Here is a 138,333-nt window from a genome sequence, read left to right on the forward strand (position 1 = left end):
GAGTCAAAGGGAGATGTGGGAACCACAACTTCTGCATCTTTCGGTTCCTTGATGGTGGCACTAATTTCCACAATCCCTCCAGGGGATGCAGTTTGTGTTGGGTTCATTCTTTTCCCAAGTAAAGGCTATTCCATTGCCTTCCCCTTGGCCTTTCCAAGCATAATAGGCCTCACTCCAGAGGTCAGGGAGCCAATGTGGGGATCCTGCCAACTTCCTAGTTATACATTCTGTCACTGAGAAAATAACCACAGAATAAGTTTAGGGGTCCACTGGATCAGCCAAACCTCTATTGATCACCTTATTTCCATAAACCCCTAGTTTAAACAGAGGGTGGCATGCTTTTTGGAGTCTCCTGAAATCATTGCCAAGCCAGAACCAGTACCCAATATAATGATTACTTCTTTTTCCCCAATATACAGTTACCCTAGTAAAAGGCATAGATATCCCCCCCACCCCCACCCTCTGGGGAAGGATGAGGAAAAGGCTCATAAAACTCTTAAGTATTTGAGAAAGACTTTCTTCTGGGGACCTAGCCTTCCCTTCATTCAGGGTTCTGGGTCTGAAACTAGCTCAAGTCTTGGCTGATGACTGAGATTCCCTTTTATTATTATCAACGTAACCTTCTTTTAATTACTGAGAAATTTTCTGCATAGACAGATGAAACAAAAAGTTAGTAGGCTTCTTACACATTTTATTCCTGGAAATACACTCCAGTACAAAAGGCCCATGAGTTATAACACTATAAACATCACTTTGCTTCTGCTGCCCATGATGGGTCAGGCTATTATTATGGACATGGCTTTGCCAGCACTGCTCATTAGAATAATTATGCTCACCTTGCCTTTGGTAATTAAATGCTGTCCCCTGGTCCCAGCTGCTCCAGGGCCCAATTAAACCCATCACATTTAATTCATCCAATTGACTAGCAATGTCTCCAACCCCACGGTTTGGCACAAGGGAAAGAGCAATGACAGCGCTCTCTGAGCGTACTGGTGCCCCTCACCGTTTTGTGTCTCACAGCATTGGTGAAGGGTGTGTTTCCTGGGCCTTCCCATTGTGGAGGATTAGGTTTTACACAGTATACCCACTCTACCATTCCAATTTCCCCCAAGCCTTAAAATTCCTGAAAATTCGAACTCTCTGGAACCACTCCTGGCACCACAGTCTATGCTAGTTAGGGTTCTCTAAAGCACCAGAACTGAGAAAATGAAAATTTAGATAGATAGATAGATAGATAGATAGATAGATGAGACTTATTAGACTGGTATACAGGATATAATCCAGGTAGTCCAACACTGTCTGTCTCTTGACAGAAAGACCAAGAATTCAGTTGTTCAGTACACAAGATCAAACATCTCTGCAATCCCAGTCTGGTACTGCAACCCATGAGGATTCCTGGAGAGCTGCTGTCTTTCAGTCTACGTTGGAATCCTGAAGAAGTTAGTTTTAAGACTGGCCACAGAAACAGCATTGATGAACTTACCAGCAAAAGTGAAAACAAGCAGGCAAAAACCAAAGCTTCCTTCTTCCAGGTCTTTTTATGTAGCCTATCACCAGAAAACATGGTCCGGACTTATAGTGCATCTCCTAGGTTCAAATAACCTAAGAAAATCCCTCACAGGTGTGCCCTGCAGCTTGGGTCTTAGTTAATTGCAGGTGTAGTTGATAACTAAGATTAGCTAAGCAATATGCGGCACATTTCCCTGTCATCCCTGGGCTCCCGTCTCTCCTGCAAGTGATCTGACGAGCTGTATGACATCTCTTTTCAGGAGACAAGCTGCCTCTCCAGCTGGCATCAAGCTCCTAGACTTTTCCTTGTATCATGAAATTCCTAAGGAAATTCCAACTTCTTAGGCTCTGTAGTTAACAACAGTGGGATAGCCAAAGGGAGAGGCACAAGTGACGCTTCAGAATATCTTCATTTCTGTCTGAATGGTAACACAGTGGGAGTTGGCCAGGCAGAAATGGGAAGTGTAGAGGAAGAGAACTGTGGAGGTTTTACAATGTTATAGTAGAAGAAAACATTTTGGTGAGGAAAAAACCTGCTTTACATTATTGCCAACTTTGTTAGAAACATTAAGAAACATAAAATTTACACATTAAAAAGAAATGGAAAAGGCTGTTGATTGCACAGAGAAGCTTCTCTGATTAAGGCATTTGTTTATGAATATAAATATGTTCAGAAGGCAGTCGATGATGTATCAATTTAGATAAACAACCAAAGTATGTTCTCCTAAAGGGATTACACACTCCCCAGCAATAGGGTTTTGACTGATTTTACAGTACCAGAATAAGTTCCCTCCTGTGAGTGGGCCTCAAATCCAATCAGAGAATGGCTGTGACAGAATAAAGTAAAAACAAGCAGTAAAAAAATAAATAAAATAAAATAAAAAATAAATATACATACATATGTACATACATACATACACACTGGCTTATTTAGTGATTGGCTTGAATTGCCTGCTTGCCAAGTCTAACTTCATTGCCACCTGGAATAAAATGACCTGGAGAAACAGCTGAGTAATGAGTCATTGCCTTTAAGAACACATGGGCTTCTATAAAATCACCCTGCCCGCACCAACCACAAGGTTTTAGAGTATAAAAGGAGAATACATCTCCTCTCTTCCACTCTCATTCGTGTTGGAGTGCTTAGCCCCCAAAGGAATTCCAGGGTCCCTTCCCGTGGCCAAGGGGTCTGACTGTGAGACCCAGGACCAGAGTCTCCAAGAGAAAGAAGACTAGGCCAGGCTGGCTGTGCAGACACAGTAAGGATCCCGAGAGAGATAGACAGGAAGACCCGGCAGGGGCTTGATCATCCCGCAGGACATTGTATCAGAAGCCTGGATGGGATAACTGAGGTGGTCTGCTGCTGCTGCTGCAGATGATGATTAATAATAATAATAATAATAATAATAATAATAATAATAATAATAATACAACTTCGAAGGGATACTGAAGCACTGGCATCAATCTCAGAACAACAGACTAGGAATTTTTAAATGGAAATGTATAACTCCTGAATAAATGATAGAAGCATGTACAAATGCTTATAATGGCCCCACAGCTCTGTGGCTATGGGATCTGACTGGGCCTCAACCTGCAGTTCTGCTGAGGTAATTTCATCTGGACTTGCACTCGCCTCTGGAAATAGAGGATGATAGAGCACAGGGATATGTGTGTGGCCCTAATGTAAATCCTCTTAAGTTGCCCCAAGGCAGCTGGCCAGTAGGGGCAACTGCTTGAGGGAGCTGGTCTTCTCAACCCCATCCTATGCACCACACAGGGCTTGGTGCATACAAACTCTCCAACTTCCAGTGAGGGAACTCGTCTCCTCCCGTGATCTGCACAGTCCTATAAACTATGCCTGACAATTTTAAGAGAATTTACTGCTGACTATGGAACAAAGATGAAGCTCTCCAAATCAAGAATCTGTGAAACTGATTGGCCTTCCTTTGATGTTGCCAGCCTGTCATCTCTAGCTCTGACTCTGACAGTCTGAGAGGTCTGTTACAGGATGCTTGGTGTCTGTTGTCTCAACACCCTACAGGATGGCTTTGGTACCACAACCTTCCCAGCCACAAACCATATTGTCTGCTAAGATTGAGCAGCAGACATATAGTGCCTGGCAGGTTGGTGTCGTGGGTTACAGAGTTCACAGCTGGGTAAGAGATTGATGCTTTTCTGTTTTCCAGCAGTAGTTAGCCTATAGCATCCTTCCAGCATTAGGAGAGGTGGCCGACTAGAAGAATTCAACTCAGCTCCAGTGTGATCAAGGAATGTGGTATCTTCAGCAACAAAATTTTATTATCTAGTTCCGATGGGTGAGCAAGAGGAACACCAGGAGGCTGTACTTTTGGGGGGTGCTCGGTAGCCTCCATGACCAACTATAAAGAGGTATTCTATATGTGGCACTGGGACTTTGATTTAACAGCCTATGGCTTCTGGGAGTAACATTATCCCGCCATGCAAATATCTCCTTTCTAAATCAGTTTTTTTTTAGTTGATATTTTTTAATTGGCTTACAAAATAGTAGGTTTCTATATGATTTGTAACCCTTTATTTTGGTTTTCCCTCCTCCTTTCCTGGTTACCTCCCTAATCCCCCACCCATCCCTATTTAAATATTCTTGGCCCCAGCACTCACCCCCTCTACTTTCTTATCACCAGTGCTCTGCTACCCCTTCTCCCGTGAGGCATCCTCTCACACAAGGCCCCTTTCTAGTTTTCTGCCCCCAGGCAGGCACTCCAAATTAAACACATAAATCTTGAGATTCCAAGTTAAGATCTATAGATGAAAGAAAGCATGCAACATTTGTCTTTCTGGGGCTGGGTGACCTCACTCAGAATAATTTCCAGTACCAACCATTTTCCTGCAACTGTCATAATTTCATTTTTCTTGAGATGTTAATAAAATTACATTGTGCATATGTACCACATTTTCATATCCATTCATCAGTTGATGTACATCTAGACCGACTTCATTTCCTAGCTCTTGTGAATAAAGCAACAGTGAATATGCATAAGCAAGCATCCTGTGATTGGATATAGAGTCATCTGGGTACTGTCATAGTTTGATTTCTGTTGCTGTGATAAAACACTGAACAACTTGGGGAGGAAAGGGTTTGTTTCAGCTTACATGTCCATCATGGAGGGAAACCAAGGCAGGAACTCAAAGCAAGAACTTGGAGGCCGGAACTGAAGAAGAGCCCAAGGAGGAACACTGCTTCCCGGCTTGCTTCCCCCTGGTTGCTCAGCTGGCACAGCCCAGGCTCACCTGCTTAAAGATGGTGCCACCCACAGTGGAATGAGCTCCTCTAGGTCAATCAACACTCAAGAAAATGTCCCCACACTTAACCACAGGCCAGTCTGATGGAGGCAATCCTCACTGAGGTTTTCCTTCCCCAGGTAACATTAATGTGTGTCAAGTCGGCAAAACCTAACCAGAGTAAGTGTAGACTTGTCCTGCATGGTATACTTATGGCTGCATGGTAGTGCTGTGCCCAGCTCCTGAAGAGCCTCCACCCTGACTTATATAACAACTACACTGCTTCACTCTACACCAACAGTGAAGTAGGGTTCATTTCCCCACATCCAGTCTAGCATATATTGCCATTTGATTTCTTGACGACAGCCACAATGAGTGGGGTGAGATGGACTCTCAAGGTAGTTTCCGGGCTTTTGTTTGTTTGTTTGGCTGGTTGGTTTTTTGAGACAGGGTTTCTCTGTGTAACCCTGGCTGTCCTGCACTTTGAACTCAGAGAGTTCTGCCTGCTTCTGCCTCCTGAGTGCTGGAATTAAAGATGTGTGCCACCACACCCGGCTTCAAAGTAGTTTTAAATTTTATTTCCCTAGTGACTGATGCTGAACACTTAAAAAAAAAAAAGTTTATTGGGCATTTTCATTTAAGAACTCTCTTCAGGTCTTCACTTACCAGGAAAGTGAGACAGAGGGGAGGACATCCTATTGGCACTCTAGGTGAGAGAAGCATGGGAGAATGGGGAAATAGAAGGATCCAGAGGGTCCTAGAAACCTACAAGAACATTATGATGTGCAGATCTGGGCCCAGGGGTCCTGCTCAAACTATGGCACCAGCCAAGGACAATATGTGCAGTAAACTTCGAACCCCTCCCAGATCTAGCCAATGGACAGGACGTTCTTCATAGTTAAGTAGAAAGTGGTGTCTGACTTTCACACAAACGCTGGTGCCCCATATTTGACCATGTCCCCTGGATGGGGAGACCTGGTGGCACTCAGAGGAAGGATAGCAGGCTACCAAGAAGAGACTTGATACCCTATGAGCATATACAGGGGGAGGAGGTCCCACTCAGTCACAGTCATAGGGGAGGGGAGTAAGGGGAAAATGGGAGGGAGGGAGGAATGGGAGGATACAAGGGATGGGATAACAATTGAGATGTAATATGAATAAATTAATAAAATATATTTTTTTTTAAAAAGAACTCTTTTCAGATCAAATTAATAGCCTGTTTTTAGTTGGGTTGTTTTCTAGATTTTTTGTAAGTTCATAATTTATGTATTCTAGCTATGAATCCTTTGTCAGATGTTCAGTTGTCAAAAAAAAATCCCCATTTAGTAGGCTACCTCATTCTTCAATTTTGACTATTTCCTTTGCTGAACAGCTTTTTAGCTTTGTGAGATCCCATTTGTTAACTGTTGACTAGAGTCCTATTTGGAAAGCCCTTACACATGCCTGTATCATAGTGTTCTTCTCACATTTCTTCTAAGTACTACACTACCATCTTTATTTCTTCCTGTAGTCTCTTGGATGTGCTTCAGCCTCTTCAGAGCAAAGTATTTATTCCAGTACTCTCTGTAAGTTTGGCTCGGTGCCCATTAATGTCTTTAGTCTACTTTTATGATGGGAAGTTTTTCTTTTGGATTCAATTATGACAGTTTAGCTGGGTATAGTAGTCTGGGTTAATATTTGTGGTCTTTCTAACTTGAAGTACATTGTTTCAAGTCCTTGTTGGACTTTAAGTTTCTGTGTTAAATCATCCATTAGTCTGATGGGTTTGCTTTTTTATGTGGCCTGAGCCTTCTCTCTGGCAGTTTTCAATTCCTTTTCTTTGTTCTGTGTATTTAAGGGCTTAGCTGTGACATGGCATTATGACTTTCCTTCCTAATTCCATTTGATATTTTATGTGCCTCTAGCACTTGAATGGGCTCTCTTTTGCTAAATTTGGAGAAATTTATTCAATGGTCTTATTCAAAGCATTTTTTTTTCATGCCTTTGGCCTGGAATTCCTTTCCTTCTTACTCACAATCCATAAGCTTGATTTTTTTCATGGTGTTCCAAAGATCCTGCATGTTTCATTTGTATGGGTTTTAAAAGTCATTTTTTAACTGAATGCTCTGATTCCTCTACCATGTCATGAAGTCTTTCTTATGTTCCATTCTGTTGGTGAGGCTTTCTACTAAGCTTTTAGGCCTACTTCCCATCCCTTTCACTCTAAAGTAAAGTCTATCTTGAAGGTGGGATCTGCTTCTTGTAGGTAACAAAAAGTTGGATCCTATTTTCTAATCTAATCAGGTAGCTTATTTTATTTCCAACTTCACTTCAATTTGAGTTTTCTTCCATATTTCTCTTTTTAAAATTCTATTTCCATATCCTGAATAAGGAAGGAGCCTGCCAGCAGCAAGGGTAGCTGTAGGGTTTGAATATCTGAGGGAAAAGAGAAGGCTCTCCCAGCAAGACATCCAGGGGAGGCAGCATGGTTGAGGTGCCTTACTGGCAACATGGGTAGCAGGAAATACTATGGAACTCTGTCCCTCCCCTCCTCAAAAAAAAAAAAGGGGGGGGGGATGGAATTCCAGAGAGGATTAAAGTCTCTCATGGTTTAGCTCTTCTTCTGCCTCATGTTGAAACTTGGTCCCCAGGGAGGTCACTGAGAGGTGCTTAGGCCCTGAAGGTCTACCTCACCAGTGTACTACTCCACTTTCGGGTAATGGGTCAACCTAGCATCCCCAGGGAATGCAGGAATGCAGGTCAGCTGTCTTAGATGTTCTCCTTTTGGGACTATGCAGGGATCAACAAGAAGGCCTTCATTGGATGTAACACCATGATTTTAGCCTTCTCAATACTCAAGATTATATAAAATAAATTATTTTCCTTTAGGAGCTGGAGAGATGGCTCAATAGCTAAGAGTACTGCCTGCTTTTTCCAGGGACCCAGGTTCAATTCTTAGTACCCATCTGGTAACTCACAACTGTCTGTAGCTCCAATTCCAGGGATTCTGACACCTGCATACCAATGTGCATAAAATAAAATCAAATAAACTATTAAAAATTATTTTCCTTTATAGTTTATCCAGTCTCAGGGATTCAGCTACAGTAACAGTAACTGGACTAAAGCAATGCCACACTCCTCAAAGCCCAGTGCCGCACAGCTTTCAGCTTCAGGCTGCCTCTGAGGGGCAGACTGCCAGAGTCTGGGCATCCCCCATCTGCCTCCTGTCTGCACAATCTAACCTTTCCAGGACAAAAGATGAGTGACTTTTATGCTCAAACCATGGTTGCTCTTGATATTTAATAAGCTTGGATGCCTACAGACTTTAAATTAGAGCTCATTTGAAACCAACTCACAGGGTTCTTTGTTCCAGATTTTTTTTTTTTACCTAGGTATAAATTGAAAATCTTTTTAAAGGACTGTCTATTTTATTTACAGGCAATGGAGTTTTTTCAAGTTTTTCTTTTGTTTTTGTTCTGGTGTTGAACCCAGGGCATTACTAAATGCAAGTGAGGATCATTTATTCATAAAAGCATCAATCACTGTTTGATTATCACTAGATTTTACATATAATTCTTTATAGTATGGCTGACATTGTGATGGGTGCATCTCCAGGGTAACTAGTTTTGTTGTTGTTGTTGTTGTTGTTGTTTGCTTTGTTTTGTTTTGTTTTGTTTTGAGACAGGGTTTCTCTGTATAGCCTTGGCTGTCCTGGACTCACTTTGTAGACCAGGCTGGCCTTGAACTTACAGTGATCCGCCTGCCTCTGCCTCCCGAGTGCTGGGATTACAGGTGTGCGCCACCGTGCTGGCTTAGTTTTTATTTTCAAATAAGTAGCCACTGTGCTATCTATTGCTACATAGCAAATTACTATAGACTTCACGGTTTAAAACAATCACTTATTATTTTTGTGGGACAAGAATTTGGGCAGTTTGTCTGGGTGCTGCTCAGGGTCTCCTTCTGCAAGGCTGTGAGCACACCATTGCCTAGGACTGGAGTCTCACCTGAATGCCCACCAGGGAAGATCACTTACTGGCTGATATGGTAGGGTCTGCACCAAGAGCTCCAGGTGTGTATTTAGCTGTAGGTCATAGGCCACCCACAACCTTCCCAAGATAGCAACTTGCTTCCTAAAGTCCTATAACAGTCTATTAGCAACACAGCAATGAGTGCTTTGGGAACATGACCCCCAATGTGGAGGCATTCTATTGGAAGGAAACCAGTTAACCCCGCGGAGGGGATACGTAAGTCTGTAAAAGCAGGCAGCTGGGATCATTATGGGCCATTACAAAAGCTGTCTAACACACCAACCACACTGTGGTAGTATTGCAAAGTATTTTTAGAATGTTACCGTCCTGAACATTTCTTTAAAGATTTATTTTATTATTTATAAAGTATTCTGCCCACCACAAGAAGGCACCAGATCTCATTACTGGTGGTTGTAAGCCACCACGTGGTTGCTGGGAATTAAACTCAGGACCTTTTGGAAGAGCAAATGGTGCTCTTATTCTCTGGTCCATCTCTCCAGCCCCAGTTCTGAACATTTTAAAAACTGCCTAGGCTGGGTGTTGTGGTACACACCTTTAATCCCAGCACTCGGGAGGCAGAGGCTGGCAGATCACTGTGAGTTCAAGGCCATCCTGGTCTACAAAATGAGTCCAGAACAGCCAAGGCTACACAGAGAGACTCTGTCTTGAAAAAACAAAAAACAAAAACAAACAAACAAAAACAACAACAACAACAACAAAAGATAAAGCTGTCTGCTCACTCTACTATACAGAATAAGGTAATACAGGAGATGGTGTTTTTTAAAGAGTGAAATAAACAATTTTTCTCTAAGGAAAGGTAAATTTAAATTTAATACTTTAACTAGCTTACCGATGCAAACTGTCACTGGCCTACAGATGGCAAAGGACAATAGTGATTCTGTGATATTTTTGGATGTATTTAAGAGATCTAGGGACAAAAGGTCCCAAGTGTGCAAGGCACAATGACCCACAGAAGGAAACTAGCTGGGAGACAAGACTTGGTGTAGAAATTTACAAAGTGACATTCAAATTCAACAAAAATCATTAGGAAACTAAAAGATACAGCATACATAAAATTTGTAGTCACATGATCAGATGCCAGTATATCTATGACTAGTTGGTAAAACAGCACAAAACACATACATCTAACCCAAACAAGGCTCCCAATCTTCAAGATTAATGCGTCAGCTTTCATTGAGGAAAACAGAAAACAGTCCCACTCAGGAAGAGGCTGGGAAATTAGTTTCTGGCTTCAGATCAAGACTGTCATCAAAACTCTGTAAACTAAACACTCTCCTGTGTTTAGTATCAAAACTCATAATATGCTGAATCGAAAAAGGAGGAAAGTCATTTAAGAAAGAACAAATAATCGGGCGGTGATAGCACACACACTCAGGAAGACAGAGAGAGGTAGGCAGATCTCGTGAGTATGAGCCAGCCTAGTCTACAAAGTGAGTCCATGACAGCCAAGACTACACAGAGAAACCCTGTCTCAAAAAACCAAAAAAAAAAACAAACAAACAAAAAAACACCAAAAAGCAAATAGAACAATTTCAGAGTCATAAGAAACTGCCCTATTTGATTCTCTCCCTAAATCCATAAAATATTTCCATTATACACATAAAGAGCCATTCTAAGCCAGAGTTTAGCTGAAGACTGAAAACAGATGTCCTCTTACCCTAATTTATTCTGGACTAATTAAATCAACAATGATGCACATTAATCCTCAAGCTAAGGGCTCCAGAACTTCAGGTCTTGCCTGTAAAATGTCTTACCTGATTGACAAGATCATCCTTACTACTGTGGATTCTCATGAGCTAAGCCAGCAGAACACACCACAAGGCAATTTTGGGGCTGCTTTACAATCCTAAGAGAATACAACTTCTAAGGTGATCATAAAATGACATGTCTTCACTCTGTTATCTACAACTGTGTGCTCAAGTTAGGAAAATTAAAGTTTGATTAGCAGCTCAAACCCGGCAGCTGTGTGACTTTCAGCAAATCAACCTCTCTGAATTTAGTTTGTCTTTGAAAGCCAGACCCACTCCCATAAAGCCACCAAAGATGTCCCTTCAGTACTGGAAACCACGGCAGGAAGAAGGTGCCTGTCCCCATCTCCTCACATAAAAGGCCCAGTGTCTACCAAGTCACTGAGGATCATGGCAGAGGCACCTAGAACACTGGTTCTGGGAAGGCAGTCAGCAATCAACTAGCTCTGGTGGTGTGTATAGCAAACTAGAGGAAAGCCAAGTAAGAAGCATGGATGGGAGGAAGTGGGCAGCAATGGGGGACTCATGCCCCCAGGCAGATGAAGCTTATAAACATAAGGAGGGGGCTGGAGAGATGGCTCAGTGGTTAAGAGTACTGTCTGCTCTTCCGGAGGTCATGAGTTCAATTCCCAGCAACCACATGGTGGCTCACAACCATCTATAATGAGATCTGGTGCCCTCTTCCAGAGTTCAGGTGTACATGCAGGCAGAATACTGAATGCATAATAAATAAATAAATAAATCTTAAAAAAAAAAAAAAAACATAAGGAGGAGCATCTAGGCACTGCATGAGGGTGGCGCTCAGAAAACCTACCAGAGTAGGAGCAAATGGTGGCTATGGCAGGTGCTGGCAGATGGCCAGTGACAAGCGGTGTGCATGCCATGTCAAGTGCTGCCCAGGGCTTGCAGACGCCTGATGGGCAAGGAGGCCCAGGTCTTCTACTTCCCTTAGCTTACATCTTCCAAACCAAGCAGGATAACTAGGAAAACACCTAATACAGAGCACACGAAGAGGAGAGGAGGGACACTGTGCAGGAAGGACAGATCAAGGGAGATCCCTCTGACCTTGGACAAAAGTAGTCAGGAAAAGCCATTGATGATGCACCAAAGAACTTTTGAGTTAGGGAAAGAATGGCTCAGTTATGAGAACCCGACAGACCCATTGGGGACCCGTGAGTAGGGATATGTGGGACACCTTGACAAATAAATAGGGCCCTGCAGAGGATGGAAGGCCTCCTGGCCTCTGGGTCCCAGAGCAACCCCTCCTGTAGAACAGCTGTGAAAGGCAAGAGGCACAGAGAGACACGGCTCTGCTCATAGAGAAAAGAGGTTCTTGGGTTACTGTGGCAGATGCTGAAAGTGGCCTGAAGACAGCTTAGTTCAGACACTCCTCTGAGAGGTGACTTGGGGGAATTGAGGGGCAAGTCATTCAGCCCTAGAGTTTTAGCTAAGGGATGGGATAGCTTCATTTACAAAGCTGAGCAAAAATGAAGAAACACATGTAAGGTTGACAGGGAGCCACAAGTTTGGGATGTCCATTGGCTAACCAAGTAGACACATGAACCTGGATGGAGCCTGGAGAGATGAAGACTGGAATGTGGCTGTGGACAGAGCAGAAGAGGCATGGCAGCAGCTCCCAGATGGAAAGGTCATCAGGAACCACCGCCCTGGAGGCTCACCTGTTAGACCTGCCCACGGTGGGCGACTCCGATGAGGTCAGCAGTGGAGACTGGCTCAGGAACCAACTGTTCATAACCAGCGGCTTTAAAGATCCCAAATGCAGTGTTTCCAAGATGATGAGGCACAGGAACTGAAGATCCAGAAAAAGTAGGTGGTCTGTGGAGGTGGAGTCACTTGTAAAGCATCCCCATTTTGTTTGATACTTTTTCTCCTCCTGAGTATAGCATGAAGACAAAGCAGTAGTTCCACAGAAACAAAGGGCACACACCTGCAGGAAATGAAGAAGCAGAGGGAACATTACAGCATGGACTACTCTTATCATTTCTGAAGCTGAACGCGGTCAAATGCCCATACAGATGCCACCTCTCGTGTGACACATAAAATAAGCAGGAGAAGCACTGCCTGCCTAACTTCTTGAAAACTCTTTGCAGAGAGCCAAGTGTAGTGGCGCACACCCTTAATCCCAGCACTTGGGAAGCAGAGGCAGGTGATCTCCATGAATTCAAGGCCAGCCTGGCCTCAACAGTGAGAGCTAGGACAGCCAGTCTCTACATAGAGACATTGCCTCAAAAAAAACAAACAAACAAAAAAGTTTTTCAAATCTCCCTCTAGTCTTTTTTTTTTTTTTAAACACCGGTTCTCCTTGCATGCCAGGTTGGCCGCTCATGCCAATCCTCCTGCTGCAGCTTCCTAAGTGCTGGCATTACAGGCATAAGTTACCCCATCTGGCTTTGTAAAGATTGACTTTTCTACCAGACTCACAAGCATGCCTTTTAAGTGTACTTGGGTAAGTTCTCCAGGCAACTTTATCCAAACTTAAAATGCTACCCAGCTGAGATCCCAGGGCGACAACTGTACCAACACCACCTATGCTGTGGGCTTGTACTACTTCTCAGAAAGCAGCTGGCTGGACCTGTGACCATGGTCAGAAGATGCACCGGTGACTTTATGGCCACAAAACAGTCTCACTCACCTTGCGCCTCTTGGGTGGCATGCTGCCTTCCTGACCTCATATGTACTGCCCCATAGCTCCTCCCATCCCCCTTCCATCCTCTTCAGGTGCCACAGAATTCTCCTTATCCTTTCACACAATATATGACTACACATGCCCAGACTGCATCCAGAGCAGCTGTTGTGTCCAGCGCTAAATACAATAAGTGACACTAGGAAACAAACAAGCTTTCCCACTGTCTTCACACAGAATATGAAGACTCTATCTCAGCAGCCAGATAATAGACAGAAGAAATTTCTTAGGGGAAAGGAAAATAGAGGAGAAATCAGAACAGACTCTGAAGCTTGGGAGCAATTAGCAGGATAAAGCAATATTCTAATTTTTATACTGTGGCATCACATAAAAAGACAAGTTCAGTAAAAAATATCAAGTTTATTTCTGAATACAACACATTAAAACATATGCAATATTTATTCAGAATGTCATAATCAGTGCAAAAATAGAACCTTCTCCCCTGTAAATGTTACTACTGTGAACTAGATACATGATATTTAGTCAGGGCTTCAAGATTGAATTCTTTAAAAACAAATTTATAATTTATATACATTGAATTTATCATACAAATATATACAATAGCACAATTTTGGTGTAGAAAAATGAGATTTCCAAAATATAACAGGTCATTCACACAAAATGTATTCTAGTTAACTTTTTCCAAGGGCTTCTCCAATCAGTCGGACAGCAATACTCTTGCCCTCATCTGTCTGGATCACGAGTAAAGCTTCAAATCTTCCCACTGCTTGTGGTCTGAAGTGCACAGGGATGTGGATGTAATGTCGGGCTCTGCAGGGAGAAGGGAATGAGAAGACGTGAAGTGACAGCAATCGTCAGGTCCCTAGCAGCACAACGCTGGCACAGGCTTGATGAAAGAATCAAGAAACACTGCACTGAATTACACTTCTCATTTCTTTATTGCCAATATCTAACAAGATGCTAAAGAAAGGAAAGGAAAATCTAAAATCAAGATAATACAGCTATGGAGTGTCTGCCTAGCATGCCTGAGGTGTGTGCTTAATCCCCAACACTTTTCGTTTTCTTGAGGCAGGGTTTTCACATAGTTCAAGCTGCTCTTAAACTTGCTATCTAGCCAAGAAAGACCTAGAACTTTAAACCCCTTACCTACACCCCCACCCCATACTAGAGTTTTGTGACACTAATGATTGAACCCAGGGCTTCATGCATGATAAAGATAAGCACTCTCCCCAACTGAGCTATACTCCAGCCGCAAAACAAGCAAAATGAAAAATAAAACAAAACAAAGTATACCCATTGGATTAACACAGTATTGGAGCTCTATCCCTGGCTAGCCAATTAAAATAGGAGGGAGGAATGTACTTTGCTTCTCTGCAAGTCGCTCTCTTCCTACATGTGAGGGGAAAAAACCTAAAATTCCTTGTGTTACTTAATTCAAGTAGCACATTGTAACATAAAAAATTTTAAATCCTGTCCCATTCTTATCAACATTGCTGTGTAATTGTTCTCTAAAATCTGATGCTTTTATAAAAATTATTATTGAAGCTTTATTTTTTAGATTATATAGACTGGCAAGGAGGGCCTATGTTTAAGAGTAATATTAATGAAGGACTGTTCTTGTCCATAAAACTGTGTTCCCAGATATACTTTATGGCTATGGTAAATGGTCTTTCTATACTTTCTGCACAGCCGACCCACATGTAATCACCATCCAAGTCAAAGTCAGTAGCTCTTCAGACTTTCCCTTGTGGCAATCTTAGTCTTTCCCCAGAGTGACAGGATTTGAAGTTTGGTGACCAGAAGTAATATACACTCTCACTAATAATGTCTAGGTGTTAGTTTGTTACTAAACACTGTTACTAATCTTCCGTGTGAAACCCAGTACTGGCTTTCTGACTCAGAAGATGCTGGGCTGTAGAGATGGCTCAGTGGTTAAGAGCATTGGCTATCCCCACCGAGGGCCCAGGTTCAATGCCCAGCACCCACATGGGGATCTAATGCCCTCTTCTGGATTAGCTGGTACCAAACACACAGGTTACACATACATACATGCAGGCAAGAGTTCATACTTAAAAAATATAAATAAATATTTTTAGAAAGTAGGAGAGAACTAGTTGCTGAAAAATTGTCTACTTATTTTTACTTGTGGTATACACACATACCAGTGTATGGTGAAACACCACCGCCCCCACACACATACACAATTAAAAATAAAATCAATCAGCTGGGCGTGGTGGCGCACGCCTATAATCCCAGCACTCGGGAGGCAGAGGCAGGTGGATCGCTGTGAGTTCAAGGCCAGCCTGGTCTACAAAGCGGGTCTAGGACAGCCAAGGCTACACAGAGAAACCTTGTCTTGAAAAACAAAATAATAATAATAATAATAATAATAATAATAATAATAATAATAATAACAATCTTTAAAAATCCAAACAAAAAGGTATATTCTCTTGTGTTTCTAAGTTTCTTTAGATGCAGTAAATATGAACCAATGTGATGCTTAACACTGTCAACAAGACAGGATCTAGAAATCACCTAAGAGACAAGACTGAGAGGCAGGTTCTGGACCTAGTAAATTTAGGTGGAAGACCTATACAAATTATGCACAGCACCAGTCCATGGCCTGGGGTCCTGGACTGAGCACTAAGCAAGCAGGCTGAAGACCAGCACTCCTCTTTCTTTTGGCTTCCTGACTATGGATGTAATGTGACTAGTTATCTCACAATCCTGCCGCTGTGACTTGCCTGTCATGGTGGATCAAACTATGAGTTAAAATAAGTCCTCCTAATCTTTTCTTTTCAAAGATTTATTTATTGTGTATACAGTGTTCTGCCTGCCTGTACACCTCCACACCAGAAGAGGGCACCAGATCTCATTTTAGATGGGTTTTGAGCCACCATGTGGTTACTGGGAATTGAACTCACACTGCTCTTAACCTCTGAGCCATCTCCCCAGCCCCAAGCCCTTCTTTCTTAAGTTGCTTTTTTTGTTAGGTATTTTGTCATAGCTTTGAGAAAAAATAACTAAAACACCCAGGTTGTGTACAAAAGTAGGCTTCAATTGAAGACAACATTTTCTAGCTCTAGGGAAAGATGTCCACAAACTCAATAATAATGTTTACTTTGACATGTGTAACAAGGAGCACATTTTAAAATAAGACAGTCTTGTCATGTAACGAAGGACAGTTTCCAACTGCTGCGGCTCTCAGGGTGCAGGAAATTATAGATGTATGTCACCACAACTGTCTACATTTTCTACATGGTTAAAACTGGTTTTTTAGAAGCTGAATAAAATGCTATCACACACACACATATACACACACATATAAAATCATTTCCTACTGTGGCTGTTTTAGTGTAATCTACAAGAATCTATAAGAGGCAGCAAAACGATGACTAAAGCCAGCCAGCCCCAAACAGATGAACTATATCTTTTTTTTTTCTATCTTTTTTTGTTTTGTTTTGTTTTTTTCAAGACAAGGTTTTTCTATGTAGCCTTTGCTGTCCTGTACTCACTTTGTAGACTAGGCTGACCTCAAACTCACAGAGATCCACCTGCCTCTGCCTCCATGAGTGCTGAGATTACAGGCATGGGCCACCACATCTGGCTCAGATAAACTATATCTTGTTAAAAATTAAGATGAAGCAAAACATATGAAATAATCTGACATTTCAATTGTCAAAACAAAACATGAAATAATCTGATATTTCGAGTGTCAAATTACATTTGAATTAGGTGATGTCAATATTTAACAAATATGTAGTATCTCAATTCTATTACCAGCAACAGACTGAATGCTGTGGCCCTGCCCACAAAACTTGTCTTAGACTTAATCTTTTTCTGGCTAACACCTGTAATGGCAAAAAAAAAAGAAAAAGAAAAAAATAAGAAAAAAAGTCCATTAGCTTCTAAGTAAAATGAACATGAGGTCTAGGTCTAGACTTAAGAATAACTTGGTGGCCCGGTGGTACCTGAAGGAAGACAGCTGGGCAATGTATCCCGAAGTCACTGCAGAATTCTTGTCTCAACTAGTGAGAATTTAAATTCCTGATCTCAGTACTGACCGTGAGCATCTGAGGCGGGCACTATTACAAGTTAGCCCTAAGGTTATTAAGCTACTTCTGTTGTGGATAACACTGAGCACCAGATCAAAGCCTGCCTGGCCTGCATGGCCACCACAGGGTCACGTAACCCATGGAGACTAATGACACACCCAAGGCAGGATCCCTCCTTCCTGGGCTACTTGTGAAGAGTATGAACACAAAGCCCCTCACTGCCAGCACTGAGAAGGGAAGCTGCCAAGTGGAGACTCCTGTCCTCAACCCCTCGTGAGAGGCAAGTCCTGCACTCCACCCCTCAGAAGAACACAGTGATTCTTGCTAAACTCACCTCAAGGAATATTTAGAATGTTTGATGAAGAAAGGCTCTCTGGGGCTCAAAAACTTCAACTGTAAATTAACAGAAAACAGTTTGTGATAGTAGGAAAATTCGGTATTTGTCATATATAAACCTTGGCTTTGCTTTAAAAATACACTGCGTAATTTTAGTTTCAGTCAAAACCTTAGGCAGGACAACAGAGACTTGTATAACAGAAACACAAATAAAGAGTTTTAACATGAATTTTCTCCAGTTTTGGCTTATACAAATGTTATCTAGAAATGTACTATGTGGCAGAGAATATGGGGGAGACTTAAAAATGTAAACTTAATTTTAAAATAAAACATCATGAATTGCAAATAAATTTCTTTTCACTATTAAAACATTTTTTAAAATTAATGCATTACAACCGAAATATGCAGAATATATTTCTAATCTTTAAGAAAGTGATTTTTTGAAATCCCACAGTAATATTTTCAACTTACTGCATGAGTAAAAAATGAATTATTTCGTAAATTGACTTTCAGTGTCCTGGATTCCCCAATTTTGGTTGGCAGGAACATGTAGACATCCTTTGGGGCATACACTCCACGATGACTCAAGTCAAGCTGCCTGCTTTGGGAACAGGGTTACAAATGAAAGAAAATACTGAGTCTGTAACGACGGTGTCCTCATGTACCACAGCTTAGCTAGTCTAGGTAAACGATGCCACAGGGAGGCTCTTCCAGGCAAGCTGAGAAGGCACCTTCTTCCCCATTTTTGCTTCAGTTCCTGTCAACTGAACCACTCATTTTTTCCATGGGCTATTCTAAATTGTCCAAAGAAGCTGACCTCTCTGTGACCTTTGATCTTTCCTATGGAAATGAAGCACTGTCTGTTTCAGTCCTGATTCTACACATTGACTTTCTGCCAATCTGCTTTCTAACCACTCTCTGGACTCTGAAACTGCTAACATATTTACCCAACACAATTGTCTGTCACATTTCCTGTTTACTTCCCCAGTATTTTCAGAGCTTATGATCAAACTTACCAGTGTAAAGGCAGGACTGTCAGGGACCCTCCATTTGAAAACTGTGGAGATGAGACTAAGGCAAACCCACCCCCAACCCCACCCCGACTCCCATCCCCACTCTCATCTTGAGCATCTTTGAACATCATCAGAGTTCAAAGAATATAAGATGAACAGGTAAGGGAACGACAGAAAGAGGATGCTCTTTATAAAGTATTCTAGTATGTAAAGTATTCTACTTTATAAAGTATTGCTAGCATTAGAAGATGTGACCAAATTTATATATTAACTTAGTAGGATTTAATATATTTTCTTCTTCTAAAAATCTTCTTCCAGAAATAAATTAGACTTAACTATTCATGCGTCACAAGAAAGACTTTCATTGGATATGATAAATATTACCATTAAAACATTATAAATTGGTGGTATAAAATTTACATTTAAATTTAAGAATATACTTTCAGAGCTGGAGATGGCTCAGTAGTGAAGAGCACTTCCTGCTGTGGCAGAGGACCTGAGTTTGTTCTCAGCACTCACATGGTGGTTCACAACTGCCTATAACTCCAGTTCTAGGGGATCTGATGTCTTATTCTGGACTGCAAGACCACCTGCACTGCACTTAAGAAGCATACATTCACACAAGCACATGCTCATTAAATCTTTCCTTTTTTTTCTTTTTAGTTTTTTGAGGCAGGGTTTCTCTGTGTAGCTCTGGTTGTCCTGGAATCACTCTGTAGAACAGGCTGGCCTCAAACTCACAGAGATCTGCCTGCCTTTGCCTCCTTAGTGCGGGGATTAACAGAGAGTACCACCACCGCCCAGCAATAATATGAATCTTAAAAAAAAAAATAATGCTCTACTTTCACTCTGGGCATGATGGTGTAAGCCTATAACCCCAAACTCCTCACTTTAAGTTTGATTAGTTTTATTTTTGTGCATATGTATTGTCTATATATGTGCAATGTCTGTGGCGGCCAGAGGAGAGCACTACATGTCTTGGAGTTTGAGTTATAGGCAGTCATAACCACCAGTCCCCAGTAAGCGCTCTTCACTGCCGAGCCATCTTTCCAGCCCCAGAATCTACTTTTATTCTCTTCTTATGGGAATATAAAATAGCACAACCACTTTGGGAAAACTATTTGCCAACATGTTTTAAAGTTAAACATATGCTTATCATGTGATACAGCAGGTTTGGGTAATAATTAGTTATTTTTATCCAAAATAAATAAAAACATTTATCCTCAGAAATATACATAAAGGTCAGGCATAGTAGCACATGCCTTTAATCCCAGCACTCAGATGGCTGAGGCAGGTGGATCTCTGTAAGTTCAAGGACAACCAAGCCTACATAGTGAGACCCCCATCTCAAAGCTCCGCCCCCAAGAAATAAATACACATAAAATACTATTTATAGTACTTAATTCATAGTAGTCCACAATTATAGGACACCCAAATGTCAATGAAAAATATAGTTCATATAATGGAATACAAAATAATAAAAGGAATAAACTCTCTGTATGCTCAAAAGCATTAATGACGCACTTGTGTAATGTTGAAAGAAGCCAGACACAAAGATCTGCATGCTTATGAAGCCCAAACAAAACTAATCCTATGATGACAGAAGTCAGAACAGGACACGTTAGAACTTTTCAGAGGAGAGATGCTGTTTCGGTTATGAGTGGAAGTGACTCTTGCAAGCACAAAAGAATGTTAGTGCTACACCTGCCTATATCTCACTGACCTGGGCAGAAACTCTCAAGACGGACAGTGTACGCACCCAGGTATGTGAGTCAAGGTCTCAGATACAGCACGCCTCCGGGACTCGACTGCAGTGTCTACTTTAATGAGGGTATCTCTGGAGGAGCACGAGTCTTCAGAATCATGTTCTGCTCTGATGCTCTGTACACAAAAACATCACAAAGTGGGAGGAGAAAAGGTGACTACTCCAGAAAGCAAAGACATTCCTTATGGGAACTCTATTATTTCCTTTAAAGAACTGTAAAGACATGATTATTTTTAAATCCTTTGAACTCCTAACTGTATTCTGTGTACTCTCTCATTCTGCCCCACCTCTAGCCTGTGCAAATGCCCTTCCACACTACAACTTACATAATTAAATAAAGCATGGGTTCATGTGGAGTATAGAGAATAGAACCAAATGCAGACTGCAAAGACGTCAACTAATAAAGACTGACAAGAAACTTGAGATATGAGGCTACACAACAAATTAGTGAAAGTGAGACCACATCAAGTAATTATTGTGTATTTTCAGGTGTTTTTTTCACTTAGGGTTTTTAATATATACAATCATTTGCTTATTGTATCTAGGACAACAGTCACCTGGCCAGAGAGCTGGAATCTCAATGTGTGGTTCTTGTGAGGTTCTTTAGCAGGGTGGCACTCAACGTCCCAAAACTGGGCATAATCTCCTCTGTCTCTGGGAAGAAACATGATGGAGATCTACAAAACAAACAAAGGAAGACACAGATTAGGAATTCAAAGTAACAAATACGTTTACATTGGCTAGTTTCCCTCTGGGGAGGAAAATGGATCTGAGGGCTAGAGAGATGGCTCAATAGTTAAGAACGCTGGCTGCTCTTTCAGAGACCCAGGTTCGATTCTTAGCACCCACATGATGGCTCACAACCGTCCATAACTCTAGTTCTAATGGATCTGATGCCCAGTTATGGATTCTCCAGGCCCTGCATGTATGTGGTACACAGATATACATGAATAAAAAACACTCATACACATACACTAATAAAATAATTTTAAAAGAATGAGTTGAACAAGTTTATCTCTAGTATAATATATCCAAAATATACTTCTGTTTAAAGTCGTATATAGCATTTCTTTCAAATGTACAGTATATCTTTTCTGGAGGAATAGGGTTTTCACAATATTAGAGCTACGTCACACAGCATTTAGAGGGAAATCTGACCACAGAGACAATCTACTCTTTCAGCCTCATCACTGAGGGCTTCACAGTGCAGACATGAGAACAGTGAAGGTGAGGGTAACCAGCACAAGAAAGCAAATGGCATTAAACTGCAATAGCTCACACAGTAAATAACTCAGAATGCTAGTCAGAGCTAGCTTCCCTGCTTATACAGCTTGTGTATATATACAATCTGCACATGTACAACATGTCAATGTTCAATTGTAGGGCGAAAAGGACCCCCAATGGCAATTCTGGCTGATGACAGCAGGAGAAAAGCTTCCAACAGTGATCTGAGGTCTGCAGCAGTATCTAGGGCCCAAGAATCCTAAGTATAAAGACACCTGGACCTTTACAGCGGCAACAACCAACCCCTGCTTCTCATACAAGCAGTGTCCAAAGGCAGCCCCTAGTCACAGTTGACTGGATGGGTCCCAGCAACAACAAATGGAGCTGCCACCTTCTCACAGTCAGGCATTTACTTCGCTCAGCTGCTGAGGCAACAAAGGAAAATGAAGCACCAAAACAAAACAAAAATCCCAGCTGCTACTGAGCCATACAAGAATCCCCAAAAGCAGTAGGCGGTTTGACAAGCTTACATGACAAAGGTTCCAGTGTCACTGTGACGGTGACTAGAATGAAGCAAAACCACACTGAACAAAAACTGACAGGAAGAGTCCAGAGGGCAACTGGAGTGGGGAAGCAGGCTGTAGGCTGCAGCCCCCAATGAGTGCAGGTCTGTCTGTTGTCTGAGGAGATCACCTCTACCACAGCAACAAAGTGGCTCCTGGTTGAAAACGAAGACACAAAGGTCTGCAAAGGGCATTAGCCACCCACAGCTGAGGAAAACTTGGGGTCCCCTTTTGACAACTAAGTATCTGCTTCCCTCTCTTCAGTGAATGGAGCCTACTGACCTAGCTGAGTATACCCTTGAGTTTTGGTAAGCTTTTTCTTGCTCCCCCTGGGTTTGATGAGAAGGGAGAGCTCAAGAGTCAGATATATGGGTTAGATCGTCTAAAGAGGCAAGAGAAGGAAGATTCTAGAACCTGGCTCCCAGCCAGAATCCACTTAGCCTGCTCTGCAGTCAGGAAAGAAGAGCCTTCAAGACAGACTCATTGGTGACTTGCCACAGTGGCCGCTTCTGCTTCAAGTAGGAACTCACTGGAACTCCTAATGCTCTGTCCTTAAGGATTCAACCTAGAGCTCCATGTAGGGGAATGTATTCTTGCCCTTGTCCCCAAGACTCAAATAGGAATCCTTTTCTGTGCCTGTCTACAGCCTTCATGATGTGCCAGAGACAGGAGGCTACTATCAGCACTTGCTCTGCAAGGAATTGCTCTTGGTTGATATCCTGAGACCCTCTGAAGGCTTCAAGGCCTAACACCTGCCGACAGTCGCTGAGCTGGTACCTTGTGTATGTGGGGCACAGGGCTGTACTCATCTATTTAAGTTGTTGCTCCCATGTAGCAAATAAGGCCCCACTCCGTTTTCCTTCCACTCTTTGCCACTCCATTCTTGGGATATCTTAGGACAAGAAAACTTGCCATCTCACTATGATAACAATGTGGCAATATTTTGAAGTAGTGCTTTATAAATCGGTGTTTAAAACCTTAGCTATATCAACAAATTTAGAGTTAATAGCAGTGATAACCAATGAGTCAATATCTCTGAGTCTGAACTAAACCATCAAAACATGGAAGTCACATGAGAAAACAAGACCGCATTCCTGCTGCTGCAGACTCTGAGAGCTTAGAGGGAAAGGCAGAACAGGCCCAGGTGAGAACATCCAGTCCAGGGAACTAAACACAATGAAGCAGAGGGGAGCAAGCACGAAAACAGTAACATCCTACTCAGGGACCAAACAGGCAATTTATCTAAAATCAGTAAAAGTCAGGCCTCTTCAAAAATTAAACCCAAAGCAAAAGAAAATACAACTAGCAGCATTACTGTACCTCACACACTCAATACACACCCTGAAAACTTCCACACTTATTACTTCATTCAATCCGTATATTACACTGACTAATACTTCAAAAGTTTACATCTTCCTACTGCAACTTTTCAATTATGCAACTGCCACGAGTCACCCTACATTCCTATTTAGTAACTCCCCATTCACCAGGCCACACTTGGGTGGAACTGTTTCTCTGGTTTATTGTCTGTCCTATCCAGAGTAAAAGTATATCTGTTCACATTTCCCTAGGGAAAGTCACCACTATGGAGCTTACATTTCTAGTAAACATATATATATACATACATACATACATACATACATACATACATACATACATACATACATGAATAAATAAATAACAGTGAGTGCAGCTCTTAGACACCATCAGAGAAGTTTCTTTGGGCAGTAGATGGTGGTTAATGCAGAAACTCACAAATGGTCCAAGTGCAGGAAATAAGTATCAAGGAGTTCTCAGTCACAAATGGGACATCTGTACAGCTACGCCGTCCCAGGCTCAGAGACTATCCAGGAAGAGGGGGTTCCGAGAGGATGAGAATAAAACATTGTGTTCTGGACATGAGGACTACTGAACTCATTAATTCACAGCAACTGTGGTGCCTGCACATGAAGCCAATCAACAGTCTAGCATGGAGTCCCCAGCCTAACTGAGGAGGTGGTAGCTCTGTGGGGTTGGAGGAGTCAGTCTCCTTTAAGGGTATGGCCTTGCTAAGTTGTTACGCTCCAGTGGATGGCCCCACACCCAGGAGTATATGAGCAGCACACAGACTTAATGGATCTTATCTGGGGTCTTTTTATTTGGTTTGGGTTTTTTGTTTTTTGTTTTTAATGTGCATATATGTGTGTGGGTATCCGGAGGCCAGACAAATCAGATGCCTTGAAGCTGGAGACACGAGCAGTTATAAGCCAACAACATGGGTGCTGAGAAACAACCTTGGGTCCTCTGTAAGAGCAGGAAGTGCTCCTAACCACCAAGCCATTTCTCCAGGCCTCTGGCTAAGGTTTTGAGTAGGACTATGTATGGAACAACAAATAATTAAAAGCGGTCATGAATGTGAAAGAGAGTAAGGAGTAGTAATGGAGTTTTGGAGGAGGAGGGGAAGAAGGAAACGGTGTAACTATGTCATATTCTCAAAAACTAAAAGAAGAGCCAGGCGTGGTGGTATATGCCTTTAGTCCCAGCACTCGAGAGGCAGAGGATTAATCCCAGCACTTGGGAGGCAGAGGCAGGTGGATCCCTGTGAGTTTGAGGCCTGCCTAGTCTACAAAAAGCAAGTCCAAGACAGCCAGGACTGATATACAGAGAAACCTTGCCTTGAAAAACCTTTTTAAAAAAACTCAAAGAAATTTTAAAAATCACACTTTGAAAATAAATAAAAGTTCACAAGAGCTGACAGAATTTGCTATCCATTGAAATACAGTGATAACTATGCTGTGAGCGTTGAATCTTTTCTACAGGTGGTCTATAGCTGGTAGACAGAACTACTGTCTTCATCAGTGACGTTTTCTATGAACCCTATTCTGCTGCAACTCTAACCACCACACTCGTCTGCTTAGCTAACACTTCTCTGGAAGTAGACTTCCTGCCAGAGCACAACGGAAGTGTGCAGGGACCAAGCAGACCTCTCATCCAGTGCACAGCTGGTTCTGAGGGACGCGCTGGTCTGATGGAGACAAACCGAAGCAACCACAACACATGATTCATTCCTCGTAGAATAATATTATGCTCTATAAAGACCTTCCAAAACTCACCTTTTGGATTCCATGACCTTCCAATGTGCCAGAAATGGGAGAACATCTGAACGCTGTATAGGTAGCTCTAAAAACATCTCCAGTTTCATCAACTCCCTGGAAAATAATCATTTAAAATAATTAAATGGCTATTTGATTATTACTTAATTATAAAAAAAAGATTATATCCAGTAAATTAATCAAAGAGATCCCATTATTCTTATAGATATGGAGGACAGGGCAAATCCATCTCAAATTGATCAGGAACACTCAGTACATTCCTAAGAAAGAACCTCTTCCCCAGTTGAGTTCTGCACATGCTATTACATCCGCGGCCACTACCACACAAAAGGTTAAATCTGGCTGGGCATGGGGGCGCATACCTTTAATCACAGAGCTCGGAAAGCAGAGGCAGGTGGATCTCTGTGAGTTTGAGGCTAGCCTGGTCTACAAAGAGAGTCCAGAACACCCAAGGCTACACAGAGAAAGAATGTCTCGAAGTTAAATCTGTCTACTGTGAGCTTGATGCTATTTATAATGTCAAATGATTGTCTTCCTCAAAATTGCTGAATGTACATTTAATACTCATGTAAAAGTAAATCATTATTGCAATATATCCAGTAACTACCTACCTCAAAACTGTGTCACAGTCAGGCATGGTGGCACATACCGTTTATCTCAGTGTTTAGAAGGCAGAGGCAAGAGGATCTCTATGAACTTAAGGCCAGTCTGGTCTATAGAATTATAGGCCAGCCAAGGCTTCATAGAGATCTTATTGTAAAAAACAAAACAACAAATGGTGTCAGAAAATACTAAGTCAGACAAATATAGTTGTTCTCTTTGGGTAGTGCCACCTGAAGAGCTATATAGCAGGTGGCAGGGTAACAGCAGCAGTGCTCCACCCTACCTGCAGCAGCTCCCATGGGCTGAGACATGATAAACATAATAACAATGAGTGAACACAGAGCACAGTGCACATGGAACAGAAGCAATGTATGCACACATAGGCTCAATAATAAAACCCTTAACACTTCTCAAATTAAGTTATTTCAGATAAAAATCAGGACTAGGAGAATTAAATGGAGCAAGCATTTTTGTTTTGTTTTGCATTTTAAAATAAGTTTTCTAATTTGATTCTCAGAATTAACTGGTGAAAAAGACTGGGTACACACCGTCCCTACCTACAGAAAAACACAAGTGAGTAAACTGGTGGCATAACCAACATGTCACTTGTACTTATATTGTATTCAGGATTTGAAACACCTCACAGAATCTGAACAGTTAAATGACTGACCTTGACATATGGGGGAGCAAAAGATGACAGGTGCCACTTTACATCTGTGGGGCCACAATTTTCCAGTTGCAGGTAGTTCTCTGAAAAGAGGGGGGAGAGTACCACTTACTCTGAGAGGTTAGTAGCAAGCAGCTCTGTGACAAACGTCATGACCTTACAGTCCAGTAAACACTACAGAACTTTATAGACAATCAGATGTGTCAAATATCCTGCTTTGGATTTTTTTTTCAAAAGTATAATGCAAAGGATATTGAAGGGCTGATATATGAAAGCAAGATTATAATGGAACGGCAGGACAGGTGTCAATGATTCACATGGTCAAACTAAAGGAGAAGCAGGTGCTGTATTAAGTCCAATACCTCTAAGGCCACATTACCTAAGCATACAGCGGTCACCAGCCACAGTTTACAGGCCAGTGCTCAGGGAGACCAGAAAAAGGGGGAAGGGCACAGGTGGCTGCAGAGTACAATAGGAATGCGGCGTGAGTGGGCTCAAAGCTGGGGTAGAAGAGTCTCATGGGATTCTGAAAGGAAGGAGGCAGAGGCAGCACCCAGCACCCAGCTGAAATATGCTCCTTGGAGGAAGGGAGGCCTCATCTAACAACTACAGAAACAGCAGAACAGCTCCTCTGGGAGCTCTGGGCAAGCTGGCCAGGCATCCCAGTAATGGCAGCTAGCCTAACCACGTAAGGGAAGACAGGGACCAGGAGCCTTCCACCAGAGTGTGCTGAGAAAGGTGGCAACTGCAGACAAAGATGGGGGCAGAGTAAAGTATGTAATGGTAGCACATTGTGGGCTCATTGAAAGAAGCCAACAAAGAAGAAATGGATGGCCAAGCAAAGGGCGGGGTCAGGGAGGGTTCCTGAGAAAGCAAAGTAGATGGGCCTAGATTTAAGCAGAAGGCTTTTTTTTTTTTAAAGGATTTTATTTATTACTTGTACAGTATTCTGGCCACATGTGTGCCTGCATGCCAGAAGAGGGCACCAGAGCTCATTTTAGTTGGTTGTGAGTCACCATGTGGTTGCTGAGAATTGAACTCTGGACCTTTTGAAGAACAGTACTCTTAACCTCTAAGCCATCTCTCCACCCCAGCAGAAGGCTTCTTTATGACAGAACACGGAGAGATTTAATCTAATGACTTCTCTATGTGTGAGGCAAAGTCAGGAGTTGTAAAAAGTGAGAGATAAAGGAGCACTGGGGACTATGACTCTGTCGTCAAAATCCATATGGTTTCACCCAGCAACATCCTGATGCTGGAGTGGGGACACCACTGGCCAGACAGCTAGGCTTAAAAGTGGCTTAACAGGCCAGGTGGTGGTGGCGCACACCTTCAATACCAGCACTTTGGGAGGCAGAGGCAGGCGGATCTCTGTGAGTCCAAGAACATCCTGGTCTATAGAGCAAGTTCAGGACAGCTAGAGCTGTTACACAGAGAAACCCTGTCTCGGAAAACCAAAAAAGTTTTACAGGAAGACAAGGGAAGTCAAGGAAAAGGGGGAAGGCCACAGGATTCATGGGGTTCATGGGGTCTAAGAAAAGAGAGACCTGAGCCAAGCAGCAGAGGGAATGAAGAATGTGAACCTTAGAGAATGGAGCCTTCAACAAGGTTACAAAGACTGAAATCCTGGAGCAGAGGAAAGGCAGGAAAGGTCTTAAGACAGAGTGAGAGCGGGTGAGTTTCTGGGGTAGATGGTAACACCCAGGAGAGGCCTGCAAAGAAGAAAACAGAGTCAATGGAAGATACTGCCTCAGTGAGACAGGGACCCAAATCCTTTCTAGATCACCCAAATAATGCTATTTAGCAAAAGTCAGCAAGGAGGATAATGGGGAAACGATAAAAAGAAATGATATGAGGATGTTGGAGGAAGATTAGCTACAGAGTACCTACTAGATGGGAAAGACCAGGTCCATTGCTTTATATATATAACTGAACAAATGACCGACTGAATCCACCCTCAGTGTGCTCTGTGACAATGATGGTTACAATAGCCCCTTTAGACATGGGAAAACTGAGCAGTGTGCCTAGCCTCTTGAGAACCTCAAAAATCAATCAGGGTCAGACCAACTATGGAGGTTTAAATGAAAACAGCCCTCACAGGCTCATAGGGAATGGCACTATTGGGGCAGTGTGATCTTGTTGGAGGAAGTGTGTCAATGGGGTTGGGCTTTGGTGTTTCAGAAGCCAGGCCCAGGAGCACTCTTTCTTCATGCTGCCTGCTGATCTGGATGTAGAACTCTCAGCTACTTCTTCAGCACTGTCTGCCTATGTACCACCATGCTTTCTGCCATGATGATAATGGACTAAACCTCTGAAACTGTAAGCCAACTCCAATGAAATGTTTTCCTTTATAAGAGCTGCTGTGGTCATGGTGCTTCTTCATAGCAATAAAACACTAAATAAGACACCCATGTCCTTTCTTCTTCAACTACTAGGTCAGAGATATGGTTGGACCAGGATAGCAATGATCATCCAATGAAACTAAAAACCTGGAATATTATTATTAGATTATTAGAGCCTAAGCTTCAGACTTTAAGACGGTGTTTTCAAATCCATCTCGTTACTGAAATGACTGTCAATGGCTCCACAGTGCTCTGCTGAAGTAGGAATAACTAACTCAAGGTTAACTTCAGCACAAGGGGCTAGAAGTGTAGTTCAGCAGGAAGGTACCAAGATGCGGGACACCCTGGCTTTGATGCTAACATACAAAAATGAACAGATATACTAAAACCGAAACAAAAGGAGGAAAACTAACTAAAAACAAAGCATGCAGCGACTGGCATTTGACCTACCAAATTTTGTGATACAATACCTGAGGTTTTACCAGGTTCTGTTGGAGGAAAAATCACTGTCTTGCTTCTAATTTCAACTTTTGTGGAAGGCGGTTTTGTTATTGGTTTTGTCAAATGATTAATGGAAGGCTCAGAAGCTGGGGCAAGAATTCCAAATGTGCTGGAGGCCAAATGAGGTAAAAGCTCTTGAGTCAAATCTTCTCGAATTTGAACTTTTACAATTTTCTGAAATGAGCCAAATGAGTAAGACAATGAAGTAACCACCAGTTTAAAAGTGTATTCTGGTTTAAAATTACAGTAAAGAAATTCCAAACAAACAAACACTGATGAATTTAGAAATTAAAGTTTATTCAGAACTCAAAGAAAACTTTGGTTCTATCTTCTCTCTCAGCATTACCTTTTCTTCCCCTCCCTCCCTTCCTCCCTCCCACTACCTCTGCATGCATGTGCATGTATGAGTGTGCATGCACAGCATGGAGGTCAGAGGACAGCCTTGGGTGTCAGTGCTCATCTTCTACTTTGCTTGTCTCTATGTACACCGGCTAAGAGGCCCCTGACTTTCTAGGGATTCTCTTACATCTGCCCCCCATCTTGCTATAGAAGCCTGGAATAAGCAGATGCATACTCCTATGGCTGGCTTTATGTAAGTTCTGAGGATCTGAACTCAGGACCTGACACTCAGAAGGCAAATGTTTTACCCAGTGAGCCATCTCCTCTGCCTCCCTCCTTCCTTCTTTGATTTTAAAGCAAATAGTTAGCAATAGTTTTAAGGCCCTTACTTTCCACTGCCAATCTCCCAAGAAAACTGTTCAGATGACTACACGCCAAACTTTGTACTAAGCACTCTGAATAAGAATACCTATTTGGTTTCATTTGACTTTTGAAATGTAAAGTTAATAAGGATTGTGAAACTAAAGCTACAAGACAAAAGAACGCTGCTCAGAAAAAAAAGTGAGACGTACCTTCTGTCCATTATCACAGTGTATATAGATCAGACCAGTCCATGGGAACATTGATTGTTTTGTGGACAGGGAAGAATTAGGACTCACGAGAATTTGTATTTTACTCCTTTAAAAAAAATTAATAATGAACACTGAGAATATTCTTCACTTTTACAATAGTAATGACAAAAGTTACAAATACTGTTCTCTCAATAACCAATCATTTCGCATGGCTGGGAAAAATAGAATATGATTTGGTTCACATGGCCTCAATACCCAACAAAGGCAAACAGAAAGTATATAGGAAAGAACATACAACTCGGCCCAAGGCAACTCTCTGGAACACAACCACTAAACAGATGTGCCATCTCAGAATTGACTCCAGTCAGAGTCATACCACACAAACTCTGAGCCACTTGATAGTAACAGATGCTATCTATGGTCACAGCACAGAACAAACTAACTTTCCAGTAAACGGAAATGAAATGTAGGAGGAAGAAGGAAGCTGTTTATTAACCAGCTATTGATCTCTACTCTCCAATTTCTCCTCCAGGACCATGTGTGCTAAAGGCTAAGTTTAAATAAAGAGATCAGATTTCTGTCTATGAAAAAAAAAAAATCACACTTGCCAAAATTAGCATGGCAAAATTATTTTCCGTTGCTCACAGCCAACACACAAGGCCTCAGGGTCATCTGCCGTCCCCTACCTTTTTACTCATTAGCTGGCAAGGACCCGCTGCCATGTGATAAGCTCAGCCCAAGCTGAGGTGACTGCTTTACTCAGGGACACTCTGGGTACCCTGTCCTTACATTATCCCACAGCATCAGTCCAGCAAACTCTACAGATATGCACAATCACAGTTCTGCAAATGTAAATGAACTCCATGTAGTTCTTCTGCAATATTGTTAAGCACTTTAGATGGGAGAGTTCTATGCTGACCAGGTAAAATCCCTGGAAAGCTGCAGAGCTATGGTTTTCATGTTGTCAGTAATCAGGCTGTGTACAGAAAGCACCTGTGTAGGAACAGCTGTTTTCAGAAGACTTCATTTTAAACATTTTATGTACAAAATTATAAGCTGGGTTGTGGCTCAGACATGTTACAAATCAAAAAGTTCTGTCTTCAGAAAAAAAAAAGGAAATGCAGAATGCACAAGAATGCACTTTTCTTTCTTTTTTTTTTTTTTTGAGGGGGGGGAGGGGGACTCGAGACAGGATTTCTCTGTGTAACCTTGGCTGTCCTGGACTCACTTTATAGATCAGGTAGGCCTTGAACTCAATGATCCTCCTGCCTCTGCCTCCCGAGTGCTGGGGTTAAAGGTGTGCACTACCACGCCCAGCTAAGAATACACTTTTCAAACCAAGGACAGAGAAGGTAAACAGCTAGGCTTGTGAGAGACTGCCAACTCTCATCACATGCCTGGCTTTACTCCCTACATTGTGACTTAAGAGCAAAATAGCATGTCAGAAACACTCTGATGTCTTCCATTCCGGGGTCTCTGTTCCTCATCACTCATGTCTCTTTACCACCTCAGGGTGCCCTAACTAGCTATGTGTGTAATCTCTACTCCACTAAAAGCAGTGATTCTTAACAGGGTCTTACAAAATCAGATATGTACTTTGTCAGCACAAAGCAAATGTCTACCGAATATTGCTTATTTCTGCAGTGCTGGGAACAGAAACCACAGCCTTGTACATGCTAGGCAAGAGGTCTATGGCTGAGCCAGACATCAGTCTTGAACAAAGTTATATGAGGTAACGTGGTCCTTCAGTTGAGACAAGAAAAGGAATCAGTGGAAGTGAGAACAGAAGAGAAATATGATCAAAATACATGTATAAAAATGTTTTATATTCATTATATAAAACTAACATATTATTTTAAAAGATATTAAAAAATCCAGACATGGTGGTACATACCTTTAATCCAAGCAGTTGGATGAGAGGCAGATAGATTTATGAGTTCGAGGCCAGCCTGGTCTACAGAGCAAATTCTACGACAGCCATGGCTACATTGATAAACCCTGTCTCAAAAAAGTCCTCCATGATGGCATCTGAATAACAACATAGAAAAAAATAAAAAACATACTTACTCTGGTGTGATAAATCCATGTTGTGGTGTGACTGTTAGACAATGTGCTGGCCAGTAAAGCTCAAATTTCAGTAACCTAACAGAGTTATTTATGATCTGGAAACGTCCAGTTTTTGCCAAGTCACCTATTGTATCAGATAAATAATGTTAATTGCATTTAGCCATAATGAAAAAGACAAGTGTTAGTAATACTGAATCCTGAGTAAATGCACTTGTATAATAGTTTATTTTACTTTTCTTAACAGTCCAACTGTAGGAGTTACAAATCTGTGTTAATGTAGTTCTTGTTAACTCTTGGAAACTACAAAGACACTGGCTGCACTGAACTAGGCTAGACTCTATACATCTGAAAATGCTCTCACCTGACCCCACTGTGGGAAACATCCATGTGCAAATGGTTCTACTCTGAATCCATAGTACCAGTGTTAAGTCAATAAGTAGCAGGTAGAGCTCCTTAGGTGGAGCACTGATCAACTGTCAGGTCACAAGGGTGGGAGCCACAGACCTGACTCCTAAATGCACTTCTGAGAAATTCTTACTGAAATACTCACAAGAAGAAGGAGCTACCAGAATCAAGTGTTCTGGATGGACAGCCCACTGTTCTTCAGAGGTTGGTGTGCCCTGAGCTGGGTGGGCAGTTTGTGAAAGAAAAGGAGGACCTTGAGGGCCTTTGACTGGTAAAACATCCAAAGAGACATTGCCACTTTGTTTTTCAGAAGTTCCAAATTCACTGGGGAAATGACTTAGAAACAGAAAAGTAGGAAAGAGATATTAAAAATACTAACAAATCTAATTATTTCACATTCTTATATCAATGCTTCATAAAATAGAAATTATGACAGAAGTAAAAAGGTATGATACGCCATATATTTTTCAGTAACTATAAAATCTCCCTATTTTTTATATACTTAAAACACTTTTATGGCTTGGGATGTAGCTCTGAGATAAGGTGCTCACAAGCATAACAATGCCCTAGCACACCACAGGAGAGAAAAGACAGAGAATTTAAAAATCAAAAACAAACAAATGAGAAAAACAGTGTAAGCTACAGAGAGAGCATATGTAACTTTAGTCAAACTATTTGGTGATTCCTTTTTTTTTTTTTTTTGGTGCCTGACATCTGTATCTTAAATTTCTTAAAATATTTACTGGAAAATGACCCAACAGAAAGAAAACCCAAATTTACTAAGCACGGTGGTGTGTGCCTTTCATTTCAACACTTTGGGGACAGAGGCAGGTAGTTCTCAGTGAATTGGAAGCTATCCTGGTCCACATAGGCATCCCCAGGCCAGCAAGGACCACACAGTCAGACCTTATCAAAGAAAGAGAGAGAAGGGGGGGAAGTGGGGAGAGCATCCAAATTATTTCTTAAAATATCGGTAGCTGCACAAGTGATAACTGGTTTCATAACAGCGACACAAAAATTCATGAAAAAAGCAAAGTTTTTGGAAAAATGCTAGTCCGGTCTAGGAGGACTCTTACTATTTCCTAGTAAGTCTTATAAACAATTCTAACTCACACCTATCTTGTAATCACAAAAATACAAATCATAATTGAAATTTTATTGTGCAGTGTCCAAATTCTCCCGCATACATGGAACCCAGCTTTATTTCCAATCAATGCTGAACAGAAAATTGAGGGGAACCCTGACCCCCCTTCTTTACCCTGGTTTCAAATCAGAATTTACTGCACCAGAGAAACAAGAGAGGGACTGGAAAAGTTTGCTTTTTTGACATATAGAAACATGTGGATTTATACATAAACCCATGCATTTCTCAGTCCTTCCGCCACAGTGTCAAGGGAACAGCCAAGGCCAGTCCCTGATTTCCAATGTCATTCTCTGAAAAAGGGAACTTCTGAGAGAAATGAGCATTGTAAAGCTGGGCAGTGGAATACTGGATAAACCTTTAATATCTTGCTGTGCTAGTGATAAATAAGAAAATATTCAAGGACTGAAGAGAGACCCATCAAAAAAAAACACTGAACCAGAATGAGATGAAAGAAAAGAGTCATACTGACTCTACAAGCCACCCTGCTTTTAGTTAGTACATAAAAAGGAGAAAAGTCTCTTTTTTATAGGGGACAGCCAACTAATAAATACAGATATATGAAAAAAATTTTGATAAAAAATAATTGACTATATCTGAATATTTGTATAAAGATAATAACTTTGTAGTGGAGAAACTTGAGGACACTTTTTTTCCCCCCGAGACAGGATTTCTCTGTGTAGCCTTGGCTGTCCTGGACTTGCTCCGTAGACCAGGCTGGCCTCAAACTCACAGCGATCCACCTGCCTCTGCCTCTGTCTCCCAAGTGCTGGGATTAAGGGCGTGCGTCACCACGCCTGGCTTTTTAGACACTTAAACCAAGTGGTAAAAATATTGCTACTGCTGAGCACAATCACACATGCTTCTAATCACAGAACTCAGGAGACAGAGGCAGGTTAATCTCTGAGTTTGAGGCCAGCCTGGTTAACAGAATGAGAAACAAAAACATCAGGAAAGGTCTATATTATACAACACCTGTGTAGACCCACAGGGGAGAAAAAATTAAACCATATGAAGTTTTTGGTGTCCTGCCTAAAGTGCTGAACCTGAATCTGCATACTGAAAAGTCATTTGTAGGAAAAAGGTCAGCAGCTGGCCTGTACACTATTTCCTCTCTTTTACTTGGAATGCTCAGGAAAGAAGATGACTTGGGCAGATCTGGTAATGTCACAGCCAGTAAGCTACTGCCCTTGTCTATGGAGTGCTTTTAGTAGCATCTGCTTACAACTGTCTGTGATAGAGAAACCTGGAATTTATGAGCCTATGGGATATTCCTTTGAAAATTATCATATAAATTAGTTACCAAACTATAAAACTTTCAGGCATGAAATAGCTTCCTTCTGCCACATGCTCAGCACAGAGCACCTGTGTTAAACTGAACTAGGAGTAGTATAAGAAATACCTAGGAAGCACAAGACAATGTCAAATTTGATCTCAAATTATCAGCAAAGCTTAACTATGCAATTCTTTTGACTCTGAAGTTCTGATGATAATCCATTCACACTCTCTCATCTGTGAATGGAAGGAAGGGCAGACAGACTATTCATTCCTGAATAGACAGGTCATGAAGAAGCAATATAATCTTGGATTCTAGACAACAGACAAAGAGCATCTTCTTTTAACTATGGAGAGCTTTAGTATAACAACTGGAGATGCATATACAGAGTTCAGGGACTATGGATATTACTGTCTTGATGCTTAGTGTTCTAATTCTGATTGGTTAGCTACTGGAATAATTTTAGCAACTTACGGTTCCTCATTCCTGCAATTCACTCTTACATGATAAGACAAAAATCTAAATAAGAGATGGCAACATAAATGTGGTAAAGTGTTAACAAGTAGGGTATCTGAGTAGTGGTTTTTTAGGAGTTATCTACACTATTTTCAAACTTTTCTAGGAGTTTTAAATAATTTTAAATTAAGCTAAAAATGTGAAAAAGATCTCTGAGAGTTTGAGGCCAGCCTGGTCTACAAAATGAACACTGGACAGTCAAGGCTATACAGAGAAACTTGTCTCAAACCCGTCCCCCCACAAAAAAGTTTAAAAAATGAGAAAATAACATGGTCTAGTGGAGAGTAAATGAGCTGCAGTGTGAATCAGTCATGAAATGTAGTGAAAGATTCTGTTTGTGCATTTGTTTTACCTTTTAGATTCAGCACTGGAAGAAGATGACTGAAGAAATTCTCTGCTACAAACAGGATCTCTGAACGCTCCAATTACTGACAGCGTAATTTTACGCATGCTTCCATAAAAGAGCTGAATGACGTTAGGCCGCTGAGGAAGATCACACGCTGCAGAAGAATACACTGTGAAATATACAGACCCTCAAACAAGCTCTTATATACAGCCACAGTATTTCCTTAGTTGGAGTGGGAAGCACCTCTATTATCATTACTATTTTATTTTTTCAGGTTTTTCCAGACAGGGTTACACTGTGTAACAATCCTGGCTGTCTTTGATGTACTTTGTAGACCAGGCTGGCCTTAAACTCACAGAGATCTACCTGCCTCTGCCTCCTGAGTGCTGGGACTAAAGGCGTGCGCCACCACACGCAGCTGTATCTCAATTATTAATATCAGTGACTAGTACAGACTGTCCACCATCAGATCTGACAAACTCTCAACCAAAGTGTGAACTATCATCTTTCCCACTCCATGACCCTTGGCAACCTGATAACCCTCTCAGAGCTTTGGTTTCCTTTAACTATACTCTGGAATGGCAGCAGTAATCTATCTCAGGGGCACTGTGAGCCTTAAAACATGAACATTTTTCAAGATATGTATGACAACAAACACATATGGTGAGCAAGGCCCTATTCTGATTCTTCAGATTAGCTGAATTTCCAGATTGACTTGGAGGTAGGTATTACAAGGTACATATTTAAAAGGAAGAATGTGAAGCACAAAAAGGTTAAGGCAAAGTTTCACAGTTAAGCAAGTCTTGGAACTAGTCACTATTAGCATCACTAAATGTTTCTAGATTAATAAAAAAAAAGTGTGCACATCATGAACATCTCTAGATTAGGCTACACACACACACACACACACACACACACGAAACTTCAGAGTGTATTTCATTCTATCACTCTTTAAAAGGTATATATTTTAAATGGAAATCATAAAATAAACTTGTCTTGTTTTTCTTAGAACAGGATCTCACGTAGCCAAGGCTGATCTTGTACTTCTGACTCTCCTTAAGCTCATGGCAATTTTGTCAACACAACTCTTTTTACGATACATTTCTTGAATTTTTGGACAAAGAGCTGCCCCAGGGTATCCTTCCTCAACCTGGTCCATCCTCTCCATTTTGTCTAATTTCCTGTTCTTCAAGTATATTTCAATAGTCAACTCTTTCTCAGTGATTGGGCCTTTCTCTGTGCATCTCCCATTCCTAAGCACACTTCAGACATCTACTCCTCACAATACACTTAAATCTTCCCCACATCTGTCTTCTACATTTGTCAGCCCCTTCTGGGTAAGGACTGCATTCTGGTGTCCTCAGCTGGTACAATATCTCTTCAGAATGCATCTACTCAGCAGGTGAATGGACAATCACTAGCTGGTAGAAGTATGCTGACTTCCAATCCACTGCAAACTCTACCAGCTTTGACTTCATCTTCACCATGTGTGTCCACAGCAAAATGCAGTTTAGCTCTTAGCTAGAACTCTCCTCTGAGGAAGGGATGATGTTCTAAAGTAGCAAAGATGGGTCTTGAATATGTATATTCATGTGTGATGTTATTTACATAACATTTAGATATTAAATTATTTTACCAAAATGATACATTGCTAAAAAATTATTAAATGATATTTTTCTTAATAAATGAAGGGGTTTGGGGGGGGTTGTTTTGTTTTGTTTTTGAGACAGAGTTTCTTTGTGTAGCTTTGGCTGTCCTAGACTTTCTTTGTAGTCCAGGCTGGCCTCATACTGATAGAGATCTGCCTGCCTCTGCCTCCCAAGGAAAGGAGTGTGCCACCACGCCCGGCAAATGAAGGTATTTTTATGATTTATCACAGATTCATATCACTGTTCTAATGACTGTAAATATTCTGCTCTGTTTTCTCAGACATTTGGGTCATTGATAACCTCTTACTACTAGCAACAACACTGTGTAAAAATTATTATGGTATGAAAAATATATATAGATTTTTAGGGTTTGTATGTCTTGGTACATTTATTTTGTATGGATAAAAACCACAATTAAATATTTGAACTGTTTCTTTAAGTGAAGCTAAGCACTAGGGTGGTACACTGCATGTCTATTTGGGATGTGTGGACACCACTGCATCTCTAAACACATGAAACCTGAAGCAGCATGAACCTGAGGGAAATAATGGCCCCACTCTCCTTCCACTCATGATCCTGACAACTAATACTTTACAGAAATCTAAAATAGCTATAAAGCAAAGCTCTTCCATATGATTTTCAAAACAACCTTTGCGGGGCAGTGGTAGCACAGGCTTTTAATCCCAGCACTTGGGAGGTAGAGGCAGGCAGATCTCTAAGCGTTTGAAGCCAGCCTGGACTACAGAGCCAGTTCCAGGACAGCCAAGGCTACACAGAGAAACCCTGTCTCAAAAAAACAAAAACAAACCAAAACACCAAAAAACCAAAATAACAAAAACCAACTCTTAAGAATGAGAAGCTAGACGCTGTTCGCATCCACAGAAAGAAACTGAAACTCACTACTGTGGCTTGTTTAAAGGCAGACGGCTGAGGTTCAGCTGGACACCATGTCAAAACTAACCTCTTTCCTGTTCTCACTCCAGGCCTAGATAACACCACAAGTGACCCAAAGATCAAGGCTGTTACAATGCTTACCTTCATCTATAGGTAGCTCATCCTGAAATGCTTCAGCAAAGTCGATGTTTTGTAGCACACTATGTTCTGGAAGTATCTGCTTTATGACTCCTGGGTTATGCAACAGGGCTCTGCCAGAAGAGATTTTTACTCACGTTATATGTAAAAGTGACCTAACTCAGGTTTTAACTAAGGTAGTTGGCATGATACATTCATACATAGATCATATATCTTAAGTCATACATAAGCACATTTTAGAGCCAAAGCCACTTTTGGAAGTTCAGCTGAAACGGTAATAAAATCATTAGTTTTACTTTAACAGTAATATCAAACCAAAAGTTCCTTCATGTAGGAGTAGAAAGAAAGTTAGATTCTTTTCAGGGCTATCTTCTCATTATTGGTGACAATTTGATCGAAGAACTTGCCTCAGTGAGGGGAAAACAATAAATGAACTGTTTAGGGAAATATTTAAGTAACCATATAACTATGGTAAAAAAAAAATAGGCATTTTCCAAAGGACCTTTGCAGTGAGAAATAAACTATAAATATCTCTGTAATTCTCAGAGATTCATAACCAAAGGAAATTTCAGTGCTGTAGGTTTGTGGTAAATAGAAGTTATGAAACAATATATTGGGTTTTGTTTTGTTGTTGTTTTTGTTTGTTTTGTTTTGTTTTTTCTGACGTTTCAGTAGAGAGAAAGGTAAAGAGGAAATGTGATAATGTGATTTCTCCAAATTATTCTAAAATAATTAAGAAGTCAGGTTTAACATGCCTGTAATCCTGGCACTCAGGGAGGCAGATGAATTTCTGTGAGTTTAAAGCCAGCCTAGTCTACACGGGACAGCCAAGGCTATGTAGGGAGACCCTGGTTCAGAAAAGAAAAAGAAAAAAGTGGTAGGAGGAGGAAGAGGAGGAGGAAGAAGAGGAGGAGGAGAAAAGGAAGACGACAGCCTCAATGGTCACGCAGTAAGCCATCACTCTTCTCAACGTGAGTTTCATCTCTCTTTTTGAGGTTTTCTAGTCCAAGAAACTCAATTTTACAGTAAGAAGCACCCAGAATTTAACACATAACAATGTACCATTTTAAAATCACATTTGACCTAGAACAATATTACAAACTCTCCAACTCAGTATATTAAATCACATTTATATTAGCTGTATCAAATTTTACAAAGTTCTACAAGTTAAGCCACTCTATACATTTCTAAAATACATTATCTTTTCCAATAATTTATAGCCTTCCTAGAAATAGTCTAAATTACTCATGTAGGTTTACATAATACACTCTGTCAGCAGTTCTTAAAATCTTTTCTAAAACTGACCAGATATATTCGTAAGTATGTTAGGAGAGAAAAGTGTGATGTAGTATGCTTTAAGTATGTAGGAGTAGGAAAGTGTGATGTAGTATGCTTTAAGTATGTAGGAGTATAAAGCAGGATGGTCCTACTGGGTAAGTAAAAAGAAGCATAATCCATGTCAAGAAAGAAGTCAGAATGCAGGAAAACACATTTATGTTTCCTCCAATATCTCTAACCTACAGTATGTCAATTTATGAGCCACACAAATGTTACCAATGTTTTTCTTCACCTATCAGTTGACTAATAAATAGTGAGGTATGTTCTAACATTTCTAAACCATTAACTGCCCTTGCTTTCATTGAACAGTTCCCAACAGTGTCTAAGGTAAGTAATCTACCTTCGATATTGCTGTCTGAAGATTTCATCACCACCAAAGAAGTAGACAGTTAATAGTTCTGTTGCAGGTTTATTGTCACTCTTTCTGTTTGATGGATTGTATATTAAAGTAACATCCTGATTAAAAAAGAAAGTCAGAAGTATGAGTATTCAGTAGTTTTCTTCAGTAAGTCATCTCACTCTGGAGAAGCAATCCTGCAATACTAGGTAGAGCACAGACAGAAGAAGCCACACACACACTCAAGAGGCAGAGGGGGCCGGATCTCTGAGTACGTATGAGGCCAGCCTGGTCAACAGTTCCAGAACACCCAGGGCAACACAGAGAAACTCTGTCTTGGAAAAAAAGAAATTTACAGCAGCTCTTCCAAAAAGCCTAGGTTAGTACTTCCATCCCACACTCCCTCCCAACATGATGTTAGCTCTTGGACAGAAAATGGTAATATTAATCAAAATGTCTTTATTTTTTTAGGGCAGAGATTTTATACTTACTTTTTGGGTCCTCTCCTTAAGTATAAATTTATCTGGAAAAATCCTCAATACTTTAGGATCCAGCAAAACTTTTCTTTGAGAATCTTTAAAACATACTGCTCTAACAAAGGCCGCTCTAGAACCAGTGTTGCGAACAGAAAAAATAACTTTACTTTCTTTGCCGGGAATTAAGTCATTCACTGTTACTAAGTAACTGTCAGATAATTTTTTAACATCTTCTAAAATAAGATTACTTGTTCCTCCATATCCAGACAAAGGAATCTGAAAAACAAAAATACATATATATATACACACACACACACCCAAAATTATTTTAATATAAGAAAACAGAAAATTTACTATAGCCATACATTTAATACAATTAAAGATTCAGTGTTTGAATCCTTGAGCTAGTAGTCACCCAACTTCTAGTGCACCATTTTATATATATTTATGTGTATGTATATATTAATATATATTATATACATTTGTTATGCAAAATACAAACAGCACTTCCAAACTGCATATCTTCTGACAACATATAGAACAGTCATTTCCTATTGCATAAGCCAAGCTGACCCCAAAAACAATAAAAACTAGAACAGCTATGCTTGCATTCATTTGTGAGAATGCCTAAAAACATAATGTACTGATAAGTCGTCAGCTGTGTAGTAATGAATTGTAAAATCTAAGTGGTATTTTTTTCAACTTCTCAGTAATTCATAAACTTTTCCTGATAGAATACTTTAGGAGAAGAAAAAGCCTATCATCTCACAGTGTTTTGGCAGAGCTACTGTCAGAGAGAAGCCTGCCAACATAACTAACCTGAGAACTAGTACTCAAACCCCCAGGCAAGCTGGGGATTGGGAACCCTGAGCCTGAGCCAGGGTTGAGAGGTGCTGGCTGCAGTCTTGAAAGGGGCTGGGCTTCTAAACAACAAGGGCTCCCAGGGGCCTTCCATTAGGAAAGAAGAAAGGAAAAAGTTCACCCTTGCTAGAAAGCAACCTTCTTTCACAGGTTCCAAATAATCCCTTGAGAATATGGAAACATCAACAATTGATTTTGATTTGCCTTATGTACCTAATCAAAACAACACTGAAAACTAAAATTAGGTTCCTCATAAATTTTTTTATTTATCGGGGAAGCAGAGACAGACAGATCTTTCTGAGTTCAAGGCCAGCCTGCTCTACAGAGTGAGTTTCAGGACAGTTAAGGTTACACAGAGAAACCCTGTCTTGAAAAACCAAATCAGGAAAGAAAAGGGAAGAAAGAAAAAAAGAAAGAAAGAGAGAAAGAAAGGAAGGAAGGAAGGAAGAAAGAAAGAAAGAGTTACTTCCTATAGCTGAAAGAGCCAAAAATATTTTCTACAGTTTTAAGAAAGTTATCTGCAAGATATTAAACAGAAAATGATAAAGAGAAAAGGCATCTTGGGAAACACTCATTAGAAGTATTCATTCTGTACATTTGTCCCTCTATATCCTCAGAGGATCTATTCTAGGACAGCCCTCCCCCCAATGCCCATGAAAATAAGGCGACACTGTTGTTACACAGGTCCTATGCCCACTGCAACATACCCTTAAAATCATCTCTAGAGGATACAATATGCAATACAATATAAATGCTATGTAAATAACTATTGTACTATTTAGAAATAGTATCAAGAGAAACAGTATAAATGTTCAATACAGATACAGTTCTTCTCAAGACTTTTTGGCTCAATAAATAAAGCTCTTGCTGTACAAGCATGAAGCCTGGAGTTCATATCCACCCATAACTCACTACCTAGTAAATGTAAGCAAAAAGCCCTAAGGCCAAAACAGCAAGAGAATCTGGTTCAGTAAATAAAGTGAAGTGGCTAAGGAAGATACCCAAAGTCAAGCTCTGGCCTCCATGTGCCTGCACACGTATGTGCACATCACACACATAAGCTAAAACACAAAAGCAAAAATCTTAAACAAAACCAACTTGATTTGATGCCAACAGATCCACAGATTAATCATTGCTCTAAATGAGGGTTTCTTAAGTTCAATACCACTGGCATTTTGGGCTGGATATTTGTTGGGTGGGGAGGGAGGGAGGGGGGAGGGGAGGGAGAGAGACAGAGACAGAGAGACAGAGAGTGTTATAATGCTCTTGTCCTAGTCTCAACTAAGGCAATCAGACATAATGCCAAACAACCCTGGGAGCAACAGAGACTTACACTGAGAAGCACTCATTTATTGAGTCATTGCTCTCAATGACTATAAGACAGAGCTTTATTTAGCACCAGAGGAGCTAAATAGAAGTCAATGTGGGTTCTGTACTTACCTAGCCTCAGCTAACCTGTGTAGAACAGGCAGCAGCTTTTTCTCAGGTTATTTTGAAAACAAAATGTGATACTCCACCCATCAATTACTGATGCCTAACATGTATTCAACAAGGGAAAAAAAAAAACCTAATTTTTATTTCAGTCCATCATGCTTTATGCTCAGAGCAAAGAACATTCCATTCATCCCTCAGAACCAAACCATAATGTTGGGACAGCAAGAAGCTTCATGGCATGGGTAAAATACTGAAGTGTCAATCCAGAGTGAATGTAATGACGAGAAGGGGCAGGTTCTCCGGATTCTCTCAACTCTGAAGTGAGGTTTCCTCCTACCATCTTACCAGGCCATTTTATCTCTGTGGTGTAAGTCTCTCTGTGAAATTCAAGCCATTTAAAGCTAGGGAAGCCACAGATAAACCCCACCCTACCCACTCTACCACACATTCTATGAGAATGCATGCAGGCAGGAATGGCACTAAGGCCCTCATTTACCACACTAGAGCTAGGATTTGGAGAATGTCAAATCAAACGGCTCTGCCCTAAATGACCAAACCTCAAACACTGGCTAATAAGAGCGGAATCCATCACATCGTAATCAGGACAGTATGACGGACACAGTTCACTTAGCCCTTTCCACAAACCCAATTTTATTTTCCTTGGGAAACCAAATCAGAGTGCTATGCAGGCATGTACATTAAAGCTTGTCATAGGGTCCAAGAATGACCAGTTATATATTCAAACAATTTGGCCCACCATGGGACCAAGTAAGTTGCTCCACAGATAGTAGGTTAACTCCTGTGTCAAATAAAGCTATCTTGGCCAATCTTATAATTGATCACATTCCCATGTGACACTAAAAAAGAGAGCACAAATTTCAGTCCTGGCCTCACTGAAAGATAAATGTGCAGCCTGAAGAGATTCACTTCTATGTAGCTGTAGTATCATTTGACTGTGTTGCCTTTATTTTCTTTCCTCAATGATTTATCCCTTTTATCTGTAGTTGTTCTGAATATATCTATGCAAGTAGCTTTAAATCAATTTTTTAAATTTTGTTGGGCTGAAGAGAAGGCTCAGTGGTAAGGGTACTGGTTGCTCTTCCAGGGGACCTGGGCTCAATTCCCAGCACAAATATGGTAGCTCATAGCTATCTGTAACTCCAGTTCCAGGAGATCTGACACCTTCATACAGGCAAAACTCCAATGCACATAAAATAAAAATAAAATAAATAAATCATAAAAAATTGTCTTTACAGATCCAGTATCTCGAACACAGTCTAGAAAATTATATCAAGAGATATTTGCTAAAGTCTGAATTTGCCAAAATTCGTATGTTGAAATAATTCCCAACATAACTTTATTTATTAGGAAGTAGGACTTTTAGGAAGTAATGAAGTCATAACAGCCCTGCTGTGCAAAGTGTAATGAGTATACTTATAAAAGGCAGCAAAAAAAAAAAAAAAAAAAAAGGAGGGCAGCAAAGGGAGGGCTCCTGCCATTGCACCAGCTGAACACATGGAGAAAAGAAGTGCCGTCTTTCAACAGAGTGTAGCTCCTTGCTACACAGTGAATTTGATGACACATTGATCTTGGACACCCAGGTTCAGAACTGTGAGGAATAAATGCTTAAAAATTATCCAGTGTGGGGCTGGAGAGATGGCTCAGCAGCTAAGTGTGCAGGCTGCTCTTCCAAAGATCCAAGGTTCAATTCCCAGCACTATACAGTGGCTCATAATAGTCTGCAACTCTAGTTCCAGGAAAGTGACACCCTCTTCTGGCATCCATGGGCACCATACATACACGTGGTACAGAGACATATGTGCCGAACACTCCTACACATAAGATAATAAAATAGTTATCTAGCTTGTAGTGTTTGCTGTTTATAATGACCAAATGGCTAAGATAGTATTTTGCTGAGTTGAATAGCTCTACCTGGTATTACCCAAAACGTGTTTGTGTTAGGTATGTTTCTCAAGCTGAAATGAAACTTTAAAAGCATTGAGATGCTCAGAGGAGAGCACTGGCTATTCTCCCAAAGGCCCTGAGTTCAATTCCCAACAACCACATGGTGGCTCACAACCATCTACAATGAGATCTGGTGCCCTGCACAGTTGTTGTACATGTAGACAGAACACTGTAAACTATATACATAATAAATGAATCTTTAAAAAAAAAAAAGTATTAGGATACTTGGTGGTTATATGAACCTCCCAATGGTTGTTTTTAATGACTTGATAATATTCTATAACTTGTTTATAAATCTATGTAGGAACCAGGCCCGACTGGGCTGCCTGCCTGTCTTGCTGTTTCATGTCCTGTTTCTAGCAGCTTCCATGTCTGTGTTTATCTTGGTTAGCTAGTCATGTTTACTGCTCTGAGAACACACCCCTCCCTTCCTCGAGACTTTTCCTCCTGTGTACAATCACCTCTTGAGGGATTTCACCTGGGAGGAGGATTCCTGTTTTGCTGCCTATAAGGAGGTTCTTTGGAACTCTGAAGGAAAACGAGAATAATAAACCGCTGCCGCGGCTGCTGCTCTCTTTGCACAAAGGACCCGCTGCATTAGTGTGTGTGTGTGTGTGTGTGTGTGTGTGTGTGTGTGTTTGTGTGTGTGTGTATGAGTTAAATTCGCAATCCCTTGCCCTTAACTCGGTACCGCGGTGGCGCAGGCACCACAATCTAAACTTAGAAAAATCAGAATATATAACTTACCAATATCAAAGCAATGGTTATAACGTGACATGAACTTTATGGGGGAAAAAAGCAGTGAACTTGTCTTACCATAAACTTAATGCCTGGCTGTGAACGATTTCCAAGTTGTTTGATTTCTAGTTTAGCCAACATACAAGATAACCGAGTAGGTGCAAATAACACAGAGATTACATAGTCTTCTCCTGGGCAAATTCTGATCTCACAATTACTGGTTAACCGCTCTTCTGAGCCAAAAGTGTTCTGAATCTATAATTTAAAAACAACAACTAGATAAACACAAATACCAGAACAAACAAAACACTCACTAATACAAACTCTTACTGTTAAGTCTTAGAGGCTCAGCAATGAAGAGAGAACCCAGGTTCAGTCCTAGTGCCTACATGGCACTCACAAGCATCTGTAGCTCCAGTCCTAGAGAATCTGACACCTTCTTCTGAACTCTATGGCACCAGGCATGCACATGTTGCATGAACATACATGCAGGCAAAACACTCATACACATAAAGCAAAATTTAAAAATCTTTAAAACCTACAAACAAACAAAAAATCAGTTGGTCTGGATAAGGTCAGCCCAGTCATAGAGAGCTTCCCTAGCATGTATAAGACCTTGCGTTCCATCCTCAGCACTGCAAAAACAAACAACACCTGGTCCAGGCTGAATGTGGTAGCACACATGTATAGTTAGCACTGGAGAGGCAGAGGCAGGTGGATCCCTGTGAATTCAAGGATAGCCTGGTCTACAGAGGGAAGCCTAGGCCAGCCAGAGGTATATAGTGAGAGCAATTTCAGACAAATTGAACAACAAACAGATGGTCTACATATATTGAATGTTCTGTACTCTGAAAAACACCAGAGAGAAGCAATATGCAGTGGTAAAGGCCTATGGGAGCCAGTACGATCATGAGTCTCGGGCCAGCCTGGGCTACACAGTGAGAATCAGCTGTATAAAACAAAACATAAAATTTAATTTTTAAAAAGTGTTTAAATCAGAAAAAACAAAAACAAACAAACAATCAAACAAAAAAAAAACAAAAAACAAAGAGCAGAGTACGAACCTGAAAGCAATCCTGATCCTGTCCTCTGATAAGCAGTCGCAAGTTTTGGGCTGTAGTGGTAGAACTGTTTCTTAAAGCTAGTTTCTGAAGCCTAAAAACAATTATACATTTTAAATGTCTTTTTTTCTATGGATATTGCTTCAGTGAAAAAAACAAAGCCAACTATAACTGACCACAGTGTCGACAGATAGGATGATTACACATCTCACCCTGATAGGCTAGAATCATCCCTCCACAGTTATGAAATCTGTCTCAGAAAGCTTAAGGCTTAGTAAGACTCATCTTAACAATGGAAGGTTTTTAGTTTAGTATCTCTAATTTTATCTTCTCAGATGGCCTTATTCTTTTATATACGTGTGTGTGTGTGTGTGTGTGTGTGTGTGTGTGTGCACAAATATACGCATGTATATGTGTGTGTACATACAGACACACACACACACACATATTCTGCACTAAAAGAAAATCTATAGAAATTACTGAATAAAGCCATCCAGTCTTTAACAGAGCTGGAATTCTCTGCTCCATCTTATTTTCAGGGAAACGAGGTCAGAGCTGCCGGGCTCCTTTACACCAAGTCATCTTTTCATCGGTACACTGAACTCACTCTACTTTTTAAAGGCATTAGACTGTAAGTGGACATATAAATAGCAGGTGGCTAGTCTGAAAAACCCTCAATCTTTCAAACTAGTTCCTCTCTTCACTTAATATAAGTAAAGAAATCCCTGTTGTACACAAAAAATAAAGACCACTGTCACTTCATTTGAATTCTGCTCTACGTATTTATCAACTCGACTGGCATCTCCTCTAAGCAAGACCCAGTGTTTGATTATCTTCTGCCTTTCCAGGGAAGGAGTTCTTATACCCCTAAATGCCTAATCAACAGACAACACCAAAGAGTCTAAAAAAATAAAAGGCAGCTTGAGATGCATTTTAAAAATTGGATATTATACTTTTTTAAAATTTAAGTTCATCATATGAAGATGAAACAAATACATAACAGCTTTATAGCAACTCTAAAAAGAATAATACCGTCATATTTAGCACTTGAGAGAATAGCATTAGACAACAAAGTCTCAGCACTCATGGACGGCTGTTGTGAATACTTACTGTGTCCTGCCAAGAGGGATGCCTCCCCACGTCAGAAATTGCTTATTGGACAGAATCAGTGGAGTATCTGAGCAGTGAGGTCCAGGTGGCAGAGGTTTATTCCCAGAAGAAATGACTTCACCTTTTAACACTACTTCATATTGAGGTCCTAATGGCTGCACAAATATTTTCAGGATCCTAACCAAAGAAGAAAATACAAGTGTCCCATAGTCAACTCTTTTGGGCAACTATATCTTTACACCTCCTTTGTCCAAGAGACTGAGTTTGTGATGAAAGCACAGTATTTCTACCGCAAAAGCTTATGTTCCAGGGGGAAAGAATACACAAAAGAAGTAATAACCACAGTCATGTCTGCATGGTAGCACAAGAGAAACTACACAGGGCTTGATTCATGAGGAGCCTTGGAAGAGCTAAAGGTAGCAGGAGAAGTCAGTTGAAGTACGAGTACTTAAAGTGGAGCCCCTTTCCCCCCACATCCTGGTCATAAACCACCTAGACGTGGGCATCTGCACTCCAGCTGGGGAGAAGCAGTGAGTGCCTCTATGGCCTGAGCTAGTTCTACGCAGCCAAGTTCAAGCACAACAATGACTGAGAGTCACACTGCGGAGGAGACCTGGGAAGGACTGTAAAACAATAAATAAGAAACCAAAGTAAAGACTTTTTGAAAGAAAAAAGTTAAAGAGGAATATCGTAATTCATGCTTTATTATTTTTATCAGAATATACCAGAACGCCAGACGCAGTGGCATACACCTACCTGCAAGCCCGCACTCAGGAAGGCAGAAGCAGGCAGATCTCTGTGAGGTCCAGGCCAGCCTGGTCTACAAAGGGAGTCCAGGATAGCCAAGGCTACACAGAAAAACTGGTCTCAAAATACCCCCATTCCTGCCCCCAAAAAAGAATATACCAGAAGATAGCAATTTCTTAACTTTGATTTAGTTTGTTTACGACAAGATTTTACCAACAAAACACAAAAGATGAGCCCGTGAGGTTGCTCAATGGGAAAAAAGCACTTACTACACAAGCCTGAGGACTTGAATTTGATCCCAAAGCTCATGGTGGAAGGAGAAACAGCTATTCAAAGTTACCCTCAGACCTCCACACATGCACCATGGCATGTGATGCCCATCACACACACACACACACACACACACACACACACACACACACACACACACACGGCTACTGAAAGGATTAAAATAAAGCACAGCTATATCATTATACCATGTACGAGGTGAAGAAAGATAGGTACGTGCATACGAATGAAGCACAGATAAGCAAGGGGTAATTATAAATAGTTTCATATTACCTTTCCTCACATGCTTTAGGATCCTTTGGTGTAAATGAAACTATAACTTCATGTTCTTCTCCGGGTTTAAGAAACAGACTCTCTGGATCCACTGAAAACTGACTTCCTTGTTCTGCGACCTAAGCAATTACATACGCATAACTCGCTCAGTTTTCCTGTATTGTGAGCCTTTCTTTGCTATGTTTTACTCCCACCAGCCCCTTTCAGGCTAGCCTTGAACTCGAGATCCAGCTGCCTCTGCCTCCCTCTGTGCGCCACCTCAGGCACCACCACTCAACACTTGTTTAGATTCGTATGTATATAACTGCGTTGACTACTTGTAGGTATACAATGCCCACAAGGCCAGACAAAGGTGTCCCTTGGAACTGGGGTTACAGATGAATGTAATCTGCCATGTAGGTGTTGGAACCCAAACCTGGATCGTCTCAAAGGACTGCTTGTAAGTACTGAGCAATCTTCTCCAGCCCGTCCAGCCATCTCTCTAATTAACTAGGAAATGTTGCTGTTCTTTCTTCTTGCTCATTACAATCCTAACTTGTCTTATTCCTTTCAAAAAGATATTTCTTTCCTCCTACTTCCTCCATTTCAAATCTTCTTCCCCATATCTGATTGCTGATAACTACCAACATTTCACTCACCCAAGGACATGGAGATAACTGTGTACATACAGACTACTCTTTTCTACATAATCACGGGTGCAATACTGAAAGTGAGGATATTCAAAGCATTAGGCTTCAGAATTAACCACAGCACACACAACAGGCTAGTATGACTCTCAATTTTTACAACACTGTTGGTAATTCTGAGCTTAATCCTCATAGCATCCTGGCAAGGTTGCCAGAACAGCAGCTATCAGAAGGGAAGTAATGCTATAGCACTTCTGCAGAAATCCTTACCTTGATATCTAGATAAACTTCAATATTCCCAGCATTTTTCAAAGGCAAGGGCTGCTTTGTTGAGGAATTTACATCGGCCAACAAATAGACAGTCTACATAGTAAGACAAAGGTGCATTCATAAAAAGTTATCAAAATTAAAGAAATACAACCTGGATACGACGGAATACAACAGAGAGAAGATGAAGGTACCTGTAGGTCCCTGGGGGCATGAATCCTAGCTATTCCTGCTCTTGCTCGGAGGTCCAAGCTTCTAAGAACCGGAATAGGGTTTGGGCTGTCAACTTCTATATCCACTCTGGCCAGGAATTCTTCTGCTGAGCCTAGAATTTCTATAAAAGATTTACTCTTTCAGTTCAGTAAGAAGAACTCAAATTTCACAGGTCACCCAAAAGGATGTCTGTAAGGGTTCAAAGAAAATTCAAGAACCAGAGAGCTGGCTTAGTGGGTAAAAGCACTTGCCATGCAAGTCCGATGACCTAAGTATGACCCTCAGAACCCATGTAAAGGTAGGAGAAAACCAATTCCATAAAACTGTTCACTGACCTTCACATATATGCCCACAGACATACACAATAATAATATATTAAATAAAATTAAAAAGGAAAGAAAATAGCTGGGCATGGTAGTGCACGCCTTTGGATCGCTGTGAGTTCAAGGCCAGTCTGGTCTACAAAGTGAGTCCAGGACAGCTAAGGCTACACAGAAAAACCATGTCTTGAGGGGGGGGGGGGGAAGAAGAAAAGAAAATTCAATTAAGACTTTCAAAACAGCACGGCAGTGGTGATGCATGCCTTTAATCCCAGCACTTGGGAGGCAGAGGCAGGCAGATTGCTGTGAGTTGGAGGCCAGCCTGGTCTACAAAGCGAGTCCAGGACAGTCAGGGACACACAGAGAAACCCTGTCTCAAAAAAAGAAAAAACTTTGTTCTTTTGGGTTTGGGGGGGGGTTATTTGTTTGTTTGTTTGTTTTCAGAGACAGGGTTGCTCTGTGTAGCCTTGGCTGTCCTGGACTCACTTTGTAGACCAGGCTGGCCTGGAACTCATAACAATCCGCCTGCCTCTGTCTCCCAAGTGCTGGGATTAAAGGCATGCGCGCAGTCTAAAAAAGACTTTTAAAACAATCCAAACCTAAGTATGACTAGATAGACAAGTAGAGAGCAAGTGGGCTTTCTTCAGCACTTGCTTAGATTACCTACACCTACATAGGTTTGACCCCAAATATCATGACATCTTCTCCATTTCCCAAAAAACTAAAATTCTTGGCAATAGCCCAAAATACTGTCATTTATTTAACAAGAAAGTAAACTGTAAATTTGGAGTTTAATTATAGGATAGTATACTTTCCAAAAAAAATATGATACCTGAAGTGAGGAGTTTCTTTGGGCTATGGAAAATAACCCAAATTATCAGAAATTCCGGATCCTATAAAATGAAAAACAAAAATTTTAATGTATATTAACATTAAGACTGAAATCCCAATGAGATAAAAGTAATTTGAAAACTTGTTCTTTACTTCTAAACCAGTTTTGTTTTTAAGCTGACCCACCTTACCTTTCCATCACAACTGGCAGGCATCAAATGACTGACTACAGATGGGGCCACTAGCTGAGCAATCACATCAGCATAAGGAGCCGCTTTCAGAGACGCATGGATGGGCTCTTTGGAAAATGTGAAGCAGCGCCAGGCTAAGGCGTTCTGTTCAGAAACAGAAAAATCAGTTTCAGCACATTTGTTAATAGGCTCTTTAGCAATATAATTTATAAGGAAAAATTAACCAAGAATATTAGCAGTGCCTATAATTTCCAATCAATATATTCTGTAGATAGTCTCCAGTCCTAAGTTAGTACTTACAGCATTAATAATCAGTCTGACTGGCACAGGAGCATGTGTCCTATTTATTAACTTGAGTGGGAGAGCTTTCCAGCCTTCATACGTCAAGTCACCAAAATCCAGAACACCTTTCTTTTCTGTTTCTACCTAAGTATGAAGAAAGGACTGAGTGACAAAAGCAGTCTATATTAATGACTTCTTATCTATACGCTTCGTCAGCCACAGCTAAGAGTCAGCATGATGGATAAACTTAGACATAATTTTTCCCATTCTTTTTTATTTTCCATTTTATTATTGTCTATAAAACTAAGTGTTAAAGTCTTTTTATTAAGTAGGCTAAGTACTCAACAGTAGATAGTGTAAGACAATGTAAGCTACTTTGCTACTTTGAAAATACTATTAGGTCTTAAGATGAAACCAACCATTTTACAAAACATAAATCTTAATTAGTCCTATCATTAAAGTATTATTTCCTTAATTCTTTTCACAACTTCATGACGATCTTGGTATATTTCAGATTCATTCTGATACAAAAAGAATATTTAAAATGTCAAATAGCCACATCAAAGGTTAAAAATAAGTGTGTACCACATAGTGAACTGATATGTCTTTAACATCAGAGAGCAATCTAACAAATCCACCCTTACAGCACTTGTGTGAAAATTTACACAATATTTAAAATACACTAACTTTTCTTTTATCATTTATGAAACTACAAGGAAAACAAAGACATGTTAGCAAATGGGAGCTGAATTCCACAAAGGTCAATGAAGCCCAGATGTTTCCAAATTAACCCCCAAGATAGTTGAGGTTTGACACCTTCCAAAGGTAGTATATTCAGGCTCCTTGTGGGCAAGGCAAATCTGGAATGTAATATAAATACCATTCATAAAGTCCTGAAATTCAGAGTGTCCTTTCTAGAATTATTTTTAAAAACTGAAAAACTCTTCTCTACAGTTCAAAAAACAACTAAGGAACCTTCCCAAGGATGGGTACATTTCAAAAGATTATTTACAAGAACATCAGAGCCTGAGTCTAGGCCACAGCAGCACTGGCACAGAGCTCCAGCTAAGATGCACAAAGACTTTTACCCTTCTTATATTTCCACATGTTCTCAGGGTAATAAAGAGACATGGAAAGAGACACTGCAACAAAAAGATGTTAAAAGAAATTAGAATCCACTAACAAAACAGAAGTGACAGAAAGAGCAACACTGGTCAGAACAGACTTTAAACAAAAAGGATGAAAAGATGGCCCAGTTTTCAGTCCCCGCTGTTTAAGACAGCAACTCTAACGGCTCAGCTTACACTGACTTACTGCATCTTATTACACCTACCCAAGTGCTTCTCAAAGTTGTCTTTTAAACTCAGAGCTCAGACATGTTGATATTGGTATTTCTGAGCTTGCCAGCTAAGTACAGTAGGCCCCTTGGTTTGGGACCCAACACTGCTTGACACTACAAAGTAACCACCACTGTGAGCCATTCGTGACATGGCATGGAAGCCTAAAATATTTTTTCTTATCTGCTAGGGAAGGGGACAGTAACTGGTTTCTATCAGACAGTAGCCAAGGGAAAAGCTGTGTATTCTGCATCACCCAAGACAAAGCAGAAACCTAGACCTGGAAAACGACAAGCACAGCAGAGCTGACAGAGAAGTACTTGAGACCATCTGCAAAATAAACTGAACTAATTCCCTTGGAAAAGATGAACTATGGGAAATCCCTGAATGACTCTCAACAGTCCAGTCTCTCAGGAAGGCGGCCTTGCCCTTCACTCACCACACCCCTGGCTTAAGTCACTATGGCATTGTTAAATTAAATGGTAAGTGACAAGGTAACCAAGAGCCCTGCATCTCAACAGGTACCTCATCTACTTAATGGTTATTATCCCAACATGGGAAGAAAGAAACAGGACAGAGAGGAGGAAATGAACCATGGAACTTTGCAAGAGAAACCATGGGAAAGTAGCTTCATGTTATACTTTATAATCCTGGTAGTTAAGTTCCTATGGAAAAAATAATAAACCCAGTAATTTCAGTTCTTGGAATAAAGAAAATAAGGGCTTGATGTGGTGGTGCACATCTTAATCATGGTACTCAGGAGGCAGAGGCAGGTGGATGTCTGAGGCCAGCTTTTACTAGTCTATGCACTAAGACCCTGTATTAAAAAATAATAGTAAGATTTTTTTAAAAAAGAAGGAAAGATGGAAAGAGGGAGGGACGGGGGAAGGAGGAATAGTTAAGAACTAAGTTCCAGTGGTTAAGAACACTTGTTGCTCTCAGACTGTCCATTCAATTCCCAGTATCCATATGGTGGCTACAATTTGTTAACTCCAGTTCTAGAAGATCAAACACTCTCCTCTGACGTACACAGGCACACACATGGTACATATATGTACATGCATAAAAGTAAATAAATCTAATTCTAAAAGAAAAAAATTTAAATAACTAAGATTTACCTTGAAACATTATGACACATCTGCCCACAAATTCTTCCTTTATTAAAGTATTAGCAAATGATAAAGACTCATTTACAAATAGTTACCTCAATAACAGGGGTTTCAGCAATAGCAGTTAGAGTGACTCTGCTTCCCAAAGCTTCTGCTTGCACTATTGTTTCAGCATCTGCTGAAAATGGCCAAGAAGCAACACTGAATGTACATCTGAAAATCCCAGAACTTGTAGGTATAAAAAGAATTTTTATCTCTTCTGTGGCATGAGGTCTTACAAAAACCTTATTCTTGAACACTAAACATGTTTGTGTTAAAAGATCCACCTGTAAATAAGAGCAAGACAGTGTGTTAGAAATGGCTTTACCTTCCACGGCTAATGATCAACAGGTGGTGGTGGCGCAGACCTGTAATCCTAGCACTCAGGAGACAGAGGCAGGCAGATCTGTGTGAGTTCCAGGCCAGCCTGGTCTATAGAGTGAGTTCCAGGACAGCCAGGGCTAAAACAGAGAAACCCTGTCTTGAAAACAAAAAATAACAAAGCTTTTACTCCCCAAGGCGAATCATCTACTTTAAGATTTTTAAATTTATTTTATTTTATTTTTTGGTTTTTCAAGTCAGGGTTTCTCTGTGTAATAGTCCTGGCTGTCCCAAAACTCTCTTTGTAGAACAGGCTGGCCTCAAACTCAGAGATTGGCCTGTCACTGCCTCCCCCAAGTGCTGGGATTAAAGGTGTGCGCCACCACATCTGGCTTTAAGATTCTTTTTCCCTGTCAAATTATGAAATATAGACCTTCACTAAGTGTTTAAAAAAAACTCGACTCTTATAACGCATTATTTGAAAAATATAATCAGTCCAAAATCAAAAAGCTTTTTGATGGCTGGTTGGGCTATTTGCAGGTAAAAGGATACTTATCCTCACTTTTCTGAACACAGAGTTCACAGCCCAGAAACCTGTCTAGGATTTCTATTTTTACATGCTGTGTCAAATCTCACCTTCAACCAACAATGCTTTCCTCCAGTTATTTTATTTTTATCTCATTTAATGATCTGGTTACATATAGGAAAGTAAGAGACAGAGCAGAGAAAGAACGGTTAATGCTGTCAACTTCAAAATCTACAATCACGAGGGGGGGGCGCATTGGGGGAGGTTCTGGATATGCCAGAGGGGGATTATCTTCATTCTTTCTTTGGAGTGGGAAGACGCACCCATTCCTGATCTGGGAACCCTGGAGTCTGTGTGGAGAAAGGCAGTGGCGCAGGAGCACGCAGCCAGAGCTCTTTCCTTGCTGGCTATGACTATGATGTAGCCAGCTACTTCCTACTCCTACTGCCTTGACTTTGATGCCTTTGCTTCTGTCAAAGGGTGTTTTACCACACAACAATAGGAAAAGAAACTAAGATAGATAATATTACTTTACCAGGTAAATAAGGATATTGAAAGGAGAAAGGAATTAAATCATCCAGTGTTGGCTGGCAAGTTACAGTAACAAAGCCTGGGCATGTCACAGCAGGAGCTGCTCACCCTGTTCCTCAGCCTCCCTACTCACAACCTATACGTCAGGGTAAAGAAAGTCACACAACCTCTGCTATCAGCTGTATTTTATCATGTAAGGTCCTTGCTAGGCACTAAAGTCTCCATGGATTTCAAAAGATGATATAAGAAAATTAACAGATAAATTTATAATACCCCTCATAGCAAATGAAGATTAGGCCCAAATAAGTAACTTAGTTTTTTATTGACACATGACAATAACTTATATTCAATAGTATTAAGTAAAATCATGAACTCTAAATACCCAGGGATTAAAATAATTGTGTTAAAGGTAAAGTAACATGGCTTTATAAATAAATAAGAAATAATGATTAATAAATATTAAAACTGATGAAAATGTAAAACATATTCAGATGTCTTAAACTGCTAGAACAATGAGGGCTTTAAAAGGACCCCATTCCAAAATTGTTCATTTGGGTAGCTATCAAATGTTATGTGAACAACAAAGATAAAAAACAAAAACAAAAGTTGGGCATAGTGATGTCTGCATATTAACCCCAGCACTTTGGAGGCAGAAAAAGGGGGATCAGATTTCTGAAGTCATCCTTGGCTATTTAGCAAGTCTAAGCTGAAACCTAGCCTCACAACTAATAAACAAAATGGATTAATTGCATCAGTGTATGTGTCTGCTATAGGCATTGGTTCTGCACATATCCACCATTTATAAACAGAGAGAATCTTATTTATATTTCTATTTATGTTAAAAAGAGAATAGACTAGAAATAAATAAAGGAGTGAAGAAGCCAGGCATGGTGGCATATGACTATAATCCTAACACTTGGAAGGCAAACACAAGAGGACCACACAAAAATCATGGGCAGCCTTATCTACTTAGCAAGCTGCAGGCTGGGTAGGGCTACATAGATAGTCTGTTTAAAAATAAAAAGAAACAAAAACAAAAAGGAGGACAGTAAGATGGTTCCGTGGGTAGACACTTGAGCTCAAGCTCAGGGTGTGGCTACTCATCCACTAGCAGCATGACTGCTAGCAGCCAGTAACCACTTTCAGATTAGATTTGACACCCCCCAAAAGAGGGGCTAGAGACATCTCTGTGGCTAAGAACACTCTTGCATCAGACTCAGGTTCAATTCCCAGCACCCACATAACAGCTCAAAAGCTGTCTATAACTCTAGATCCAAGGATCTGACACCTGCTCTGTGGGCAATGCACACTTTTAGTGCACACACATACATACAAGCAAAGCACTCATATATATAAAAAGCTTTCAAGAGAAAAATGTAATCACTAGAAAAAGGAAAAAAAGAGGAGTGGAACTAGAAGTCTTTAGGGAGAGGGGAACCAAAATACACAGTATATATGCATGTATGACATTATCAAAGAATAAAAGTATTTTGTTATTTTAAAAGGGGATTAAGAGGGAAGTCAAGTACTTCCTTAAACTGCAACTGTGAAGCCAAATGAGAAGACACAGAAAACTTACCTTCTCACCATTCATGCAAATATTGAGAACTCTGACGCTGACTTGTAGCCAGTGGTCAGTCGGGTTGAGGACACTAAGGAGGGTCTGTGAAGCAATACCTACACAGCAAGCATGAGGAAACCTCAGTTCCTCGGGTACTCGGGCATTCCCTGCGTAAGAAGAGTAAGTCAAAAATACAAGTTACATTAAACATCTCATTAAAAGCAATATGGGTTAAAAAGAAACGATTATACAGGATTACCTGATTGTACTCTAAGAGCTATAGAATAAAATAGGCCCCAAGTGTAAGAACTCTTGATATGGCCTGGAGAGATGGCTCAGCAGTTAAGAGCACTGTCTGCTCTTCTAGAGGTCCTGAGTTTAATTCCCAGCAACAACATGGTGGCTTACAACCATCTAGAACCCTCTACTGCCTTCTTCTGGCCTGCAGGTGTACATGCAAATGGAGCACTCAAATATATAAAATGAATAAATAAAATCTTAAAAAAAAAAAAAAAAGAACCCTTGGAAGCTTCCAACAATTCCTATCTCTTCTATAGAGCTCTAGGAAAAACAATCAACACAAGTAAAGCTAATGAAACTCAGAATTTACAGCAAATCATATATTTGTTGTTGCCTTGATGCCCCTTTTCTCTCGCAAGTTATAAGCCACTGACACATCAAGAGAAGCCCCAGAGGCTCTACTTCCAGGTGTGCCTGGTTACCCAGTGTCTTCACAGCACTGTCATCAGCCTTTCCCCTCTCCTCAGTCAGGTGGGCTAATGTACAATCCATAGTGCTCATGTCTGTCATCAAGAAGAGCATGCTGGAGATGATAGCGCAGTTCTGCTTTTTACCATTATCATATCGCCCCCATGACCCTAAAGAGGACACTTCCTAACTAAAAGAACAGCAAAATCAAGTACAGTACAGAGGAAAAGAAACATCAGGACAATGACCTTAAAAACTACCAGCATACAGATCTTTACTGTTGTTATAAGCCAACTTCAGTAGTCATTCATAGAAACATTCTGATGCTCTCAATATAAGACAAAGAAAGAGCTTGTAAGAAACAGCCCAAAATAAACTGCGTGATGGGTGCCTATAATCCCATCATTTGGAAGGTGGAGGCAGGAAGAACAGAAGCTCAAGGTCAATTTCCCTAGATAGTAAGTGTGAGGTCAATCTGAGATCCTGGGGTTTTTGTTTTTTTGTTTTTGTTTTAGGGGCAGGATAGATAGCTAGATAGATAGACAGACAGACAGACAGACAGACAGATAGATATATAGAGAGATAGATAAGAGGGGGACTGGAGAGCAGTTAAGAGAACTTTCTCAGTAATGAAGACCTAAGTTCAAATCCCAGCACCTCCATCAGGCACCCCACAACCACCTGAAAGTCCACCTCCAAGAGATTCAGTACCATCTTTTAGCCTACGCAGACACTTGCACATGTATGTGTGCATACACTTATAAAGATACACATATAAATAAAAATAAGTCTTAAAAATTTAAAGAAATTAATTCCAACCAGCATTTCTTTGAAACAAACTAGCTTTGTGGGCCCATTTCAGAAAATTCAACCTTTAGGTAACAACAAGCAATACTGGAAAAGAACAGGCATCTTACCAAATCCAGACATCATCCCAGAGTCCCAGGGTTCAGTCTCATAGTTTGTACCAACAGACCGCACAGGAAACGGCTTTGCTGTACTCAGCAGGTTCTGGTGTACAGCAGTAGAACATAGGTTATAAATAGAAGAGGGAGCCATCAATCCAGCGGCAAGGTTTGGTCCTAAGCACATCCCAGAAGCCACATGTTGTGGTGCAACAGGAGGATAAGGAGAATATCCTGAAATTCCAGAGACCTGCATGCCTGCATGGCACTGAGGCAAGGCGGCACTCCCAGATGAAGAGACTGACCCCAGATACTGTGGGGCCACAGGAGCTGTGTACAGAGAATGTCCAGTCCAGAGCTCAGGACAAACAGCAGGCCGCGTCTGCACCTTAGCAACAGAAGCATGAGCTGAAATGTGAGGTACAAGATTCTGTTGGTTTCCAGAGGTGCCCAGACTAGGAATCTGGCTGCTAGAGTCACTGCTGGCAGTTGACAGGCCGGTAGATGTTAGTCTTTGACCTTGGTCCACAGCCTTCTGGCTTAATACAGGGAGGTTTGATATGGCTGGCCCAGACCAGCGGCTCAGACCTGGCTTGTTCAGGAGAGCTTGACCAATCAGATTCTGCCCACTAGGGCCAGATTTTGAATCCACCTTATTGGCTCCCAAGGGTTCCTGACTTGTGGAAGAAATATCTTGACTTGACGTAACATTAGGTTCTCCATCTTCAGAGCTGCTCCTCAGAGAAGGAGTTTCTGTTATGTTTCCTAAACCAGACTCACTCTGGATAATACATGGCAACAATACATTTTCTACATTCTGATCTGGAACTTTGTCTCTTAGTTCCTCCACAGTTTGTTCCTCTGATGAGGTTGGACTGGCTCGAACAATTGTGGTGCTCAACTCACTGGTGAGATCACTCTAAATGTGACAAATTTTACTTTTTTAATAATCCATAAAAATATAACAGATTTAGACAATGCTGGTATAAATCTCAAAGTGAAATCTACATGGTATCCTGAAACACAGAGTGCACAGAGGAAAATAACTACAAATATAAAATGCAACCCTACAATGAAAACTGCACCCATTGTTTTATAAAAAGTCTTACAGCAGAAGGGAAATAAAAGAAAAACACCAATTACGTCTAAAACATTTACATAAAAAACCAAAGTCATCTAATTAATAGATTCTTTGTTAACTTTATAAAAATAGTATAAATTAGTAAATAAAAGAGCAAGGAGCAGAGAAGCTATCAAATGATATAAACATGAGGTGGAATATGTACAAAACCAGCTCCCAAACCCTCCTATACCTATTATTTGTTTAAACTACATTAAATATGCTTAAAGTCTTAAAGACACTAATTTTTCTGAGTACTAAGCCTTTTCCAATTTCTAAAGTATGGTATGGCTCTTTTTTTAGTTATTATTATTTCTTTATAATGTACAACCTGAGAAGTAACAGTTATAGATCTGAAAGATGAACAGTCTAGCACTAACACACAGGAGCACATTTAACTGTCACTTACTATTTTTGGTTGCACTGGAAGTTACTCCCAAACCAAAGCTTTAGAAACAAAGATACAGTAAATACAGACCAGATTATTGGTCAGTTACAGTAACAAAGAAGTATCTCCTTAGGGCTGAGTTACTAAATGCTAAGCACTGACTTCACACCATAAACCTTCACAAAGGTGAAGAAAATAGGATTAAGGAAGGCTAGTAATCCAAGAAAGCAGCAGAAAGGTTGCCAGGCCCCATCATTCAGCAGCTAAACATTGTGCTAAGAAAACAGAGGCTCAGAGGAAGAGGGACAGGAATAGATTACTTTAAACTATGGATACATAACAAAAGGCTTATGGTTTTGGTTTTGGTTTTGGTTTTGGTTTGGTTTGGTTCGTTCGTTTTTGGAGACAGAGTTTCTGGGTGTAGCCTTGGCTGTCCTGGAGTTGCTTTGTAGACCAGGCTGGCATCAAACTCACAGTGATCCACCTGCCTCTGCCTCCCGAGTACTGGGATTAAAGGCATGTGCCACCACACCCGGCCCCAAAAAGCTAATAGAGCCCCACTGCTTTCTAAACTAAATAAAAATGTAAATTTATTTTAAAAGGAGTTTGAACATGAACAATGCTTCCCCCAGGAGATATGGGTTTGAAAATTCCAGTGACAGGTATAGAATACCTTTCTATTAGCTAATGGTCAGGGAGATCCTAGAGACTCCCAAAACAACACAAGCTACCGCCACTGTTTTGGTTGCTCACCATAGGTAGATAGTAAGAACCTATTACTTTAAAAAAAAAAAATCCTATTACTAAAGACACAACAAACTTTGGTTGCCCAGCATAGAGAAATGAAGCTTGATCTGACCCAAAACCTTCCGCCCTGCTGGCTAGCCTTCACAACATTGAAAGATGCCAACCACAGGAGAAAAATCACCAAGGGCTTATACAGTGGTGGACAAACACTGATCTACCAGGAGAGATGCACTCATTGGAACAAAATTGCCATTACAGTTATTGGGGTAACCAAACACTTTCTAACTTGATTTGAGGCTGCTCCACAAGAAGAAATTCATACCTGATACTGTAAACCTGATCAAAACCTCATCGACTATAGAAGGAACCTACTACTAGTGTTTTGGTAAAAGGACATGTCAAAGTGCCTCCTTAATATTTTTGTGTTTATGGGCTGGAGAGATGGCTCAGCGGTTAAGAGCACTGTCTACTCTTCCAGAGGTCCTGAGTTCAATTCCCAGCAACCACATGGTGGCTCACAACCATCTATACTGGGATTTGATGCCCTCTTCTGTCATGCAGGTGTACATGCAGATAGAGCTCTTATCTACATAAAATAAATAAATAAATCTTTAAAAAAATAAATATACATAGTTGTGTTTATACCTGTAGATCAATGCTGCTCTCAAAACTTGGTCAAAGATACTTCTTTTTGAAATGGAAGGGAGCCAATGTAGACACTTAAGTTCAAATACAGACCCACATTAATTCATTCTAAAGATATAGAACAGCAACACAGAAGTTAAACAGACCAGAATTCCAGTATGAGTCAAATATCACTGACACTTTTGGTCTTGAGGCCTTACTAAAGAAACAGTCCAAGTGCCACCCACCTTACGTCCCTCTGAGTTTTCATCAGCAGCTCTGACAGGAAAAGTGTTTTCTTGTTCAGACACATAAGTCAGCCTGCTCATATCAGCATGGGAACAAGTCAACTGAAACAGCTCACTCTCTGATTGGGGCTTCTGGTGATGAGCTGACTCAAGAGACTCCAGAGCACATCTGGAAGAAAAACAGGAGCATGGTGTTAGATTCTGTATAAACAAATGACCATTCCTGTCCATAAGCTTGAAGTAACTCAACCACAAACTTACTGTCTCTTTTTTTTAAACTCTTCTTCCAATTTTATTTCATTTTAGAAATAAAAGAAAAAAAAAACTATTCCCAATTTGGGGTTCATACAAAACAGGCAGGCAACAGGTCTTGGTTTGACACTTGACTTGACACTTAGGATTTTTGCATTCCCACTGTGCTTCCTTTACCAATCATTTTTCTTAATTGTAAGAACAAAAAGTGGACAACAATGCTAAACATTGCTCCCTATATGGAGAATAATCTATTTATAGCATCCAGAACTGATGCTTGCTTGAATCCTTTTACAAGGATTTCCAGTTTTCTTACAGTCAGAATTTCGTAACATGCCTCAAAAGACTCCCTTGCATTCGCCTCATACCCTCAACGGTCTTCTTGGCTGTTCAGTATTTCCAGTCCTTTCATAAGCACTCTTACTCCACCCACAGTTTTCCACAGGAGGTTGCCCTCTCTTCTACCCTGACTTTATCCTCTTAGTTAGGTTACTGTCAATTTAATAAAAACTCCTGACATGTGTACAAGTCAAACTTACTATCTTTAATTAAAATGATCAATTATATCTCTGCTGATGACCTACTTGGTAAACTATCACTAAAGAAAAAGTTGTCTCATTTTCATTAGTAAATATCATATACAAACATATAACAATTATTCATTCAATAAAAATTTATTGAGTACTTGACAAACAGTAGTTAATAAAACCATTAAAAACAACACAGAAGCCAGGCATGGTGGTGCACACCTTTAATCCCAGCATTCAGGAGACAGGCCTAGGGAGGGCTGCTGAGACGGCTCAGCATGTAAAGGTGTTTGCTGCCAAACCTGATGACCTGAGTTTTGATTCCCAGAACTCCCATGGTGGAAAGAGAAAACCAACTCCTACAGGCTGTCCTCTGATCTCCCCACACACACTGAAGCATATGCGCTGTACCGAATGTGAGTACAATTGCAGACACCTATGCATGCACCACATACACACAAATAAATGTAATTTTAAAAATTTATTCCACAAATGTATCATGAGAGTTCCCTCCTAAGGGCAGAAGGATATGAAGCAGGAAAAGTATTTTTCAGAAATAATGCCTGAATTCACACAGGATTTAAGAAGAAAAAAAAAAGCAGCTTGGGAAAGTTAGTAGATAGCTCTGAAATTTCATGAGCTCCTCAAATTTGTTCATTAGTATCTTTCAGCAGAGAAGCATTTGAATGATCTCTTATGCAGTTACAAAAAGAAAATTTGCAGAATTAAAATTAAAGGAAAATTATTCATCTCAATGTTATTAAAATAGCATGGGCTGGAGAGATAGCCCAGAGATTAAGATCACTGGCTGGGGCTAGAGAGAATGGCTCAGAGGTTAAGAGCACTGGTTGCTCATCCAGAGGTCCTGAGTTCAATTCCCAGCAACCACATGGTAGCTCAGAGCCATCTATAATGAGATCTGGTGCTCTCTTCTGGTGGTCAGGCAGAACACTGTATACAAATTAAATTAATCAATCAATTTTGAAAAGGGGGTGGGGGGGAAGAGCACTGGCTATTCTTGCAGAGGACCTGTGTTCAATTCTCAGCACCCACATGGCAGCTCAAAACTGCCTAGAACTCCACGGGTATCTAACTTTACCGAGTATTTGATGTTTCCTGGCCTCTCAGGAACCAGGCACACACATGGTACATTTACATATATATGGGCAAAATACTCATACACATGAAGTAAAATAATCTTTAAAAAAATAGTATAACACTTGGGCCAGGCATGGTGATGCAGTTTTAATGCCAGCACTCAGGAAGCAGAGGCAGGCAGATCTCTGTGATCTCCAGACTGGTCTAAAGAGCCAGTATCAGGACAGCCAGGGCACAGAGAAACTGTGTCTCAGAACACAAAAAAGATAGTAAAGCATAAATGATATACTAAACCGAATAAACAATGAAAGTCCCTATCCTAGTTAGCATTAAACTGTCAACTTTCCCAGAACTCGGGAGACACAGGCAGGCAGATTGCTGTGTGTTCGAAACCAGCCTAGTCTACAGAGCAAGTCCAGGACAGCCAAGGCTACACAGAGAAACCCTGTCTCGAAACAAAACAAAACAAAACTGTCAACTTGACACAGCCTAGACTCACCTAGGGGAAAAAAAACTCTTAATTGTCTTTATCAGGTTGGCATGTGGGCACATCTGTAAGGGATTGCCTTCACTGCCCTACAAGGCATCATCCCTAGACATTGACTGTGTAAGAAGGCCAGCTAAGCTTGCCTCTTTTTTCCGGAGAGTAAGCTAGCAAGCAGCGTTCACAAGATTTCTGCCTTCAGTTACTGCTGACTTCCCTCAGTGACGGACTGTCTGTAACCTGGAAGGGTGAGCTAGATTAACTTTTCTCAAAGTTATTTTTGGTCAGAATGGTTTTATCATAGCAAGAGAAAGGAAACTAAAATGGGCTCATTTTACAGTCAGTAGTATTACTACATCTCTTTTAAATACAGAAATAATCATATCATTTGGGGTTTGTTTTTTTTTTTTTGGTTTTTGGGTTTTTTTTTTAAACAAACAAAGAAGGAAAAGCAGATCTGGGGAAATTGCTTAGTGGGAAAAGTACTTGCAGGCAATCATAAGGAAGTGGGTTTGAGTCCACAGCAGCAGATTGCTGAAAACAGCAGCATCCAAGGGGCAGTGGCACATGTCTTTAATGACAGCACTTGGGAGGCAGTGACAGGCGGATGTCTGTGAGTTCGAAGCCAGCCTGGTCTACAGAGTGAGTTCCAGGACAGCCAGGGCCACATAGAGAAAGAAAAGCAAAGAACAACAACAATGAAAACAAACAAGACTCCATCAGGTGTGGCAGTATGTAGGGGAACAAAGACAGGAGGAACCCAAGGGGCTTGCTAGCCAAAGCTTACTGGCTTGAACAGACAAATGAGTGAGCTGTACGTGCTGTCAACGACTTTTCTCAATATAAAATAAGGTGGAGAAATAACTGAAAAAATGGCACTGGGGAGGCAGAGGCAGGTAGATCTCTATTGAGTTTAAGGCCAACCACAGAGACCCTATTTCAAAAAAGAAAAAACTGTTTTTTAAACTAAGGAAATTCAAAACGTATTTAGGGACTACCTTTAAGAGATGAACCTATTCCAGAACAGCCAGGGCTATTAAACAGAGAAACCCTGTCTTGAAAAAGTTATGTTCCCCCCCCAAAAAAGAGATGAACCTAAAAAATGAGAGATGTTTCTTTTTTTACGATTTTTTATCATTTAAGTTTCCAATATATAGCATAAATTTTTTAAATCAATAATCAAGGTAGGGATAGATCGGATCAAAACATTATATGCCTATATGAAATTCTCAAATAATAGATATAAATACATAAAAGTTGAGGTAAGCACTTACCCTGATAAGCTTCCAGAAGTGTCAGTGGGAGAATGACTGAGTGGTGATGTAGACGGTCTGAAACTCGCCTGGTCTTCAAAGCCAGATCCACCACTCGCAGCAGAGGCAGTTTTCAAATCTATTAGAAAGAGTACTCTCCAGTAAAAACAGAAAGCAAAGGCTGGGTGTGGTGGTGCACGCCTTCAATCCTAGCACTCGAGAGGCAGAGGCAGGTGGATCTCTGAGTTCGAGGCCAGCCTGGTCTACAAAGTGAGTCCAGGACAGCCAAGGCTACACAGAGAAACCCTGCCTCAAAAAAACAAAAAAACAAAAAAAAAAAAAAAAAACAGAAAACAACAAAATCCACACAGTTTAAATGTGATCAATCACTATACTTACCAATCCTTCTAAGTAAGACTACAGAATTTTCTTCAAAAGTAACGTGCTTGTCACTGCTGCTTGTCTCACTGGCACAGTTTGCTTTCCTCTGGTGTGTTTTATTATCTTGTGTTTCTTCACAGTTTTCTAAAGGTACTCTGCGGTTCCTTATTGATGTTGGAATGGACACTGAGGCAGCGCTCTCACTGTTATGCATATCTGGTGATCTGTCAATGGAGCGTGTCATCTTCCCCATGACTGGGCTTCTGTTCTCCCTTAGGTTTGTAAGAACTGAATTTGAAGAGGTTGTGGTTCTGAGTGATTCTTGAGTATCACTCTCCATATCTTCACCATCGAAAGCAGCTGCTGTGTCTTCTTCTGGTTCCCTTGTATTAGTAGCACACTCACTTACCACACTGATGCCTTGAATTGTCTCATGTCTGGGCAAACATAAATCCCAAACGTCAGATGTGCCTGCTCTTGAAAAGGGCTCCTGTGCACCTTCACAGCTACTAACGTCTGATTTTGCAAGGTATTTCTCCATATCAAACGCATTGGATCTGTTACTTTTTTCTAAATCATTAAGTAAGAAATTAGCCGTGGTGGAACAGGGCTCTGGTGTATCACTGTCCTGAGAAGTCTTGCCTCTTCCTTTATTTGCGAGAGCCTTCATCATGGCAACAAGCTGGGCAGGGTCAGTGCTCACTGACACGTCGGCAATGGCTGAAGCAATGGTGCTGATTCTAAGTAGAGAATCTCCACCACCAGAGGGCGTGTTTTTATGTTCTTGAGGTTTGTTATTACTGCAAAAAGTATCCTAGGAATTAGAAAACTTTTATTAAGTAAACATACTGCACTTCCAGGGGCAAGTACAGATTGGTTTAATCTTTATTTAGCCTAGTCTTCTCTTACCCAAGGGCTATGGCCCAAGGTGGCACACCAAAATATATAAATATAGATATATGTTTATTCCTAGACAATATATAAGCTATGATAAAAATTAAATTCTAAATTAGGCACAGCAAGACATAATGGGAACCAGAGGTATAAAGCTGAGATGGGTCCAACAGCAAAAACTATAAACTACTATTTATGGTAAACATATAGTAAATCATCTACCTCTGGTGATGAGATAGGTAAGACTAACTTCCTGCTGAGAGCTAGAACCCAACAGCACAATTAACAGCACCACATTTGCTCAGTGTGCTGGCCCATGTCTATAATCTCAGCACTTGGGAGGTGTAGGCAGGAGATCATCATCCTCAACACATAATGAGTTCAAGGCCACTGTAGGCTATATGAAAGACTGTCGCAAACAAACAAGCAAATAGAAAAGAAAGGAAGGAAGGAAAGGGAAAGAGAAGGGAAGGGAAGGGAAGGGAAGGAAAGAAAGAAAGGAAGTTAGCTTTATTAAACATTAGTAAACCAAGGAGACAGGTTATAATTCTGTGAATAATCACGAATAGAGAAAAATGTGTGAAATTAAAAGAAAAAAGAAAACAATTATATAAAGTACAATTCAAAAGAATACCAAAGGGGGAAAAAATAAGCATCAGAGGAAAGAAGCAACAAATAGAAAAGATTCAAACAGATTCATGGATTAGGAAGCCATTAAAGAAATGTACAATGGCTCTGAAACTAACTTTTTAAAAAAATCATTTTCTATGTTCTTAAATGAAAAATATCCAAACTAAGAAGAAGGGAAGATTAAAAGTAAAGGGCCAGCAAGATGGCTCAGGGTAAAGGGGATTGCCTCTAAGCCGATGACCTAAACTCAGGACCTGGAGACGCACATGGCACATGACAGGAGGAGAGAATTGACTCCAAGTTGTCCTCTGACCTTTACACACAGTCCCTATGAAACATGCATAGGAAAACAAATAAATAAATGTATTGTTTTTGCTGGGCACAGTAGTACACGCCTGTAATACCAGCACTCAGGAGGTAGAGGCAGGCAGATCACTGTGAGTTTGAGGACAGCCTAGTCCACAAAGCTAGACAAGGACAGCCAGGGCTACATAGAGAAACCCTGTATTATTTTTTTAAAAAAATGGATAAAGGCTGGAGAGACTGGCTGTTCTTCCAGAGGTCCTGAGTTCAATTCCCAGCACCCATATGGTGGCTCACACCCATCTATAATGAGATCTGATGCCCTCTTCTGGCACACAGGTGTACATGTAGATAGAGCACTCGTATATATCAACTTTATCATTCATATTTATTTATTTTTTGGGGGAGAGGGGTTTGAGACAGGGTGTCTCTGTGTAGCCTTGGCTGTCCTGGACTCACTTTGTAGACCAGGCTGGCCTCGAACTCACAGCGATCCGCCTGCCTCTGCCTCCCAAGTGCTGGGATTAAAGGCGTGCGCCACCACGCCCGGCTTATCATTCATATTTAACATTAATGAAGCAAAAAAGGATGAAGGCAATATTATTTGACAGGTGTTTCCTTCAAGTGAACAAAATGCATTTTCAAAAACTGAGTAAATCCAGATCCATTTTAAAAAATGTCTTGATAAAATTTAAATGACTAAGAGCAAAATATTCTTGAACACAGAATAACTAACGTAAAACCAATTATTTTAAATTCTGGAAAACTGCACTGGAAGAATGGCTCAGTGGATAAGATCAGGTACTGCTCTGACAAAAGACCTGTGCTCAGTTCCCATACCCATGTCAAGTGGTTCACAACTGCCCAGGAGGTAGGCACCCACACAAATATGTACAGACCCTACCCTCAACATACACACAGTTAAAAATAATTAATAATTTAAAATAATAAAAATAATTTTTAACAATTCTGAAAAATCTGATAAATTTTTGAAACCTAAATAAGATAAATTTTTTTCAGAAGACAAAAATTCATGGGCAATAAGGTATTAGAAAATACATTGAGCAGGGTTGGGAACATAAATCAGCAGAAGAGCGGTTGCCTAGGTATGTGTGAAGGTATAGGTTCAATTCCCAGCTCAGCCAAAATGGGAAGGGGAGAGGAAGAGAGAAAAGTGTTGATATCAGTAGATTGGGAAGGATAAAGGAAGGAAACTAGATAATAAAAATATGATGTATCAAAACATGGGAAGATGAAACACAGGACGCAGCAAAATCTGTGCTCTGTAGAAAATTCACACCACTAGATAATGTTCATATTATGAAAATGAGACAGAAAATTTGGTGAAAAAGAATCAGTGAGCTACACATTCATCTCAAGAAAAGTTAGGAAAACAATAGGAGCTCAAGGCCAGCCTAAGCTATATAACATGACCTTTCCTAAAACAAAAAATCATAAAAATTCCAGGCAGCTGGGATCAGTGGCCCATGCCTATAATCCCCAACACTCTAGGAGGCAGAGGCAAACAAATCTCTTTGAGTTCGAGGCCAGCCTGGTCTACAAAGTGAGTCCAGGACAGCCAAGGCTACACAAAGAAAATCTGTCTTCAAAAACCAAAAACAAAAAACAAAAAAAAACAAAAAAACAAAAAAAAAAAAAGGCTGGAGATCAGAGATCAAGAGCACTGTTTGTTCTTCCAAAGGTCCTGAGTTCAGTTCCCAGCAACCACATGGTGGTTCACAACAATCTATAGTGAGGTCTAGTGCCTTTTTCTGGAGTGAAGGCACACATGCTGTATAAATAATACATAAATAGTTGGTGGGGGGGAGGCTAATAAGACAGCAGGGTATCTCCCATCTGTAATCACAGTACTAAAGCAGACAGACAGGTAGACTGACAGAAGTTCAGCCCAGCATGGACAACATAGTTCATCCAAGACTAACTAGGGCTATATAGTGAGACCTTGTCTCAGAGGGAAGATGGGATAAATCACAGACTGAGAAAAGAAAGGTGAAACTTTCATGACTGGCCAAAGGATACTACTAAAAATGTGAAGAAATCCAAAAAAGAAGAAGAAAAAAAAGTACGTATTGCTAACTTCATTAGCAATCAGAGGAACACAAATTAAAATAAAGAAGTACCATTACAGAGCTGGTCAAATGGTTAGTAATACCATTCTGTGAGGAGAGGTCATTTGTCAATACACGTCAGGAGATCGCTATATTGGTGCAACTACTCCAAAACTATGCCAAATGTACTGAGCGTAAGTGCAAACCTTATGTGTGAACAATCGGTGGCACTTGACATAGACAGGCACAGAATAAGGTATTAGGTTGTTACATCACATAGTCAAATATCCCAAACATTCACTAACATTCATATAACAGAACACAACGCACTAAGGAAAATGATCTTCTGTACATTACTCTAGTAAGAGCCGAAGCAAAAGCAAAGGAAAAGAATGCATGTTGCATAGCTTCTTTTATACAAAGTTCAAACACAGGCCAAATGACTAGTATTAAGCATTCTGAACACTGATAATAAGTACTGTTTAGAAGGGTTTTTTAAAAAAAGAATTCTAAATTGTTGACAATATTTTTTCCTTCTTGTTTATGTTTTTCATGGTTCTTGAGGTAGACACTGACAGTCTGCCTAGGAGCCAAGCCAAGAAGGACATAACACATTAGATGGGAAGAAACAAACAAGTGTATGTATACACCTCAGTGTTCTATTTCTTGATCTGGAATACACAAACTGTGATGACTCATTTATTACAAATCTGTTTTATTTTATTTTGATTTTTCGAGACAGAGTTTCTCTGTATAGCCTTGGCTGTCCTGGACTCACTTTATAGACCAGGCTGGCCTCAAACTCACAGACATCCACCTGCCTCTGCCCCCTGTATACTTTAATCTCAACACTCGGGAGGCAGAGGCAGGTGGATCGCTATGAGTTCGAGGCCAGCCTGGCCTACAAATCGAGCCCAGGACAGCCAAGGCTACACAGAAAAACCTGTCTTAAAAAAACAAAAAACAAAAGGGTACACAACCACATCCAACTCTAAGCCTGTTTTATCCATTATTCTATATTTACATTATAAATTGATCTTTTAAATGTTTTTTATTTAAAGGACACTGTAATAAAGCTAAAGCCAGGAAAATAAGGGCATACATTTTTCAAGATGACCTTGGCCCACCTTATTTGAAACCGTATCAAGATATCTAACAACCCCCTTAGGAAATGTTTGAGCTACCTCTGTCTTGCTTCTGCTGACAGTTAGTGTCATGTTGCTTTCATCCACCTGTGAAGTTCTCTGTAGTTCTTCAGCCTGAAGTGTAAGTGATCCTTCACTTAGCTGTGCCTGGGACTGCTCATTCAAATCTCCTATAGGAATACACAATATTAAACATAAAGGCACACAATACCCCTTGGAAATAATCTGAGATAAGGAAGTACCAGTCAAAGTGATTAATTGCCAAAGAAAATATCTTTGTACTACAAACATAAGTTGTCCTCACTCAGTAACAATATTTAAATGATAAACATGGACAAAGAGGCTCTGAACAAAGTCACTGGATTTTGACCTCCCCTAAAATATTCATATAAACTAATTTAATATATTTTGGCTTCAACAGAGATTTCAGAATTATATAGTACTTCAAAATGATAAAAAAAAAAATGAGACCCCCTTTATCCTAAGTCTTATTTGGAACACAAGATCTGTTAGAATGGAGGACATCTTGGGAGTATAGAGATGGTGCAATGGTTAAAAGTACTGGCTGCTCTTCCAGAGGACCCAGACTCAATCTTTAGCACCCACGCAGCAGCTTACAGCTGTCTGTAGCTCTAGTCCTAGAGGATTCAATGTCACCTTCTGGCCTCCACAGGCACTAGGTGCGCAGGTGGTCCATAGATATATATGTAGATGAAATACCCACATACATAAAATATAATGTTTTAAAAGATGGAACACTATTATTCAACTTAATATTCATATAGCAAAAGACACTGGATTAGCAAAGAGAAATGGCTCAACAACTTAGCTAACCAAAAAAGTCTAACTTAAAATATTTTCTATTAGGCAGGAGTGGTGGCACACACCTTTAGGATTTTTGAGTTCTAGGCCACCCTGGTCTACAGAGTGAGTCCAGGTCAGCCAGGACTACATATAGAAACCCTGTCTCAAAAAGAAAAAAAAATATTCCATAGATACTACAGGAATGTTATACGTAAACTATACCATAAATTTCAAACCATCTCTTTAAATATAATTTCTATTCTTTAAATATAATTCTATTCTTTAAATATAATTTCTATTATTCCTTAACAGTAATAATTTAATAAGCTAAATTTAACTAGGCCATTTGAAATTATTCTCATTTGCTATAGTAGTTTACATAAAAATTTGGGTGGATTTTATGTCTTTTCTACTTTCAAGAAATGTGAGATTGAATAAAAATCAAATGTACAAACAAAGGTGAAAAGTCACAAAGCAATGTATAAATCTTCACCCACAGAGAATATGATCCCATGATTACAGTTAGAACAAAAGTTCCTTGAAGTCTTTCATTTAACCCACTACCTGGAAGTAAACCACGGTGAAGATGAGTCACTTCTTTTTCCAAGTTACTTCTTGAGACATCAGATTTGATTAATGCAAAAGGTTCTCTCTCCTCGGGAGATCTAATAAAATAACCAAATGATGGCTGCAAAAATAATTAAACACAAATTAATCTTCCCTAATCTCCAACCACTTTGAAAGGGTCTAGATTACTTACTACTAAACCATCCAAATGACTTCAACAAATCTATTCTCATCATTTAACTTCAAACAACCTGGAGGTGAAGGTTAAAAGTCAAGACAGAACCTCTGAGCTGGTCGTCCCCGGGAGCACCGGTCTTGCTCATGGGAAGACCTGGGTTCCGCGTCCATGGAGAGAAGAGGAGACACTTCAGACAGAACCTTCTGTTCCTTCAATCCTAGCTACCATTTAATCACTGTAACTGGTGGCATTAAGTACGCATTCCTAAACACTGGAAATCATTCAGAAGTGACACTCTGTCACTCCTTCAGTGACTGTCAGGAACATTCACTATTAGGTACTGTTTGTTCTCAAGGGGAAAGGGGGTAAAGATGCTGTAGAACTTAAATATAGCATATTTTCCTCCATGCTTCCTCTATGTTTCCAGAAAACATGCCTGGAAACTAAACACGCTCCCACTGACTTTCATGAAAGTTTTTAAAAGATCTAGGCAAGGAGCTTGCTAAAGAGAACAATTTGCATTTTTTATGTAACTCTCATATCACAGATGAAACCATGAATTCAGATTCCACTTGATACTCATATGGAAGTTTCCTCGATTCTGTAAACTGAATCTATGAAACTTCTCACAATACCAGAAAAATAACTCTGAGTCAGACCTCTCTTCCTAAGAGCTAATGCTGTGTTCAGGTTAGCCAGAGCTAGCTTCATCCTCTATATTAAAAAAAAAAAAAAGCGTTCAGAACCAGGTATAATTGCACAAACTATAATCTGAACACATACTAAGATAACATAAGAAAACTACAAATTCAAGGCCAGCCTGGGCTACATAGTGAGGCACTGTCTCAAAAACAAGACACAACAAGCTGGGTGTGGTGGTGCAGGCCTGTAATTCCAGCACTCAGGGAGGTGGAGGAAGAAGCAGACAGACTGATGTGAGTTCGAGGCCAGCCTGGTCTATAAAGCAAGTCCAGGACAGCCGAGGCTATATACAGAGAAACTCTGTCTTAAAAAAAAAAAATACAAAAGGGATGGTTACTTTTCCATTTCATTCACAGTCTCTGAAACTCCTGTTGAAATAATCTCCATATGCACTGGGCAAAGGATGTCTTTGTATTATTCAAATGCTGATTTCTGTACAGGCAGAGAGTACAGGCCCAGGCTCCATCATCTTCTGATTGGTTTAATAAAAAGTTAAATGGCCTACAGCAAGGCAGGAGATAGGAGGTTGGGGAAAGAATCAGATGTGGGAGATTCACCAGCCAGATGCAGAGGAGAAAAGACTACCACGGGGCAGAACGTAGATTAGCATAAATGGGTTAATTTAAGTTATAGAAGCTAGTTGGGAATAAGCCTAAGCTTGCTCATATATAAATATAGGTCTCTGTGTCATTACTTGGGTGGCAGGTGGGTGGAGACAGTCCAGCAATAAACTCCAATCAATCTACTTCTTTCAAGCATTTTTTTTAAATTCACTACACATGGATCAGACGGTTCAAAAGCATGGTTTCATATTTTAAGTTCATTTAGGAGCTGGAGAAACGGCTCATAATTAAAGTGTGTAATATTCTTCACAGGCTGAGTTCCCAGCACCCACCTGGGGCAGCTCACAACCGCCTGCTAACTCCAGCCCCACAGTACCAGACACTCCCTTCTGGCCTTTGCAGGCACTACAAGGATGTACACAGATCAACACATAGACATATGCATATTCATATAATTTTTCAAATTAATTTAGGGACTGGAGAGATGGCTCATGGTTTAGAGAGCTAACTGCTCTTCCAAAGGACCCAGGTTCAATTTCCAGCACCTACATGATGGCTCACAACTGAGTGTAACTTCAATTCCAGGGGAATCTAACTTCCTCTTCTGACTTCCACAAGCACCATGCATACACACTATGCACATACATACATAAAGGCAAAATACTCATATACATAAAAAAAATTTAATGTTTTATGCTCTATTCAAGTTTAAGAAACTGTGGTTTCATTATACTGTGCCATATCTGGAGTGTTCCCCAAAGGCCTATGTGACCAGCTTGTGGCAATACTGGAAGGTGATGGAATCTTTAGGAGGTGGGTCCTAATAGAAGGAAATCCTATCGCTGAGTACATGCCCTTGAATAGGGTCCCCCGGTCACTTCTCGTTTCTCTTTCTCTTTTCCTCTGCTCTCTTTGCTACCCAACTCCTTTCCTTCTTTTCTCTCCCCTTCCCCTGCCTCCAGCCCCTCCTCACTGCCATGAGGTAGTTTCCTCTGCCACTCCTGCTATGACGTAAAGTGCTAACACAGGATCAGAACTACAAAGTCAAACCACCAGGAGCGAAACCATGACTCAAAATAAACCTCTCTTGATTTAAATGGATCTTTTACCACCATCTTACTAGGAAGTTAATGCATGCCCTCAGTGAATTCAGCTTTAATAAACACTCTGTAATATAAATTTTTAAAATTCTGTTGTAACTCAAATTCCTTATGTAAAATAAGTCTTGAATCCTTTCACCTTTCATGTTTCAATGGGTCATACTTGTCCCCAGCCTTTGCCAGCTCTCAGCCTCACTTACGCAGCCTCTGCCTCCCGACCCTCTCTGCATTTTACTGACCTTCACCATGCAGGCTCCTGGCAAAGGTAGTGGCAATGTGGAACTGAACTTAAGTAACATACCAAGATATTCTGTTTCTGTTTTGTTTCGTTTTGATGGTTTTTCGAGACAGGGTTTTTCTGTGTAGCCTTAGCTGTCCTAGACTCGCTTTTGTAGACCAGACTCACAGTGATCCGCCTGCGTCTGCCTCCTGAGTGCTGGGATTAAAGGCGTGCGCCACCACCACAGGCAACATTCTGTTCCTGAGTCCTTTCTGGAAATTCATCTGAGATAGTACCAACCCCGACAGGAAAGCCCTAATGACCAGGTCCTTTGATGGACCACTTTGATACCTGCCTCTGGGCCTCACACAAATGGTTTTCCTTTACCAGGAACACTGTTTCTCTGGATCTCTGCATGGTTGCCTCTTTTTCAAAGACTTCTACTCAGTCATTGTTTATAATACTTACCATTACATGAACCGTTTGCATTTTAAAATCTGTATGCCTATCTTTTTTTGTTGTTGTTGTTGTTGTTTAAATCAAAACAATCCAACATTTGAAAACATCTTTGCAGATGGGTGGAATAAATGAATCCTACAATTCTTCCTACCAATCAACCACATAACAATACCCAAACTTACTTAGCGTGTACATACCCATGTTGACTGCTTTATATGTACCTTTATGTTTCAATCTTACAACATCCCATAAAATACTACTATACCTTAGAAATGGAGAAATTAAGGCACAAAAGACAAACCGTTCGCTGTAGCAGAGCTAGCTAAAAGGCAGAACCAGGACTGAAACCAGGTCTGACTAGCCACAGAATCCTAAGCTTTTAACCACTATTCTGCCAAGCTCCCATTCTGTCTATACCTTAAAGTTGCTATGCTCTATATATACCATCATAATATTCAAAGTAAAAATTAAAATAAAAAAAAAAAGCCTGGTAGTGTGGTTGTTCCCACAAAACTCACATTGAGGTTTGACTCCCAATGTTGCCAAGTGGTAGGATCTCTCAGAAGCTTTTTGGTCTAAGAGGGATGCGCCTTTAGGAAAACATTATGGTGGCTCTCAGAAAAGTGGTCAAGTTAAGGCAAAAGTGGATTATTAAAGAAAATTTGGTTCTCTCTGCTTTCTCTTACACACATATGCCTTTCACGCTTACCCACTTCTCCACTATGAGTCACTACAGGAGCACAGGGCCCTCTCCAGAATTTGAGCAAATGTGGCCATCTAATCCTGGACGTCACAGTCTTTCTGTATTACTTGTCCAGAGTTGGATATTTGTTACAGCAACACAAAATGGACATTAGTGACTTTTACTACTTTCAACACATTTCATACTTACCCTTTTCACATTGTTACCACCACCAAGGCAACCAAGAGCTTCAGATCTTTCTGCAAAGAACTCTCCTAATGAAAGGCGCATGTAACTGCCATCATTTTTATCGAAATCTGATGTCCCAAGTGATTTTCTCAGCAAATGGTAATTAATTGTAGCTACCCAGGATGTATCCCCAAGCGCAACCGAAGTGTTCTGAGCATCTATTTTTTCATCCTAGAAAAAAAAGAATTAATTTATTGTTTCACTTTCTTCCTCAATAAGGCTTCTCCTTGTTCTTCTAATATATGAAAATAAAAATAAAAGAACTAAGAAAACTTAAAAGTTAACTTTTTCCGCCAGGCTTGGTGGCACATGCCTTTAATCCCAGCACTTGGGAGGCAGAGGCAGGTGGATTGCTCTAAGTTTGAGGTCAGCCTGGTCTACAAAGTGAGTCCAGCACAGTCAAAGCTACAAAGAGAAACCCTGTCTCGAAAACCCAAAAAAAAATTTTTTTTTAACTTCTTCAAAATCTGGCCCAACACATTTAGATAAACATAAGGATGAGCAACTACTTGAGTCTACAGAAAACTCATTTTTATATATGTGTGTTATATATGCACTGACTGAATATATTAATCAAACACTGTCACAAATGAGAATACACACATCTTTATCAAACATAGATTACCTTGCTTAAACATATTTTTAAAAAGCAGAGATACCCATGGAAACTTTAGAAACAATTTTAAGTATATCAAAGATACAAGTTTAGGAGCTAGAGAAATGGCTCAGTGGTAAGAGTGTGAACTATTCCTGCAGAGGACCCAAAAAAACCATTCCCAGCACCCATATGTGATGGTTCACAGTTGCCTACAATTACAGCTCCAGAGAGATCTGATGCCACTGGCCTCTCCAGTTGCCTGCACTCACACACATAAACTCATACATACATATACATAACTACAAGCAATTCTGTAAATTTTTTTAATTTAGGCCAGTAGCCGGACAGTGACAACCTGAACTTGATCCCCAGGACACATGGTGGAAGAAGAAAATCAACTCCCATACATTGTTCTCTGACTTCCACACTTGTGCCAGTGCACACACGCTGGCCCCAAGCATCCCCTACCACAGACCGCAAGAAATAAATAATTGCAAATCTTCTTAAAATAAAGATATAGTTATTATTTTACTGTTACTGATGGTATGTATAGCACTAGAAATGGAGTACAGGGTTTTACGTACTAGGCAACTGCTACAAGAATAATTGCATTCCCTTCCAAAGATATATTTTAGTATATCAGCTTTCAACTAATAATATAGAACAAAAAAGTTAAGGTGGTCATAGCATGAAGAAAATGTAAATTACTACTGCTAGGAGTGAAGTTTTTAATCTACATTTAAATTAATACGAGAAAAAGTTTAAATTTAGGTTGGTAATTACAAACCTGTATAAATGGATGTTCTTTGTTGAATTCTTCTTCATCTTTTGCAATTAAATCCAATGCTTCAGCTTAAAGAAAAATGAATTTATATAGTTACATTAGCACAAACAAAAAACAAATTTTAAAAAATGAAATAAGAAAACACTTTCTTGCGTGGGAATGGGCACACATGGGGAAAGGCGCACCTCTGCAGGTCTACTTGCCAGGTGTGGAGCCCAGAAGTCAGCCTCAGGTGTCCCCTCTACTGCTCTAACCTTATTTTTTGAGACAAGGTCTCTCACTGAGCCTGAAGTTCACTTTTTCAGTTATACTGGCTAGCCCTCAGCATCTGCATGTTTAATCACCAGCCCTCACTGGGGATACAAGTGCATCCCACCAGCCGGGCATGGTGGCACATGCCTTTAATGCCAGCACTCGGGAGGCAGAGGCAGGTGGATCACTGTGAGTTCGAGGACAGCCTGGTCCAGAAAGCGAGGCCAGCCTGGTCCAGAAAGCTAGACCAGGACAGCCAGGGCTACACAGAGAAACCCTGTCTGGGAAAAAACAAAAACAAACAAGTGCATCCCACCTACCACTTTCCGACCCCATCTTTTATATGAATACTGCGAATCAGAGCTCAGGCTCCCATGCTTGGGCAGCAAGTAGTTTCTCCAGAGCCAACTCCCTAGTTCCTCAAGTATAACTTTTTTTAAGTATATAAAACTTCTACTCACATGACTTACACCATTATATTAGTATGCAAGCTTATCAAATTTCCATTAAAAAGCACACTACTGTGACTGATTTCAGTGTGTGTGTGTATGTGTGTGTGTGAGAGAGAGAATGTGTTAATTTGTGGGAGGTATTTACACGTTAATTCCCATCAAATGCAAGAATGGTGGCATGTGCCTATAGTCCCAGCTATTCAGGAGGCTGAGGCAGGAGAATCACTTGAGCCCAGAGGCTTGAGGCCAACCTGGTTGAAATAGCAAGATTTTTATCCATAACAAGAAAAATTCCAGACTCAGGAAATGGCTAAGTGGGTAAAGCACTTCCCACAACCGCAAGAACCCATATACAAGTCAGACACAGCAGCACACATATATACTCCCTGAGTCCTACAGGAATATGGGAAGGTGATGTAATAAATAAAAGAGAATCTGGAAGCTCATGGGCCAGCCCAGAAGTGAATAAGGAAATAAGAAAAAAACCTCTGAAAGAAATAAAAAGGATAAAAAGTAAGGACTAGCATCTGAGGTTGTCCTGACCCCCATACACACAATGCACAAGATGCAACAGCTGCATGTCTACCTGCACACACACACATATCATACATACAACACCCATGCAGCATACATACAACACTCACACAAACACACGCCTATCATAACATACAACACTCATACACACACAAACAACACTCACACGCACACACACATCATACATACAACACTCATACATATGCACACACACACACCATACATACAACACAAGGCTTACATATACACAAAATAAATATTCACTCTTTAAATTAATCAAGACTCCAATTAATTTTAGCTTTACATAGTTGAGTACACACAAATTAAGAATTTTATCTAACATAGTATGGTTGGAATAGCCTTGAATCCCAGCACTCGGGAGGCAAAAGCAGGCAGATCTCTGTGAGTCTGAGGCCAGTCTGGTCTACATAGTGAGCTACATAGACAGAACCTGTAACAAATGTCTCAAAGAGACAACAACAACAAAAAAAAAATTAGAAAGATCCAACTCCCCTGGCCTCTGTAGGCACCTGTACTCATGTACACATCTATACACAGACACACATATAATTTCAAAAATAATAATCAATCTTAAAAAGAGAAACAAACAAACGTGTCTATGTATACACACTGGATTTCATCTGACTGAAAAGCTTCTATAGAAGTTAGTTACACAGACAACTGTTAGAATGTCCACGTACTTGTGTGGCCAGGAATGCACCTTGCAAAGTCCCGCATTCCAGAACAATTCACAAACAGGTAGTCCTCTAACATCTGACCTTAAAGATCCTAGTAAGTACTACCTTTGCTCTCATGGGGATGTGTCTGCCTGATCACACTTCCTAATCTGGGCTAAAGAACACAAAACCAGAAAGCTAGAAGCCATGGCCAAGGAGAAGCAGGAGCCACAGCACTGGAGTGGAGAGCACCACCTGAAGGAGACTTTAAACATACTGTGAACTGACATGAGACCAGGATCTGGCCTGTCTGTCTGTGGTCAGGTCTCCGTCTGCTACTTCAAGATTGTACAGAAAGGAGAAGAGTGAACCACAGGGAAAGTTCACGCACGACCCAAACAAGGATACTGCCCTCTAATGTGCCCATGAAGAACTAACTAGGTCCAAACTATCCCTTTGGACAGGTAGACACTGAGACATCAATGAGAACAGACACAGCCCTGCTGCTGTCGAGAGATTCAGAGCACCAAACACAGCTCAGTTCCTACTGCCAAAAGAAGGCTATGTATGTGCCTGCTGAAGCAGCCACTGTGACAGAGGGCCGATGACTGAACATCAGAACTATGAAGGCCCCAAAATTACATGCAAAACAGTATAATCTATAGATATGTTTCTTGTGAATCTACAACTCAAAAGAAGCTAAAAACACTATGGTAAAATGTGAAAGCATCAACCAACCAAATCCAACAGACAAGAAAAGACAAGTAGGAAACTCAGCCGACAGAAAGATAACACAAAAGAACCTTAATTCGTATGAGTTAAGAATCACACAGCGTTTAAATTGTTGGGATGATGCCTCAAAATACTATTTATTATATTTCAAAGTACTTTTTCTAAGGAATTTCTCACTTAATTATCTACAACACTCTAGTACTACCTGTTCTGCTCCATGGATGGTAGAAAAAAAAATCAGTCATGGACATTAAAAAATAAGCTTCAGGGGCTGGAGAGGTGGCTCAGAGGGTAAGAGCACTGACTGCTCTTCCAAAGGTCATGAGTTCAATTCTCAGCAACCACATGTTGGCTCAAAACCATCTATAATGAAATCTGTATACATAATAAATAAATAAATCTAAAAGTAAAGAAATAAATAAAGAAATAAAAGAAATAAGCTTCATATTTAGAAAAATATAAACCTAACTATTAGCTAACCTAAAATAGTACTCTTTTCATTTGTCACCTGAATTCTTCACTTGTTAAACAGTAAAGCAGTCCTGTGTCTCCCCCTCAATGTTTACTTGCTAGAACAACAGACCAAGACTTGTAACTGTTTTCTATGTCCTTTGTATTAGAGAAATTCCATAATACAACTGTATTTCAGAAAGGATTTTATATGACTGACCAATACAGGGGGACTAGACTCAACACAGTATCATAAACAATGAGCCTGGCACAATAAAAGTGGCTATCTACATACTTACAACCAGATCGGAAGTCTTCATCCATTTCATTATTTAGAGACATCTGTGAATCTTGCTGATCAATAAAAGATGTGAAGTAGGCGAGGTCAGTGACCCACCTGCCGTCCTCATTCTGGTAGACTACATTCTGTGAGAGATCTGCTCCTAAAGAGTAAATCCCAAAACCACTGAATGATGCATGCTCAAAATTGGTCAGAAAAAGGGAAATTCATTTCCTCAAAAGAAAAATATCTCTTTGATCACAAGACAAGCTTACCCACAAATCTATAATGGAGAATGAGATATAATGGGGGAAAAGACTCAGAAAGCTACATTTGCACTAGATGTGTGCTTAACATTATCATTTCTGAGCAACAATCATGCAATACTAGTATATTTTAAAAATCTTTAAAATCTGTAATAACATGGGGAGGAGCTCATGGTCCTGCCCTACCCAGGGGAACCAATGGTGGTTAAGGGCAGAAGCAGGCGGACCTCTGTGAATTCAAGGCCAGCCTGGTCTACAAAACGAGTCCAAGACAGCCAAGGTTATGTAGAGAAATGCTGTCTCAAAAAGCCAAAAGGGGGGGGGGGACTGTTAAAGAATAATACTTTACTATAAATAATCAGAGAGTTCTACATGGAAGCTTAACCTCTTCTGAATATATAAACATCTTATATACTTCTATATTCTATTTAAAATGAAATGGTCCACTTACCGTCATTAGTCTTTGCAACAGACTCATAAAATTCACATGCTCTCCTTTCACAAGTTGGTGACCAAAGATCAGGGGAGTTAATTCCATTGTCACCACTGGTCTTCAAAGAAGCAATGTTCCCATCTTTTTGACTGTATACTGTAGGAGTGTTTAAAGATCTACCCATATTCAAGATCGGTTGTAAATCTGAAGCCAAATGCTTGTTTTGGTGAGAAGACTCTGAATTCTGTGTTCTGGGTTCAGCTGGGCCAACGGCACCTTTTGCATCATTAGTGCTGTGACTGTAAGTCGGGCTGAGTGTCTCATCCACAGCACGCAGCTTCTTCACCACAACATCCTCTGCTGCACATTCCTTTAAAAAGTATTAATGGAACAACAGTAAGCTTCATTTTTTTTTACACTCGTTTTAACACTTAATAAGCAAAGCAATGCAACCTGTATAAAATGTTCATCATATAAATAAATGGCCTTTATAATTGTCAGTATATCCTGGACTATGTATGAGCCAAAGTTAAGCGGTCTGACAAACAAAACCCAACATTAAAACATGGCTGTGCTCAGTCTATTTGCAGATGTATTGTGACTACCATGTTGAGTGTTCTCAACTTGGTTACTGAAAGTTTAAAAAAAAAACTGAGCGTGGTAGTGCACACATTTAATCCCAGCATTCAGTGAGGCAGAGGCCGGCGATCATTGTGAGTGTGAGGCCAGTCTGGTCTACAAAGTGAGTCCAGGACAGTCAAGGCTACAGAGTAAAACCCTGTCTCCAAAAACCAAAAAAAAATTAAATAAAGGAGAAAAGAATATTTGTGGACTAACAGAAACTACTGTGCCTTATCAGCTGTGGCCCACATGAAGTAGAAGAATCCAGAAGCTTTTCAGTCTCTTAAAAGATGATGACTGCCAGTATGCTGTCAGAGAGCCTCAAAGAAAGAAAGCAAGAAGCCCAGGACCAAAGCACCCAAGATTCATTGTTTTAGCTAGGCATGGTGGCGCATGCCTTTAATCCAAGGACTTGAGAGGCAGAGGCAGGTAGATCTCTGTGAGTCTTAGGCCAGCCCGGTCTACAGAAGGAGTTCCAGGACAATCAGGCTACACAGAGAGATCTTGTGTTAAAAAAAGAAAGTTCAGCATCTTGTCTTGCCTTGGTACTCACTCAACAAATCCTACAATTCAAATGCCAACACATTGCTCTAAAGAAACAACATACTAAGAAAAATGAGGAAGAAGCTAAACTTTTGGCCAGAGAATAAAGGAAGCCAACAGGAACTGACTACCAAGAACAAACAGAGGCTGTTCTTGCTGAGAGAGCATCTACTTCTAATTCTGAGTCCAGTCAAAAATAAGCCGTTTGTTTGTTTGTTTGTTTGTTTGTTTGTTTTTTGAGACAGGGTTTCTCTGTGTAGCCCTGGCTGTCCTGGAACTAGGTCTGTACACCAAGCTGGCTTCAAACGCACAGAGATCCACCACCTGCCTCTGCCGCCCGATTAAAGGCTGCGCCACCAAGCCCAGCCTGGCAATAAGGCTTTAAGAGTAACAAACAAGCTCTTTGCTTTTGCAGCGATCGCTAGACTGCAGTCACCAAAATGAAGTTCAATCCTTTTGTGACTTCTGACCGAAGCAAAAACTGCAAACGGCATTTCAATGTACCTTCTCCCATTTGGAGGAATATCATGTTTTCCCCTTTCCAAAGAGCTGAGACAGGAGTATAATGTTTGATTCATGCTCATTCAAAAGGGTGATGAAATTCAGGTTTTCCAAGGACATTACAAAAGTCAGCAGCAAAGTGGTACAAGAAGAAATATGTCATCTACACTGAACGAGTGCAGTGAGAAAAGGCTCATGGCACAACTGTCCACGTGGGCATCTACCCCTGCAAGGTGGGTATCACCAGCCTAAAGCTGGACAAAGACCACAAGAAGATCCTGGAAAGGAAAGCCAAGTGACAAGTAGTAAAGGAGAAAGGCAAAAACAAGGAGGTAACGATCGAGAAGATGCAGGAGTAGAGGTCTCTCATACACAGCTCTCAATAAAGACTGCTAAAGTCTGAAAAAAAAAGTAACAAATAAATGATCAAATCTTAAAAAAAAAAAAAAGTAGTCTTGGCAATTATATACATCAAGCAGACTTGGAAACCAAAAGCAGCCCTCTCTCTCTGTCCATCACATTATAAGACAGAACTATAAATTTTACATTTGTAATTACCAATAAAAGTCTCTACAAAAGTCCTTTAGTGTGACAAGCTGCATAAAACTTATATAAATAAAAGCCTTCCAGTGAGGCAGGCAATGTGGTGGCACGGGCCTTTAATCACAGCACTCAGGAGGCAGAGGCAGGTGGACCTCTGAATTCAAGGCCATCCTGGTCTAAACTGTGAGGAGTTCCACCACAGCCAGGACTACACAGAGAAACCCTGTCTCAAAAAACAAGCAAACAAACAAAACACCTTCCAGTGAAGGATAGGACCTCCTCTCCTCAAACCACTGATAAAAACAACTCCCCTTAAGCTGCTTTTGTCAGGTCAAGGGAGTAAGTTATTCATAGAGCCTTAGACTACAAAGACTATTTCAGTCTAGGTAAGGGAAGGAGGGGAGAGTAACTAGGCTCCAGAGAGACACAACTATGTACACAGACCAAAAAAGAAAAGAGAAAAAAAATTTTAAAAAAAGGTAGAAGTCAGAAATGCCTAGCATGTTTCAAGACAGGAAAAACGAGGTGCCGTTTGAACAAAAAGAAAAGTCTAACATAAAAACATCCTTGAGCAAGGTAAAAGACAATGTCTTAGGTGTTTTGTTTCTTTTTTATTTTTTTTTTAGGCAGGTTCCCATGTATTCAGACAAGTCTGAACTCAACTACATAGTTGAGTTGACTTTCAAATTCCAATCCTCCTGCCTCCGCCCAAAAGCTGGAATCAAATGCACAGACCACCACACCCAGCTATATGCTTCTTTTTATTGTTTGTTTTGTTTTGTTTTCTGAGACAGGGTTTCTCTGTGTGGCCTTGGCTGTCCTGGACTCACTTTATAGACCAGGCTGGCCTCGAACTCACAGTGATCCACCTGCCTCTGCCTCCCGAGTGGTGGGATTACTGGCATGCACCACTTCACCCAGCTGCTATGTGCTTTAGTAAATGACTGCATACTAGGCTAAAGAGCTTTTCAAATGAATAACCTTAAATGCATGACATCAGATGTTCAAATCTAAGACAATGCATAAATTGCGTAATGTTAGTGATGCCAACGGTATATACAACCAAACACAAGCCATGTAAGTAGTGACTTTTATATATTTCCCGTAATTTTTAGAGGTTACAACGGTTGCTTCTTCTGAAAATCTGGTATAATACAAACAAGAGATTACTAGGAAGTTGAAATAAAATGTTCATCAACTTACTTTGCTTTGATTTGGAACAATATCTTTCAAATTGTGTGCCCCTTCCTTGTCAGTTCTCCAGGTATGAGAGTCAAATGATAACTCATTATCTACCTGCTTTATATGATCTACAATACCTACACAGCTACCTAAAAATAAGAAAAAAGGTTAATGGAACAATGTCAAAGCTAGGTAGTCTAATGCAATAACTCTTTAGCTTAATACTTAGTGTTCATATGACAAATTTTGCAAATTGGAAATAAATGAAAATAAGCATCAGTAAGGGAATAAACATGAAAGGGCATACAGAAAGGTGACTTCTAATTCTCAAATGTCTGAATAGGATGCAACCACTTAAAATGGCCAACCCAAGGACATGCTACAGTATTTTTAGCAGTACCAATTCACAGAGGCATGATTACATTTCTAGTGTCTTTAAATGCATACAAGTGTTCAAAATTAATGAAGAGGGCTGGAAAGATGGCTCAGCAGTCAAGACACTGGATGCTCTTCCAGAGGACCCAGGTTCAATTTCTAGTACCCACCCACATGGAAGCTTACAGCTGTCTGTAATTCCAATTCCAGGGGACCTGACATGCTCACAGATACATGCAGGTGAAACCCCAATCAACGCTCTAAAAAAATTTTTTTTTAATTAACAAAGAAGGCAATTTCACACTAACATATAAAACAAAACCACTCAGGAACAAACTTAACCAGGAGGTAAGTAACCTCTTGCTCAAGCATTAAAAGCTCTTTTCAAAGTTTTTAGACTGAAGATTAGAAGGGAAAATGAAAAGTAACTTAAAACTAATCACAACAGTTTTTTTTTCCCTAAAAAGGTAAACTCAAACCCAAATTTAAGAATAAAGGAGAGCCAGACATGGTGGCTCATGCTAAGAATGTTAGCAGTCAGCAGGCTAAGGCTGCACGACTGCACAAGCTGGAGTCCATCCGGAACACGCTTACTAAATGAAACCTTGTCTCAAACAAACAAATCATACTTGAACACTTACTGATCCCCAGCAGAGCAGCCTCCTCAGACTCTCTGTGAGCAGTTGGAGAACGTCCTGAAGTACATGCATCATGGGAAATCAGACAGCTGTTATTTTCTGATTGCAACTCACAGCTTAAGATATTGCTTTCAATTGCCTGTTAAGAAAAGTTCCTCTTCTAAGTTAAAAAAAGAACACTTTTGAGGAAAATTGATAAATGCTAGATAGAAAATAAGAACCTGGAAAAACCACCATGACAAACACCAGTGTAACCATACTTGATTCCAAGAGGCTTTAGCAATTAAACTAGTTTGTGAAGACTTGCTGGAGACAAGATGTTTCAAGGCCTTGATGTGCCCTCCCACACATCATTTAATCCCAAAGGGAAAAAAAAATCATCTACATCAGAAGACATATGAGCAAAAACATTACCAAATAGCAGCCATGGCAGAACCACAGAAGCTGCCCCTATGTAGCACCACATGTTTAACCAACTTGCTCCACAGATCATACAGCCGTTGATTAAACTATGAACCATAAACAGTAAAAATGAAGACTATTTTAGAGATAACTGGACAAGTTTGAATACGGACATTAATTTAAACCAATGTATCAGGGCTGGAGAGATGGTTGGTGAGGAGCACTGGCTACTGTTACCCATATAGTGACTCACAACTATGTGTAACTGCAGTCCCAAGGGATCTGACACCCTACTCTGGCCTCAGAGAGCACCAGGCACTCAAGTAGTCCACAGACATACACGCAGGCAAAACACCCCATATACATAAAATATATTTTAATTTTACTATTGTATCAAAAGTATAGAACAGTATTGTTATGTGGAAAGTTCTTACTCGTTGGTGATAAATTTTAGTGTACAGTCATAAATCATTTGCAATTAATTTTCAAATTGCCAAATGCTATGGCAACAAGATGTTAATTGCTTAGTGAAAAAGGATGCCCACTGACTACACTTTCTTCATTTTCCTGCTTTCTAGCTGGCCTTGAAATCCTAATCCTCCTGAATCAACTTCCCAAGTGCTGGAATTCTTAACCTCCTTTTTTTATTTTCTTAAGTGAGGGCAAATTAAGAGGAAATAGAGAAAAAATAAAATCAACTTTTTCATCAATTTGAAGTGCACAGGAAACCAAAGGCTTAAGTTTAATGTTAACATGAAATGAACCAGGTGTGGTGATGCACAACTCTGGGGAGCAACTGGGAAGGTAGAGGAGGACGGATGAGAAGTTCATCAAGGTCATCCTCTGCTACACAGTGAGTTGGAGGCCAGCCAGCCTATATCAAACCTTATCTCAAAACAAAATAACCAAAGCCTAGAGCACACTTGACTTACGGGTAACTTAAAAACACTTTCTGGTGAGTCCTGTCCTCCTGCTTCATATATCATCCCTGGGATGGCCAGCTGTTCAAAATATGCTTCTAAATGATCATCATAAAATTCTTCATCATTAATATCATCATCTATTGATAAAACAGAATGAAAATTAGGATAGATTTTCCAGTAAAACAGAACTACACATAATTTTTTAATCATGAAGGCTGTTAAAAAATAAACAAGGCAGTGGCTATCATGATTTTGTTTTTATATTTGGCATAAGGAAACTATCATAAAACCAGGTGAAGTAGTGTATACCTATAAATTCCTAGCTCTTAGAAGGCAGAAACAGAAAATGATTACAAATTCAAGGTCACCCTGGTCTAAAAGTGAATTTTAGGAGTTACAGCTACATGTCTGAAAAAAGAAACTGGGGTAGGATTTAGGGTTTAGGATACAACTCAGTGGTGGAGCATCTGTCTAACATGCAGGAGATCTAACAACGAAGATCCAGGACCACAGAAGAAAAGAAAAAACAGATCTAGGTATCTTCACAGATATAGTTATCTTCACAAATATAGTTACCTGTGAAGCAGGAGGACCCTGAGCTAAGGCCAGTGTGACCTACACAAACAACCTTTTCTCTCAATAATTAAATAAAAATAATAATGCTGGGTATGTTGGCCCAGACCTTAATGCCAACACTCAGGAAGCAGAGGCAGGCAGATCCCTACAAGTTTCTGAGCCACTTGATCTACATTGGGAGTTCTAGACCAGCCTACATAGTGAGACCTTGTCTCAAAAGAAGCAAAAATATAACAATAAATCCTTCCACTCAAAACAGTCAACAACAGACCTTTCTTTGATCCCAACCACTCAGGAGGCAGAGGCAGGTGGGTCTCTGTGAGTTTGAGGTCAGCCTGGACTACAAAGCAAGTTCTAAGACAGCCAGGGCTACACAGGCAAACCCTGTCTCAAAAATCCAAAAACAAACAAACAAACAAAAAAGTCAACAGAGTCTTGTTAAAGGCAAAAGGAAAAGACAAGAGGGGAAATAACCAAAAGTATACTAACTACTTCAATATACACAAAAAGTGAAGTGGCAAAGCAAAGACAGAAAACATCAGTCATGCTGTAGTACCAGAGGAATCTTCCAAGTTCGTCAGTGTTAAAAGTTTCTCATTTTCTAATAAGCTGACATGGCTAAAATGACTGGTTGGAGTCTTGTCTTCAAGATGCTTCCCAGTATCAGGCATGACAATCTAAAAGGAAACAAATGGTACAAGGCTACAAAAAAGATCTCAAGTATTTAGTCTGCGATGCAATTAATTAGTGAAAAACACAGATTTGTCAATAAAATTCCCTGCTTCCAGTAAATTCCTTCCTGCCTGCTCTACTTCTCTGCACTAACCCACCTTAAAATGTAGAGCCCTATTAAATTGCCTCTGCAGCTTACAAATCTAGTAATAGATTTAATATACCACACAACTGAATTTGAGCAATACAGGAAGTAATGCACTAAGAAAGCTGGAGTAAGTAGCCTTAATCCAAGCAATCTTTCCTATCACTGAGAACTACCTATTTCTCTTCTCCCCCACCCAAAGACCAGCTAACACTAAAGGACATCCAAGGCCCAGAATGAAAATTTAACACTTTGTGGTATTTATTTCATATTAATGTTAAATATGTATTAAAATAACCAGCTTTAGAACTGATTGCAAATTATGCTAATTTTGAGATTAAAATTACTGCACATCAATATAATTTCACATTTACAAAAGACAAAACTCAGCTAGTCCAATAAATACCTAAGGCACAAGTTGGTGCCAGTACAACGTTTATTTTATTATTTTTTTGAGAGAGGGTCTCACTATATGGCTGGCTTGGAACTCACAATGTAGAACAGGCTAGTGTTGCACTCAGAAATCTGCCATCCTCTACCTCCTGAGTGCTGGGGTTAAAGGTATGCACGACCACATCCAGATGGAACTATATTTGAATCTCCTTATTACTAGAGGTAAACCTCCTCCACCTTTGTTTTTGAAACTGAAGGGGATGATTAGTGTTTCAACTTGACAGAAGTTAGAATCACCTAGGAGCTAGATCTCTGGGCTTATCTGCTGTAATTACCTCAATTACTACATTAATTACAGTGAAAAGATCCACCTGCTGTAGGTGACGCCATCCAGGAGTGCTCGTACATGCCTTTAATCCCAGCACTCTCAGAAGCACGTACAGGCAGGCAGATTTCTATGAGTTCAAGATCAACCTGGCCTACATAGTGAGTTACAGTGTACCTAGGACTACATAGAGACCCTGTCTCGAGAAAAAACAAAAACAAAAAAGACCCAACAACAACAAACAAACAGAGTGGAGGAGGCAACCTGAGCCTGGAGTGTATGCATTCACTGTTCTCTGCTCCTGTTTATGGACTGGATGTAAGCAGCTCACTCAAGCTCCTGTTGCTGTAAATTCCTAACTACAATGGACTGTAATGTGGAACTGTGAGCTAAAATAATCCCTTTCTCCCTTGTTTTCAAAGAGTAATTTATCACAGCAACAGAAAAAGCAACTCCCACCCCAGTCTCCAAAAGTGCTAGGAAAATAAGTATATACCACCAAGCACTGCTAAATTTCCAGAAATACAAAATTTCTTCTATGTACAAGCTTTTAATGTGTGTGTGAAATATGACCTTTCACTGCATTACAGAACTCCAGAAATTAATAACAGATATATATAAGAAGTTACCTTGTGTTCTTGTTTATTCATCCACGATTTTAAGTGAAAATCAAGAGCTGAGTCTATTAAGAAACAAAAACAAAAACTGAGGAGACAGATCATTTTCTGACCCAAGCAACAAATAAATGAACTACATATTTTTCTGTCTTGAAATAGAATAGATGAACATTCAGATGGTAACAGTAGAATCCATCACTGGTCAGCTAAAGTCTTAAAACTATTAGAATGGATATCATAAAATTACACACATGCCATAAAATTTGAATATTGAGCCAATCAATATTGTATGGCTAATTTTTTTGTAATAAGAGATTTAGTAAAGGAGGGGGAAAGGCACCCATATAATGCAAGCAGACAAGTCCAAATACAGAAATAAGCTATAAGAGATAGGTCTCCCTTATTTCAACAAGCATGGGCATACAGGACAAAACAAATGATCTTCAGACCTCAATTCAAGTACATCTTCTGGAGCATAAGGTAAGATTTAAGTTTGCCAACTGGTAATAGCACTACGATCATACAATAAAGACAGTATATTTAGAGATATAGTCTAATACCTGAAATAATGCCTGAAACTTTACAATGCCAGAGAGAACCACGATGAATAAGTAGAGTATACTGGAGGACAGCTCCATGGCCAGGGCTTGCTCAGCACGTGTGAGATCAAGTGTGATCCCCAAGCACCACTGAGTTAGAACTGTCTCTGTTCCCTGCCTACCAGGAGTCCAAGGTTTAGCTCCACCACATATTCCCACCACTATAGTCAGCCTCTCCCAGGCCCACAGCAACACAACCAGCCAAACATGGACAGAGGTCACAGAACCTGCAAGCTACACTGAATCCCTTCTCCACCTAAGGTTTTCACGGAATTTGTCACAGTCTGCTTAATATATATGCTAAGTCTATTTTAAAGTTTTCAGTACTGTCAAACTGATTTCCAAAGTAGCTGTACCATCTTCTTTCTTCCTTTGTTGTTGTTATTTTATTTTGTTTTGTCTTTATTTTGGTTTGGTTTGGTTTTTCGAGACAGGGTTTCTCTGTGTAGCCCTGGCCATCCTGGACTCACTTTGTAGAACAGGCTGGCCTCGAACTCACAGCGATCCAACTGCCTCTGCCTCCCAGGTGCTGGGATTAAAGGCGTGCGCCACCACGCCCGGCTTGTTTTGGTTTTTGATACAGGGCCTCACTCTGTAGTCCTGGCTGTTCTGGAATTCACTATATAGACTCATCTGGCCTCAAACTCATAGAGATTACCCTGCCTCTGCCTCGAGCTGGGATAGAAGAAGGTACGCACCACCAACCACATCCAGCGACAATTTTCATTTCTAGCATCAAAGTTTGAGTTTCTGTTTCTGCAAATCAACAATGCTTGCTGTATGAGTGTTTTATCTATGTCTATGTCAGTGCCCTCAAAAATCAGAAGTGCTGCATCTCTTTCAACTAGAATCAGATGGTCATGAGCTGCCATGTAAGAGGAATCAAGCTGGGTCCCCTGGAAAAGTAACAAGTGCTCTTAACCTTTGAGCCATCTCTCCAGCCCCCAATTTTTATCTTTGTGATATAGCCATTTTGGGTATAAAGCGGTAGCAGCTCATGATTTTGAATTGCTTTTCTCTGCCGATTTAATACCTTTCTATGTGTTAACTGGCCATGTGTACAATTTTTATAGAGAAATGTCTACTAAAGCCCTTTGTACATTTGCTTTTTCAAGGTCTGGAGCTTTGTCATTGAACTATCCAGTCCTTCTGCACATTTGTCTTTTATGTTAAAGTCTAAGTTCTTTATATATTGTGAATACTAGTCCCTTTCTGTATATATGATTTATAGTTATATATACAGAAACTATTTTATATATTATTGTTTTGTTTCTTTTTTCTTTTCTTTTCTTTTGGGGAGGGGGTCTTTGTACAGCCTTGGCTGTCCTGGAACTTACTCTGTAGAACACTCAAGGCATTCCTCCACAGTAGACCAGGCTAGCCTTGAAATCAGAGATCGACCTGCCCCTGCCACCAACATGCTGGGATTAAAGGCATGTTCCACTAATGCCCAGTGAATATATATTATATGTATTTAAATATATACAAAGAGAGAGAAAGAAACAATATTTTGTCCCATTGCTACTTTCTTGATAGCTTACAAGTATAGCTGATACTAATCTCTCTACCTTCATAGTTATTTGACATTTTACATCATAAGAAACACAAACATCCCTTAATAATTTTTCAAAGTAGGGGCTGGAGAGGTTAAGACCACTGGTTGTTCTTCCAAGGGTTCTGAGTTCAATTCCCAGCAATTACATGGTGGCTCAAACCCATCTATAACGAGATCTGGTGCCCCCTTCTGGCCTGGAGGCATACAAGTGGGCAGAACACTGTATAAATAATAAATAAATAAATCGTTTTTTAAAAAAGATAATTTTGGGGTGCTGGAGAGATGGCTCAGAGGTTAAGAGCACTGTCTTACTCTTCCAGAGGTCCTGAGTTCAATTCCCAGCAACCACATGGTGGCTCACACCCATCTATACTGGGATCTGATGCCTTCTCCTGGCCTGCAAGTATACATGCAGGAAGAACACTCATATACATAAAGTAAATAAATAAATCTTTTTTTAAAAAAAAGATAATTTTTCAAAGTAAACTATAAATGTATATTTGCTCATCAATCTTCTAACACTCAAACAAGGTATTTTAAGTACTGAATTACAGCTTGGATTTATATCCTTGCTACCGTAAACCAAAAGGATATAGTTTTCCCTTTTTATTTTTGGTTTTTGAAGACAGGGCCTCTCTGTGTAGCCTTGGTTGTCTGGAACTTACTCTGTAGAATAGGCTGGTCTCAAACTCAGAGCTCTGCCTGCCTCTGCCTCCTGAGCACTGAGATTAAAGGTGCATGTGCCACCACTGCCCAGCAGGATATAGCTTTCAACTTCCAGTTTTGAGTTCTTTCACAAAGAACAAGTTGGAGAAAGAGAAGAAACACAGGTACGGTGACATACATCTGCACTCCTAGCACTCAGAAAACAAAGGCCAGCCTGGGCTACACAGCAGGGCACAAAGCCAGCCAGAAGTGCACAGCAAAACTGTCTTCAAGAGACACGAGGGGCAGGGGAAGAAACAGAAGAGCAAGAATTTACAATGCAAAAGAGGAATCAGCAGTAGAAGCATCCTGTAATTTTTTGACAACTTCTCATACTTTGTAGTTTTTTCTACTTTATATATCTACCTCAAAATAAATTTTTATAATGACTCACCTTTGAGTATTCCAATTTGATTGTCTTAGAAGTAATAATTTACTTTAGAACTTCTAACTTATCCATTATATTAATACAAAATTAAGTTGAGGTTGGTAGGAGGAAAAGTGAAAGAGTACTAACAATAGACCCTGTTCTAAGGTACATGTGCTATCCCTATCAACAGCATGCTTTCCAGGGCAGAGGAGACTCATCTAGAGACCTCTACAAAAGATCTTGCCAAACCAAAGCACTGTGTATACCATGGGACAGAACCAGAAGAGAGACACCAAGCAAAGCACAGGGAAATTAAAATATATGTGAAATAATTTTTAACACTTTGTACCTGGTACCTGTTCCGGAGGAGAAACTCCATCCAAAAGGCTCTGACCCTGAACGGATGTTGTAGTCTTGGCTTGGTTCTCTTCTGTTCTTGGTTTCACAAGAGAGTGTAACAACTGTGGACTTTCCATACTGTTCTTTTTCCTTGTTGCAGGACTTTTGAGAGCAGAATTACAATAGATGTTAGTTGCCTTAGATAAATCTACAAAATGTCTATTAATCAGTTCTGTAGTTCATCTTTCAAAAGGAAAAATAGATAGACACAGTGAATAAACATTTGTGAATCCAGCCAGAAAATTCAAGGAGATGGATTCTGGAAACTAGCTGTGGCACACAGTCCAGCCACCCGCTCCAAAGAGAGGATCTCACTGCCACCCTGCCTCTCAAGGAAAAAATGTTTTCCTTACCACATAAATAATTTGCCTAGAGGAAAACAGCTCAACTTATTTTGTTTTGTTTTGTTTTGTTTTTCAAGGTGGGGTTCATCTGTGTAGCCCTGGCTCTCCTAGAACTACTATGCAGACCAGACTAGTTCAGATATCCACCTGCCTCTGCCTCCCAAGTGCTGGAACTAAAGGCATGAAACACTACTGCCTAGCTAAGCCCAGCTATCTACAAGTGAGCTACACTTACAGATATGAGAATGGTATGTTGGCCAAAACAGCAAAATCCTTGAATTAATAAAGATTTTTCAGTTGTTTTGTTTTGAAAGAGAATCTCATTGGGTTCTTGGTTGCCCTAGAATTTGCATGTAGATCTCACTGGCCTGGACTTCTGATATTCCTGCTTCTACCACCCAAGTGCTTGGATTATAATACGCTCCCATGCCTGGGAAATAAGGGTTTCAGAAGTTTATTTCTACTCCCACCTCTGTTCACATGCCTGGCTTTCTATCCACTGCTATAATTTTGTATGCAGGTGAAAATGTTTTCCATTAATGAAAATTTTCCTTCTGACCTACAGCAGCTCACTACAGCAAAAAAGACTGCAGAAAGACCCCCCAGGGAAAAGTTCCCAAGTGCAACATGATTTGATAGAGAGCAAAAGCTAAGCTTAAATTTAGTAAGGAACTCAACAAAAAGAAAACAAAAAACATAAACTTCAAGTTAAAGAGGTAAAAGCCACACTTCAACATACAATCTTTGCCCTAACTACAATTTACTTTCTAATCGTCTCTATCCCCTTATTAGAGATTGATATGCATATTGATATACCAATCTCTAATAAATCCATATATTAAATACCTCTAGCTTAAACCAAAGCATACTCACAAATACAGGGAAATCGTATCTCAGTTTTTAAAAAGGGGGGAAAGGGTAAAAACACTGTAAATGCCAAAAAAACTCATATATTTATTTATAAGTAGGCTTATAAATAAATAAATTTAAAACAGAAAACTCATATACAAAGGTTCTCAAGCGGTAATTTATAACATAAATGAAAGGAGTGAATAATGTCAGGACATTCAACCTCACCAATACTGAAATGCAGAGCTAAGCAATAACCTTAAGACTGTCTATACTGATACCACCAAGAACTTCAAGTTAGTTTTGGTTTTAGAGATTTCTAGGTTTTCTTCATTGCATATATACAATTGTATAAATTATCGTTAACTCTAAAAATCAAAGAACAAAAATATTACCAGGCCAGCATGATGGCTCAGTGGATAAAGGTTATTTGCCACAAAACTTAATTTCCCAGGACCAACATAATAGAAAGAGAAAACAGACTCTCGTAAAGTGTCTTCGAGCATCCATATATGTGCCATGACATGCTCATATGAGAGAGAGAGAGAACACGCATGCACGATGCACACAAGATATGGTATTTTAAAAAAAGAAAAGTGAAAAGACAATGTAATTGGCATCTATTCTTTAGTTAACAGATAATTGTTAACTAATAATAATAGTTAACAGATAATCTTCCTATTAACTGTCTATATTTTTTCTTTATTTTTTTTCTTTTTTTTTTTTTTTGGTCTTTTGAGACAGGGTTTCTCTGTGTATCCTTGGCTGTCCTGGACTCACTTTGTAGACCAGGCTGGCCTCAAACTCACAGCGATCCGCCTGCCTCTGCCTCCCGAGTGCTGGGATTAAAGGCGTGCGCCACCACGCCCGGCTATATTTTTTTCAATGACTGTTTTGTTTACAGTCATAAAAAATTTTAAAGGAAAAAAATTTTAAGGCTAAAAATGTAATTAAAAGATGTAGAAGAGTGGAGCAGGTTGGCGCATACCTGTAATCCCAGCACTCAGGAGGCAGAAGCAGGAGGATCTCTGAGAGTTCAAGGGCAGCCTGGTCTACAAAGGGAATCCAGAAAAGCCAACGCTACACAGAGAAACCCTGTCTTGAAAAACAACAACAACAAAAGAAAACAAACAAACAAACAAAAAACTAGGTCTTGTTTACAAATACTAAGAGGTAATAATCAAAGACAAAGCCAAACATTTTCCCCGAGTCCCAGGCTAGCTGTACCAGAATACAAATGAAGGCGAGGACTTACTCATCACCCTGAAAGCTGAGCTGTAATCTTTGTCTTGGTTCAGTGTTGTCATTCTGGCAACTGGGAGATGACACAGAAGGAACTGAAAATCTCCCTTCGATTAAGTATGATGCCTGGACATCAGGGTACCTATACAAAATTATGAAGATTTCAATTATTTACAATTAAAACTCACCTTGTTGGACTAAAGATATAGTTTTTGGGTAGAGTGCTTGCCTAGTAAGCACAAAACCCTAGGCTTGATCCCAACACTACACACTCTGGGCATAGTAGCAGAGACTCATAATTCTCTGCAAATAGGAACACCAGAACTTCAAGGTCATCCTCAGTTACAGTATATTGGAGGCTAGCCTAATCTACAAGAAACCTGTCTCAAAATTAACGAATGCTACAGGGCTACAGAAAAAAAAACTAACCCATAGGAGCCCCAGTGTTCAAAACAGTCTTTTAGAGTTACCACAATCCCTACATCCCAAAGGTAAAGAGGTTATATCCCTCATCAAACGAATAGATTGGGAACAGATGGCGGTCAGATATTTATGCACGATCAGAGTTTACACAATACACAAACCATACATGAAGTCATGTGTGAAAACTACACATACCACACGTAGACTGATATAAATAACATGTACTAAGCCAAACATACTCAGATATAAAACTAGAACAGGAAAAATAAAAAAATAAAAATAAATAGAAGCTGGTTTGGTTTCTAAGAAAAAGAAACTTGATCTGAGTAACTGAAAATTATTTTAATACAAGCTAAGTTACTTCAGAAGCACACAAGACTAGGGATGTAGATTAGCATTAAAGTGCTCGCCTAGCATGCATAGGGTCCTGGATTCAAGCCACAGTACTAAGAAAAGAAAAACAAAATCAGAAGCATCTAAGAAATTTAGCTAGCAGGCCTGTGAGATGGCTCAGCAGTTAAGAGCACTGTCTGCTCTTCCTAGAGGTCCTGAGTTCAATTCCCAGCAATCACATGGTGGCTCACAACCATCTACGACAAGATCTGGTACCCTCTTCTGGCATGTAGGTATACATGTATATGTACTAAATAAATAAATCTAAAAAAAAAAGAAAGAAAGAAAGAAAGAAAGAAAGAAAGAAATTTAGCTAGCAAGGCCTGGTGGTGGTGGCACAGGCCTTTAATCCCAGCACTCAAGAGGCAGAGGCATATGGATCCCTGTGAGTTCAAGGCCAGCCTAGTCTTCAGAGTGAGTTCCAGAACAGCCAGAGCTGCACACAGAGAAACTCTGTCTCAACAAAACCAAAAAACAAACAAATTTAGCTAGCAAGGAAAGACAACCACACAAACCTAGTAAAGTATAAAGCAGGGTAAAATGAAGAAAAAAGGAACCTGTCATACAAAAAGATGCAATGACCCCCAAACCACAGTTATAGGTCAACACTAAGAAACAGTTCACCAGTTTCCTCTCTCTAGCTAGAAAATTCAATTCATAGATGTCTTTTCAGAGATACTCATTTTTGTTGTTGATGTTTTTTGTTTTTCAAGACAGGGTTTCTCTGTGTAGCCCTAGATGTCCTGGACTTGCTTGTAGACCAGGCTGGCCTGGAACTCACAAAGATCCGCCTGCCTCTGCCTCCCGAGTGCTGGGATTAAAGGCATGCACCACCACACCCAGCTCAGAGATATTTTTGAACACGAAACAGGAAAGCATATGAAACCAGTAAGTCAAGAGAATAAAAAGAATGACAGTAACCAAAGAGAAACACAGGGAGCTAGGAAGCCGTCCTAACATAGCCCAATCCCTGTTCCCTTTCGTATCAATATTACAGGGTTTGTAAACCTGAAAAAAAATCTGTTCACGTAAGCCTTACCTGTTTTCAATGCTGGGTCTGTTCCTGGCAACTGTAGAAACAGCAATGGGCAAGCCAAAATTTGATGAAAGACTGACATTTTCCAAAACCTCACTATTACCAAGGAGTGAATTGGCTAAAAAGCTTGGAAATGACTCTTCTGCTATACCTCGAAAATCTTCCATCTCACTGCAAAAACAGCATTTTAAAATAAGTCTATTACCACAATATTTTCCAATGAATAAAAGAACAAGGTCACTTTAAACAAAAATTAAAATAAAAAAAAAAACAAGATTTTTCCAACATCAAAAGAAAGACTAGTTACTAACAAACACCCTGAGCTAAAGTCAACCTCAAAACAGCACACACACCAAACACCAAACTTACCTTCTCATAACATAGTACAGAATTACAAGCTGGATTTACCCACTGTGGTGGTTTGAATAGGTATGGCCCCCATAGACTACGTGTGTCTGAATGCTTGACCTATAGGGAGGGCACTATTAGGAGGTATGGCCTTGTTAAAGGACACAGGCCTCTGTAGGGGCCGGCTTTGAGGTCTTACACGCTCAAGCTAGTGTGGCAGTCTCCTGCTGCCGCCTGCAGATCAAGATAGAGAACTCCCAGCTCCCTCTCCAGCACCACTTCTGCCTGCGTGCCACCATGCTTCCCCTCAAGGAAATAACGGACTAAACCTCTGAGTGAGGATAGAACAAAAGGAAGATTATTGAATCTACTCAACTCAAGGCCTTGTTACTCACAAATAAGATTAATTTTAATTTGTTGATATAAAATTTTGTATATTGACGCAAAATAAGGTTAATTTTGATACACTGAACTAAAAGTCAAATTTAATATTCTTCACACATTATATTTCTACTCTAAAATGAGGTATTATACACATACAACTCAGTCAATTCATGGCTTATTTCCAATAATCTGATAGTGCTACTGCAGACTGTTTAAGATAATTAAGTAATGCAAGTCAACTGTTGATCAATTCATGGTCATGTCAAGTATAGGAATATACATGCTAGGTTTAACAGATAGGATTCTATAGTTAGATATGGTCTTCAAAAACCTCAGAGACCTACAGAATATGGCATTTTAAAATGTTTTTATTAATTTAAGGATTCTCTGACAATAAGACAGGTTAACTCCTGGCAGCACCCTGCCTACCTACCTCAAAGAAGATGATGAGCATCAAAGAAACTCCTTGTAGAGATGGCTTCAAGTGCGGCAAACAATCCACTGGACAAAAATGTCCTTTTATCTGCCACAGACAATATCTGCCTAAAACGGGCAAGCTTAGATACAGGCAGAGTTGACAGCCAGACTCTGCCAAGACAGGGTAAGCAAGTCCTCAATGGTTCCTGCTTCACAAATATGTCTGTCAGATACAGTGGACCAGAAGGCTGAAGATGACGCTCTAATATTATAGAGAATTAGGTGACTGGTCAGGCAGTAAACTGTCTCTGTCATTTTTTCATTTTGGAAGCTGCCAACCTGTACTTCTTGTTTACTTAGGTGGTTAAGTTTATTCCTTCTCAAGTCTCTGATTGGGTGGAAGATCAGTTAGTTTTTAAATTAAGATTAATTGTTTAGGAAAAGATACTTATAGGTCTAGATAGATACTTTTAGGTTGACAGACTTGAGCCTTGATAGATATTGACTTAATTCAGAACTTTAGAATCACTAAGATAAAATAGATAATATCTCTTCAAGGTTGCCGAATATCTTTTGATTAGACATTATGTATGTAAGTTTTACCTATTGGTTTTTATAGTTTTTCATAATTGTTCTTACCGTATATTAAAAAAACGGTCTTTTTATTTAGACAGAAAAGGGGAATTGTTGGAGGATGGTCTAATGTATTTGATGCTGATTAATAAAAAGCCATGGCACCTGGGCAGGGCAAATAGGATAGGAGTGGCTAAGGGTCCTGGGCTTGAGAGACAGAGAGAATCTTGGGAAGCGGAAGAGAGACCCATGGTTTAGGAAGAAATATGAAGTATCACAAACTTAACTAGTAAGGCTTTTAAGCAAAGACTGTATAAAACTAATGATTTTTAGGGTAAGCTTAGAATTTTGGTATTTAGAACAGAAGAGATGGTACAGTGGACAGAGCAGTCCTCTGACAGCTACAAATGAGCCGTGGCACACACATGGATACCTCTGACCATGCTAATTTCTCCTGCTATCAACTTCTAATGTTTCTAATTTCAAATGTTGTCCATTACATTTTAAGCCACTGCACAAGTATTCCAACTGTCCTGCCTGAGTCTAGCCTTGTATGTCTGTAATCTAGGAGGCTGAGGCAGGACTGGCTCACACTTCAGACCAGCCTAGGCTACACTGCCAATACCATGCCAGGAGAGCTACAGAGGAAGATCCTGTATTTAAAAAAAGGGGGGGGGGGGTGCTGGAGAGATGGCTCAGAGGTCAAGGGCACTGGCTGCTCTTCCAAAGGTCCTGAGTTCAATTCCCAGCAACCACATGGTGACTCACAACCATCTATAATGAGATCCGGTGCCTTCTTCTGGCAGGCAGGCAGGCACACATGCAAGGCAGGATGTTGTATACATAATAATTTTTTTTTTTAACAAAAACCAATAGCCTGACAACCTGAGTTGGCTCTCTAGGACCCATATGATAGGAGAGAACCAACTCCCGTGTGCATGCCCACAAAATAGAGAATTATAATGACAACAAATTTTCAAAACTAACCAAACCAAAACAAACCCCATTCATACTGACAGTACATTTCTAGAATCTTACTAGATGGGAAAAGGCCATAATTTCCCTCAGTATCCACCGTGTAATATGAAGATAATACAATGCTATCTATTCCTCTACTGTATTCTAAACAAGTAGCCACCTTCACAATTTCTCTTGCTATTTTCTTAAAAGAGTATAGTGGCTTCAATTTTCACATTTTACTTGTATTTAATGAATAACATTCACGGGTACACAAAAGAGTTTTTCCTGTAGCCATTACAGGTCTACGTATACAGTTACACACATTTTAAAAGTACACGCTGTGGAACCCACAACGCAGTCAAAGTTGCCAGCAACCATCTTTTAACTATTGGCACACGCTGTGATACATGTCAAAATTCGGTAGGCCGTTTTGTATGTAACTTTTTAAAACTTACCCTGAACTTTGCCCACAAAGCTGAAATGTTAAGGAAAAGTTGGTTCGGGAGTGTTGAAAATACCAGAAGCATGACCTCCAAATGGTAACTGCAAATCGAAGTATTGTCATATATACAGCAGTCCTCCACACGATTCTGTCCAAAGGGTTTTCATGCTTAGCTACGCAAAGTCTGAAAGAGAGCGATAGTAAAAGCAAACATTATTCCCTTTTGCGTTAGCTGTTCTAAGTGTGCAATGAAGCTTAACAGACACCGGTTGACATCTAAGAGCGCTCCCCTCGGAGAGAACAAAAACGTTACTTCCCGGGTCAGGGTCAGTCAGAAAGACAGAACCGCCCACTGCAACACAGTGAAGCTGTCGCCGCCAGAGCAGCGAGCAAGAAGAAAACAGCGCAAAGCTCTGAGGCCATGCGTCCCGCCCTCAGAACCGGAGGAAACAAGGCTGCGGCCGCTCCAAAGCCCACGGCCAAGCCGGGAGGCTGAGCCACACGCGGGCACCTGATCTCACAGAGCAGCCAGCCCAACCTCCAGCTCGAGTGCCCACCAGGCCCGGCCCCACTGCCGCCGCCCAGAAGCCACAGCGCGGGTCCAAATTAAGAGCCCTGCCCTCTCCCTCAGGCCCACCGCCCCGACGCCCCTCCTCACCAAGCCACCAGCGAAGAAAAACCGACCGCGAAGCAGCGGTTCCGCGGCATGGCAAGTGCGCATGCGCGCACCGCGGAAGCCCGCCTGGTTCCCCTCCCCTTGCAGGAAGCGAGGGGCGTGGCCTCGAAGTCCGCCCCGGATTGGGCTAGATCCCGGGAAGGGGTTGGGCAGAAGCCTGTGATTGGTGAGGAGCGGGCGTCTTGATTTGAAGACTGGGAGCCGCGAAACCCGGCAGGGAGAAGCCTTCCAGTAGGCTTTGAAAGTCTTGTAACTAATCCCTCAGTTTGAGATCTCCCCGAAGGTCCGTAAGTCACCTTTCCCCACTAGATTTTTTTTTCATATCGGCGCTTAGTAGACGCATAAGCTTAATGGTTTGATTTAAACAAGCCGTTCCTTGGGGATAAAGCTGGTACCAACCGGGAAAAAAGAAAGTTTTCCTAAACTGCCATTCTTCCTAAATCACACAAATCCCATCGCCGCCTATGCTCAGCACAACCTCTTTACCTGAAACAGTCTAGTCTCTGTCTTAAAACCTCAAGAGATTCACAAGAGAAAGGGCTCCTTCTTTTCCTAAACTAGCTCCTTAACTTCAACTGTTCTTTAATGTCTTTACAAAGCATTTAAACACAGAAGTACAAAATCCACAATCGCTGTACCTGAGTTTAGCCTGATGGTTAAAAAAAAAAAAAAAAAAAAAAATCTGTTTACTTGATCATTTTCCTTTCTGTGTCCTCCAGAAACCTCCTGGGTGGTCACTCTTGGTTAACTTCTTCAGGGTTACTTTCCGGAAACAACGCCTATTAATGGTGCACACCCATAGTCCCTGCGTTTGGGAGGCTGGGGAAGTGGGATAGGGATATAGCATGCTAAAAGCCAGCCAGCTGATACATACGAAAGTGTTGCCTTAGAAAACGGATACTGAGCCGGGCGTGGTGGCGCACGTCTTTAATCCCAGCACTCGGGAGGCAGAGGCGGGCGGATCGCTGTGAGTTCGAGGCCAGCCTGGCCTACAAAGTGAGTCCAGGACGGCCAAGGCTAACAGAGAGGCCCTGTCTCGAAAAACCAAAAAAAAAAAAAAAAGAAAAGAAAAGAAAACGGATACTGGTTTGTTTGGGTTTTTGGTTTTTGTTTCTTTGTTGTTGTTGTTAGTTTTTGTTTTTGATTTTTCGAGACCAGGCTGGCCTTGAACTCACAGCGATCTGCCTTCCTCTGCCTGGGATTAAAGGCGTGTACCAGCACACCCGGCCACGAATACTGTTTTTTTAAAAGAAATAGATGCTATCTTCTGTTCTGCTATCCACACGTCCCCTTGTCACTTTTTCCCCTTTTGTGGTAGTTGTATGTCACTCACATCCAGTGAAAACGCAAAAATCAAACAAAAAACTCCCAAATCCTCAGCTGTGGGGTTCAAAGGACTGGATACAAACTACCCGTGTTTCACAAAGCTCTTCACCCAATTGGATGTGAGTAGTGCAATGTTCCCTTGTGTCTTTCGCCCTGCATCTGTGGGTTTCCAACTCAAGTCACCAGAACTTGCCCCAAAACACTCAGCGATAGACTGGCTGGGTCTTCCACCCTCGTCCTAGTACCTTAAGTTTCCTCACTTGTAAATGGGAACAGGTGGAACCCTGGAAGAATCAGTTCACACACCTGGGAAAGCACTTAGGGCTCCTCAGCAGATAGGAGCTACTGTCTACATCTGCATCTTACCTTACTTGCCAACTAGAAAGAAAACTAGGATTACCAACATACCATTCAGTGGAATGCATCAGCCAATATCCAAACCCTAGAGTATGAACTCAGATTAATCTCTTTTGTTAAATATGTTCCCTGAAAACAGCCTATTGCTCTACTTTAGTTGTTCAACCCAGGGAATTGCCCCACCCCTTCCAAATTCAGCCAGCTGTAGCAAGTCAGTGGCTCAATTGTGACCTCTTGCCAGAATAGCCATGTTCAGAATTAACATCTTTCTACAGTTCTCTCTCATGCTATCAACTGTGGGCTGACTGATGGCCTTTTTATTTGTCACATATCCTCTAATATACAGCATCAGAACACTGGGTGAATGCTCTCACGTCTCATCTCAATTTGAGTTTTTTTGGTTTGGTTTGGTTTTTTTTCCAGACAGGGTATCTATTCAAGGCTAGCCTGGTCTACAAAGCGAGTCCAGGGCAGCCACGGCTACACTGAGAAACCCTGCCTGGAAAAAACAAAAAAAGACAGGGTATCTGTAGCCTCTGCCTGGCTGGGATTAAAGGCGTGCACCATGGTACCACACCTGGCTCTCTCATCTCATTCAAACTCAATTTTGAGATGTCACTGACATCTCAAAGACATGAACTGCCGATTCTGAGGTAGAATTATATCAGTATCCCAAGTGCTGGGATTACAGACATGCACCACCCTATAAACATAACTCAAATATTCCTGTAATTAAAATAGGATCCAATCAGCAGGGCATGGTGACATCTTTAATCCCAGCACTTGGGAGGCAAGATCACTGTCAGTTTGAGAGCAGCCTGGTCTGCAAATAGAGTCCAGGACAGCCAGAGCTCTTAGACAGAGAAACTCTATCTCATAAGACCTATGGGGGGGGGGGGGAGAGGAATCCATTCTAATCTTTATCCTCTCCAAGTATGTCACAGCTAAACATGGTGGCACACACACTTTTAAATCCCAGCACTAGAGAGGTAGAGGCAGGCAGATTGCTGTAGAGTTCAAGGCCAGCCTGGTCTACAAAGTGAGTCCAGGACAGCCAAGGCTACACAGAGAAACACTCTCATAAAACCAAAAAACAGGCTGGAGAGATGGCTCAGAGGTTAAGAACACTGGCTGCTCTTCCAAAGGTCCTGAGTTCAATTCCCAGCAACCATATGGTAGTTCATTACCATCTGTAATGAAATCTAGTGCCCTCTTCTGGTATGCAGGCACATATGCAGCCAGAATAATGTATAAATAATAAAGTTTAAAAAACAAAAAGTATGTCACCAGTGTAAAACACTTACATACACGTAATGAAATGCTTTTTAAAATATGTCTCTTTGGGCTGGAGAGATGACTCGGTGATTAAAAGTGCTTGCTGCTCTGAGGACCCAAATTAGGTTCCCAGCACCAGTGTCCAGCAGCTCACAAATGCCTATAACTCCAGTTCCAGGGAATCTGGCACCCTCTTCTGGACTCCTGCCTTCACACATGCATGTACCCACACATAAACATAATTAAAAATAAAAAAATTTTAAAGACATCTTTTTGCCTTGAAAGGTAAATCCTCAACAATCCCTAAGAAAACTACAGCAAAATAATATCACTGCAAATATATCTTGATTTCGAACTTTGTCTACAAAATAATATTGAGCTGGGCACGCCCCTAATCCCAGCATTCAGGAGGCAGAGGCAAGCAAGCCTGGAATACATAGTGAGCTCCAAGACAGCCAGGGCTACACAGAGACCCTGTCACAAAAAAACAAAACATTAACAATAATGTTGGGTAATGAGATTGAAGACATTTGTCAGTTCTGAGTATTAATTTACATGCTGACATTCTAACTTTATTTAATGACATTATTGTGTTGGTGTGTGTGTGTGTGTGTGTGTGTGTGTGTGTGTGTGTGTGTTCAGAAAATTAGCTGAAGGAGTTGATTTTCTCCTACCACCATGTGGTTTCTGAAGACTGAATGAACCCAGGTGGTATGGTTTGGAGGCAGGCATCTTTACCCGCTTAAGCCACCTCACCTGGCATTATACCTTTAAGTCTAATATTTATTATTGCCCTGGAGGCCTTTTAGGTTGTTTTTGTTTTGTTTGAAGCTTTTTGTTTGTTTGTTTGTTTGGTGACAAGAGATCAGAAAACTATGTTAAATAAGGTGAATTCTATTTTAGCTAGGTGTGGTGGTGCAAGCCTGTAATCCCTCTACTTGGAAGGTAGAGGTACATATGTCAGAAGTTCCAGGCCAGCCTACACAAACTGTCTCAAAACACAAAACACAAATACATGTGGTTTTCATAAGACAACAGATTCATCTTGGGGGGCAGAGGCAGGTGGATCACTGTGCGTTCAATGCCAGCCTGGTCTACAAAGCAAGTCCAGGACAGCCAAGGCTACCTAGAGAAACCCTGTCTTGGAGAAAAGAAAAAAAAGACAACAGATTCATATCTTTTAAAATATTTTTATTAAATAACCTACTTGGAGAATAATTACAAAAACTTTAAGCAGTAATTCCAAGTAGTGAAAGGCATTTTCCTTTAAAAAAAAAAAAAAAGACAAAAATATCCTTATGAATTGCTGCTTTATACACAGGAAATCATTTATTTTACAGTCATTTGTAACATTAGCCTATAAAATTCAAAATGTTTCTTAATGTCTGAAATACAGAGTGAAGTCCACAATGATATGCTTTCATATGAAGCTTTCTATCAACAGGCAAAACTGAACTCTATGATTACAAGTCCATACAGAATTTACAAGACAGGCACTTTGAGTCAGATACTGGGACTTTTTCACAGTTCATGTTGCTCTTTCTGAAGCTCATCTCATCAAAGATAACCAACTAGTGCAGCCCAGGTTTCCTGGTGCAGAAGTACAAATAGGTTTGGTTCCAAACACTTCAGTTGTAATACATGCAAGACATGCCCTAAATAAGAAGGATCTTCTGAAAGAAAATGAAGAAAACAAAAGAGCAGCCTGGAATAAAAGCATTTACAAGCATTTGAATAAGGCCTTTAAATCAGTATTTTAAACCCCTTCATTCTCAGGTAAGGGATTAAGAGGCCGAGAGAGGTATCCTCTGCGAGGGTGAGGATACTGGAGATTGGCAGTGTCAGCATCGCAAGAGTGCTCTACCAGAGGAGCAGGAGGAGGAAGGAGCTGGGCACAACTGGACCATCTTGATCCAGCCCGTGGGGAATCCAGAGGGGGAAAGAAATACCTGAAATAATGAAGACAGGAACAAAACAACAAAAACAACAAGGGGAGAGGAGGGAGAGGGAAAACAGAAGAAAAAGAGAATAGCAGTAAATACAAAGAGAACCAAAGAAGAGAAAACATGCTGGAAGAAAACAAAAAACCAAAAACAAAGCTTGTATACTCATGCCAGAACCAATAGAACATAACAGTACAAATCAAGACTCATTTGAATCAAAGTTGCTTAAGCAAATATGAAAGTTTGAAAAAATACAATCTGCTAACGTAAATGCCAAAAGAAAATTATCAGTACATTACAAAGACATTAATTTTATAAATTTAAAGTACTGTCTAATCTCACTTGATTCTGTTATTTACAAATCTATTCTGCTATTCAATTTAAGCTACGCTGCATTTGCTGCAGGAGCAGGCACACATTCTTTAGTGTACATGATACTGAAAACCAATTCAAATACACTCACACAATAAAGTTGAATACTGCAACATGCTTTTGAAAAATACAATCATTGGACAGTCAGTTTCCTGCAGAAAACTTAGAACAGCTACAGAATTTGGTGCATAAAAAGGCTCAAAGAATTACGGCCTATTAATTCTACCATCTTATAACTTACCCGTAATATGTATGCAGTTAAGTAAATTAAAAGGTGTATAACTTTGTCAAAGTCAAGAGTTTCAGAAGACAGGAAGTCATTGAAACAACACATTAAAAATCCTGAGACATGGAATGGAATTTCAGTTGCATGCACATTTTCAGCAAAAAAGTCAACTCTTGTTTCCAAGTTGTCTTAAAGGAAACCAAGTCGTACAGAATCACACCATAAGCACTCATGTGCATATTAGACACGGCCATCTCTTTAATTAAAGAGTATGAGATGAAAATTTAAAAGTGCTTCTACCATTTCACTACCAAATAAAACTGTAGCAAATGCTAATGTGCTGCTTGGCTACAAACCAGTTATCTCAACTCCAGTGCTAGCTCAGACCTGCTCCTTTCCTAGTATTTTTAATTACAAGAAAAACCAGTTGTGTGGATAATATCACCTATAAAGCAATTCTACAAAAGGTAAACAAATTAGCACTCAAAACAATCTTTATGAAAAATATTTATTTGCTTTTCAAATTAAAATTATAAAAAAACTCATCATTTTAGCCTACTGTTTAGAAAATAAAAAACATATCCCTATATTCTCCAAATGGAATAAAACTGCATTTTCCCTCCACCCAACTGTTTGAGGGTAGTAGCAATCTTTTCAGTTTTTAAACCCAAGTTAGTCTCCAGAACATTTCAAAAAAATTGTTTTGGTGATGATGTCTCAACAAAAAGCCTTTCCATTTATAGTGTCAGTAAACTGACTAGTACAAAAACTTATATACACTGTAATTTTAAAGGCCTTTTGAACTGTATTTAGTAGTGAGCAGGCTGCTGGTGCATCTTGGGAGAGATCAAACGGCGCTGGGGAGGGGGGAAAGGAGTTCGATTTCCATTCCTGTGTGCATGCAACAAGCAGCAAAACAGCAAAGTTACTCCAGCTAGCTTGTACTCAGCTGTGCTTTCTGTTAAAGGACATAATACAAATGGAAAAGGGAAAATGCATCACAGATCTAACATAGATGGTAATTGGCACAATAAGAAAACAGATCAAACCATCAAAGCTATTTACAGAAGAAAGCAAAACAGTACAAAAACAGTATCCTAAAATTAGTCTTTTAAAAATCAACTCTAGTATGTTTTCCTCATAAAATAATTTGCTCTCCTCCAATGCAACTGGAAACTGTTTCTATAGTTGCAAATACTTAAAACCTCAAAGTCAAATAGCAAGATTTCTTTAAAAAAAAATATAATACTATCAAAACAACTAAGAAAATTAAAAATATAATTTCTTCTGTTTGGGATGACAATAGGATAACCACAGGGCAGCTTTAAAGTTGGACTTTGAAGTTCCCCAAACTCTATTCCAAATTAGGCCCCAAAGACAAGTTTTTAAAAATTATACTGCCGGGCCTGATGGCACATGCCTTTAATTGCAGCACTCAGCAGTCAAAGGCAGGCAGAACTCTGAGTTCAAGGCCAGACTTGTCCTCAAAGCAAGTCCATGACAGTCAAAGCCAGGGCTCTATTAAACAGAGAAACCCCATCTCCAAAAAAATAATAAATTACATGTTTAAAATGTAAATATTTAAGCTGGGTGGTGGTGGCGCACGTGTTTAGTCCCAGCACTTGGGAGGCAGAAGCAGGCGGATCTCTGTGAGTTCGAGGCCAGCCTGGACTACAGAGCTAGTTCCAGGACAGCCAGAGCTATTATACAGAGAAACACTGTCTCCGAAAAAAACAAAACAAAAACAAAATGTATATATTTTTAAAATTGACTTTAAATTATCTCAATTTTTGTTTTAAATGTATACAGATCTCATATTTTTTCATTTCCTTATTATAAGCATTAAAGAAAAATCATTTCACTCACTGTTCTTAAAGCTCTAGTTATGTACTTTATTTAAAACGTCAATGTGGGGCTGGAGAGATGGCTCAGAGGTTAAACGCACTGGCTGCTCTTCCAGAGGTCCTGAGTTCAATTCCCAGCAACCACAGGATGGCTCACAATCATCTATAATGTGATCTGGTGCCCTCTTCTGGCCTGCAGCTGTACATGAAGCACACATTCAGCAGAGCAATATATAAATAATAAAATAAAAATCTTTTTTAAAAAATATACATAAAGCCGGGCGTGGTGGCGCACGCCTTTAATCCCAGCACTCGGGAGGCAGAGGCAGGCGGATCGCTGTGAGTTCAAGGCCAGCCTGGTCTACAAAGTGAGTCCAGACAGCCAAGGCTACACAGAGAAACCCTGTCTCAAAAAACCAAAAAATAAAAAATAAAAAATATACACATATATATATATTATAAAATAAAACTTCAATGTGACCTGATGCAAAACCAGGCACTAAAAAAAAGAATGTTTATCTAAGAGTCAACCCTATTAAACCATATCTTCTCCTCTCCCTTCTGTAGAAAAGAACACAGAATTGTAAGCTATTAACACTTTACCTGAACTTCAGAATATAGTTCAATGGACTTACTAACTGTCCATACTATAACCAAGTAAACCACTAAATACAGGGTAAGTGTCACAATTATTAGTGAATTACTTTATTCCATCTTAAAAGTCATCTGTCAGTAAGGCTACCAGGAGGTGGCTCAGCAAAATTAGGAGCACTGGCTGCTCTTGCAGATGATTTGGTTTGATTCCAGCACCCTAGTGTTGGCTCACATGCATGCGTAACCCCAGTTCCAGAGCACTGGCCCTTTGGCCTCCACAAACACTACACACACTGTCATATACCAACAGGCAAAATACCCATACATATAAAGTAAAAAGTGTGCCGGGGATACAGGTGGGGGTGGGGTCTCTACTTTTTCCACGAGAAGAGCCTACCTGCCAGCAGAAGTTCCATTTAATGAGTTTTGAAGATTGGGAATATTTGAGCTTAGTGAAGGATTTGAGTTTCCCAGCTGAGAACTGCCATTTACTGGGCTCCCATTACCTTTCAAAATACCAGTACACTTCCAATTGTCCATGTAATTAGCTGAAAGAAAAGCAGCCAAATATATTAATATGACTAATCCCTATGCATAATACACATATGTGCACTCTTCTCCTAAAACTACAGAAAATGAAACAAACATGGGCTGGGTGGTTTTTGTTTCGTGGTTGGTTGGGGGTTTTCTGGTTTTTTGAGACAGGGTTTCTCTGTTATCTTGGCTGTCCTGAACTTGCTTTATAGACCAGGCTGACCTCAAACTCACAGTGATCATCTGACTCTTCCTCCCAAGTGCTGGGATTACAGGCATGCTCCACCACGCCCAGCTTTGGGCTACATTTTTAAATATTTGTGTGTATAATGTATGCCTGTACTCACATTCAGGTACACATACATGTGTGTACATACATGCATGTGGAAGCTAGTACTCACACTCAAATGATATGCATGTGTGCTCTGGCTGTCCTGGACTCACTTTGTCCAGGCTGGCCTTGAACTCCCAGCAAGTGCTGGGATTAAAGGCATGTGACACCACGCCCAGCCACGAATTTAGTTTTTACAGCTAGCACTTTACCAACTGAGCTATCTCCACAGCTGCAGCAAGCTACACTCACTTCCAGGTAAGCACTAAGGACAATGCTGTTCATGAGCATTGCTCTGGTGCGCTCTGTCATTAAGCAAGATGTTCTGCCAAGTACACACTCAGGGTCCTCAAATTATCAGAAAAAGTACACTGTGGCCTCAAGGCCGAGTCAACTGAAATTATACCTCCTTTTCTGTGAGAATGTCCACATTATCTCCTGAGACAGACTTTCTGCTTTGCTCCCCACGCCTGAGATGCATATAAACTGAACTGGTGGATAAGCTGAGGCATTGCGTGGTATTGACTGCAGGCGGTCCGGAGTCTATTCTGTGTTTCCGACTACTTCTTGCCTCAGTTTCTTATTTCTGTTCTTTTATTTCTCAATCCTCACTCCCTGGTCTAGGACCTGTGCAATATTGTCCAGAGAGGGCTCTGGCACGAAACACATTAAAGTTTCCAAAGAATTACTAATCTAAATCTCCTACTTTGAGGAAGAAGGACAGTTCTGCGTCTGAGGCCAACCTTGGGCTGCACAGTGAGATGTAGACCAGCCTAAGCTACAGAGTAAGATCATGTCTCAAAAACAAGGAATTACTAGTGTGAAAACATTAAAGCTTTTACCATCTATTCCCGTTCCTTGCAAGACAACTAACAGAGACAATTCTTTAATCTACAAGACCATGAAGTTACTATCTGGGCAGAGGGAATAATTCACTCAATAAAATGTTTGCCTTGCAGCAGTGTGGACCTGAGGCTGAGCAGCAGACCACACCAGGTGCTCTGGTGATCCCTGCAGTGGTGTGTCAGGATAGACAAATCCCTGGAGCTCAACAGCTGGCCAGCCTAGCCTACTTACCAGGCAAGAGACCTTATCTCAAACCAAAAAGTGAGTCATACCTGAAGAACAATACCCCAGTTGACCTCTGACCTCCACAGACCCAAGCTACTATCAAAACAAAATCTTTAAAAGAACAAACCCAAAGTCTTCTTACAATGACTCTAAATAGGGATTGGAGCTGTCTTCTTGGCTATGCAAATACACATTATGTGGGTACCATGAATCAACTGGATTTAGAGAAGCAGACAGAAGAGGACAAAGAAGTCCTATGGTATACATCTAAGACTGAAGATGGGAGGCCATCAAGGCTTAGCCTAACTGCATTTTATGAAGTAAGACTTGTTAGAGCAAGTGACCAAGTGCAGTTCTAAAGCTGATACTCAGAATGGAATGGGCCCTTCTGATGCTACAGAAACCAAAGTCACTGTCAACTGATGACACCAAGTTCCCTCAGTGTGGCACAACAAGAACCTCAGAATCAGAATCCCAGTACTCTTGAATTTGAAGAAAAAGAAAAGACAATGGATTTAAAGTCTGTGAGTGAGCTGGGCGTGGCAGCGCACACATTTAATCCCAGCACTCAGGAGGCAGAGGCAGGCGGATCGCTGTGAGTTTGAGGCCAGCCTGGTCTACAAAGCAAGTCCAGGACAGCCAATGCTACAGAGAGAAAGATTGAAGATTGTCTTGAAGAACCAAAATAAAAAATAAAAAAATAAAAATAAAGTCTATGAGTGAGTGAGTGAGTGAGTGAGTGAGTGTGTGTTCGGGTATAGGAGTGCCACAGCACGCTTGCAGAGGTTAACTTCAGCTGCCAGCCCCTATCTTCTACTTGTTTATAATAGGACTGTTTGTTTTGTTTGTTTCTTCATTGTGCTGCATTTGATTTACCAGGTTAAGGACCCTGAGTCTCTTAGGATTCACCTGTCTCTGGCCCCCAGTTCCCTAAAGGAACACTGGGACTGCAGACATTCAAACTCAGGTCCTCACTCATGTGAGGCAAACACTTTTACTAAAGACCACCAGAAGCCTCAACTGGGTTTATAAAACAGTTACACAGGTTAGCTTTTCCTGGAGATACTCCATGTTCTAATTAGTTTTAAAACTGGCTTTCTTCCACTTAGAAATAAAGCAATTCAATTGGCCTTTAGCTTCCATGAACTAGGTAATCTGATGTTTCAAAACACTACAAATATAAGACAATTATTTAAGGCAGTATTTGAGAATACATTTCAGAGTTTATACTTTAAGAGAAAAGTAAATATAAGTAACAACTGTCCTCTGTTAAACGCTTACCTTTCCACAACCTCACACACCCGTCATCTCCTGAAGATGCGAGGACTGTTCCTGTTATGTTCCAACTCACTCTCCAGACCTGAGAATTATGATTATCAAACTGAGCCACAATATGGATTTCGAATTTTGTTGGACCACTGGAAGAAGTAAGTTCTTTCCTACAAAAAGATTTACAAAGCTTTCAAGAAAGTGTCTTGAGAGATACACACACTCTCACATAAACACACATTAAAAAATACAGGCTGGGCCGGGCGTGGTGGTGCACGCCTTTAATCCCAGCACTTGGGAGGCAGAGGTAGGCGGATCACTGTGTGTTCGAAGCCAGCCTGGTCTACAAAGTGAGTCCAGGATGGCCAAGGCTACACAGAGAGACCCTGTCTCAAAAAACCAAAAAAAAAAAAAAAAAAATACAGGCTGGGAGTAATCCCGGCACTGGGGAGGCAGAGGCATGCAGGTCTCTCTGAGTTCAAGGCCAACCTGGTCTACAAAGCGAGTCCAGGACAGCCAAGGCTACACAGAGAAACCCTGTACAGAGAAAGAAAGAAAGAAAGAAAGAGAGAGAGGGAGGGAGGGAGAGAGAGAGAAAAGAAACACAAAAAAGCCAGGCATGGTGTCGCATGCCTTTAATCCCAGCACTTGGGAGGCAGAAGCAGGTGGATGGCTGTGAGTTCAAGGCCAGCCTGGTTTACAAAGAGTCCAGGACAGCCAGGGCTCTATGTAACAGAAACCCTGTCTTGTGGGGTGGGTGGGAGAAAAGAAAAACAAATAGCCTCCACCCCTAACTCCTACCACCCAGCCCTTGAGCGACACAAGGGTCACTTTCATTTAACTTCTCCAAAAGCTGCACTTATTTCACCCATAGATGATATGCAATGAACTCTTTCTCTTTTTCTTTTTCTTTTTTTTGGGGGAGGGGGAGGGGGGAGAAACAAATGAGTACCATTATTCAAAAAAAAAAAAAAAAACAAGGTTCAGAATCCAACATAACAATTTTAGAAAACAGAATGGAAGAAATTACAGAAACAAGAAAAGGAACTGAAACAATTCAAACTAAATCCTCACTCCAAAAAGTCACATGAAATGTTCACTGTCCAATTATCAGATCTGTACCTTTACTATTCTCTACAAAGAAAGATATGCAGAAGGAAAGAGTATTTTCAAATTCCTGATTTTTGTACAACTCACCTCACAGGTTTTAATGTGAAAATTCTTACATCTTTGGTTGCTATTGCCAGGATATGGAAAGATCTTCCCAAATTCGGAGCAAATGCAATATCATGGACAGGATCCGTGACTGTCATGAGAGTCTCAGCTTTTGCATATTTCCTAATTCAAAGAAAGATTAAAATTTCAGAAATAAAACTTACAAAACTAGGGGCTGGCTAGGCAGTGGTGACCCATACCTTTAATCCCAGCACTCAAGAGGCAGAGGCAGGCAGATCGCAGTAAATTCAAGGTCAGCCTAATCTACAAAGAGAGTCCAGGACAGCCAGGGCTACACAGGAAAACCCTATAAAGCCAAAATCGAAAGGGAAAAAAGCCAGGCGTGTTGGCGCACGCCTTTAATCCCAGAACTCGGGAGGCAGAGGCAGGCAATCGCTGTGAGTTCAAGGCCAGCCTGGTCTACAAAGCGAGTCCAGAACAGCCAAGGCTACACAGAGAAACCCTGCCTCAAAAAAAAAAAAAAAAAAAAAAGCAAAAATAAAGGTGCTGGCCAGGCGGTGTGGTGCGCAACTTTAATACCAGCACTTGAGAGGCAGAGGCAGGCGGATCGAGGACAGCCTGGTCTACAAAGGAGTCCAGGACAGCCAGGGCTACGTGGAGAAACCCTGTCTTGAGGAAAAAGACACAAAAAAACAACCCACAGATTTTAATAAAAATTATCTACAGCATTTCTTATCTAGAGTAGCCAAATGACAGCCTTAGTGAAACTTTCCTTGCAGAGAAAGGGGACAGCTGTCATGCCTGGTGTGGGGGTACACATGTAATCCTGGTGTTCGGGAGAAGCAGGGGAGCAGAATCACAGTACCTATAAAGCCTGCCTGGTCTGCAGACTGAATTCCAGGCCAACCACAGACTCCCGAGTGAAGATGTCAAAATAGACGGGGGAACAGGGTGGCTTAAAAAAACTGTTTCGGGCATGGAGAGATGGCTCAGCAGTTAAGAGCACTGGCTGCTCTTCCAGAGGTCCTGAGTTCAACTCCCAGCACCCACATGGTGGCTCACAACCATCTGTAATGGGATCTGATGCCCTCTTCTGGTATTTGTGAAGACAGAACACTCATGTACTTAAAAATACACAAATAAATAAATCTTAAAAAAAAAACTGTTTTCTAGTTCCGACTCTTCATATTGACCTTAGGTTTGACCACAGATTGGTGGTTTGTTCATTTATAAAACAATGTTAATATCAAAGCGTTTACCCTGCTTATTATACTCAGACTTCATAACCACCTATTTACATGTATATTTGCCTCTATTATCTTGCTGTCTTCTCCCTTTTTCACTGTCCCTACTTTATCCCAAAGTCGCTGTAACCTCCCGCTAAGATTCCCTTCTAAAGTGTGTATCTCATCCATAGTTTCCTACCACCCAGTCCTGTCCTCACATTCCCAGGAGCAGAAGGATGACACTGTAGCAATGGCACAGGTTTCAGTCTTGCTATCCGTCACATACCATTTGCCGGTTCCTTTCCAACCGCAGTGGTGGCTGCGTCCAGTTCCCAGGTCTTACGAGATATAGTCCTCTTCACACCCAAGGCTTTCTACCCTCCATCTAGGTAACTTCCACTCCCCGTCGGTAGGTCCTCCTCCAAGTGAACATTCCCAGCCTAACCCTCAGACCAGGTTTCCCCAGGTAGAAAACTCTTCAACATCCTGGTTCTTCTAGTTCAGAAAGTTTATGATCCATACTGAGATATGAGTCTCCTCTTCACAAACTGGGTGCCTGCCGTAAGCACCAGCTATTCAGAAGGCTAACTGGAAAGATCCATTCAACTCTCCTTCAAAACCAACCTGGGTAATATGACTCCATCCCAAAAGCAGTGACAAGGCTAGTGACGGCTCAGCAGTTTAGGGTACTTCTGCTCCTGCAGAAGACATGAGCTCTGTTCCCAGCACCCATATGGTCACTCCCAACCATCTCTACAAATGCAATTCCAGAGCATCCAACGCCCTTCTAGACCTTTGACCAGGTATGCAAAAGGTACACAGACAAAAATGTGGGCAAAACACTCAGAAATAAATCTTCTCTTAAAAAGCAAAAACATGGGGTAGAGAGATGGCTCAGAGGTTAAGAGCACTGGCTGTTCTTCCAAAGGTCCAGAGTTCAATCCCCAGCACCCACACGGTGGCTCACAACCATCTGTAATGAGATGGTTGCTAGGGACTGAACTCATGACCTCTGTAAGAACAGTCAGTGCTCTTTTATTTCTTTTTTTTTTATGTATTTATTTATTATGTATATAATGTTCTGCCTGCATGTATACCTGCAGGCAAGAAGAGGGCACCAGATCTCATTATAGATGGTTGTAAGCTATCATGTGGTTGCTGGGAGTTGAACTCAGGACCTTTGGAAGAGCAGCCAGTGCTTTCAACCTCTGAGCCATCTCTCCAGCCCAGTTTTTTTTTTTCCCCAAGACAGGGTTTCTCTGTTTAGCCTTGGCTGTCCTACACTCACTTTGTAGACCAGGCTGGCCTCAAACTGTTATCTGCCTGTCTCTGCTTCTGCCTCCCAAGTGCTGGGATTAAAAGTGCCACCACCACACCTGGCAATGAGTCTTAAAAAAAAAAAAAAAAGCAAAAACATAACATAACAAAACAAAGCAAAGGGGGCAAAAGCCAGTAAATATATAATGAAGGAAAAACAGTATAGGTAATAAAAAACCAAAGAAAATTTAGAACTTAAACAATTTTAAATTTTGAACAAAGCACTACTGACCTGGTGTTTTCGTTGTATTCAAATATCTGAACCTTGGCCATTACATTTGGACTGCTGTCATCGCTTCCCACGGCTATCATGGGGGAATGAGCACGAGAGCTAGAAATGGAAGGAAAGTACTTCATGTAATACAGTTAAACTACTGAAAAAAACAGAATTTTAAAACTGGAATCAAGGAGAGAACCTACAAGTCAGCCTGTCCTGTCCTTATTCTCACTTCTGGATGTCTACTGTAGGACCTGCCGCACTCCATGTGCACCTGAGCAGGACGTGCCGTACCCCATGTGCACCTGAGCAGGACCTGCAGCACCCCATGTGCACCTGAGCAGGACCTGCAGCACCCCATGTGCACCTGAGCAGGACCTGCAGCACCCCATGTGCACCTGAGCAGGACCTGCAGCACCCCATGTGCACCTGAGCAGGACCTGCAGCACTCCATGTGCACCTGAGCAGGACCTGCAGCACTCCATGTGCACCTGAGCAGGACCTGCAGCACTCCATGTGCACCTGAGCAGGACCTGCAGCACTCCATGTGCACCTGAGCAGGACCTGCAGCACTCCATGTGCACCTGAGCAGGACCTGCAGCACCCCATGTGCACCTGAGCAGGACCTGCAGCACCCCATGTGCACCTGAGCAGGACCTGCAGCACCCCATGTGCACCTGAGCAGGACCTGCAGCACTCCATGTGCACCTGAGAGCCTCACACACAACCCCTCAGGAATGCTTCACTACATTTTCATGGCTTAAATAGGAGCGCTTCTTCCAAAAGAGGGCACTCAAATGACTGACCTTTGACAACTGCCACCAGTACACATAAATTTAAAACCAAAGTTATTGCTGGGTGTGGTAGCGTACACCTTTATTCCCAGCACTCGGGAGGCAGAGGCAGGTGGATCGCTGTGAGTTCCAGGCCAGCCTGGTCTACAAATCAAGTCCAGGACAGCCAAGGCTACACAGGGAAACCCTGTCTCAAAAAACAAAACTTACCAACATAACAACTATAAACATAAGCACAAGCCGGGCATGGTGGCACATGCCTTTGTAAAGTTGTACGCATGTCTGGCTGTGCCATGTCTTCTTGTGTTAGTGTGTATCTGGTTATTTTTCCATGGATCTGTCTCATAAAAAAATTTTTTTTTTCATTTTTGGTTTTTCGAGACAGGGTCTCAGTGTAGCGTTGGCTGTCAGGAACTTAACTTTGTAGACCAGGCTGTCCTCAAACTCAGAGATCTGCCTGCCTCTGCCTCCCTGAATGCTGAGATTACAGGCATGCGCCACCACGATGGATTTCTAATTTATTTTTACATGCACAGAAAATGCTCCAAAAGCTCTCACCAAACTATTAATAATGGGTGGGTTCCTCTGTGGGGTAAAAATGAAGACAAGATACATGCCAAGATAGGAAAAGGCAAACTTCTAGATATTACCTATTTACAAAAAGCATCTGAGAAATTAAACCTACAGACTCTTAGCTTGAGAAATCAGTTGCCTGCTTCAGTAGAACTGTTAAGTGAACTTACCTGGAAGGGTTCCAAGAAATACAGCTGCAGCACAGCTTACATGAGATCTCGTGCTGTAGAGACCACTGGCTGAGATTCATAACATCTGGGGCCTCGTATATTCTTACTATACCATCTGCTGAGCAGGTTGCTAACATCAGACCCATATGTTTGGGAGCAAACTTCACATCAGTAACAGATGTTCTGCTATCCACTAGAGTTGTCCTCTTCACCTGGAAATACATATACATACATACATATATATATGATTTAAATCATAGACAAAAAGAAAATACAACAGGGCTAGAGAGACGGATTAGAGGTTAAGAGCATTGCCTGCTCTTCCAAAGGTCCTGAGTTCAATCCCAGCAGCCTCATAGTGGCTCATAGCCATCTAAAATGAGAGCTGGTACCATCTTCTGGCATGCAGGTATACATGCAGGCAGAACACTGTATACATAATTAATTAATTAAATATTTTAAAAAGAAAACGTAACAGGTCTGAAGAATGAATGTTTTAGATTCACACAGACATACTAGGTTTGGTCTCTCTGGTTCTTTTTTTTTTTTGGTTTTTCAAGAGAGGATCTGTTAGCCTTGGCTGTCCTAGACTTGCTTTGTTGACTAGGCTGGCCTCAAACTCACAGCGATCCACCTGCCTCTTCCTGTGCTGGGATTAAAGGTGTGCACAACCACGCCTGGCTACACTCTTGGTCTTTTCCAATAAAGCACTTTGCATATATAACAATTACTAAAAAAAAAAAAAAAAAAAAAAAAAAAAAAATTTAATGAAGCCGAGTGCAGTGGCGCAAGCCTGTAATCCCAGCAGAGGCAGAGGCAGGCAGATCTCTGAGTTCGAAGCCAGCCTGGTCTACAAAGCAGGTCCAGGACAGCCAGGGCTACACAGAAAAACCCTGTCTCAATAAAAAAAAGTTAGTACTCTTGCTAAACAGACTGGTCCCACACAGCTCTGTCACACAAAGCATGCTGCAAGCAATAAATCAAACAAACTAAGACCTTTTCTGATAGTGAACATAGGTAAAGGAATAGACTGCATCACAAACAATACAGAAGAAGAGCTGCAGACTAGATTCCCTTACAGCAGAACCAGGAGGCACTGCACTCATCCTTTTCCAGCTTTGAGGTTTATACTGCATGTCATTATTAAGAAAAAATAATTTATTTTTTTGTTGTTTTTCTCTTTCTTTTTTTTATTTTTTGTTTTTGTTTGTTTGTTTTTTGTTTTTGTTTTTCAAGACAAGAGTTTCTCTGTGTATCCTTGACTGTCCTGGATTCACTTTGTAGACCAGGCTGGCCTTGGAACTCACAGAGATTCACCTGCCTCTGCCTTGAGTGCTGTGATTAAAGGTGTGCGCCACCACTGCCCGGCAGGAAAATAATTTAAAGAAAAATAAAATACTTTATATGACAAACTTCAGTGAAAGTAATTCTATACATTTTTTTAAATTTTGTGGGTGTGAGTACCTTACCTGCATATATAAATATATATATTACATGCATGCCTGGTGCCACAGATCCCCTGGAACGGGAGTTGCAGACAGCTGTGGGCTGCCATGTGGGTGCTGGGAATTGAACCCAGGTCCTCTAGAGGAGCAGCCTGCGCTCCTAACCACTAAGCCATTTCTCTAGCCCCAGTTGGGGGTGGGGGGTGGGGCGTGTTTTGTTTTTTGTTTTTCTGAGGCAAGGTTTCTCTGTGTAGCCCCGGCTGTCCAGGACTCTCTTTGTAGACCAAGCTGGCCTCGAATTCAGTGATCAGCCTGCCTCTACAAGTCACAAATCTAAGATCATATAGTAACTATGTATAAAACCATGTAAAATACAAAAATATACAAAACGGGGTGCAAAGCCAATCCTCTGGGTTCAACCCCGGAACAATAGCAGGCCTGAGTACCATTACAAACCAACTAAAAGTGAAATGAACAGGAGCAAAGGAATGAGGAAGTCAGTGTCTCACCCAGTGACTCTGGCCTCGAAGTTTATCATTTGATTCTCCTACTATCTCTTCCCATACAGCTGCCGTGCGGTCAAAAGAACAGGAAGCCAACACTTGTCCAAATTCAGGATGAGCCCATGTCACACGCCATACAGATCCACTGTGTGTCTGGGGAATTTAAAAAATAAAACTTCACACAGAGTTTTACTTGAGAAAATAATAGAACACAAGTAGTTTTACTTCAGTAAGGTGAGAAAAATACCAATTTAGCATTTAAATAAAAAGTTAATTTCTAAAAACTTACAAACTTTTGGAAGATATCTAGGATTGTGGACTTTCTGGAACTGTTATTCTTTTAAAATTATTTTTTCATTTTATTGGGGGGGGGAGTTTGAGACAGGGTTTCTCTGTGTAACAGTCCTGGCTGTCCTGGAACTCTCTTTGTAGACCAGGCTGGCCTTGAACTCAGAGACCGCCTGCCTCTGCTTCTCCCTTCACACACAGCATTTTATGTGGTTCCAAACTTGGGTCCTCACAATTGCACAGTCAGCACTTTACTCAGTGAGCCACCTCTCCTGCCTTCTGTCTTCATGTGCACAACAGAATAACGGCATGCTGATACACACCTGTGGTCCCAGCAAGTGAGAAGCTGAGGCCGAAGTGCTAGTGCAAGTTCAACAGCAGCCTGGGCTGCTGAGAAAGACCCTGTCTCAACCAAATGGGGCCTGTGGAACATTAGTTAGTCCAATGTTTGCAAGCATGAGCTCTTTGACCCAGAGCCATAAAGTGTGTGGAGACATTACTCCATCTGTCCCCACCATAGACCCAAAGCAAGAATGATTGGCTAGTTAGCTTAACCAATTGTATACTGAAACTGTAAGCCTGTTACATTTAGTTAATTAGTTTCAGGATTTTGCTATAATGGCAGAAAGCAAACAACATTTCTAACCCTGAAAAACTAGAAGCAATACATATGTCTATCAGCAAGAGAATGGATAAACAAAATATGGCTGGCCTACACATTACATTAAAATTTTTTCTTTAATGCTGAGTGTGGTGGCACATGTCTTTAATAGCAGCACTCTCCTAGGGAGAATCCAAACAGAATTCTATCCAAGTCTAGCTGAGTGGAGCAGTGACTTCACTGCTGACAGGTCACTTGCAGGAATATGACTGAAAGGCTTACTACTGGAGAATGGGTTAGCACCAGGTCCCACCTCAGTCTGGCTGACGGATGAATCACAGAAGCTGCCCCTGAGCCTGCCACCCTCAGTCAACCTCCCACCTTGTATATATGGTAACACCTAAAACCACAGGCAGCTAGAGCAGAAAGGAAGGTGACTAGAACCTCAAAGGAGACCTGCAGACTCTTCCCGATTGGGAAGTCTTTCTAAAAAAGAATGTTAGCAGCTCAGATGTAGTGTAATTAGCAGAGTGAGCCAGCACTGTGCTGTCTACTCATTCCCTTACTATGACTACAGGGCCAGGATATTCTGGAGGTTACCAGGCAACTCAGCTTTATGATGGTAGTAGTCATGTGAGGCAAGGAGAAACTAGCACTGCTACAACACATAGTTTCATAACAAATACTCAGAAACTGCTTTTACTACAAATTGTTGACTCTTCACAGGTCCACAAGGTACCTAAACACAGGATTAAAACTGGCATCTCGGGCTGGAGAGACGGCTCAGAGGTTAAGAGCATTGTCTGTTCTTCCAAAGGTCCTGAGTTTAATTCCCAGCAACTGCATGGTGGCTCACAACCATCTATAATGAGATCTGATGCCCTCTTCTGGCATGCAGGCATCTCTGCCTTCATTTGTATAGGTCAAACTACTGTTCTACATAGGCATGCTAATCACTTTAATGAGTATCCTCTAACCCAATTCATCCCCCTTGCAAGGCTGAAGTCATGGGGGAAAAAAATCACTGTTCTCACTAACCCTGTAGTCACCTTGGGATATGAGAAGAATCAACCATTACAAGACAGACCACCCCTAGCTAAAGGGCACTCAGTTATCAGTAAGTGCATGGCTACACCCACATCAGAGGTAAACACTCTGTGAGGACTAGATTGAGGAGAAATCAGATTGATCCTCAAGCAATGACAGCCGTAAGAACCTCTTTAGACCAACTTACAGAACTAGGGGTGAGACAATGATTAAACCTAAAACTCATGTTAGTACATGAAAGTCATAGTTGGGGCCACCTAGCTACAAACCCTGTGACCTACGAGTGACCCATCTGCAAGATATATTAGAGCACAGATGCTAGGGGAAAACACCAACCACATTCTGATTGGATATAAAGCCCACTCCATGAGATAGAATTCATATCTAACACTGCTAAAATGGCAAAAAACCCACAACTAAATAGGTCACTTGCTACTATTATACTGATACAGGAACATAGTAAGATTACTCCTCGTGACAGACTGCTAAACCCATAGATCAGTCCCTTGTTCAACCCACATCAGAGAAGCCTCTTCCTGCAGAGAGCTACAAGTGGACAATATAAACAGTGACACACTTTGGAGCACACAATCCTAAATAGGATTTTTTTCATCAATACCCTCCCGATAAAGGCTAAGAGATCAATGCAGAAGACAAGGCAGAAAAAGCCAGAGGTGATGGACAACACTAAGGAAACAGTGTCTTCCAGTTCAACAGGACCTATGTACATACAAACTCAGACTACGGAAGCATGTACAGGTTCAAGCCAGAGAGGGCCCAGGGCCAAAGAGAGCATTGGACACAGGATCCGACCCCTAGCCAAGATGCTATCTTCACTTGATACCTGCTGGCCCAGCTTTGTAGGGGTTTTTAATGGTTTTTGTTTGAGAGAGAAAAAACAAAGTTGGGTAGGCCATGAGTAAAAAAGGGGGGGGGACTATGAAATATGCTGAAATCCTAGTAGTAGTTACTTGAGAATGCTACAAAAATACTATTTTTTCCACTCTTTGTGGTTTTGTTTTGAGATAGGGTCTTGCTCTGTAATCCAGGCCGGCATTAACTCATGGCAATCTCCTCTCAAAGCACTGGGTCCCATACCTGGCCATACCTACACATTTTCTTATTATCAAAATTACTATTATTTCAATAATAAAACAATAATTTTAAAGACTAGAACAATCTTTCCAGGAAAAGAACACTGTACAGTTTTATTATTTTCTCAAAGCTGAACATCAAGTCATTAATACTAAAACAGCAAGCATTTCAATTTTCTCAAACCATGCACAAATAAAAACTAACCTTCCAGCTAGCAGTACAATGCCAATCTCCGCTTTCACTTTTATCCCAGACCTATAAGAAAACAAAAGGAAAATGAGTACAAAGCAAGGAAAACCTCAACTGCACACAAGGAAGCACTGGCCAAGCCACCAATGTACTGAACCTCATCTACAGTGTGGGCCAGGCACTAACAGTCAGCGTCAACTCTGTGTCCTCACCTCTTTCTGTTTGTTTTGATGCTGTCAGCCAGGGCTGGCGGTGTTCTGAAAACTATGCCCAGGGTCTTGTGCCTGCTGAGACAGCACTGAGCACTACCCCAATTATGTATGCTCTATGAAGTAACCTTTACTACTGAAACATTGTTCCTTGCAGTTTTGGATTTTTTTGTAACATTTTTTGGTTTTTCAAGACAGGGTTTCAGCCAGGCTTAGTAGCGCTCCCCTTTAATACCAACACTAGGGAGGCAGAGGCAGGTGGATCTCTGTGAGTTCGAGGCCAGCTTGGTCTACAAAGCGAGTCTAAGACAGTCATGGCTACACAGGGAAACCCTGTCTCAAAAACCCAAAAAAAAGAAAAGAAAAGAAAAAAAAAATCAAGACAGGGTTTCTCCCCCAGGGTGTTGTTGGCCTATGCCTTTAATCCCAGCACTTGAGAAGCAGAAACAGGGGCCAGCCTGGTCTACAGAGAGTGTCCAGGACAGCCAGGGCTCTGTATAACAGAAAAACTCTGTCTCAAAAAACAGGAAGAAAGAGAGAAAGAGAGAAAGAGAGAAAGAAAGAGAGAGAGAGACAGAAAGACAGAAAGAAAGAAAGAAAGAAAGAAAGAAAGAAAGAAAGCAAGCGAGCCAGGCATGGTGGTGCACTCCTTTAACCCCAGCACTCAGGAGGCAGAAGCAGGTGGATCGCAGTGAGTTTTCAGGCCAGCATGGTCTACAAAGTCAGTCTAGGACAGCCCAAGACTACACAGAGAAACCCTGTCTCAGAAAAACAAAACAAAACAAAAACAAAGAAAAAGAAAAAGGAAGAAAGGAAGGAAAGAAAAGAAAAGCACAGCATGGTGGAGCCAGCCATGGTGGCACAGCCCTTTAATCTCAACTCTTGGGAGGCAGAGGCTAGTGTGGCCTACATAATGAGTTCCAGACCAATAGTTGGCGGGGTGGGGCACAGTTGGTATTCACTTTGAGGTAACAAATAAATTGTAATATGGAGGTAAAATAAAATAAAATAAATACCAATCAGTACAGGAGAGCTGGCTCAGCAGGTAAGTGCACTGGCTGCTCCCCACGGGACCCAAGTTTAATTCTCAGCATCTTACACCCTCTTCTGACCTCTGGAGTCAGTAGTACACAGATAGTATATGTAAAGGGATGATCCATTCATATAAAATAATTATTAAAATTAATTAAATAAGAGAAATGATCAGCTGTATGTGAGTAAGCTGTAAGTAAAATATTCAATAAGCCTCTCCCCACCAAAAAACTACCAAAAAAGTTCCAGCTTAATCTATCAAAGTTGTACTAATGACTGGGGATGTTCTGTTGCCTAGCACCCAGGAGGCCCTTAGTTCAACCCCTACTATCACGAAGAAAAAGTAATCTGCCAGGCCTGGTGCTGTATACATGTAATCCCAGCTACCCAGGAGGCTGAAGGGTGAAAGGCACCAGCACAAGCCAGCCTGGAAACTTGGGGAGACCGTGTATTTAAAAATATATATATATAAAATGAATGACACAGCTCAACAGGAAAGCTACTGCCAGGCCAGAGCCATGTGCCAGGAGGCTTGGGCTCTGTTAACACCCATTACCACACACACCACCAACCTGAGCCATGACGCTATCAAATCACTACTTGCATGACGTGAAACAGTACAGACTGGGCCAGGGATATAGCTTGCATATGAGACCCTGAATCTAAGCCCTAGCAAGAAGAAAAAGGTAAAAGAGGGGCAGGGGTGGGGGACTCTTTGAGAATGCTTATCACAATGTTTCAAAATATTTACTGATTTGCCTTTTGGAATTAGCCTTAAGAAATCATCCAAAGCATGTAAAATACTAAATAGTGGCTTTTTCACTGACTATCACAACCTACAAGCTTTGGAATGAGCTAAAAGATCTGGTAGCAAGTGGGCAATGGCCTGAGTCCAGCTGACTCATGTAGCAGACATCAGTTAAGCCTTTAAGAGTGCAATTTACTAAGATAAGGAAGCAATATTGGGAGAAAAAGCAATTTGCATGCAAAGCTTTCATGTATATACACTAACAACATAATCAGTGAGGGCCTGAAGAGATCAACCAGCACTTAGAACACTTACAGCTCCTGCACAGGACCCCAGCTCAGCTCTCAGCACACACTTATGCTGTGGCCCACACGTGCCAGCAACTCCAATTCTAAGAGACCAACTCCTTCTGACCTCATGGAGGTACACACCCATGTGCATATAAAATTAATGAAACTACGTAGTCAGCCCTGATACTCAGCTAGCCCACAAGGAACCTGTGTTGACAAAATTATTTTTCCTTTCTTTGTTTTTGGGAGGAGGTGTCGGTTTTTTGGTTTGTTTGGTCAAGACAGGGTCTCACTATGTAGCCCTGGCTGTCCTGAAACTCACCTTGTAGACCAGAGATCTACCTGCCTCTGTCTCCCTGACTGCTGGGATTGAATGTGTGCTGCCACCCCACAGCCTTTTGTTTTTCTTTTTTTTTTTAAAAGAATTATTATTTATTTCTTATCATGTATACAGTGCTCTGCCTGCATGTACACCTGCAGGCCAGAAGAGGGCATCAGATCACATTATATAGATGGTTGTGAGCCACCCATGTGGTTGCTGGGAATTGAACTCAGGACCTCTGGAGGAGCAGTCGGGGCCCTTAACCTCTGAGCCATCTCTCCAGCCCTTGTTTTCCTTTTTAAGACAGGATCTCTCTACACAGGCCTGGCTGTTCTGGAACTCCATCTTTAGACAAGGCTGGCTGGTGGTGATGCAGGCCTTTAATCCCAGCACTTGGGAGTTCCAGGCCAATTTGGTCTTCACAGTGAGTTCCAAGACAGCCTGAACTATAATGTAGTCTTGAAAAATAAAAAAGATAAAGCCGGGCGTGGTGGCGCACGCCTTTAACCCCAGCACTCGGGAGGCAGAGGCAGGCGGATCACTGTGAGTTCGAGGCCAGCCTGGTCTACAAAGTGAGTCCAGGACAGCCAAGGCTACACAGAGAGACCCTGTCTCGAAAAACCAAAAAGAAAAAAAAGAAAAAAGAAAAATAAAAAAGAGGCTGGGCGTGGTGGCACACTCCTTTAATTCCAGCACTTGGGAGCAGAGGCAGGTAGACTGCTGAGTTGAGGCCAGCCTGGTCTAAGGTAAGTCCCGGACAGCCAAGGCTACACAAGACTACAAAAGAAAGAAAAAAAAGAAAAAGAAAAATATAAAAGAGGAAAAGAAAGTACTCTGGAACAAAGCTGACATAAAGCCAAAAAATAACAAACATAAATAATAATCCCAGCACTGGGGAGGCAGAGGCAGGCAGAGCGCTGTGAGTTCGAGGCCAGCCTGGTCTACAAGGGAGTCCAGGACAGCCAAGGCTACACAGAGAAACCCTGTCTCAAAAAACCATAAGTAAGTAAAAAGTAATGGTGCATATTAATTTATTATATTATTCAGTTTTTTTCTAGGGAAAAAACACATTCCCAGACAGAAGGAAACCACCTCTAACTAGGGGCACTTGGCATTTATTAAATCTATTTTAAAAGTCATATTAGGGGGCTGGAGAGATGGCTCATAAGTTAGAGCACTGGCTGTTCTTCCAAAGGTCCTGAGTTCAATTCTCAGGAACCACATGGTGGCTCACAACCATCTATAATGAGATCTCATGCCCTCTTCTATACTGCAGGTGTACACTGCAGGCAGAGCATTGTATTCATAATAATAAATACACTTTAAAAAAGAAAAAAGCATGAAAAAAATCATCATTAGGTTGGGTGGTGGCATATGTCTTTAATCCCAAGCACTCGGATCTTTGTGACTTCGAGGACAGCCAAGTCTACAAAATGAGCTCCAGGACAGCCGAGGCTTCACAGAGAAAGCCTGTCTCGTCTCGAAAAACCAAATATAAGCCGGGCGGTGATGGCGCACTTGGGAGGCAGAGGCAGGCGGATCGCTGTGAGTTCGAGGCCAGCCGGGTCTTGCCCCTGGTAACCGGGCATGGTGGCGTACACCTTTAATCCTAGCACTTGGGAGGTAGAGGCAGAGACAGGCAGATTGCTGTGAGTTCGAAGCCAGCCTGGTCTACAAAGCAAGTCCAGAACAGCCAAGGCTACACAGAGAGACCCTGTCTCAGAGAGAAAAAAAAATGCCCCGGAGATAGGAGCTAGATAGACAGCTCAGTGGTTAAGAGCACTGACTGCTCTTGCAGAGGTCCTGAGTTCAATTCCTGCAACCACATGGTGACTCACAACCATCTATAATGAGATCTGGTGCCCTCTTCTGCAGACAAAGCACTCATATGCAATAAATAAAATTTAAAAATAAAAATTTTAAAAATGCCTGGGATAAACCAGGTATAGTGGGTGCAGGCCTGTATTCTCAGCAGAGGCAGGCGGATTGCTGTGACTTTAAGGCCAGCCTGGTCTATAGAGTCCAGGACAGCCAAGGCTACACAGAGGAACCCTGTTTCCAAAAACAAAAATAAATGTCTGAGATTCATAGTACAATCCTGCATTTGAAAAAAAAAAAAGGCAAAAACACTAGGGGGTGGGTCAATCTGTCAATCTGTCTGACAGCATGACTGCAGCTGCAACTGATGACCTCCTGAAGGCTGCCTACACTCTACTGTCCCCACCTGGTGACCTAGCAAGGACTGCTAGAGCAGGTACTAGAAGGTTCACGGCGGGGACTGGGTTCAAAGACCCCTTCTCTGGATGTTTGAGTAGGGTGCTCACCTCCCTAAGTACATCAGCGGGAGGTCACTGTCCCATCCCCTTCCACAGCGTGGGCAGAAGTGGTAACACAATCATCAGCAGAGACGCGGGGTGACTACAGCAGACGTAGCACAGACGAACAGTCTAGCGACCAGGTGAAAGCCACAAGGCAGTCTGGTGCCCTGACAGCTGGCGCAAGGCCTTCACTGATTGTCGTGGTAGCGCATATACACTTAGGCCCTGCATGCAGAATTGCTTTCTCTCCCAATATTGCTACATTATCTTGGTAAATATCATTCCTTGTTTTGCTTTTTTGTTTGTTTGTTTTGCTTTTATTTTTCGAGACAGGGTTTCTCTGTGTAGCCTTGGCTGTCCTAGACTCACTTCGTAGACCAGGCTGGCCTCGAACTCACAGCGATGCGCCACCACCCCCACCCCCACCCCCCGCTGTAGATATCATTCTTAAAGGCTTAACTGATGTCTGCTGCTTGAATCAGCTAGACTCTTTGGCCAAAAGCTCAGTCATTGAGAGCTTCGGCTGCTTTTCCAGAGGACCCGTACTCCCAACAAGATGGTTTACAACCTAAGTCCAAGAGATCGGACGCCCTCTTCCGACTTGCACAGACAGACACCAGGCGGTACACACAGATACATGCAGACAGAACACTCACACAAATAAAATTCTTTAAAATTGAGGGGTTCGGGGTGTAGAGCGGTGCCTGGCGGCGCACATCTTTAATCACACCACACCCCCAGCAGACAGAACTCAGACCTTGACTCCAATAACTAATGCATAGTAGCATATTTACGGACACTTGTTATAGCTCTCTTCAGAGACCACCTGAATACAAACAAAAATTAAAAACTAATTTTTCAGCTCTGTTGGCGTTTGTGCAGGAGTTCACACGTGTATCCCCAGCATGGCTGAAGCTGAGACTTGGAGGACAACAAGCCAGTGCTAGAGTCTGAGGCAGTCTCAGAAACCAAATACATGTATGGAACTGGCTTGTATTTTTCCCCTTTATGGGAATCCCACGTGTCCCGGGCGACGCCCACAGCGCTGAGACACACACACCACGGGAAGCCCTCGGTGAGCACGAGCGCCCTAGGACCACAGCCGCGGCCCACTCCGACCCACTCCGGAAGCCCGGCACGAGCGTGCGCTCAGCACCCCGAGGCCAGGAGCCGTCCCGCGCAGGCGCGGCAGAAAAAAGAGCACCGCGAGCGCGGGAGGCCGTGACCCCACAATCCGCCGACGGGGAGGGCTCTCGCCGCTTCCGGCGCCGCGGCGTCCGTGGCCGCGGGTCGCGTGCGCCTCGATCCGGACTGGTCCCTCCCACGCCGCCTCCCTCCCCTCCGTGCGGGAGCCCCGGGCAGCCGGGCGTGCCGCGCGCACCTTGACGCTCTGGTCGCTGGAGCAGGTGGCCATCCGGCGCCCGTGGAAGTCGAAAGACACATCGTGGATGAGGTCCTTGTGGTCCGCCGCGATGCTGCGCGCCACAAACATGGCCGCCGCCGCCGCCGTCTGCCCGGCCCGCCTCCGAGAGGGCGGCGGTGAGGCCCGCAGCCCCTGGACCGCCGCGGAGGCGCGTACGGCACGTCGGCCCGCGTCGCCCCGGCGCGTCACGCCCCGAGGGACACGCCCAGCGGGGGCGGAGCCTGGGCCCAAACCCAGCCGCCCTGCAGCGGACCGGGAAGCTGAGACTCCCGAGGATGGAAAAGTGAAAGCGCCTTCCCGCGTCAGCCTCGGGCGGGTGTGTCCGTAAACACGTGACTGGTGCACCTCCCCACCCCTGCAGATTTGAACGGCAGGCACTACCGGGAGAGACGGACACGCCCAAAGCCTCCGAAGTTCCCGCTCAGCGCCGCCTTAAGGAAGGAGTTGAGACCCGGCGTGATGGCGCATGCCTTTAATCCCAGCACTCGGGAGGCAGAGTGCAGGCCAATCGCTGTGAGTTCGAGGCCAGCCTGTTATACAAAGCCAATCCAGGACAGCTACACAGAGAAACCCTGTCTCGAAAAAACAAAAACAGAAAAACAAAAAGGAAGGAGGAGTGAAGGAAGGATCTGAAGCAATGGTCGGTGCTGAAAAATGACAAGTAGAACAGGTCAGCAAAACCAGAATGAAAAAAGTTCTAGAAAGTCATTTGGAGGAACCGCAAGCCCCAAAATGGTGTTCAATATTTGCTTGCGTGCAGCCAGTCTTTAATGGAGAAGTAAGTGAAATAAACAAAAATACCCTGCGGAGAGAAGCCTGTGACGGAAGGTGCTCAAATCAGGAGACTCAGTCAACTCTAGGAAGTTGCAGAACAGTCTACTAAGGTATTAGCTGTGGGTTTGTTATTCTAACTTTCAAGGGATCCATTGTCTCCGTTTGGCTTCAGTGGGCACCAGGATGCACATAGTGCACAAATACACAGGTGAAACATGCATACACATAAAAACAATTTTTTAAAAATAAATTTGTTTAAAGTTGTACTTGTTTTTGTTGGTTTTGGGTTTTTATTTGGTTGGTTTTCTGGGTTTGTTTTGTTTTTTGTTTTGTTTGTCTTTTGTGAGGTCTTTTTTTTTTAGGGGAGCTGGATTTTCAAGACGGTTTTTTTGTAATAACCCTGCTTGTCCTGGAATTCACTCTGTAGATCAGGCTGGCCACAAGAACTCTTGAGATCTGCCTGCCTCTGCCTCCCAAATGATGGGATTAAAGGGGTGCACCACCATGCCTGGCTGGTTCTATGTTTCTAAAGACCATTGGTAGTTCTGTTTTCTATTTTACTTTCAGGAGCCCCAACACCCCCCCCACACACACACACACCTTTTGCTCAAGTTTGCTTTAAGAGGATGTGTGCCACCACACCTAGCTCTCTTTAGTTTCTATATATTTGGTACCTTCAGATATTCTGCTTTTTTTCTTTCTTTCTTCCTTTTTTTTTTTTTGGTTCAGAGGGTGGGGTGGAGAGGCAGGCAGGTTCTTTTCTTTTAAAAACCAACCATTTCACCAAGATGTTTGAAGTTGCCAACAGACTCACAAATAGCAATGTGTTATAGTTTAAAACCTTTAGCCTAATCTGCTGGTCCACATCTGCCATCACAGCTGCTTAGAATGGTGAGGCAGGAGGATCACAAGCTTCACTCCTTGGGCTACAGAGACCCTACCATAAAATGATATTAGAAAGGAGCTGGGACTCAGGAGGCAGAGGCAGGGGATCTCTGTGAGTTCAAGGCCAGCCTGGTCTACAAAGTAAGTCTAGGAAGAAAGAAACAACCAAGCCACTTTGAAGCCATCATCAGTTGGAGAACCAGTGTGACCAACACCCAAGATGCCTTCCTGTGCCTGGTCTGATAGCCACACCTCTGTCCCTAATGTGAGTATTAGGATTGGCTGTTAACAGCTACCTTCATTCCCAGTTTAGATCACTTGTCAGCCAAGGTGTCTATCTGACTGATCTAATATTATTCCAGTTGTTGCTGTGAATGTATTTCACACCTGTGACTGACATCTACAGACAACTGCTTTCAAATACAGAAAAGGCCCCCACACACGCACACACCATGATAGTCAAGAAAGGGCTTTCTCTACTCAGTAAGGTCTTAAGATCAAAGACAACATTTCCAGGAGATAGTGAATTTTCATCACAATTATGACACAGAAGAATAAGTCCTTAAACCGACACTCCAGATGGGTCTTTGTGAATTCAAGGCCAGTCAGGTCTACATAGCTTGTTTCAGCCAGGGCTACACAGAAAAACCCTCTCAAAATCAAACAAACAAAACTGCCTGTAACAGAAATCTTTCCAAGGTTTCTAGTTTTCCAAATGGCACAGTCACATAAGCCTATTTGTTTAAAATGTCTCTTCAGATACTTACATGTGCAGATCCTCTGCTCAGTTTCTCTGGAAACTAGTTTCAGTGTTTTTGTACTTTTTATAAATTTAAGTGTACAGTAGTAATATTTCCAACTTCTCTTTTTTTTCCCCTCAAGATGGCTCACACACACACACACACACACACACCCCCCCCACACACACACACTTATCACAGGTCCATCCATCCTTTGAAATGCTTATGAGCCTGTGGAGCAGGACACTATCCAGGTCTCTAGAGTGCCTGCCTTGGTGAACAAGCAGCCAGTAGGTGGCACCAAAACATCTCCTATAAAACTGAACCACTGTCGCTGCAGAGGTGGTTATGCCATTCCTGTGGTTTTCTGCAGCCTGTAAAAGCAGATAGCTTTGCTAGACTGGAATCTTCACATTCCCAAGTTCAAAACCAATTTCCTCAGCCATGCAAAGTGCTTCTTGATGGCACCTTGACAGAAGTCAGCTGTGGTCCGGGAAGACGACTGAGCATCTGGAAGGGCCTGAGACTCCATCCCCTTGCCAGGACACCAGGAAGGCCGTCATTCTGGTGAGTATTGAGGTAGCCCTTTTTAGGTCAAATACTTTCTTGCTCCAACAGGAAGGGGCCAGGTGATACCCTCTCACCCAGTAGCTTAAAATTAGACGGGGTTTATGTGCTTGGGACCCTGAATATCTGCTAGAGGAAGAGTAAGCCTGCGTGTGTTCCTGCTACGGTTCTTTCCAAGAGTGTGGCCTGTTGCCCTGGCTTAAGGAAACACGCTATTTCTTCCATGCTGTTTGCTTTGCTCCTCTGCAGAACCAGGACTGGACCACGTGACCCATGCTAAACTAGTGCTGTGCCGCTGAGCTGTTTCCCACATCTTCTTGTGGTCGGGCTCTAGCCATGTCTTCTGCTCTCACTACGTTGCCCAGGCTGGCCTTGAACTTGCTTAGTAGCACAAGTGGGCCTTGAACTTTTGAGATAACATGCTTTTGTTACCAGCTTTTTGCTATACTACAGTGAGTTAGATTTAGTATTTTTATCTGCTCTAGGTCAATTTAAACAAACCAAGTGGTGCCACAAGCCTTTAATCCCAGCACTTGGAAGGCAGAGGCAGGCAGATGATGTGAGTTCAAGGCCAGCCTGGTCTACAAAGTGAGTCTAAGATAGCCAAGGATACAGTCTTGTACAAGAACAAAGGGCTGGAGAGATGGCTCAGAGGTTAAGAGCACTGACTGCTCTTCCAGAGGTTCTGAGGTCAATTCCCAGAATTCACATGGTGGCTCACAAAGATCTATAATGAGATCTGATGCCCTCTTCTGGCCTGTAGGTGTGCATGCAGATAGAGCACTGTATACATAATAATAAATAAATCTTAAAAAAAAAAAAACCAAAACTAATAATAATGGCAACAACACCAGTAAAAAATTTTTGTAGATAATATCCATAAAATTGGGTAGAAATGCAAAGGTAATTGTTTGGAAAGCCAGCAGTCATGGTGCAAACCTTTAATCCCAGCACTCAGGGAGACAGAGGTAGGCAGATCACTGTGAGTTTTGAGACCAGCTTGGTCTAAGTGGTAGTCCAGGACAGCCAGAGCTACGCAGAGAAACCCTATCTCCGAAAAACAAAACAAACAAACAAACAAAAGGCAGGGGGATATAGGACCTCTAGTTTGCTATGCAATCATATATGGTTTTGAACTTTAAATCCACACATTTCAAGTACTAGGACTACAACTGTGCACCACTACACCCGGCTGATACAGTGCTGGGGATCAAATCCAAGGCTTTGTGCGTATCAAGCAGTCACTGTGACATCTAAGGGATAGCACCAGTGCTGGGATTTGTTTTAATACAAATATTCATCTAAATCAGAATAGAAAAAGCCCTTTTCTTTCTTTCTTTCTTTCCTTTTTTTTATTTTTTTATTTTTTTATTTTATTTTATTTTTTTCCTTCTCGCAATAGAGTGGCAGTACTTCAGTAACTAACGTGTCTGGAGGAGCTCTTTCCCCTCGTCCTAACAAGAGTGACCAATACAAACATTTGCTACTCCCACTAAAGAAATCTCATGAATGGTCTCAAGTTGGTAGAAACAGAAGAGCACCGTGGAGACTCCCAGTCCCCAGATGGGCCATTAGATGTCAGAGCTGTGGACAGCGAAAGAATTTACCCAAGTCACATCAGAGTTGAAAAAGACAGGTTTGCCAGTGCTGCAAAAGGGACTGCCTACCATGCAAATGAGGGCGGTGCTGATTGGTCAGTGTTTACAGATTAGCCCTGTCACATTCACTTCTTCCCAGACAACAAGGAAAGCCAGAGCGCTGGTGTAGACACTCATGATAAGACACTCATGGATGCCTTTATCACAAGATAGACAAGGTAGATACAGGATCTTGCTCTTATGGGAGATTTGATGGGAAGAAAGAGATGAGCTCTGAAACAGAGGAGATGACCAAAGTGCATCCTTAAAGGCTTCTGAAGTGAACCTAGGTCTTTAGTCAATATTTACCCTGCAGCCCTGAGGATCTTCCTAGAGTCCTGTGAGACATTTGAGAGCTGTATTTCCTCATGCATGAGGCAGCTGTCAAGCAAGTGTGTTCTTATGAAGAGAATCTGCCTCAACTAGGAGACGCCCGGGGAGTGTTTTCCTTTCTGAATGGAATAGGAGAAGGTCATGTGAGAGCAGGGGCAATAGTGTGGCAGAGCAGTGGCCTTGTGGTGGAGCTAAAGGACTTGGTTTCTTTTCTCAAAAGGGTCAGAGGGCTTTTGCGGGAGGAGGGGGGTTGGTTTTTCAAGACAAGGTCTCTCTGTGTAGCCTTGGCTGTCATGGACTTGCTCTGTAGACCAGGCTGGCCTCGAACTCACAGCTATCTTCCAGCCTCCGCCTCCCGGCCTCAGAGGGCTTTTTTGATTTGAGTTTTTATAGGGGTCTGGGGAAGCCGGGCCGTGGTGGCGCACACCTTTAATCCCAGCACTTGGGAGGCAGAGGCAAGTGGACCTCTGTGACTTTGAGGCCAGCCTGGTCTACACAGTGAGTTCAGGACAGTCAGGACTACACAGAGAAAATCGGGGGATGGGGGATGGGAGACTATGGGGAGGGATCTGGAGAGATAGCTTAGAAGTTAAGGCCACTGACTGTTCTTCAGGGGGTCCTGAGTTCAATTCCCAGCAACCACAATAGTGGCTCACAACCATCTATAATGTGATCTGATGCCCTCTTCTGGCCTTTGGGTGTACAGGCAGACAAAGCGCTGCATTCATAATAAATAAATAAATCTTTTTTTAAAAGGGGGAGTATGGGGAGCCAGGCGTGGGGATGCACTCCTATAATCCCAGCACTCATGTGGATCTCTGTGAGTTCGAGGACAGCCTGGTCTACAGAGCGAGTCTAGGACAGCCAAGGCTACACACAGAAGCCATGTCTCGAAAAACAAACAAATCACAAGCTGGTGCATACTGTAGCCCCAGTGCCCACAGGTGGTGACAGGATCGCAGGCCCAGGACAGCCCTAAGTAATGGATACCCTGTCTCAAAAAGCAGGGTTAGGAGTAATGTGACAAAACAGTATCAAAGTCACAGCCTATTTTTCATTAATTACTTATTTTATAGTGCTGAGGGTGGAACCTCTAGGGAAGTGCTTTACCAACTGATGCTTCCTGTAGACGGACAGGTCTTCCATAGGGCAGTAGAACTGTCTCTCAGCTGAAGTCCTGGCCTCCTCAGATTGCAGATGGACGTCAGAGTTCTGCCTTCTAGAAGGGGCAAGTTGACTTTCCAGGAATCTGTCCTTTGTATATGAGCAAACTGTTTACAACACAGGGCAGTCATGTGCAGCAGGACTGGAGAACAGATGTGGTCCAGTGGGAGGAAGCAGCCATTGAACAAGACTAGGGACAAGGCACGTACCAGACCCTTGAGCTACTGTTCACTGTGGTGACAGAGGATCTGAGCACTGTCAACACTGTCAGCTGTAACTTGCAGGAAAGACAGACAGTCTGTGATATTTTACGTCAAAAGTTCAGTACTTAAGAGCAGATACGATGTTTCTTTTCCCTGTAATCCCAGCACTTGGAGACAGGGGACAAGACAGGAGTCAAGTACAAGTTAGCAGAATTCCAGTTCGAGGCCAGCCTCGGCTATTCACAAACCTCCATCTCAGAAATAGCAAACAAAGAATTTAGTCCTTAAGTCACATAACTGAAAATAGTAAAATAGTAGTAGTTTAGATTAGGTTGCCTTGGCTTTACACTATGCATGCTGGGGGTGGATGCCATAGAGAAGACAGCACCCTAAGTGCAGGACTGGGCATCTGGGTCTTCATTGCATGGACCAAGTCCAGCAAGACCCCTCACAGGAAACCGCTGAGGACAGGTATAACTAAACTAAAGCTCCCATGGAAGACTGACAGCAGAGAAGAAAGGACAGTCATTTCCATATATTCTTTGCCCACCACACAGTAAGCTCTCAAAACACATTTGGGAAGAGGAGGTGTGTACGATGGCTCTTACCAGTTTCTATCCGCTTTCTGTCCTGTGTAAGCAAAGACAATGTAGGTCTCTAGAAACAATGCTCACCCCCATTGGGGCTAACATTTGCACCCCCTCCCCATAGTCACAGGGCAATTGCTGTTCTCAAGGACTCGTGCTGTAATGGGGCTTGCTGTCCTGGGATCCGAGAAAGGAAATTGAATTCTCAGATAATGCAGTCTGCCACCTCAGGGCCTGGCTATTTGGGACAATTGATGTGTAATGTCAGAGTCTAGGGAGAACTAATATTTTTTGTAGGTCACTTCTAAGAATTAACATAAAACGAGGGAGGAACTTTCTCAGCCCTTTGAGTTCCACTGTTTGTGATGCAAGGTGATTGCTTTCTCCGATACCCAAAAAAGTACATTTTCAACAGCACCATGTGGTAGGATGAACAAAGCTCCCTAAATGTGTCTATGTCCAAACCCCAAGAGCCCACAAATAGGTTGTCTTACAAGATAAATGAACTTTATTACCTTTTTTTTTTTTTTTTTTTTGGTTTTTCGAGACAGGGTCTCTCTGTGTAGCCTTGGCTGTCCTGGACTCACTTTGTAGACCAGGCTGGCCTCGAACTCACAGTGATCCGCCTGCCTCTGCCTCCCGAGTGCTGGGATTAAAGGCGTGCGCCACCACACCCGGCTTTTTTTTTTTTTTTTACCTTTTTTTAAAAGGACGTATTTATTTATTTTATGAGTGCTCTATCTGCATGTATACCTGCAAGCCAGAAGAGAGCATCAGATTACATTATAGATGGTTGTGAGCCACCATGTGGCTGCTGGGAATTGAACTCAGGACCTCTTAACCTCTTAACCTCTGAGTCATCTCTCCAGCCCGATGAATGAACTTTTGGTTTTGTTTG

At 41.3% G+C, this 138,333-nt stretch overlaps 2 protein-coding genes across 9 annotated transcripts; both read right to left on the reverse strand.

Moving 5' to 3' along the window:
* Positions 1–13,584: 13,584 nt before the first annotated feature.
* Positions 13,585–102,500, reverse strand: CEP192 (centrosomal protein 192). Of its 6 annotated transcripts, XM_084779076.1 has the most exons (46): positions 102,403–102,500; positions 101,758–101,928; positions 98,624–98,791; positions 96,782–96,910; positions 94,284–94,435; positions 90,718–90,770; positions 89,110–89,230; positions 87,987–88,114; positions 86,656–86,791; positions 85,661–85,788; positions 82,268–82,619; positions 81,570–81,713; positions 78,177–78,241; positions 76,753–76,962; positions 72,636–72,759; positions 71,307–71,437; positions 66,245–67,040; positions 65,867–65,984; positions 62,232–62,400; positions 59,117–60,023; positions 57,510–57,658; positions 54,609–54,839; positions 52,086–52,211; positions 51,786–51,929; positions 51,596–51,656; positions 50,425–50,564; positions 50,234–50,326; positions 49,338–49,456; positions 48,030–48,206; positions 46,923–47,013; positions 45,937–46,113; positions 40,876–41,136; positions 40,388–40,503; positions 38,713–38,822; positions 36,035–36,197; positions 32,895–33,085; positions 32,345–32,468; positions 30,278–30,383; positions 29,336–29,540; positions 26,527–26,606; positions 25,254–25,349; positions 20,932–21,051; positions 20,369–20,490; positions 18,068–18,197; positions 17,595–17,653; positions 13,585–14,015 (listed from the first exon to the last, which is right to left on the reverse strand). In XM_084779076.1, exons 2-46 carry the CDS (start codon positions 101,865–101,867, stop codon positions 13,877–13,879), a joined length of 7,671 nt encoding a protein of 2,556 aa, XP_084635202.1. In that variant the 5' UTR covers positions 101,868–101,928; positions 102,403–102,500; the 3' UTR covers positions 13,585–13,876. The 6 variants fall into 6 exon arrangements, with proteins under 6 accessions (XP_084635202.1, XP_084635201.1, XP_084635200.1 ...); XM_084779075.1 differs by lacking the exon at positions 102,403–102,500 and having other exon boundaries at positions 18,068–18,194; positions 36,035–36,182; XM_084779074.1 differs by lacking the exon at positions 102,403–102,500 and having other exon boundaries at positions 36,035–36,182.
* Positions 102,501–106,548: 4,048 nt separating this feature from the next.
* On the reverse strand, positions 106,549–131,526 carry SEH1L (SEH1 like nucleoporin). 3 transcript variants are annotated; one of them, XM_084780302.1, is made up of 9 exons: positions 130,504–131,526; positions 124,219–124,269; positions 120,990–121,136; positions 119,036–119,247; positions 117,514–117,612; positions 114,760–114,900; positions 113,575–113,732; positions 110,755–110,905; positions 106,549–107,051 (listed from the first exon to the last, which is right to left on the reverse strand). In XM_084780302.1, the coding sequence occupies exons 1-9, from the start codon at positions 130,612–130,614 to the stop codon at positions 106,928–106,930; spliced, it is 1,194 nt and encodes a 397-aa protein (XP_084636428.1). In that variant the 5' UTR covers positions 130,615–131,526; the 3' UTR covers positions 106,549–106,927. The 3 variants fall into 3 exon arrangements, with proteins under 3 accessions (XP_084636428.1, XP_084636427.1, XP_084636429.1); XM_084780301.1 differs by having other exon boundaries at positions 106,549–107,327; positions 130,504–131,525; XM_084780303.1 differs by lacking the exon at positions 106,549–107,051 and adding an exon at positions 107,849–108,877 and having other exon boundaries at positions 130,504–131,523.
* Positions 131,527–138,333: the final 6,807 nt, after the last annotated feature.

The sequence above is a fragment of the Acomys minous genome (genome assembly GCF_964271855.1).
Source record: "Acomys minous genome assembly, chromosome: 4".
Taxonomy (NCBI): Eukaryota; Metazoa; Chordata; class Mammalia; order Rodentia; family Muridae; genus Acomys; species Acomys minous.

Bases quoted from the DNA above. Each gene is read 5' to 3' on its own strand.
- CEP192 (XM_084779076.1), bottom strand. From the start codon at position 101,867: ATGACAATACTTCGATTTGCAGTTACCATTTGGAGGTCATGCTTCTGG. The intron at 96,911-98,623 runs GTAAGGCTTACG...AATTTTGTATAG, and splicing joins AGACCCAGCATTGAAAACAG to GTACCCTGATGTCCAGGCAT. The intron at 32,469-32,894 runs GTGAGTATTTCA...CTGATACAATAG, and splicing joins TCTGGTAGCTCCTTCTTCTT to GTGACTTGGCAAAAACTGGA.
- SEH1L (XM_084780301.1), bottom strand. From the start codon at position 130,614: ATGTTTGTGGCGCGCAGCATCGCGGCGGACCACAAGGACCTCATCCAC. The intron at 121,137-124,218 runs GTTAGTTTTTAT...TAAATTCCCCAG, and splicing joins ATTGTACTGCTAGCTGGAAG to ACACACAGTGGATCTGTATG. The intron at 117,613-119,035 runs GTAAGTTCACTT...TTCCATTTCTAG, and splicing joins ATTTCTTGGAACCCTTCCAG to CTCTCGTGCTCATTCCCCCA.